The 106,834-nt window shown below is 52.1% G+C and overlaps 8 protein-coding genes across 19 annotated transcripts in view; 4 read left to right on the forward strand and 4 right to left on the reverse strand.

The window, feature by feature from the left end:
- Positions 1–14,317: 14,317 nt before the first annotated feature.
- Positions 14,318–14,809, reverse strand: LOC101586376 (40S ribosomal protein S13). The gene has a single exon (XM_004632697.2). It carries the CDS (start codon positions 14,787–14,789, stop codon positions 14,334–14,336), a length of 456 nt encoding a protein of 151 aa, XP_004632754.1. The 5' UTR covers positions 14,790–14,809; the 3' UTR covers positions 14,318–14,333.
- Positions 14,810–15,797: 988 nt separating this feature from the next.
- Positions 15,798–68,998, forward strand: Dot1l (DOT1 like histone lysine methyltransferase). Of its 10 annotated transcripts, XM_023716947.1 has the most exons (29): positions 15,985–16,135; positions 27,717–27,760; positions 30,008–30,082; positions 33,393–33,525; positions 35,236–35,464; positions 37,009–37,103; positions 37,812–37,874; positions 42,079–42,134; positions 42,744–42,823; positions 47,211–47,279; positions 48,027–48,133; positions 48,882–48,923; positions 49,693–49,803; positions 49,942–50,176; positions 50,756–50,869; positions 51,419–51,510; positions 51,592–51,693; positions 52,046–52,183; positions 52,513–52,638; positions 55,552–56,039; positions 56,147–56,282; positions 56,829–56,975; positions 57,257–57,386; positions 59,676–60,259; positions 60,540–60,745; positions 62,588–62,652; positions 63,134–64,090; positions 64,605–65,214; positions 66,600–68,998. In XM_023716947.1, exons 1-28 carry the CDS (start codon positions 16,055–16,057, stop codon positions 65,177–65,179), a joined length of 5,280 nt encoding a protein of 1,759 aa, XP_023572715.1. In that variant the 5' UTR covers positions 15,985–16,054; the 3' UTR covers positions 65,180–65,214; positions 66,600–68,998. The 10 variants fall into 10 exon arrangements, with proteins under 10 accessions (XP_004632755.1, XP_023572715.1, XP_023572722.1 ...); XM_004632698.3 differs by lacking the exon at positions 66,600–68,998 and having other exon boundaries at positions 15,798–16,135; positions 33,462–33,525; positions 64,605–66,591; XM_023716954.1 differs by lacking the exon at positions 64,605–65,214.
- Positions 68,999–69,268: 270 nt separating this feature from the next.
- Plekhj1 (pleckstrin homology domain containing J1) lies at positions 69,269–71,800 on the reverse strand. Its single transcript, XM_004632932.3, has 6 exons — positions 71,595–71,800; positions 71,438–71,505; positions 71,301–71,367; positions 70,013–70,103; positions 69,856–69,919; positions 69,269–69,777 (listed from the first exon to the last, which is right to left on the reverse strand). The coding sequence occupies exons 1-6, from the start codon at positions 71,686–71,688 to the stop codon at positions 69,667–69,669; spliced, it is 495 nt and encodes a 164-aa protein (XP_004632989.1). The 5' UTR covers positions 71,689–71,800; the 3' UTR covers positions 69,269–69,666.
- Positions 71,801–72,275: 475 nt separating this feature from the next.
- Positions 72,276–79,298, forward strand: Sf3a2 (splicing factor 3a subunit 2). 3 transcript variants are annotated; one of them, XM_004632699.2, is made up of 8 exons: positions 72,276–72,362; positions 75,398–75,564; positions 75,693–75,764; positions 76,494–76,540; positions 76,834–76,943; positions 77,282–77,331; positions 77,404–77,544; positions 78,388–79,298. In XM_004632699.2, exons 2-8 carry the CDS (start codon positions 75,439–75,441, stop codon positions 79,189–79,191), a joined length of 1,350 nt encoding a protein of 449 aa, XP_004632756.1. In that variant the 5' UTR covers positions 72,276–72,362; positions 75,398–75,438; the 3' UTR covers positions 79,192–79,298. The 3 variants fall into 3 exon arrangements, with proteins under 3 accessions (XP_004632756.1, XP_023572724.1, XP_023572725.1); XM_023716956.1 differs by lacking the exon at positions 72,276–72,362 and adding an exon at positions 72,371–72,599; XM_023716957.1 differs by lacking the exon at positions 72,276–72,362 and adding an exon at positions 72,371–72,566.
- A 102-nt stretch (positions 79,299–79,400) lies between these two features.
- Amh (anti-Mullerian hormone) lies at positions 79,401–82,438 on the forward strand. The gene is made up of 5 exons (XM_004632933.2): positions 79,401–80,386; positions 80,769–80,911; positions 81,066–81,171; positions 81,282–81,441; positions 81,544–82,438. Exons 1-5 carry the CDS (start codon positions 79,993–79,995, stop codon positions 82,403–82,405), a joined length of 1,665 nt encoding a protein of 554 aa, XP_004632990.1. The 5' UTR covers positions 79,401–79,992; the 3' UTR covers positions 82,406–82,438.
- A 182-nt stretch (positions 82,439–82,620) lies between these two features.
- Jsrp1 (junctional sarcoplasmic reticulum protein 1) lies at positions 82,621–87,442 on the reverse strand. The gene is made up of 7 exons (XM_004632934.2): positions 87,370–87,442; positions 85,788–85,941; positions 85,477–85,505; positions 85,057–85,174; positions 84,681–84,854; positions 83,321–83,400; positions 82,621–83,199 (listed from the first exon to the last, which is right to left on the reverse strand). The coding sequence occupies exons 2-7, from the start codon at positions 85,903–85,905 to the stop codon at positions 82,690–82,692; spliced, it is 1,029 nt and encodes a 342-aa protein (XP_004632991.1). The 5' UTR covers positions 85,906–85,941; positions 87,370–87,442; the 3' UTR covers positions 82,621–82,689.
- Positions 87,443–101,824: 14,382 nt separating this feature from the next.
- On the forward strand, positions 101,825–105,013 carry Oaz1 (ornithine decarboxylase antizyme 1). Its single transcript, NM_001289827.1, is given in 5 exon segments — positions 101,825–102,041; positions 103,667–103,812; positions 104,020–104,192; positions 104,334–104,419; positions 104,510–105,013. Coding segments are annotated over 5 exon segments (684 nt in total). The 5' UTR covers positions 101,825–101,895; the 3' UTR covers positions 104,644–105,013.
- Positions 105,014–106,627: 1,614 nt separating this feature from the next.
- Positions 106,628–106,834, reverse strand: part of Peak3 (PEAK family member 3) — a 3,177-nt gene continuing 2,970 nt past the window's right edge. Inside the window, exon 5 of the mRNA XM_023716896.1 lies at positions 106,628–106,834. This exon is cut by the window's right edge and continues 91 nt beyond it. Coding sequence (XP_023572664.1) covers positions 106,628–106,834 — 207 coding nt within the window.

The raw sequence follows: 106,834 nt of genomic DNA on the forward strand, positions 1-106,834 counted from the left end.
AGCTAAGCTAAGCAAAGCACAGGGACCGCGGTTCAATCCCCCAGCACCACATGCCAGCCAGCCCCGCCCCCTGGTGGGCTGAGCTGGCCACACACTAAAAAATAAATAAATAAATAAATAAATAAATAGCATAAATCTTCAAAAAAGAAGGAAGATAATATTTAAAAAATGTATTTAGTAAGGGATCTGCAAGGTTTCACTACACAGATTGGATGCATAGTGATCCTTCCTGGTTTTCAGCCTCCCAAGCTCTGGGATTACAGATGAATGCCACCACGCCCAGTCTCAATTGCTCTCTCAGTGTGCCCTGGGGGTGGGGCTGGCACGGCTGGCCAGGGATTGAACCCCCTGCTGCATCTCCCTAAACAGGTGCTTTAATCTGCTGAACTATCTGGCCAGCCCTACAAATCACATTTTTAATTGAAACATAAGACTAATTTTCTAGTTTTTTAAGACATTTTTTTGGTATCTGGGATTGAACTCAACCTTGTGCTTGCCACTAGGCAGGCATTTAAAACCCTGGCCTTTTAAGACTAATTTTGACATTAAGGCATAGAAACATGAATCTAGGGGGCAGGGAGATAGCTCAGTAGAATAAGTGCTTGCCTGGCAAGCACAAGGGCCTGAGTTCAATCCCCAGTTTAAAAAGAGAGAGAGAGAGAGAGAGAGAGAGAGAGAGAGAGAGAGAGAGAGAGAGAGAGAGAGAAAGAAAGAGACATGGATCTATCAGACATACATTTATTTTTTAGGATATTTGAATCAATGAGTTATTATCTTTAATTTTATGAGTTTTAGTATATTAAACAATGAGGACTTAAGAGGAAAAAGTATTGCAAAATAAAAGTATTGAACCAGGGATATAACTCAGTGGTACAGCGCCTGCCTGGCAAGGGCAAATTCTTTTTTTTTTTTTTTTAAGTTTATTTATTTATTTTTTTTGTGTGTGTGTGCGCGTGTGTGTGTGGCCAGCTCAGCCCACCAGGGAGCGGGGCTGGCTGGCATGTGGTGCTGGGAGATCGAACCGTGGTCCCTGTACTTTGCTAAGCTTGTTCTAAGTAGGTGCTTTAGACCACTGAGCCATCTCACCAAGCCCCAAGGGCAAATTCTTGAGTCTGAGTCCTGGTACTCCCCCAAAAAATCATTGTGTTTTTAATATTTATTGTTTATTTAAAAAAGCATCAAAAGCTCAAAGCCATGAGTTCAATCCCCAGTACAGGAAAAAAAAAAAAAAAAAAAAAAAAAGCATCAGGGCTGGCCAGATAGCTCAGCAGACTAAAGCACCTGCTTAGGCAGAGCACAGTGGCCAGGGTTTGATGCCCAGTGTGCCGAGCTGGTTCTTCCCTTGGGGTTTGCTGAGAGGTGATGAGACTGTATGTGATGGCACGCGTCTGTAATCCCAGCACTTGGGAGGCTGAAAACAGGAGAATCGCTACAAGTCCAGTCTACATAGTGAGACCCTGTAGACCCTGTAGATCCTGTCCTAAATATATTTTAAAAAGTCTTTTTTAGTGTATGTGTGCTTTTTAGGGAAGGGTCTACAGGGTGTTCACGGTCTCATTACTAGATCAAATTCATAGTGATCTGCCTGTTTACAGCCTCCCAAGAGCTGGGATTCTACGCGCGTGCCACCATGCCCAGTCTCAACTGCCATCTCAGCACACCCCGGGGGGCAGAGCCATCAGGCAGGCCCAAGAATTGAACCCCCCCAGCCACTTTAATCTGCTGAGTTATTTGGCCAGCCCTAAAAAAATTTATATTAAAAAACATATAAAATTTTTTTTTTAATGTTTCAGCTGCTTCCCTTTTCTCTTTATCTATTTATTTACTTATTTATTTTGTGTGTGTGTGTGGCCAGCTCAGCCCACCAGGGGGCGGGGCTGGCTGGCATGTGGTGCTGGGGGATTGAACCGTGGTCCCTGTGCTTTGCTAAGCTTGTTCTAAGTAAGCACTTTAGACCACTGAGCCATCTCACCAGCCCCTATAAAACATTTTTTAAAAGCATCAAATATTCAACAGTAGGCTGGACATGATGGTGCATGCTTATAATCCCAGTACTCAGGAGGCTAAGGCAGGAGGGTCATTGCAAGTTCAAGACCAGCCTGGGCTACAAAGTGAGCTCAAGGACAGCCTGAACTGCATAGCAAAACCCCATCTCAAAAAGACAAAAACATCACATCTAAGGCAGCCCATACACACAGCAACAGCACATTCCATACATACACACTGCTTACACTGATGGTGTGTGCGTTTTGCTTTCCTGGTCCTCTCGTAGGACATATTTGACATATGAGTGGTCTTACTGTTTTGTGAGGAGATTCTCATTATGCATTATCTCATATTAGCATGTAGGTAACAGATACATCAAATCTCAATAAAAGAAAATTCTTAATATGTATTGTACATTTAAAATAGACATCAACATTTTCACATCAGCTGTGTACTTTCTTACAAAATATAAGAGATAATATTGGAAATAATTTTCCACATGAACTATAGTGGCCAGGCATGGTAGTGCATGCCTATAGTCCCAGCACTCGGGAGACTGAGGTAGGAGGATTGATATGAGTTTGAGGCCAGCACAGGCTACATAGTGAGTTCAAGGTTACCTTCTATTACATAGTGAAACCCTGCCTCAAATAAGTGAACAAAATAAAGACAATGAAAATACAGATAGGAGCTTACCCTAAAAATAAGCTTTGCTTCAACTGTCACAAGCAAGGTGGTCTTCATACATGGCAACTGCATATTTCATACACAAGAGTCACTTACACTGACAGCACGTGTTTTGTATTCCAGTAGTTCTTGTAGGGCATGGTTGCATCTTTTTGTCTTCCTATGGTTGTAGGTCTGTGTGATGCTGTGCCTGTCTGTTCACCTGTCAACTCTTCAGTTTTGCCCCACAATTTTTTTTACATACTTTCCTGGGCAGAAACATCTTGTTTTTCCTCTGCTGTAAGTGACTTCTATGAGCTGAAATCCCAATCCTCCAAGAAAATTTCTCTGTGACATTTTGCACTTCATACTTTCTATGTAATCAAACTACTTATGCCTCATGTTTAGGATCAAGTAAAATGCAACCGCTAGGCCAATGTTTTCTGCATAACTCATCAATATCTACTCCTCCTTTGGTTTTGTTGTACAAGATTTCCATCCCAGGCTTCTGTCTTGTCAAGGTTTCCCTATTATTACTTCCATCATGGTGAAATATTGACATCAGCAGTACCAGTTTGCTTTTCTATACTGTATGGGAGGCCAATGTCATATCTTTCTGAAATCCAAAAATTATATACTGCAGTTCTGTTTTGAAATTTCAACATTTCATTTGGAATTTTTGCTTTGTTCCTGTGTGTAGCAGATGCAACATTAATTGGAAACTGGTAAAGCAATTTCAAATGTTGGGTTTTGATTAGTTTGGGAGATGGGAACAACAAGTCTTTTCTTTTTTTATTTTTAGCAGCACTGGGGATCGAACTCAGGAGCTTGCACTTGCCAGGCAGGTACTCATGCTGCTGAGCTGTATCCCCAGCCCCAAGTCTGTTGACAACATCATTTGGTTTATTACTATACAAATAAGGGTCTGATAGACGAGTTCCAGGATAGATTTCTAAACTGAAAGCATAAATATGTTTTCACATGTACAAGAGTATAAATTTTTAATGCCACATTTGACCCATTCTTTTTCTTTTTCTTTTATTTTTTGGCAGAACCGGGGATTGAACTCAGACCCTTGTGCTTGCCAGGGAAGTGCTTATTCTACTGAGCCATCTCCCCAGCCCCTTTTTCTTTTATTTTTTTGTGGAACCGAGGATTGAACTCAGGCCCTTGCACTTGCCAGGCAAGTATTTATTCTACTGAACCATTTCCCTGGCCTGACCCATTATTTTTCAATAAGTCTTTTTTTTTTTTTTTTTTTTTCCGGAACCGGGGATTGAACTCAGGCCCTTGCGCTTGCCAGGGAAGCGCTTATTCCACTGAGCCATCTCCCTGGCCCAATGAAACAGTGTTTTGTTTTGTTTTTTTTTTTTCCTTTTTCATTTTTTTTTTATTTTTTTTTTCAATAAGTCTTTTACATTCCTTTGATCACCATGAAAACTCTGTGTTAAGTACAGAAGATCTACAAATCATTCCACTTCAACTAGTGAGATGTCATAATAAATACATTTTTATATGATTCTTAAGGAGCTGACCAAATAGCTCAGCGGATTAAAGTGCCTGCAAGGAGGCACAGGGGCCAGAGGTTCAATCCCCCCAGCCTGCTGTGCTGGCCCCACCCCTGGAATGCACCGAGATGGCAGTTGAGACTGGGCATGGTGGCGCACACCTGTAATCCCAGCTCTTGGAGGGTGTAAACAGGTGGATCACTACGAGTCTGATCTAGTGGTAAGACCCTGAACACCCTGTAGACCCTTCCCTAAAATACAAAAGACAAGCGCTTATTCTACTGAACTATCTCCCTGGCCCTGTGTCCAATAACTTTCACCCTGCCAAGGTCACTATATTTTGGACCTACATTTTAATTTTTTGTTTTGAGACTGGGTCTTGATATCTATCTCAGGCTGGCCTTGGTCTCCTGTTGTAGTTCAAGCTGTTCTCAAACTCCATGCAACCCTCTTGGCTCAGCCTCCTGAGTACTGGGGTTCTAGGTGTGCACCACCATGCCTGGCTCGGACCTCATTCGAGTGTTGGATCACTCCGTTTGGTTGCGTGGGCATTTGAGAACACTTGAAATAGTCAAATGCATAGTCACATTGCTGTTGTCATCTGAACTAAGGAGGTCTGCGTGCTCTGTGTCATATCAGTCGATTCTTGCTCATTTCACTGTCACAGAAACTTTGGCTGACGTGGCCAACATCAAAGTCATTGTCATCACTACCACTACCATCATCACACGCCCACACCACTCTTCTGTTATGAAAGCAGGCCTTTTACCATAACAGATCATCCTCATTACCCATGCATGAGTAGTCTGATGATTCACTTTTGACCTCCTCCAAAAATTGCAGATTTTTTTTTTTTTTTAATGTGCCATTGTGCTGAATTGGGCTACTTTTACCAGAAAAAGAAAGAAGAAAACTTTGTTTGAACAAATCCTGTGGTGGTATTTGACATTTGACAAGTGGTTTACCAGTTTCCAATTGATGTTATATTTGCTAGTTTGTAATCCCAGCATTCAGGAGGCTGAGGCAGAAGGATTGACAAGAGTTCAAGGCCAGCCTGGGCTATATAGAGAGATCATGTCTCAAAAACAACAAACAAGATAGTAGCAACAACAATAAAAATAAAACCTTTTTCTGATGCACCCTGAAATGCTGTGGGTTTTTTGTTTGTTTGTTTTTGTTTTGTTTTTCTCACAGGGTCTCAATATGTAGCCCAGGCTGGCTTGCAACTCTTGGCAATATTCCTGCTTCTGCCTCCTAAGTACTGAGATTAAAGGTTTTTTAAATTAATTTATTTATTTGTGTGGGGGGGGGCAGCTCAGCCCACCAGGGGGCGGGGCTGGCTGGCATGTGGTGCTGGGGATTGAACCGCGGTCCCTGTGCTTTGCTAAGCTTGTTGTAAGTAGGTGCTTTACACCACTGAGCCATCTCACCAGCCCCAGTACTGAAATTACAAGTGTGTGTGTACTACCATGCCTGACAGTGCAGTGCTTTTCTGTGACAAATCAAGAGCCTACCCCATGGATACGTGGGTTGAGGTCTGCATCTTTTCTCTGAGGGGACCTCTTGGGACCTCATTCTGTAATCCTAACAACCGGTGAGCTATGACTTGGCAGAGATATAGCTGAAAGTGTGAGCTCATAGATCCCCAGCTATTACTCAGGTCCTCAGAAATAGAGCTGAGCTGTATATATTTAGAAAGACGTTTATTTTAAGGAACTGACTCATGGGATTGAGTGGGATGAGGAGTCCAAAATCCAAAGGACAGGCTGGAGATGCAGGGAAAAGATAACAGCTCAAATCCAACACTGCGTGGAGACATAATTCCCTTCCTTAGGGACCTCCTTTTGGTTCCTTAAGGTCATCAGGGGCTGGGGGCACAGCTCAGTGCCCAGCTGCAGCCCTTGCCTGTACACAGAAGACCCTGGCTTCAATGTCTGGTAATGCAAAAGAAAAACTGAAAAACAAAAACAAAAAGCAAGCCCTTCAACTGGCTGGATGAGGCCAAACAATAACGCATCAAGGAAAAGTGAGAATTTATATCCAAGGAGCAGAGAGAAGGAGGCAGTGGGTGGAAGATTACTAAGAGGAAAGCAAAAGTAAAGAGGATTCTGGGGAAAAAAAGACTCTTACTAAACAGACCTAATAGGATTTTTTTGGGGGGTGGTTACTGGGGATCAGACCTTGGACCACATCCCTACTGAGATAATCCTCAGCCCCTCCTCTTTTTCCCAGATACTAGGGTCTTCCTAAATTCCCAGATGGAATTTGAATTTCCCATCCTCCTGTCTCAGTCTCCCCAAGTCCTGGGATTACAGACACCCCCATTGCACCTTTTTTCTTGAAACACCCACATGTACTTCTCCTTTTTGTTGAAATAAGGTGTCACTTTGTAGCCCAGGCCAGACTCCAATTTGTGGCAATCCTCCTGCCTCATCCTGAGAGTTGGAATTGTGGGGACGCACAACCATGGCCATTATTATGCTGAGTGCAACTGGCTTGTTGGGGAATTAAATTTGGCTATTCTCTTTCTCTCTCTTGCTCACTTGCACTGAGGATTGAATTTAGGACCTTGTACCTTCCAGGCAGGTGCTTAAGCCACTGAGCTATATCACCTGCACTGTTATTTCTTCTGATTCCTGGGAAAGTCAGATAATAATAATATAATTTAGATTGGTGACCTGAGATTTTATTATTTATTTATTGACTCCACGCATGACAGAGCATGACGTCTCAAAAAGACACACACAAAAAAAAAAGACACAAAAAAAGAAAAGAAAAGAAAAAGAAAAAGAAGAAGGGCTAGGGAGATGGCTCAGTAGAATAAGCGATTTCCTGGCAAGTGCAAGGGCCTGAGTTCAATCCTGGTTCTGAAAAAAAAAAAAAAAGGACCTACCTGAGACTAGGGGTGTAATTCAGTGATGGTGGGCTTAGCTCCATGCTCCTTCTCTTTCTTTCTAAGATAGGTACTCACCATGGTGTTCTAATTATCTTTGAATTTAAGGTGATCCTCTTGCTTCAATCTCTGGAGTTCTGGGATTATAGGCTTGTGCCACCATACCCAGTTTTAGAGGGAGTGACTCCATTTTCATTTTTGTCTTTTTTTTGTCCTTTTGAGACAGCATCTCACTATGCAGTTCAGGCTGTCCTTGAGCTCACTTTGTAGCCCAGGCTGGTCTTGAACTCACAGTGATTCTCCTGCTTCAACCTCCTGCATGCTGGGACTACAGGCAAGTACCTCCACACCCAGCTTGATTTTTATCTTGATCTGGCCAGATTGAGAACAAGATCTCTTGTGGTTTTCATTTAGCAGGCTCATCTTCCTTACTCAAAGTCTACTGATTTAATCTCATCAAAAAGATCTAGTTGAGGGGCTGGTGAGATGGCTCAGTGGTCTAAAGTACCTACTTAGAACAAGCTTAGCAAAGCACAGGGGCCCCGGTTCAATCCCCCAGCACCACATGCCAGCCAGCCCCGCCCCCTGGTGGGCTGAGCTGGCCACACACACACACACACACACACACACACACAAATAAAATAAAATAAAAAAAGATCTAGTTGAGCTGGAGGTTGTGGCACACACCTGTAATTTCAGCACTTGGGAGGCTGGGGCAGGAGGATTGTTGTGAGTTTGAGACCAGCCTGGGCTAAAAAGTGAGTTCAAGGACAGCCTCAATTGCATAGTGAGACCCTGTCTCAAAAAGAGCTACTTGAGAGCTGGTGAGATGGCTTAGTGGTCTAAAGCACCTACTTAGAACAAGCTAAGCTAAGCAAAGCACAGGGACAGCGGTTCAATCCTCCAGCACCACATGCCAGTCAGCCCTGCCCCCTGGTGGGCTGAGCTGGCCACACAACACAATAAATAAATAAATAAACAAACAAATAAAATTTAAAAAATAGTGGATATATCTTTAAAAAAAAAAAAAGACCTAATTGAGACTGGAGGTGTAGTTCAACAGTGGTGGGTTTAGCTAGCAAGTGGGAAGCCCTGGGCTTCATCTTTAGCATACCTCACCCCCCCGAAATTCAGACCAAAACAAAATATCTTCAAGTTGATGATATAGGAGAAATACAACTCCCAACCTGCTAGATGTCAGATGTCCCAGTTTGTATCCCCTAAAATCAAAGAATGAAATTCAAAGTACAAAGGTGGTGAAGAGCAGGAAAGATTTACTGGGGAATAAGTAGAGCTCCTGAGAGACAGGAGTCTTGGAAGTGGATTGCTGCCAAAGTCTTTCATCAGAAGTAATTGATACAACAAAGCCACAAATTTGGGTACAACATGGGCCAAACTGATATAGGTGAAATGTAGCCCCCAACCTGCTAGATGTCCAGTATGAGTTTGTGTTCTCTAAAATCGAAGAATGAATTATAGGACCAATGGAGATAAAGAGCAGAATGTACTTATCAGAGAAAGAAAGATATATTTATTGGGAAAAGAAAGATTCTGTTTAAGAGACAGAATCTTAGAAGGAGAACCAAGTGGGTTTCAGAGGGCCCTGCTTTTCAAGGGAGTTTTATTTATTTATTTATTTATTTTTATTTATTTATTTATTTATTTATTTTGCAGTACCAGGGATTGAACTCAGGACCCTGCACTTGCCAAGCAAGTGCTTATTCTGCTGAGCTATCTCCCCAGCTCTCAAGGGAGTTTTCTAGAGCAAAACCAAGAGGTGAAGTGGGGCCAAGGTGGGAAAAATTGTAACTGACTAAAAAGACTACAGGTAGAGTTGCTTAGGTAACATTGATCCAATGGGAAATCACAAGATTGGTATGAGCTGGGATACGACAGTGGTCAACTAATGAGATCATGAGTTCACAGAAGATGTAATGTTTCAGCCCAATCTGGGTGACTCAGCAACTTAGTAAGAACCTGTGTTAAACTTTGGGGGAGGGGGTGGGAGATAGCTTAGTGGCATGAGTGCCTGCCTGGCAAGCACAAGGTCATGAGTTTGATCCCCAGTACCCCTGACACACAACCTGTTTTATTTTTTAAAAATTTTATTTATTTGTGTGTGTGTGTGTGTGCGTGTGTGGCCAGCTCAGCCCACCAGGGGGCGGGGCTGGCTGGCATGTGGTGCTGGGGGATTGAACTGTGGTCCCCGTGATTTGCTAAAGCTTGTTCTAAGTAGGTGCTGTAGACCACTGAGCCATCTCACCAGCCCCAACACACAACCTGTTTTAAAAAATGTATTTGGTTGTTGCAGGGTCTCACTATGCAGCTTGGACTCATGGTGATCCTCCTGCTTTCAGCCTCCCCAGTGCTGGGATTACAGGCGTGCATCACTATTCCTGGACTCTGGCCAGATCAGCCCACTCTGGGGGCTGGGCTAGTGTGGCATGTGGTGTCAGGGATCGAACTGTTGTCTCTGCTCTTGCCTAAGCTTGCCCAAGCAGGCACTTTAGTCTGCTGAGCTATCTCGCCAGCCCTAAACTTTTAATAACTGCTTAGACAGTATTAGTTAAATGCTGATCCAATAGGGAAGCTTTTCAAATTCTTCTTATAAGAGATCTCTGCTTAATGACCTACAAAAAGTCCTGACTAGTCTTTTATAATTACAAACTTAAAAATAATTATTGTAATTCAATCTGACCAGAAATATATTTGAGTGTCTTCTGATCTTGTATGTGTGTTCTGTGTTTTTGTTTATGTATTTGTATGTCATTCCGAGAATGGTTGTTCCTCATTTTGAGTTTTGAGATATAGACTTGAAATCATGCTTTCTCCTGAGTTATCAGCTGGTCTAAAAGTGTTAGAAGGGCTGAGGAGATAGCTCAGTAGAATAAGTGCTTGCCTGTAAGCACAAGGGCCTGAGTTCAATTCCCAGTTCCGAAAAATAAATAAATAAATGTTATAAAAACTGGTTGACTCACAGATCATTAAAAAATTTAAGTTAATTAGACAAAATTTGTTACAGTGGGGAGAGATTATTGGACAGGACTCCAACTGGTGGACAGAGGGGTGGCCAACCATTGTTCATTAACAAGGAGGCCCCAATATTTTCCATAGTCTGTTTAAAGACATCCCTAATTATTTGGTCATTTGTTAAAAGATAAAAGTTTTTCTAAAAAAATTAAAATAAGGTATTTTCAGGGGCTGGTGAGATGGCTCAGTGGTCTAAAGCACCTACTTGGAACAAGCTTAGCAAAGCACAGGGACTGCGGTTCAATCCCCCAGTACCACATGCCAGCCAGCCCTGCCCCCTGGTGGGCTGAGCTGCCCCCCCCAATAAATAAATAAATAAATAAATAAATAAATAAATAAATGTTTAAAAAAAATAAGGTATTTTCATAAAAATACTCTTGGTACAAAACTAAATTTAAAAACAAAATAATGAGAAGCTGTTGTTGCTAACATCATGGTGTATTGAATGTATCCATGGGCGGGGGTGACAGCTTGGTGGTCTAAGCTCCTGCCTGGCAAGTGCAAGGACCTGGGTTTTATCTCCAGTACCACATGCTGTGCCAGCCCCAAAACCAGGTGTGATGGTACATGTCTATAATCCCATTGCTGGGGAGGCTGAGTCAGGAGGATCACTCCAAGTTTGAAGTGCATAGCAAGACCCTGTATCAAATGAATACATAGATTAAATGTATTTATGCCTCCCAAATGTACAGCACTCTACAACATAAAACAGATTGTTTATAATATTTTCTTTTTTCTTTTTTTTTTTTTTCCTGGAACCGGGGATTGAACTCAGGGCCTTTCACTTGCCATGGAAGTGCTTATTCCACTGAGCCATCTCCCCAGCCCTAAGGATTTTCTTTCTTTCTTTCTTTCTCTTTCTTTCTTTCTTTCTTTCTTTCTTTCTTTCTTTCTTTCTTTCTTTCTTTCTTTTTTTTCCCCCTGGTACCAGGGATTGAACTCAGGACATTGCGCTTGCCAGGCAGGCACTTATGCCACTGAGCTATATTCCCAACGCCAATATTTTCTTTCAGATTTCAACATATGCCTTTCTTTTATACTCCCAATACTTGTAGTAAGAGGCTCATGTTGAACCACCATGAGGTCAACGGTCAAATGATAATTTTCTAATGAAAAGTTATGTGATGTGTATGCTGTGTATGTGCCACTGCATTTCGAGATACTTAGCTAAAATGAAGATTTCATCCTGTCTGTTATGCTACACTACCATGTATGACTATTGACATCAAACTTTCTCTGTGAAACTATGTAACTGTTGTCTTTTAACATTCTACAGGGATCTAACTACTAGAACATCCATTGTTGGTAAGAAATAACTATTCTCTGGTTACACTTTATATTTCAAGGTGCTTAATACTCAGATAAAGTCTCAATAATTAAGTGCATTTCTCCTACTACAGTGTAATGTCACTAACTTTCCTGTCTAGATGTTCGACAACTGAGGTTTAGAGACCAAAAATTCAAATTCAAAATAACACAAATAGGCTAAGAGGATAATATATAAAACTATGCCCCATGTTCCCTAACCACAGTTAACATGTCTCAGAGAGACTTCCCACAAAGCCACAAATTATCAAAAGCTCCACAGATTTACTCAGGGTCCTGGTAAATACCCTGCTGAGTTTCTTTCTCGCCTCATGGGTGCCTTAGCTAAATATACTGATGTTGACCATCAGTTGCCTGAGAGCATGACCCTTGTTAACTCCCACTTCAGTTCCCGATTTTCTCCTGACATCTGCGCCAAACTTCAAAAAGACAGATCTCAGCCTCAAACCCCATAGGGAGACTTATTTTATCTGGCTTTCTGTGTCTTCAATAATAGAGACCAAAAAATCAACTATATACAACTCACAATTTTTGGATGGGGTACTCAGGGCTCCCACTAAAAGCAAGACCTAGTCAAGGTGATGCTAAGCCTAAACAAAATGCTGCCACCTGATCTCCTCCTGGGCCATGATTCTAGTGAGTCAAAAGACATTAGACACGAGCCTGGCCCAACCTGTGGCTACCAATGGGACCTGGTCCCATCTGCAAACTCAAGGGTCACTGGAAATGCAACCACTTTGTCTGCCAGACAGCAGGTAAGTCATCCAGCTCCCTACCCTCTCAGGAGAACTCACTGCAGCCAGATCCATTGATAGTTGACCTGTTTGGTCTTGCTGAAGAGGATTGATAGGACTTGGGGTCCACAGCCCACATTGAGGTGTCTTTGTCAGAGCCCTGAGTCTCACTGGACATCTCAGATAACATGCTCTCTTTTCTTGTTGACATTGAGGCCACATACGGTGTTCTTCCTGAGTTTTTAGGTCACTGTATTAGACCTCCAGTCTCTGTAGTGGGAGTTGGTGGCTGACCTACCCAACTCCTACAAATAGGAGACCTATCCCCTGTAGGTTCCAAACTCTCTCTCTCTCTCTCTCTCTCTCTCTCTCTCTCTCTCTCTCTCTCTCTCTCTCTCGTATTTAATATAGGGCCTATAAGGTCTCATTACACAGATCAGATTTGTAGTGATCCTCCTGTTTTCAGCCTAAAGCACAGGAACCTCGGTTCAATCCCCCAGCACCACATGCCAGCCAGCCCCGCCCCCTGGTGGGCTGAGCAGGTGTCACACACACACACACACACACACACACACACACAAATAAATAAAAATAAATTAAAAAAAAATTTCCAGTTTGGCCTATCTGGTTCCTATGCTGAGCAACCCATGATACTAAGCAGGCACTTTCACTCCCTGAGCTATCTGGCCAGCCCACCTTTCATTCATAATTTTTTAGTAATACCAACATGTCCCACACCCCCTTTGGGTAGGGATCTCCTCCAAAAGCTTAACTTCACCTTTACCTTTTCCCTCCCCGCAGCTCTTGTCCTCCAAGCCATTTGGCAGCATGCCATCAACTCATCGCCTCCCTCTTCCCTTGGCCACCCCGTACTGAGATACTTCCGGTCCCATTTGTGCCACCCATGCTACCTCTGTACTAGTTTGCCTCAGGGATCCCTCAGCCTTTTCCTGCATTCCTCAACACCCAGTAGCCCCTAAACACCAATAGGGAGTCAAACCTATAATCCGACGCCTCCTTACCAATGGTTTTCTTAGAACTACTCTCTTACTATAGTACTCCCACTCTTTCTGTACTCAAACCTTATGGCTCCTATTGTTCTGTTCAAGATCTCAGGGTTAGGGCCGGGGAGATGGCTCAGTGGAATAAGCACTTCCCTGGCAAGCACAAGGGCCTGAGTTCAATCCCCAGTTCCGCAAAAAAAAAAAAAAAAAAGATCTCAGAGTTATCAATAATGTGGTTGCACCTATTTTGACACTTCGTTCATAGATGGTAGCTCAACAAACACAGACTCTCAAAAAGGGCAAGACATGCCATAGTCAGTGGATCTAGAGTAATAGAGGTAAATGGGCTTTTAAAGGCCCAGCTCACCAAACTTACCCTAGAGTTGTACTTGCCTTGGCCTCAGCTCCTTCCCTTGGCTCTAACTAGACTCAGGGCACTTTCCACGGTACCCACTTTCCTAAGTTCATTTGCATTCATGTTGGCTAGAGTGCAAACGCCAAGAGCTGAGCAATCAATACTCTCCTTCCTCACCATGGTCATGGTGGAATGATGCATTTGGACCATGGGCCCCTTCCTGCCTCCCCTTCTGGGTCTTTTAATGATGATAGTGACCTGTCTACTCATAGCACCCTACCTTTTTATAACTTCTTCAAGGTTTCTTAAATCTTGGATGTGAGCCTTCACTAATGATGAACTTCTCCTGCTGGCCACAGCACCTGGCACTAGCTTCTACATGGGTGTGAACTATTGTCCTGTCAATCCTCCCTGCCCCCAAAATGACCCCTCCTCCCTGCCTGTTCAGCAGGAAACAGTCTAAGAAAGTCATCACCTCTTTGTAACAACTGAAAGATGGGAATGATAAGTTCTGGCCAAGTATGAATTGCTCAGCTGTTATGGTGGTCTGACATGGCTGAAGCCCCAAAACAGCAGCTTATCTTTCCAGTGACCCCTTTTTCATCCACATCCCAGCCCTGAATACAACTTCCTTTTACCTTTTCTACCTGCTCAAGGGAGCCTCCCAAGCAGCTCCTGTGTGTCACTGAGCCTGGCCCTCAAACTCCATCCCTAGAAAATGTCCATAAAATCCCAGCTTCCCTTTGTCTCAGGTCAGAGGACCCCTGCCATCTTTCTTTTTTTTTTTTTTTTTTTAGTTAAATCATGACTTTATTGCTCAAGTACCTAAATTTATGCCACCAGGGCAGAGGCTGTGGATGACTCATATTTCCAGTTGGGGGGGAGGACCCGCTTGGTCTTATAGTATCTAGCCAATCGATGAATCCGGCTCTCAATAAGGATCAGGCGGAACTTGGCATCCTTATCCTTCCTGTTCCTCTCCAGATGCTTCCGAACTGCAACTGCTTTCTTAATTAAGTGGTAGAGGTCCTCAGGGAGATCTGGAGCAAGTCCTTTAGACTTAAGGATTCTCAAGATTTTATTACCCGTCACAAAACGGACTTGGGCAACACCGTGAGAGTCTCTCAGGATCACACCGATTTGCGAGGGAGTCAGGCCCTTCTTGGCCAGTTTGTAAATCTGCTCCTTCACGTCGTCAGACGTCAGCTTCAGCCATGTGGGGACACTGCGGCGATACGGCAGAGCAGACTGGGACAGGCCCTTCCCGGGAGCATGCATGCGACCCATGATGGCGGCGGTCTGGAAGCAAAAGGCCCTGCCATCTTTCTACCATCCTCTGTGTGTCCTCAATAAAGGCCTTTTGTTTTACTTCTGCTTCTCTGCTGCACCAAAAACCCTAAAAATTACTACTTCCTAGTAAAATGGAAGAAGGCTCTCTGTGCGAAGGACCTTTCCTTATATTCACCAGATCAATGGCCAATAGATAATGTATAGGAGGTGTTCAATAATAAACAGCATTATTAGTCAGATGTGGAGGCCTATACTTGTTATACCAGTACTCTGGGAGGCCAGGGCATAAAGATGAAATGTTTGAGCCCAATTTGGGCAATTCAGCGACTTAGTAAGACCTAAGGTTAATCTTTTTTTTTTAAATTTTATTTGTGTGTGTGTGTGTGTGTGTGTGTGTGTGGCCAGCTCAGTCCACCAGGGGGCGGGGCTGGCTGGCATGTGGTGCTGGGGGATTGACCCATGGTCCCTGTGCTTTGCTAAGCTTGTTCTGAGTAGGTGCTTTAGACCACTGAGCCATCTCACCAGCCCAAGGTTAATCTCTTAAAAAACAAGAAAAGGGCTGGAGATGTAGCTTAGTGTAAAGTCGTCGGGTTCAACTCTAAGTATTGAGAGGAGAAAGAAACCCAGAATCCATAATTATTGTGGAAAGAGTGCCGTGGTTTGAATTAGAGCAGGGTCCTGGACTCCATATCCTATACTAAAAGACAATTGCTAGTTTGGGGGAGGTGGGATTCGAACACTACATCCTTCGCAGCCCGCACGCAGGGATTCCCGGGGTCCCCATTTCCGGCCAGCGGGGGCGTTCGAGGGCAGCCGAGGACGTGCGTGCCAAACGTGCGTGCGTGCGTGCGTGGGGTACGCACTGGCGGGCGAGTCCACGGGGGCGGGTCGATAGAGGGGTGGCGCGCGAGGCGCAACGGGTGGGGCCGCTTCCGTGAACCGCCTCCTCACGCCGGGCCCCCCCGCACGAGTGCGGGAGTGGTTTCACCCAGCCCCCGGCTCATTGTGCTCACCTCACGCCGGGCCAAGATGGCGGCGGCGCTGGAGGCCTCGGGCCTGTGACCACAAAGAGGGAGCTGGGGGCCGGACGGGAGCGCGGCGGCGGCGGCGGCGGCCGGCCGAGGCCTAGGCCGGGCCCCCCTCTCCCCTCAACCTCCCGCCCTTCCCTGCGCCCGCCCCCTCCTCTGCCCGCCCTCTCGCCGGCGGCCCCGCCCCTCCCCCAACCGTCCGACTAGCATGGTTCGGCGGCCGCGCGCGCAGACATGGGGGAGAAGCTGGAGCTGAGGCTCAAGTCTCCCGTGGGGGCTGAGCCCGCCGTCTACCCTTGGCCGCTGCCGGTCTACGTGAGTGTCGCGCCGGGATCCTGATCTCCCACTCTCTCCGACGACAGGGCCCCGGAATCACCGTTGGAAAGCCGGCCGTTGTAGCCCCGCGCCCGCTGGGCTGCCGTTGGCGGACTGGCGCTGGGGCTTTAGCTAGGGACCGGGAGGGGGTGGTGGGGTGTTTTGTCTCCAGAGTGTCCCAGTCGCTGACATCCCGAGGCCCTTAGTGTTTCTACTTTTAGCAGTCCCCTGTTATGTCTTCCTCTTATTCAAGATTTATTTTAATTAAGGAATTGTTGCCCATGGAATGTTGGTGGGCAAGATAGGGGTGATGTGAGAAGTTGATGGGTTTCCCCTCGTCTTGCTGGACAGGACTGGGGTGATCGTGGGAAGTTAGGGAGGTTGTTCCCCTCATTTTGATGGATAGGATAGGACTGATCGTAGGAAGGTACTGATCTTTGTGCCCCTAATCCTAGTGACCCTTGGAAAGTGACAGCCTGAGTGAAAATGTAAAAAATAAAAAAAAAAAAAAAGGGTCCCCATCGGGTTCTAGAGGTCCAGTGCTTGCCCAACAAGGGGTCAGCGCCCTGGTCGAGAAGGGGGTCGGCCTGTGTGTGTTTGTATGGAAATCGGAACAGGCAGATTGGCAGGCGCCTTTGGGTATGCGTGTTGACTGGGACCCCTTGTGCCCGGGTCGTGTCAGTTTTTAGAGATGTGATGGCCGTTCCTGCTGGTGCAGGGATGCTGCTGCAACTTTTCCTGTTGGGCAGCATGGTGTAGATCCGGATTGGAAACTCCCACTATTTCCATACTCAAAACTCCAGATTTTCTAAGTCTTCTCTCAGAAATTTCATTTTTATTTCTTCCTCTTTCAGTCGATATGTAGTGTAATTCTTTCTCTTTTAGGCTGTAGTTCCGTGAGCTGATCCAAGTGCAGAATAGTGACCCTTCTGTGCCTGTCACCTTTCTTCCAGCCCCGTCCTGTTTGTGTGTATGTGTGTACACGTGCACACTACTGGTAGCCCTGAGCTGCATCCCCAGCTCTTTTTTATTTCTGACTTTAAGACAGTGTCTGTAAGTCCTGAGTTGAAACTTGCTGTTTTCCTGCGTCAGCTTCCTAGAGTGCTGGGATGCCCGTCTCAGGCCTGGCTTGGACTCTGCCTTATGTTGGTCTTGCCTTTCTCATAGACTCACGCAAGTGAATCAGCTGTGTAGCCTCTGCTGCATTCACTTAGTAAAAAGTATTTCAGAATGCTGCATTTTGAGAAGTTGTTTCCATTGTTTTTGCTGAGTTGCGTCCCTTGAACTGATGAGCCACAGGTTGTTTATCCAGTCATTTGCCTTTAGGTCACAGGACACTGGGCTCTTTTTAGTTTGTGTGTGTGAGAGAGAATAGAGCATATGGAAGGCTTGTCCCCATTTCTTTGGTGTGGCACCCCAGCTGTCAGGTCTGTGCTGAAAGCTGTGAGTCTACTTCTGCCCCTTTACGTGTTGGAGGAGCTAAGAAATTCCCTGGAACCCTGTGGCTGTCAGGCAGAGTGGAGTTGCCAGGTTGGCTCTGTTCTCTTCTCCTGGTCCTGGGATGAAAGTTCACCCAGTGACTGTGGCCTGTCCCCACCCACAGCCTTATTGGCGGGAGCTGGCATTCCAGTGGCGGGCGGGACTGAGGCTGGCTGCTGGACTCACTTGGCAGGAACCAGGCATCCTTTCCCACTGTAGCTGTACTGCCTGGTCAGAGCCAGCAGGTGTGTGTGGGATGCGCAGAAAATCTCACAGGGAGTGCTTGGGGGCAGCAGCTTTTCAGTTTACAGCCCACTTGCTGCAGGGCCTTGGCCATTTTGCTGAGAGTTCATGTTCTGTGGGATCCTGTGATTATCACATTAAGTAAATGCTGTTGCTGAGGTTTGGGTTCACTGTTGGAGTGAGTACTTCTGACCTTGAATTTGAAATGGTGAGGTGTGTCTGTTCAGAATCTATCCTTCAGGGGAGTGGGGGGTTAGTAAGAACGGTCCTGGTTTCAGGAGCTTCTGAGACCAAGGTAGGTTGTGAAAAGGTCAGAGGAATTCCAGTGCCACACACCAAGGGCCCAGTTCCCCGAGGGCAGGGCTGTTGGCTTGGTCCCCTTGGGGAAATGTGGGTGTCCTCTCAGAGAAGAGGACCTCAGAGGGAGAAATGAAGAGGGAACAGCCACAGCTATCCACACTCACAAATGTCCACCTTTGGAACAAAGTTTGTGCAATGACAGACGTGAGGTGGGAGGGAGAGGGCTCTCAGGTCTTCACTGACTTAGGGTTCTGGGGCATGTGGCCATTCCTAGTGCTGGGTGACCTGTCTCTGGAGGAAGGGTGAAAGTGGTATTTTTGGTGGCTTACCTGTCAGGCAACATGGGGGAAAAACCTGAGAAGGTGTTGGAATGACCTTCCCCTTGGTGACTCAGTTGGCCGTGGGTGGCAGAGGAGGCGAGACGGCTTTCCTAGCTGAGTGTCCCCTGTCTGGTGAATGCCTGGAAGCCTGGTGGTGGCTGAGTAAGTTGTGAGGGGCGGGTGAGCCACCTCCTGCATGGTGACTCAGAAGGTATTTTCTGCTGCTGACCTCAAAGATGCACTTAATCCCCATTTGTGGGCAGGCGGAGGCAGGGTGGCCTTTAGACTGCTCTGTGTGGGCCGAGGGCTGGCTGGCTTCAGAAGGGACTGAGTGACAAAGCCTGGCAGACCTGCCTTTGCATCATGAAGTGTTCGCTGTCCTGCTGTCTCTGGTTCCGTCATGCTGCCTACTTCCTCCTGATGGCATCTAGGGCCTGGGAGGTGCCAGAGGGGCTGTAGGGGATGCCTCCTATTAGCACAGCCTCTCAGTGGAGGCAATGTCTTTTTTTTTTTTTTTTTTTTTTTATTGTTTGAGTCAGGGTCTTGCTATGTAGGTTTGGCACCTTGAGCTCACCACAGTCTATGCTGGCTTTGAGTTTATGTCTTAGCCATCTGAGCTAGTTAAATTTTTTATTTGTTTGCAGTACTAAGGATTGAATTCAGGGTCTTCACACTGAGCTCAAACCCCCACCTTTTTTTTTTTTTACTATTTTATTTATTTGTGGGGGGGGCAGCTCAGCCCACCAGGGGGCGGGGCTGACTGGCATGTGGTGCTGGGGGATTGAACAACAGTCCCTGTGCTTTGCTAAGCTTGTTCTAAGTAGGTGCTTTAGACCACTGAGCCACCTTGCCAGCCCCCCACTTTTTGAAACAGGGTCTCACTATGTAGCGTGGCCTTGAACTCTATGTAGTCTAAACTGGCCTCAAATTAGTAATGATCCTCTTGCCTTAGCTTCCTGAGTGCTGGGATGCCAGTGTCCCACTGTGTATATATATATATATATATATATATATATATATTTTTTTTTTTTTTTTTTTTTTTTTGGTGGGGTAATTGTCAGTTCACATGCACAGATGTTCATAAGAAATAATTCAGATATCCTGTGTTCCCCTCATGTTCCTCTAGCTCAGTCCCGAGCAAGCCACCACAGAGCCCTTGACCACAAAGTCTTGGTGGGGCATGTGACGCTGTGCTGGGCATCCTGTGCTGGGCGAAGAGGCAGAAGCCATCAACCAATGGCCCTCTAGGGGTGCTTGGGGGTATGTAGTGACCTTTGCAGTTGTCATGACTGCATGGATAGCCTACTAGGCATGGGGTGGCCCCCACAGTGCATGACCAGACCTGAATGTCAGTAGTGCTGAGGCCCAGAAAGATGTCCCTTTTCTGTTTTTTGTGGTATTTGGGATGGATGGAGTCCATGGCCTCACCTATGCTACCACTGAGTTATAATCCATTTATTTATTTATTTTTGCTTGTACCAGGGTTAAACTCAGGACCTTGCGCTTGCCAGGCGAAAGTTATTTATTTATTTATTTGGTGGAACTGGGGATTGAACTTAGGCCCTTGCGTTTGTCAGGCAAGCGCTTATTCTACTGAGCCAGCTTATTCTACTGAGCCATCTTCCCGGCCAGCTATGTATATATAGCTGATGGCTTCTCAACAGCTGCCTTTGGTCTTAGACCTGCTCCAGAGCTGTACAAGAGTGCTCTCATCCTGTGACATCCAAGAGTCCTCAGTCCACACCCAACTACCTTCCTGGATAAAAACTGCCAGCCTGGAGGCAGGGCTGCTAGAGTTAGGTACCTAACTTGAGCCAGGGTTTTAAAATGTTCTCTTGACAAGGTGCAGTGGTGCATGCTTATAGTCCCAGCTACTGGGGAGGCTGAGGCTGATTGCTTGGGCCCAAAAGCTTGAGGCCAGCCTGGGAAAAAGACCCCTTGTAGAAAAACAAGAAGTTAGAATGAGTTTACCCCATATTGTGGTTGATTGTGCTGGTATGCATCAGGTCTGAAATGCTGTGTGGATTTTGCGCTCTTCACATGCAGTGTGGCCAGCCACATATCCAGTGGTTCTTCTCTGGCACTTGCTTTCTCCATACCTTTGAGTGCAGTGTGTGGGGCATGTGGGTGCTAGGAGCTAGGTGTGTTCAATCCTATAGGATGCCACTTGTTTTTGGTTTTTTGAGACAGAATTTCACTATGTGTCATGTACCACCATGGCTGGCTCACCTTTCCTTTGGCTCTTTCACAGCCTCAGCTGGAGTTAGGGTCTGGTGGAAACCCCATGGCCCTTCCTTTTCCTCCATGGTGACTTGGCTGAGCTGTGATCCTTGCTAAAGGCCTAGCCTAGATTTCTGGTCAGGGCCCTGTCCTCCAGCTGTGCGCTGTGGTGTGGGTTTCCAGGGATTTCAGTCTTGTCTGGGTCAGTTGCCCTCCTTCCTGGTGACTCGACACCTGGCCACACTCCCTTAGGGTTGTGAGGAGAAACTGTTCCCAAGAGTCAGATGAAAAAAAAAAAAAAAGAGTCAGATGAATCATGAGAGGTGGCATCTGACATCCTGATGCTGAGCCCCTACCTAGCCCAGTAGTTCTTGGTGTTGGGTCATTTGTCCTTTCCTTTGCTTTTCACAGAGTGCCACTATTTTAGAAGCCTTGTAAGCATAGTTCTCAAGGCAATTGTCATGCAAAAGGCTGGGCTGGGTGAACCTGACTGTAGCTCCTGGCAATCTCTGTCCTGGCCCTGGTGGCTTGTTTCTGACATTCAGCTCAGGAGCCCTGACCAGACATCCCATGCATCTGTAAAGCCATTGCTTTCCCCATTGGGCTCTGCAGAGGACAGGAAGATCCAGGTGACTGGTGACACCTGTCACTGTGGATGGTGTCTGGGAGTTTTTGCTGGCTTTTCTGAACCCTGAAGCCTGAAGGATGCCAGCTGGAACAGAGGTCTGGGGAACAGCCAGTGAGCAGGGGCCCTCACCAGCAGACATGTCCCAGAGTCTCCAGTGTGCAGACATGGGGGCAGTAGCACATGAGCTGAGTTACTATCGAGGGTCCCTATCTTGAAGCAGCTCAGATGGATTTGGAGCCCCTCTGGGTCATAAAAACCTCTTTGGAGAGTTGCTGAGCTTGGCTTAATGCTCTCTAAATCTTGACTCTCTAGCTGGGAGTGGTGAGGCAGGCCTGTAGCTCAGCATTCAGAAGGCTAGGGCTCAGGAATTCAAGGCCAACCTGGGCTACACAGCTAGTTTCAGGCTGCCTTGGACTACATGGCAAGACCCTGTCTCTAAGACTCTGTCTCAAAAACCAAAACTAAATGCTGGGCTTGGTGGTGCATGCCTGTAATCCCAGCATTTGGGAGCTGATGCAGGAGGATCGTCACAAGTTAAAGGACAGCCTGGCTACATAGTGAGTTCAAGACCAATCTGAACTGGAGAGCAAGAGCCTGTCTCAACAAATGCTCAAAATTCTGGACTCTTCTTTTTTTTATGGTGTTGAGCATTGACCATTGTAGGCAGTCTATGTACTTGTCATCCCAGTTACTCAGGAAGCTGAGGTAGGAAGATCACTTTAGCAGAGGAGTTCAAAATCAGTCATCTATTTCAAAAAGAAGTCAATTTATTGTAGTGATTGCTTATATAGTATTAGTGAGACCCAGGCTTCCATCTCCAGTGTTGTAAAAGAGAAAAGAGCTCGGGATGGTGTAGCATTTCTGTAATTCTAGTTCTCTGGGAAGCTGAATCAGGAGGATTGCAAGTTTGAGGCTAGTCTTCAATAAAGTCTTCTTTTATAAAAGGAAAAGGAAAAAAAAAAAAAAAAAAAAAACTTGAGCCCAGCCGGAGCAACTTAGCAACACTCTTTATCTCAAAGTATAAAAAATGAGTTGTGATGTAGCTCATGGGAAAGGCCTTGGGCTCCATCCCTATTACCACACCACACACAAAGAAAGAAAAAATGAGAAAGGGGGAAAGGAAAGGAAGAAAGGCAGTGAGGAGAGCTGAGTGCTAGGCAGATAAAGGGCTATAACACTTATACACTTATCACCTGCCTTCATCCCCTAATTTCCTTCCCGATCTCCTCTGGGCATAGAAATGTCTAGAAGATACATAGCCCCCAGCACAGACATAAAAGAGGCACTGTGGAGCACTGGGTGCATCCCATGTGAAAGAGAGAGGAGTCTTCTGCCTGAGCTTTTCCTAGGTGAGGAAGCCCCAATGGGTGGGTGACCAAGATCCTATGCCGTGGGTCCAGAGCCCACACTTGCACCTGCTTCCAGACCTGGTGTGCCCTTTCCTGGGTGTGGTTTTTATGAAGGTCTTGCCAATACCCACTGCCTTCCATGCATGTTGGTTTATGTGTGTGTCCCTGAGGAGCAGAGAACCATCTTCTCAGGAAGACCCACAGTCTTGTGTACCATGGCTGCGGTTACCTATGGTTCACCTCTGCCCCAAAATACTTACTGGAGAATGCCAGATAGTTCCTGAGTTTGAGTTGCAAGTTTCCCTGTGCTAGGATCTTGGGATGTTCCACACGATCTACCCAGATAGGAATCATCCCTTGTCTAATCTCCAGGTGGTATAGGCCACCACTGACAGTTTGTTCATCAGCCAGCTCAGTTATCAGAGAGGCTGTGGCTACACAGAACTCATTACTTAGTAGTAATGGCTTCAAAGTACAAACTTATTGCAGAGTTTTGCTAACTTTCTCATTTCTGGGGCAAATACCTGATACCAGTTAAAGTAGGACAGATTTATTTTACCTCCCAGTTTGTAAAGGTTTCAGGCCATAGTCAGCTGGTTCTGAGACAGGGCAGCATAGCAGAGAGGCATTGCCGAGAAGGAACAGTCCATGGCAGATCAGGCAGGAGGCAGGCAGTAGTGAGTTTTCCATTTAAATCCATTCAGGCTACAAGCCCATTAGTTTGTGCCATCCACACCCTAGGTGGGCCTTCCCATTATCTACCTGCAGAACTACACTAAGCCAATCAGTCAACTAATGCATTTATCATACTCCCATGATCCAGTGATCTCCCAAAAGTCCCACCTATAGGTGGACATCTGTATAAAAGCTATAACAAGGGCTGGGGAGATGACTCAGTGGAATAAGTGCTTCCCTGGCAAGCGCAAGGGCCTGAGTTCAATCCCCCGTTCTGCAAAAAAAAAAAAAAAAAAAAAGTTATAACATACAGCGTACTGGCATAATTGTTTTATTGTTGATCATCTCTACCTTGTATAATGTGTTAAGTTAAATTTATCATGGGCTAGCCATGGTTGCATATACTTATAATCCATGTGTTGTGATTTCAGTCATCCCCTGGGAGTCTTGAGATGTGACCATGTATAGTGTAAGGCAGGAGATTGTGTGTACTAAGGAAGTTCTTGCTCAGTTCCAGAGTAGAGGAACAGCTCAGCATCCTTCTGAGGCTGCTTTTTACAAGGAAAAACCTCTTCTCAGCTGCTTTGTTTTAACCCCTGAATAGACAAGGGTAAATAGTTCTCTTATCTGGCAGTGGAGTTTCTGATGAGGCCAGAGTCCTGTGCCTGAGGTGGAAGACAGATGGGGTGTCCCTGTGTCTTGGTTACTTTTGTTGTTGCTGAGACAAAATACCCAACACTAGAAGGAAGGGAGGAGGAAAGGTTTATTTCAGCCCAGTTTAGGGAGGTTTTAATTCGTAGCTGATTTCAAGGCAGGTGACATGCTGGAGGGGCATCATGGAGGACAACAAATGGTGGCATGGCAGGCATGAGGCAGCAAAAGTGGTGTGTAGCAGCAGCCGCAGACCTAGCTTCTCGTGTTTTGGTGTGTTTTTTTTTGTTTTGTTTTGTTTTTTTGTCTTTTTGAAACAGGGTCTCACTATGCAGTTCAGGCTGGCCTTAATTCACTTTGTAGCCCATGCTGGCCTTAAACTCAAAGCAGTCCTCCTGCTTCAGCCTCCCCAGTGCTGAGATTACGGGAGTTGCCACCACAGCTGGCCAAGCCTGGCTTCTTTCTGTTGTTTCATATTCTGTTCAGTCTACAAACCTCTTGATTGGTGACAGCCATACCCACAGTGAGGCACCCTTAATCCTAATGGCACACCCTTAATCCACATTCAGGGGCCGTGGAAATAGCTCAGTAGAATAAGTGCTTCCATGGCAAGCGCAGGAGTCTGAGTTCAATCTCCGGTTCTGCAAAAAAAAGAAAAAACAAAAACAAAAACATGTTCAATACATACCCTAATCCAGCCACCTTTAAAATTCTCAACCTCAGACCACATGAGGGTTTGGAGGAACATCTAGATACAAGCCATTACACCCTTTGTGAGGTGATGCTTGAAAACCCAGGGCTCCTGGGCTGCTCTCCTGTCACTTTCTTGGAGCCCTGAGAATCAGTGAGGAGAGGCCATGGGCAGGCAGAGGAGTCAGGGAGACACCAAGTATCTATAAATGTTGGCAGGTTGGCTCTCAGTAAGTTGGAGGATTTTATTTCTTCTGCTTCTGGGGAAGGTCCCCAGAGGCTCATTTGTGCCAGGCAAGCTCTGGGCCGCTGAGCTGTGCCTCCAGCTCTGGGGGGGTTTTGTTAAGAGCTCTAGAAGCTTGTGCTTGTTTTTGTTTTGTTTGTTTTTGCCTTGAAAGGTAAGGGTTAGTAGCTGACATCATGACACACGCCTGTAACCTGGCACTGGGGGAAGCTGAGGCTGGTGGATCATAAATTTGAACAGCCTGGGCAACATGGTGACTTCCTGAGACCTTGCCTCAAAATAAAAAATAAAAAGGGCTGGAAATACAGCTCAGTGTGAAAGCCTTAGATCAATCCCCAGTACTGTTAAAAAAAGGAAAGAGGGGGCTGAGAAGATGGCTCAGTAGAAGGGTCTGAATTCAATCCCCGGTTCTGCCAAAAAAAAAGGGAAAGAGACGGCTGCACAACTTTGTGCGTGCATTAAATTACTGAACTGCATACTTTATCTCTTTTTAAATTTTCTAATTCACTTATGTTTTTGCAGTATTAGGGAAGGAACCCAGGCCGCATGTGTGCTAGGCCAGTGCTCACTGCTGAGCTGACCCACCCCAGACTATGCGCTGTATGTGAGTACACTGCAGGTGTGTGAGTTACGCCTCAGTGGAGCAGTTATGAAAAGAAAGACCTTGGGTCAGTTTTGTGTTTTTTGTTTTGTTTTTTTTTTTTTTCCATTTTTAAATTTGGTACAGGGTCTCACTGTACAGCTCAGACTTATAGTGATTCTCCTGTTTTCAGCCTCCCCATAGCTGGGATTACAGGTGTGCATCACCCCCTTTGCTCCCCCACCCCTGTCCTGGCTCAGTGCACCTGGGGGCAGGGCCAGCACAGGTGTTTTTGTTTTTTTGGAAAGGTCTCACTAAATTGTGAAATTACCTCAGCCTCCCAAAATGCTGGATTGCAGGCATGTGTCACCATGTTCAGCCTCATGTTCTTTATAGTTATTCTGATTCTTTTGAATGGTGGGAGGCCCTTTCAGATGTACTTTTCTTGTGTCTGTTCCAGGAAGTGCTTTTCTCTTTGCTGAGGTGTGGGTTCTATGGCTTGGGATAAGAATGACGACTGTTGGGGCTAGGGAGATGGCTCAGTAGAATAAGTGCTTCCCTGGCAAGTACAAGGGCCTGAGTTCAATCCCTGGTTCTGAAAAAAAAAAAAAAGAATGACGACTCACAGAATAGCTTTGAACTTCCTGGTGTGAGCCCACTGGTGGCATCTTAAGTGGCCTGGGCAGCTTTGGTTGGTGTAGGTACCAGGCCCTCCTGGGAGGCTTTCCCAGGCCTTTCTGCACTCCAGGCCATGTGTGGTCGGGTGTTTCGAGTCTTCAGGATGCTTGTGGACCCCAGGTCCCTAGGAGTAACTGATTTCAGTAAGACCCAGGCTCCTGAGAAGTGTGAGGGGCAGGGAGACTCAGCATATGGCAGAGGAAGGGTCTCTGCTGGCTGTGCTAAGAATAGCAAGGGGAGGGAAATTAGTCTTGGTGAGCAGTGTGTTTCTTGCTTAGCATAGCTGCACCACAATCACATTGATGTCTAGAGCCTGATGGTGGTGGGGAACACTGGAGCCTTTCAAAAGCCCCATGTTGTATGGCCATACCTGTACACTGCATGACCAGGTTCTGTACCAGGGAAAGTCCATAGCTGCGTGGTTGGAGGTCTGAGCACCCTCAGCTATGTGGAGGCTGGGGAGGATACACAGCTTTGTCTTGCTATTCTGTCTTAGGCCAGGGCCAGGAAAAGTGCTTACCTGGAAAGAGATGTCGCTCATCACCAGCCCTGCTGTGGCTGGGGAGTTATTGTCTTGGATGCTGTTTGAAGGCCTTGGTGAGGATGAAGGGATCTCCAGACCAGGCTGGCACTCTCTGGGCCCACAGGGTTGGCTGTGAGGCAAAGGACACAAGGCGGCACCTCCTTCCTTCCTTCCTTTTCTGTCCTGTTGTGTTGTGGTGGGTTTTTTGTCTTTTTGAGACAGGGTCTAGCTGTGCCGCTCAGAATGGCCTTGAGCTCACTTTGTAGCCCAGGCTGGTCTCGAATTTGCAACCATCCTCCTGCCTCAGCCTCTGGACTGCTGGAATTATAGGCGTGCACCACCATACCCAGCTTGTTTTATTTTATTGAGACAGGGTCATCATATATAGTTTAGGCTAGCTTTGAATGCACTGTATAGCCCAGACGGGCCTCAAACCCCTGGTGCTGCTCATAGCTCAGCCTCTTGATCACTGGGATTACAGGCTTGCACCCCTATACTGTACTTGCTCTGTTTTTGTTGATGTGTCACATGGATGCATGATGTGTGCACAGCAGCTGTGTGCCTGGTCCTCCTGAGGACCCCGTCCTTGGAAGTGACAGAGGGAGCGGGTGAGTTGGAGGGCAGTAGCATTGGTGTGAGGTTTGGTAGCAGATGTGATGTGTTTTAGCCTCCATGTGGCTGTGCACTTGGCTGGCCAGTGATTGTAATAGGTGTTTTTCATTTAACATAGGGAAAACCGTGATCTGTAGGGGTTTAGTGACCTGCCAGTCACGTGTTGGGCCATTCAGAGGCAGAAAGCACAGCCAGGCCTCAGCTTGAGGAGGCATCAGTGCTGTGGCGGCTTCTGGGGTCCTGTGAGGATGGTTTGAGAGCCATGTCAGTCAGGAAATAAAAGTCCATAGCAATGGTCAACTGGAAAGAAGGGGCAGCGTCCCTTGCCATTGTCCTGTGGATGGGCAGAAAGAGGCCTGATGTCTGAGATGCTGCCCCTTACTTTTCAGGACAAACACCACGATGCTGCTCATGAAATCATCGAGACCATTCGGTGAGTGTTGGCCAGTGGGGAGACCTATGGGGGTGTGACGCCATAGAGCTGGGCCCTGGGCCCTGCCGCTTCCGGTGGATGGGTGTGGCCCAGGGGAGCTCCAAGCAGGGAGCAAGGGGACAGCCTACGCAGGGGACAGCTGGCTTGTTGCACATGTGCCCTTGCTCTTGTCACAGTCCCCTCAGTTTGTTCTCAGCATCCCCAGAGTTTCCCCAGTAAAATCTCTGGAGACAGCAGTGGACTCGGGAGTAGCTTTTGAATTGTGGTGGGAGAGGGTCTGTCCAGTCACCTGGCTTTTGATGTCAGTCACCTGGCTTTTCCTCTACCATGGACAGCAGATCTCAGGAAGGGTAAGGCCCTGGGCGTTCATCTTCAGACAGATCCAGCGCTTGGACAGTGCCTCCTGCTCCTGTGCTGGGGATAGGAGGCAGGGTCAAGTGGAACCTTGCATTGTTACACCTGGGTAGAGGATGCATTGGGTGCTGTATTCTTCTTTTATGTATTTGGTACAGGGTCTCACTGCACATCTCAGACTCTGAGTAGTCCTCCTGTTTTCAGCCTACCCAGCGCTGGGATTACAGGCGTGTGCCACCCTGCCTGTACTGGGTGCTGTGTTCTGATCTGAGCCCCACTCTTTAATCTCTGTCATTGTGTGCTATCCCTGAGCCACAACACCATGATGTCTTGAAAAACCAACTGCACTTGGTTGACCCAAGTGTGCAAGACTGGTTTTCTGGGTCCATCGTTTTCATGAGGTTCCCAGAGCATTGCCAGATAGCAGGAGCCAGAATGGCAGCGCCTAGGACTCTGAGTATGAGGGCAGGGGGTCCTGGAATCTACTCCCCCATCAGAATCCTGATGCTCTGTGTTCTTGACCTCACCAGCCTCAAAGCAAAACTCTCCCAAGCTTGGCTTCTCAATGCCTTTGTATTTCTCTAGGAAGGGTGGTCATACTGTCATTTTACAGTGGACTATGTCCTCATCACATTGCCTATGTCTCAGGCTTTCAGCAGGCTGTCATCTTATTTATTTAGCAGTGCTAGGGGGTAGGACCCAAGGCCTTGGGGATGCTAGGAAAGCACCCTGCCCCTGAGCTGTGGTCCCAATCTTCCTTCCCTCCCTCCCTCCCTCCCTCCCTCCTTTCCTTGATCTGTTTATTTTAAGATAGTGTCCCAAGGGCTGGGGAGATGGCTCAGTGAAATAAGCGGCTTCCCTGGCAAGTGCAAAGGCATGAGTTCAATCCCTGGTTCCACCAAAAAAAAAAAAAAAGATAGGGTCCCATTAAGTCACAAAGTTGCTGAGGCTGGACTTAAATTTGAGATTTTTTTTCCTATCTCAGCCTTTCAAGAGTGCTGGGATTATAGGTGTGTACCACCACATACACTTCCTTTTTATTTTTTGACCCAAACCCTTGAAAGTTGTGTGGGCTGGGCTAGAACTTGCAATGCTCCTGCCTCAACCTCCTGAGTGCAAGGTTACCAGCATGTGCCACTACTCCTGGCATAACATTTTATTTTTTTGTTTTGTTTGTTTTTGTAGTGCTGGCAAAAACACAAACACAAGGCCTTGCTAGACAATGTTCTATTGCTAAGCCACATTCCTAGCTCTATTGTTTTGAATTTTATAGTGATATGTGAGTTCATTTTGTTTCCAAGGGCTAACACTGTTTGACATTGAAGCCACATAAAATCTACATGATTTGCAACAACTCCATCATAAACTTTATAGTGTTTGTTAGAAAATGATGCTTCCAGGGAGATACGTCAGTGGCATAAATGCCTACCTGGCAAGTGCACAGTCCTGAGTTCAATCCCTTTTCGAAAGAAAGAAAGAGGGGTCGGGGAGATGGCTTAGTGGAATAAGCGTTTCCCTGGCAAGCACAAGGGCTTGAGTTCAATCCCCAGTTCTGAAAAAAAGAAAAGAATGCTTCCTTTTTTTCTTTCACATCTTAAATCATGGGTTCATTTTGGGGTACTATGGATTGGAACCAAGGTCTCTGAACTACCTCCCAACTATTTTATTTTGAGACAGAGTCTCACTAAGTTGCTGAGTTGCCAAGACTGTACTCAAACTCATGATCTTCCTGCCTCAGCCGCACACAGTGCTGGGGTGACAGGTGCACACTGCCACACACAGTGGAAGTTTTATTTTGCCTTTTTAGACTCAGGAGAATTGAGTTTGAAGCTTATAAAAACAAAACAAGGTCTACTTAATAGTATTCCTGTGGTTTCTGCTTTTCTGTTTCAGATGGGTCTGTGAAGAAATCCCAGATCTCAAACTGGCCATGGAGAATTACGTCTTAATTGACTACGATACCAAAAGGTAAGCAGACGCTGGCCCAGCCCCTCCTCCAGGATGAGTCTTCCTCGATGGCACAGCAGCTGCAGAGTCCCTTGCAGAGCTGACTGTGGCTCCATACAGTTACTTTGCTTGGAAATGTTTATTGAGCCTTGGCGAGGGCTGTCAAGAGTGAGGACAGAATTGGAAACTCCACAGGCTGAAATCTGGATTGGTATGTGTGTGGAATTACCCGGCGTAAACAGCAGCTCTTTTTATAGCTGGCAATGGCTGCCAGATGTCAGTATTTCCACCCAGGCCACCCCTGCCGTCCCGGGTGCTTGCAGTGCTTGCTGGCCTCCTATGGGCCTGGCCAGGGGCTGTGGCTCCTACCCTTGAGGCTCCTAGCACTTTCCTTCCAAAAAGTGGGTGCAGGGCCAAGCATCTCTGGAATGCCTGCCAGAGGGCTTTGTTTTTCTTTGGAAAGAAGGGTGGCCCAGACTTACTGTTCTAGCTCTGGTAACCTGCCCTGTGTCAGGAGCACATAGGCAGTAACTCCTCGTAGAGGACTGAGTCTAGAGTGGCCCTGTAGCCCCATAGGACCCTTACCCAGTGACTTCATTGTTAGACATGGAGAGTGCTTGCTGTGTTTGAGCAGTGTAGTTTCTGTGACAGCTCGTCCTGTCTCCTGGCTCAGCCCTGCCCCTTCAGGGCCAGACTCTGGTGTCCCTCCTGTCAGAACTGCACCCCGGGGCAGGGGTAACCTGGTGTTGCAGGCACTGAGATAAGAGACCTCCTCAGGAAAAGACCTGTTAGGGCACTGGTGTCTTAACAAGAGTGTGATAAGGACCCAGGTGGGTTAGATCTGCAAGGGTGTAGGTGTAGGAACTTCTGTGCTTGTGGCGGTGGGGTGTGATACCCCCATGTACTCCATGTGTACATAGCAACAACCTCCTGACATTGTTCCTGGGGGATTTTTACAATAGCTTCACCACACAGGCCCACCACATAGGAAAGGCTGGCTATGGCGGGTGCACCTATGATCCCAGGACTTAGGAGGCTGAGGGAGGAAGATTGCTGAGAGTTCAAGGCCAGCCTAGGCTACATAGGGAAACCCTGCCTCTAAAAATAGAAGGAAAGGCTGAGAGGACTTGGAGGCCAGGCTTAAAGCAGATTTAAGAGTTTGTGGTTGAGTGTGCACTGAGAGGCCCCTACTCTCACCCATGTCGCCGTGCAAGGTGCTTGTAGGGTGTGCCCAGAGGGCTGAGGCACAAGGTTCGCTCTGCCATGCTCCCCATCTGTACATCTTTCCAGAACAGTCCCCTGGGTCTCCAGAGGTTTGTGATGTCTGGTTGTCCAGATTAAAGGCAGGATATGAGGGTTGGAATATGAGAAAAACCCAGAAAGTGTCCTGAGGGTTTGGTGAGAATAGGGTGTCGAGGTGTTGGGTGGCCTGGTGGGCTGGTGCCTCAAGAAGGAGGTGGCTCCCAAGTGTACACAGGTTCACGGTGCCCATGGGTGGAAGCTTGTGTGGTCCTGGTTGGTCATAGTGCCGCCAGCCCCTGCCTGTCCCAGTGCACAGGTGAGGTTGTAGGTGAGGACCCCTGGACAGCGTTGGATTACCTCAGGCCTATGTGTGTCCCTGGTGGTTCCCACTGACTTATAGATGCCAGCATCAGCACAGCAGTGGTCTTTGACATTGTTGTAATCCTGTGTTCTACTGTCATTGTGCTTTGTAAAATGTCATCAGGCTTTGGGATATCTTCCTGCCTTTGCAATCTTGTGCTCTCTTCTCTGTGTTTGGTTTTGAGACAGTGTCTCACTGTGCTGCCATCCGGCCGGGTTGGAGCTGCAGGAGACAGCAGCAGACTGTAGTTCCCATGCTTTCAGCCACCCTGCTGTGGCAGGATGCTGTGCTCCTGTCTCCTGGAGTTTTGGGTTGGACTTAAATTTCTCTCTAGATGGAGAAAGTGTGTAAAGCTAACCAGACACAGGGCCTATGCCAGCATGCCAGGTTCACCCAGCTCTTAGATAGGGAGGACAGTGCACATGGAGGTGGGGGTCAGTTGTCCGCCTCCCGTCCCTGATTATTCAGCTGGCTCCCAGCACCCCACTCGGGAAGGAAACAGTCTACAAGCTCATGGAGAGGATGCAGAGCCACCCTCCCTTCCGCAGGCACTGGGCTCCCCCTGGGCACTGCAAGTCAAGAGCTGCGGCTGTGGCCCAGGAATCCTGCCTCCGCAGGCTGAAGAGTGCTTCCTGCTGTCGACAGTACAGTGCCTTCTGGGTCCTCTGGGGAGAGCACCTCATGGCTGACTTGGGGCTCTGGCAATCGACTATTAAGAACAGTACAAATCTGTGCACAAAAGGCTGTGCAGCTGCATGTGGTAGAGCACGCTTGTTATCTCAGCACTCTGGGAGGCTGAGGCAGAAGGCTCCTGTGTTTGAGCCCAGCCTGGGTAACTTCATGGCATCCTGTCTCAAAATTTTAAAAAAGTAAATAAAGGGCTGGAGATGTAGCTCCATGTGTAGGTGCCGAGTTCAATGCCCAGTACTGTTTTTTTAAAAAGTAAAAGCTTAAGTCTTACATACCTATAGCCTGGCTGCAGATTTCACACCAGGAATGCCATAACTGCAGTAGAGACTGGTATCAGATAGACTTGGCTTTCTGATTACGTTTGTGTTTCTGAGCACAATACGTACCTTGAAGGTTTCCTAGACAGAGGCAGTGCTCGTGTGGGGAGGAGGGGCTGCCCCTCCTGCAGAGTTGTGGTCTTTAGGGTCAGCCACTACCTCACATTTTGCTTGGTAGCCCCAGGGTTGAGCCCTTCAAGGGATACTGACTGACCCCAGCCAAGGAAAGGATGACTCTGAGTCTGCTCAAAGGGGCCCTGGTGGGTTGGGGAAATGGCTCAGTGGAATAAGCGCTTCCCTGGCAAGTGCAAGGGCCTGAGTTCAATCCCCGGTTCCACAAAAAGGGGGGGGGGGCTGGTGTGTTTTTGTTCATTCTAGCTGGTACAGTGAGGGCTTGGCCCTGCCCTGACCACTGTGCAGACTCCTTTTTCTAATTGTATCTGCTGTGTTCTTTGACCTTGGGTTGGACTCCTGGACCCAAAGCAGCCCAAGCTGCCCTTGCAGTCTCCTGTCCAGAATTTCCTGGTCAGTCCCGGCTGCCTGTGTGCAGGCATTGGCCTGGGGCTACTCATAGGTATCAGATCTGGTCCCATCCTGCCCATGTGCAAGGCCCCAGGAGTGGCCTTGGCCCTGGCTGGGGGCCTTCATGGAGTTCCTAGTGCTGGAAATGGGCCTTAGGAGGGCCCAGCGGCTTGTTCCTGAGGTTCTGGGTCCCGCCCAGTGGCAATGGCGTGGCCCCTCGGCCATGCAGTCCTGCTCTGGGACGGTACCTCTCTCTTGCCTGTTCCAGCTTCGAGAGCATGCAGAGGCTGTGTGACAAGTACAACCGGGCCATCGACAGCATCCACCAGCTGGTAGGTGGCCTCACTGCCCCCAAGCTTATCCTGTAACATCTGGTAGGTTTTCTAAGTCAGGCTCCCTGGACCTTGCAGATCAGTTATGCAGTAGGGGTCGGGTGAAGGACCAGTGTTTAGTAGTAGAGCCTGGTGGCAGCACAGTCAGGACCCAGCTGGCCTCAGTTTGTTTTCCAAAGTAGATGCTGAGGGTTATCATCTTTGCCCTTTTCCCCTTGGACAAGGCAGAGATATGGACAGAAGCAACTTCCCAGACTATGATGACCGCCCCTGTCTTCTAGCTAGCCTATGACTCTTATCCTCCGTTCTGGTCATACTGACAACTTGGGAGGGCTGTGACACGGCAGAGTATGGGCTGCTTCCTATTTGCAAGGACCGACCTCTTACGAGAAAGCACAGGTGTTCTGCCCTGGTGGGGATGAACAGCCAGAGTGGGTTCTGTTGGGGCAGCTGGAGGTGTTGCAATATGACCTTGAGGCTTCCTCCAAAGCTGACAGTGCTGAGAGTCCCATGTGGCTGTCTGCCCCTGATTGGGTGATTGTGTGTCGTGTGTGGCTCCATGGAGCTCTCAGATGCTGATGACCTGCATAGGTGTTGCCTGTGGCCTTTAGTACCAGTGCTGACCACAGGAAGAACAATTGTGTCTGCTGAGTATGTTAAGCACTCCTGCATAGGCAGTGACAGGCCAGGGACCTTCAAATGGCTCCTGGTGCTAGAACTGGGCCTTGGTAGTGCCCAGCAGCTCATTTCTGAGTTTCTGGGTCCCTTCCAGTAGCAGTGTCCTGCCTCCTCGGCTGTGTAGTCCTGCTCTGGGAAACCACACCAGCTGCCCCTCACTGTTCCAGTGTTGTAAATGTCAGAAGGTGTAGTGATGTTGCCTTGCAGCTTTGTGCCACAAAGGTCATAGCTTCATGCACCCTTATAAGAGGTTAGGGATGAGGTTTAGTGGCATATGCCTATAATCGTAGCACTAAGGAAGCTGAATCAGAAGGAGCATTATGAGTTTGAGACCAGTCTGGGCTACAAAGTGAGCTCAAGGCTAGCCTGAACTGCATAGAGAGACCCTGTCTCAAAAAGACCAAAAAAAAAAAAAAAAAAAAAAAGAGTATAGGTCCTCATAGTGATGCCCTATGGCCAGGGTTGGTACCCTTGGGTCATAGACAGCTGAACAAGGGCCTGCAGGATGTGGCTCTACAGCCTGAAGCCAGGGTGTGATGCAGCTGGCACATCTAGGCTCTCAGGTTGGTTTTTTTCGTCTTGGTTGCTTTTGAGTTGAAGAGGCCCTGAGTAGAAGTGGCCAGGCTGCTATCTTGTGAGAAGCCTGTCCTTAGGTCTGGGGTCTAGGCAGCCAGGGGGCTGGGAGCCTGGGGCAGTGGTGCCCCAGTGACCTTCAGCCTAGGAAAGTAACCTGTGTTCGGGTGTTGGGCAAGTTAAGCGAAAGCTGTGTTCCTCTTGTTGCACTGCAGGTCAGAGCTGAGAAGAGTTGGTTATGCAAACCCACCCAAGGGCCCATGTTTGCACATGCACACAGTAACACTTTCTTTGAGGCTGAGGTGCTGGGGATGTGGCTCAGGGCTTCACTAGTGCCAGGCAAACTTCACAAGCAGCGCCCCAAGCCCCACTGTGTCTAATTGGGAAAGTAACTGGGTAGGGTGGGCACAGCCAGATGCCCACTTATGCATGACATGCCCATTATTTCTCTTTCCCCAGTGGAAGGGGACCACCCAGCCCATGAAGCTGAACACACGGCCGTCCAACGGGCTCTTGCGGCACATCTTGCAGCAGGTCTACAACCACTCGGTGACTGACCCAGAGAAGCTCAACAACTATGAGCCCTTCTCCCCTGAGGTGTATGGGGAAACCTCCTTCGACCTGGTAGCCCAGATGATTGATGAGATCAAGATGACGGAGGATGATCTATTTGTGGACCTGGGCAGTGGTGGGTCTCCCGTGAGGGGCCTGCCAGCTGTCACTGGGTTCCTGGTTGTGTCCCTTGTCTCTGTGTATGCCAGTGTGTGCTTAGAGAAGGGCACAGTGGGACAGTGCCAGCAGCTCGAGGAGGCTCTAGCACTACCCCAGCTCCTCTCCACCCACATCCTCTGGAGGCCTGAGGCTCTAGCCTTATGCACTTAAGCCCCCACCAGCTTTGTTCGTGTCTGTGCTTGTGTGGGCAGCCCCAATAGGCACTTGGCTCCTCCTCTGCCAAGCGGCTCTCTCATCAGCACTGTGAGGACCTCACCTGTGAGGAAGAGAACTTGGGCTGGCCCTGTCCTCCTGTGTCATTGTGAGAAGCTGGGTCTGTGCCCCACCTGCTTTGGAGTGGCTTTGTTGCTGACCTCATAGGTCAGAGGTGACAGGGCAGAAAGGGACCTGACTCATTCCATCTATTTATAAAGTACATATCCTGTCCCTCGAGGCCCAGTAACCCCCGTACTGCCCCTCAGTACTGACCTGGGTATCTTGTTTCCACAGAAACACTGGGGAATACATGAGCTTGGGCCTTGGCATCTCCTAAAGGGTGCAAGCTTCATAGGAAGCTGCCCCCTTGCAGGCAGTGGCCACCTTTCCTTCCCTGGTGCTTAGTGTTATCCATACACACTTGTGTTCAGAGGTGGCTGGCACCAGTACTGAAGAGAGCTGACCCACTATAGAGAACTGGTCCCAAAGCTGCTGGGACTTGTGGTTCTCAGTCCTTGTTGTTGTTTTTTGTTTTTGCGGAACCGAGGATTGAACTCAGGTCCTTGCGCTTGCCAAGGAAGCACTTATTTTACTGAGCCATCTCCTCGGCCCCTGGTCCTCAGTCCTTGTGACCCCAGGTTATTGGCCAGTCCAGCTGTAAGGCCATCAAGTGTTCTGGGCCTGTGTAGGGGCCACGTGGGGACACTTAAGTCCTAGCTGTGTCTCCACACCCAGAGATACCATAGTTGGCAGTTGTGCTTCCTTCAGGTGGTTTTAATCTTATTCTACCTGCATGTCAGATATGTGTTTGCACTGCCACAGTGCTTTGGGGGGCCTGGGTGGAGGTGCCAGTCCGAGTACTGCTGAGTCTCACGTAGCTCAGCCAGGCCTGTGGGAACACTTTTTTACACACATACACAGAGAGAGAAAGGGAGAGAGAGAGAGAGAGAGCGCGAGCGAGCGCGAGTGCGCGAGAGCGAGCATGTGCACGTGCACATGAGCGCAAGCACTTGTTCTTTTGGGGCCAGACAGCTGATATAGTTGCGGGGGTAGTGGAGGTGTCTGTCCTGTGATGAGTACTCTGCGTGGGGCCAGGCTTCCTAAAGACGACCTCAGAGGGCCTCATGGGTCTTTGAGCTATCCCATGTCCTACAGCTGGTGATGTCATTGGACATCATCACGTGGCCTGTATACCCGACTCTGACATGTTCTCCCTAGGTGGTATCTGCTTGGTGCCTTCTTACAGTGCTGAGTCTCTGTCCTGAGTGTTTCATGGGCCTCTGATGCTTCTCTCTTTGATTGAAGGTGTAGGGCAGGTGGTCCTCCAGGTCGCCGCAGCTACCAACTGCAAACATCACTATGGAGTCGAGAAAGCAGACATCCCAGCCAAGTATGCGGAGGTGCGTGATCCTGGGACCTAGGCTGTGTATGTGGGGCAGGTGTCAAAGATGAGGCACCCTTAGCACCAGACCCTCAGCTTCCCATATGGGCAGCGTCCTTGCTAGGCTAAGGAGTTTTATCTGAATCAAAGGTGTGGGTGGGTGTAGGTGTGTGTGTGAGAGATAGCTGGCATCTTCCCAGCAGAGGGCCAGCCTTGCTTCCAGGAGCAGCAGGCTTGGTTGGGCCTCTGTGCCTTTGTTTCTCTGCCTGTGATTGGTGCTGAGCTCCTCCACTGACCTTGGCATGCAATCTGATTTGGATTCTCTCACCCTCTTCCCTTTTGGTTGTCTCTTTCTGATGGATTGGGTTCTGCCGGGGCCACCCTCTCACAGCTTCCACCTGGGGTAGGGAACAGTGGGCTATGGGGTGTAGACACGTGAGTGGAGTGTAAGCCCTATAAAACCATTTCTAGAGCATGTGCCCTGGTGGCTTCCAGATGCTGGTGGGTTGGGAGCACTGGGATATCCCCACTGCGCATGTCTCTGGTGGACACTGCCCCATCCCAGGAATGTCCCAGTAGGGCTGTGCTGTGGGTGGGAACTGGAGTCTTTACGTGTATGGCCTTGCGAGGCCCACTGGGAGCTACAGCTGTGTGCATATGTGGGCTTGTTGGGGCCCTCCTTGTTGCCCAGAGTTTTGATAAGCTATGTAACTTCTTTCCTTTCTAGACCATGGACCGAGAGTTCAGGAAGTGGATGAAATGGTATGGAAAAAAGCATGCAGAATACACAGTGAGTGCCATCGCTCCATGCCCCGTGGCTATAACCCCAGCCCAGCCCTCAGCCCCTCCTCTTTCCTGGCCTCCATTCCTATCTTGCCATATGGGCAACATGGCACACCACTCCTGATACCCACTAGTTTGTGGCCCCAGTGGTACACAGAGCAGTTGCTGGAGCCTTGTCCTCCCCAGCCTCTGTGGCTTGGGCCTTTCTGTCCTCCAGGGCATGTGTGGGGACCCTGAGGCTGGCGGGGTGGTAGGGGGGGCGTGAGGAGATAAGCCAACATCGTGCCTCTGCAGAGTCCCGGGGTGCTTGTGAGCAGTGGCTGTTGCCCACTGGGCTATATAGGGCTTACTCCAGGTATGGTGCCCTCCATGACAGTGTGCTTGGGTGTCAACTCATGTCCCACATGTGGGGGGCTGAGTTTTATTGTGTTAAACTGTTGACTTCTCTGTTACATTGTTTCTGGGCCACATGTGTGCTAAGTGATCGAGCAGTCTGCTGCTGAGCCACACCCAGCCGCGTGTTTGAACATGTGGGTTAGGGCATGCAGCAGCCTTGGATTCTCCAGCAGGTGTGCATCGAGGCACCTTTGCCTGAGGAGTGAGCCACGTTGGTTGGCTTTTTGGCTTTTGGTATTGGGTAGCTCCAGCCTTGATGAAATCCTTTCTGTTTCTGCCGTGTGTCCTAGGTTGGTACATGGATCCTTGGTGGTAGCCCTGGCCCACCTGGCCTTCTTTCCTGTCTTTCACTTTTTTTCTTACTCTTTTGGCACAAGTCTGACTCAATCACTTAAGTTGTCCAGGCTGTACTCAAACATGATCCTTCTGCCTCAGCCACCCAGAGTGCTGACATGACAAGTGTACGCTGCTACATCCAACCTGCCTGCCTTTGTATTGTGACAGTCTGTTCCACATCCTCTCTTCTCCATGAGAGCGGAGGGCTGGGGCTGATGGACTCTTCTGTCTCTCGTGTGAGGTCTCTGCTGTGTGTTGCTGAGGCTGGGGAGGTATGAAGCACACTTACCTTCTGTTTCTACGCCCTTTCTTCCTACCTGGCCCTGTGTCCTAGTGGACTCTGCTGACAGGTCCCAAGGCAGCCAGGTTCCGCGCTGCATGCCTACTTGGAATGTGCCCTATTAAACTTGAAGACTTCATGCTTATGGGAGGTCTAGGTGGTTCCAAGCACATACTATACACATGCTTCTTGTTAACACTATTCCCAAAAAACAAAAACAAGAACAAAAAAACCCACTATTCCCAGAGTCTGATCAATCCTGAGTGGTTTTGTTCCCTCAGGGGCTTGAGCCTGGGGCTAACTTGTTCCCAGGGAGGAAGTTGCAGGGTTGAGGATGGAAGGTCCTGGTCTCGTCTCCTTCCCCTGTCCTTGTTATTCCTAGTGGATAGCACTGGGCCTGGAGGGGTGTGGGTCAGCCTTGTGGCTGGAGTTGTGGTACAGGCTTGGTGCTTTGTCACTCTGGGCCTTGAAGTTTGGGGTGCTTGTTTGTATTGGTGGCTTCTGCCTCGTGGCTGTGAGCAGAATTTGGAGAAAAGGATGCTGTTCATCATGGACTTGGGGGCGACCAGAGCTGACCCCACTGTGGGTTGGCAAGTGTCTGAGCCACCCTCCCCTACAGCATCCACTCTTATTTCCAGCACTGTCCTGTTTGCCTGATGACTGTTCCCTGGCAGGATATGAGCAAGCGTTAGCATGGTTCCATCACCCTGCAGTATTGGGAATGGAACTCAGGGTGCTGTGTCACTGAGAGATGGTCCTAGATTTTTTTTTTTTTTTTTTTTTTTGCGGAACCAAGGATTGAACTCAGGCCCTTGTGCTTGCCAAGGAAGCACTTATTCTGCTGAGCTAACTCCCCGGCCTTTTGAGCTAACTCCCTGGCCCTCCCAGATCTTTTTTTATTTTGCGGCAGTGTCTCCCTAAGTTTTGGAGTTGACCAGATAGGGTTGAAACTTGTGATCCTCCTGTCTCAGCCTCCTGAATAGCTGAGATTGTAGGAATGTGCCACTGCACTGGGCTTGTTTGGCTGTTTTTTTTGGGGGGGCGATGGTATTTGAGACAATATGTAGTGCAGGATGGCCTTGTGCTCACTATGTAGCCCATGCTGGCCTCAAATTCACCAGTCATTCTGTCTTAGCTTTGTTAGAATGCTGGGATTACAGGCATGCACCACTGAGTCCAATTTTTGCCTGGCTGTTTTAACTCCTTGTTTTGGCGGTTACTTGTGTCCTGATATTTGAACAAGCTTCAGAGCAGCTCTTGTGGCTTTGACACAGCGCCCTGGTTGGCAGACTCCAAGTCCTGTCTTCCGTTACTCAAGGGGAAAAGGAAAAAAGCCAGGAGACTAAAAATAGCCGAGTGTACTTTTCCAGGCCCACAACTGTGTCTGGGTCCAGGAATCCCCGCCTCATTGTAGAGGCTTGGCAGGCAGCAGCATCCAACCGGGCCTGCTGACCTGCTCCCTCCTGTGGCTGTAGCTGTGCCTGGCTCTCGGGAGCTGCTCTTTCCCAGCCTGGGCCCCCTTTCATCCCAGCTCTTGTCCCTTCCTGTTCCCTCAGCTTTTGTCCATGAGTCCCCACCTGACCTGTCACCACCTCCCCATCAGAAAAGGTGTGCTGGGGCTGTCTGTAGGTACAGGCACTTCTCAGACTTCTGGCTCAGTGGGACACATGTCACCTCAGCTCTTGAAGACTGAGGCAGGAAGGTCACAAGTTTGAGACCAGGCTGGTCAACTTGGTAGGACCCTACTCTAAATAAATAAACAAACAGTAGAGAAAGTGAGGTAGGACCTTTGGATTTTACTGTGTCCTGCCAGTGTGTTGGCTGCTCTGGGTGCTTGCAGGATGGCCGTGCCACAGAGACAACATGTGGCCATCACTTGTTGTTGTGGCTATGTTGTCAGCGTTGCAGGGTGGAGTGGAGCCTCCACAGTCTCCCTACTGAAGAGGGTTGAATAGGCCTGGCCTTCCTGTTGCCCAAATCCTCGCCTGCCCTGCAGACTGCTAGCTGAGCCCGGGGAGAACTGTGCAAAGCAGAGCTGTTCAGAGTCTCACTGGCTGTGCCTGATGGGCATCCTGTGGCCTGGCTTTCCCCTCTTGCCTTTGCATCTAGTCCTAGAGACTCCCCTGTCGTGAGTGTGATGCTTGGTCCCAGTGACACAGAACTAGGGAGTCAGGAACCTTGTTGGGGTGTGCAGGATATGGAAGGCGCTTCCTGGGTGGTGCTAGGGGAGGTCTGCCTTGGATAGGGAGCTGCAGGGGAGCAAACTGGTAGCAGACGGTTCAGTGCATGGCCATCTTGTAGATTGTGTTCGCTTTGTTTTTTTTATTGTTTTGTGTTGCTGAAGTTGCTATCCAACACTTCATACATGCTAGGCAGGTGTTCTGCCACTGAGTCACATCTCAGCCCTTTCAGACAGGGTCTCACTAAGTGGCCCAGGCTGGTCTTGAACTCTCAGTCCTTTTTCCTCAATTTCCTAGTGTGTTGTTATCATAGGCATTTGCCATTGACCTAGTTGAAATGGTTTTCATAGCAACAGGACCCAGGGCAGAACCAGCCATGGAAAATGGCCCACGGGGCAGATGAGACCACGTAGGGCTTGTAGAACTGTCTCTCGGCATCACTCATGCTGAGATCCAGCACCAAGGACTTGGTCTGGTGGCCCTCTACACACAGGCCTTGGTCTTGAGTTTCCTCCTGGGTCTGGCCTGCAGGCCTTGGAGAGCCTGAGGAGAGGAGAGTCTTGGACCCCAGCAGGGCTTGCTAGAGGCACTGCTTCTAGGCAATGGGCTGTGTGGACTCCTGCTGCAGGATGTGATGGGTGGGAACCCACTCCCCACTGGTACTGTTAACAGCCTTACTGAATCTGCCCTTGTGTTCATGGTGAGCAGTGCCCAAGGATGTGGATGCATACGCCTGATTGGGGATTTTGCATATCTCATCCCATGCTGCTCCCGGGGCACAGGCTGCCCTCTGTGGGGAGCTCTGTAAGGGGCCACATGGGAACCACATCCTGGACTCCAGACTGTTCTTTGGTTGGCCAGCCCTGCCCTTCTTGACCTGCAGTGACCCTGGCTGTCTCCTGGTCAGCCTGGTTTTTCACAGCCTTTCCACCCTCACAACTCTGTTCATCTCATGTTTTTTTCACAATGGCATGGAGACAGGGTCACAGTAGTAAATGTCTCCGTGTTTTCTTTCTCAGCTGGAACGGGGTGACTTTCTGTCGGAAGAGTGGAGAGAGCGGATTGCCAACACGAGGTATGGCTGTGGTGCTGTGCTCCTCATGGGCTGGAACCCCGGCTGGCGCTGGCCATCCAGGTCTCTGCCACATACACTCTTCTCTAAGTGCCAGCCCTGTTCGCAGCTTCTGTGGGGCTGCCAGCCTGCCCACCTGTAAGGCCCACGTAGGGCAGTGGGTGGCCAGCGCCACAAGTGCTGGTCCTGTGCGGTATCTTCAGCTGTCCTATCACAGGCCTTGACAGAGGGCCCTGGTGTACTTCTTCTGGGTCTTAAAGCATTGCTACATCCCTGCTTTTCCCTTGAGCTCCTGTCTGGTCTCTGGACAGCTGCCATTTGTGGTATCACTATCTTTGCTATGCTTGTCTGGTCCTTGGTGACCACTCTGCCTTTCATGGACTGCCAGGGGATGTATCTATATGCTGTGGGTTTCACACATGGGTTCAAATCCTGGCCCCTCTAAAAGGGTCTAGCCAGCCTCTCCCTGTGGCCCTGGGCCCCACAGATGAGTTCCTGGGATGGTGTGGGCAGTGCCTAGCAGTGGCAGCGGAAGCCTGTTGTCCATGCTGGGACTCTGCACTTGCATTATGTGGAGCTTTGGTTTTACTCAACTGGAACATTGTTTTGCAGTGTTATATTTGTGAATAACTTTGCCTTTGGTCCTGAGGTGGATCACCAGCTGAAGGAGCGATTTGCAAACATGAAGGAAGGTAATGCAGCCACATCTACCCAGGACCTATGTCGGTAGGATGCAGAGCAGAGAACTTCATTCCTCTGTGCTCTGAGACCCTGACCTGGGTTCCACTGCTCATGGACTCAAATCCCCAGTGCTCTGGCCATGGCCTGCAAGCTGCAGCTTTCCCAGGTGGTGAGGTGGCTTGTCTGCTTGAGCCCCTGCCTCAGAGCCCCTCTTCCTCTGGAGGTCAGGTAGGCCCATGGCCAATATGACCTTCACAGCTGCCCAGCCATTTGCAGGACTTGGGCTGTGGGGGCTGCTAGTGTGAGCATGGGGTAGTACTCCTGCAGCCTGCAGTTCCATGGCTCTCCCAGCCTAGGCCGAGATGGGGGTGGGGGGCGCAGGTCCTCTTCACAAAGGATGGGTGTGACCTCTGGCCAGGCTGCTTCCCTCTCCTCAAGCCAGGAAACAAATGTAAAAAATGCCAGTCAGGCAGCATAAAAGAAATCCCCAGCTATTCAAGCAGTACTGTCAGCATGGTGCATATGTCTGCATGTACCTTGGATCGTGTGTGTGTGTGTGTGTGTGTGTGTGTGTGTGAGAGAGAGAGAGAGAGAGAGAGAGAGAGAGAGAGAGAGAGAGAGAGAGAGAAACTGTGGCGGAGGTTGCTCCTAAATTACTTGAGAATCACAAGCTGCAGGCACCACTGTCCATCTGAATAACCCTCCTGAGGACCAGGACACCTCCACTGGGCACTGTTATCTCTTTAGAAAGTTTGCTTTCTGTCTTCAGCCATCTCAAGGACTGCTCTTAGGATCCTGTTCCCCAGCTTTCCTGATAGTGTTCATGTGTGAATGCTGTTGTGACTTGTTCTCTCACGTGCCTTCTGTTTTTTGTTTTTGTTTTTGTGTTCCTCTCTCTACTTAGGATGGACCCAAGGGCCTTGCACATGTATGACAAGTTTTCACTACACACCGTGCCCCAACCCTGACAACCTTGTTTTTGCTTTTGTTTTTTAAATGTATTTGGCACAGGGTCTCACTATGCAGCTTGAACTTGTAGTGATCCTCCTGTTTTCAGCCTCCTCAGTGCTGGGATTACAGGCATGTGCCAGCACTTCCCGTCTCTGTGGCTAGCTCATCATGCCCAGGGGCAGGGCTGGCACAGCATGTGGTGCCAGGGATTAAACCCCAGTCCCTATACTTGCCTAGCCGGCGCTTAGTCCGCTGAGGCATCTTACCAGCCCCTGATAACCTTGTGTTCATGATGCCAGTTTGTTCCTCGGGCTGTCATGAGGCCATCAACATCCTGGACTCCCTTTTTCTTGTGCTTCAACCTGTCACACACTGGCCTGGGCCCTGGGATGCCTGGTTGTCAGGAGAGTTGTGCTTGTGTGCCATGGTGGGGCAGGATGGCTATACTCCATGGTAGCAGATGTCTGGTCTTACTGGCCCTGCCCTCAGAACATCTCCCTCACCTCTACTGATGCTGATGGGACCCGGGGTCACACAGGACACTGCAGAAAGAAAATCACTGGGGACCATTGCTACCATGTGCACTAGGGTGGTCTGTGCATGGCTTTCTGTCACACCCCTCTGCTGGATGAGGTGTCATTGTGCTCATTTGGTAACTGGCCATGACACTGTCTCTGCTGTCTGTGGAGCTCATATGAGGCCAAATAGGCCTTGCTCACTGTGAAGCTCATTCCTTCCCTGCCACAGCAGGGCCCTGGGCCTGAGTCTGTGCTGCTGCAGCCCAGCCCTCTTGCACTGAGGGAGCAAGAGCCATGGGGTGTGGGTGTGTATGGATCTAAATAGTTGCATGTATTTGGACTTCCTTTGACTTTTTTTCATTGACTTTTTCTTTCTTTTTCCCTCTACCCCCCGTAGTACTGGAGATAGAACCTATGGCTTTTACACTGAGCTACATCCCTAGCTCTTTGTTGTTAAATTTTGAGAGTCTTTTTTTTTTTTTTCTCCAAATGCCTTCAGGGAAGGTTTGGCTGGCTTGAGTTGTGGGGATCGAACCACAGCAACCTGAGCCTTACTGCTTTGTTGAAGCAGCCACTTCAAGAACTGAGCTAAGGGGCAGGCCCCCCCTTTTTTTTTCCTTTTAATGTATTTAGTATAGGCTGTCACTACACAGATCAGATGTATAGTGATCCTCCTGTTTTCAACTTCCCAAGTGCTGGGATTACAGGCATGGGCCACCATGCCTGGTCTCAATCAATGTCTCAGCATGCCCCTAGGGCAGAGTCATCCCAGCACTCTGGGATTGAATCCCAGTCCCTGTGTCTGCCTAAGCAGGCACTTTAATCAACTGAGCTATCTGGCTGGCCCTGCAATAGTCTTTTCTTTTTTTTTTTTTTCCTGCAACAGTCCTGTTGCTCACTAAGTTGCAGAGGCTGGGCTTGAATTTGCAACCCATTCTCATTCTCTCTCTCTCTCTCTCTCTCTCTCTCTCTCTCTCTCTCTCTTTTTGTATTTAGTACAGGGTCTACCGGGTCTCACTATGTAGATCTGACTTGTAGTGATCCACCTGTGTTCAGCCTCCCAAGCGCTGGGATTACAGCTGTGCACCACCATGTTCAGTCTTAGTCGCATCTCAGCTTGCTCCGGGGGCAGAGCCGGCATGGCAGGTTGGGGATCACCCTGGCCCCAGCATCTGCCTAAGGTGCTTTAATCCACTGAGCTATGTGGCTGGCCCTTCCATTCTCTTTTTTTGAGACAAGGCCTCACTTTATCGTGCAGGCTGGCCTTGAACTCACTATATAGCCCAGCCTGGCGTTCATCCTGCCTCTGCCTCAGCCTCCCAATTGCTGGCATTACAGGCTTTCACCACGGAGTATGGCTCTTTTTGACTTTTAATTTGATTTTCTTTATTCTTACAATAAAAAGCAGCAGTGGGGGTATGGCCCAGTGGTGTACTTTCCTTACATGCACAAGGACCTGGGTTCCATCCCCAGCACAACAAAAATAAAAAGCTTGCTTCCTGAACACATTTATATGTATATACTTAATAAATATTTAGTATATTTGTTCTGAGTATGTATCTAGTATGTGTGATTTTCTTTTTGCATAAAATAGTCTCATAGTTTCAGGAAATGTTTCAATAATACCAATATTTAGTGGTCAACTTGGTGAAATGAAAGGTTTCTTGTTGTTTTGCTCTTAGAATTTGTTAAACTAACAGTGCAGTCAGACTACTGTAAGAGTTATTTGGAAGAATTATTTTTCAGTTGTCTTTTTTCTGGTTATGTGCAGGTTCCTGTGTAGCTCTAAAGTCTGGTTTTGAATGGCAACATTCACATGCAGCCTTGTTTTTGCTGGCTGCGTGGAGGGCCCTTTCTCAGGACCTCCTGTCCTGCTCTTCTAGTGTTGTTTGGCTTTTGTATTTTGGGACAAGGTCTTGGCTATATATTCCAAGCCGACTTTGAACTCTTACCTTTCCCAGTCTGGTGATCCTCCTGCCTTAGCATCTCAAGTGCTAGGACTACAGGCATCTACCCGTGCCCGGCTGTGTGTACGTGCGCTTGTGAGTGTGGGTGCGTGAGTGTGTGCATGTTGTTGGTAGTGGTGGTGGCCTCACTCCCTTGTGGCTGTCTTCCTTCACCATGTGGTGGTCCTGACTTACTCTGTGACCCTTTTCCTAAGCATTGATATAGCCACGCATTGTACAGCAAGGTCAGTGCTGTCTGTGAAGGTGACCCCAAAGCCTTGTTCTCCTTCCTTCAGTATTATGGGGCCAGGGTCAACACCAGTGAGATTTGATGAGAACTTACATTTTTATGTATTTTGCTGTACTGGGGATGGAATCTAGGCCCTTTGCACTAAGATATATTCCCAGCCCCATTCTTATTTTTTATTTTGAGACAGGGTCTCCTTAAATCAAGTTGTTGTCTTGCCTGTGCTTCAGCTTTCTTCTCCTTAGTCTCCCAGAGTGCTGGGATTACAGGTAGCCATCACCACACCCGGCTTGAGAATATTTGCTTTGTTCTTTTTCTTTTTTGGTGGTACTAGGAATCGAACTTGGGACCTTGTGCTTGCCAGGCAGGCTCTGTGCCCTGAGCTATCTCCCCAGTAAGAGCATTTTCAAGGAGAGTTAGGTACAGGATAGGTTCACACTTGGCAGTTAAAGGGTAGTTTTTTTCACTTGTAAGAAAATAGATAATCAGACCCTGTTGTTTATGTTTAGAGCACTCATTTATCCTTTTACAACTTTTAATCCTTTTTTTTTTTTTTTTTGGGCAGAATGGGGGATTGAACTCAGGCCCTTGTGCTTGCCAGGGAAGCGCTTATTCTACTGAGCCATCTCCCCAGCCCCTCCTTTTGCAACTTTTGGTCACATTCTAAGTTCCATTTCTCTCAGATGTATATGTCCATTTACCCCATGAATATCAATAATCAGTTTTTGTGTTTCAGGTGGGAGAATTGTGTCCTCAAAGCCCTTCGCACCTCTGAACTTCAGAATAAACAGCAGAAACTTGAGTGGTAATAAGCTCTTACATTGCTAGGTTTCTATGATCTTGGTTTCTCTAAACTACTGACACATTAAGAGGGTGTCTCCTTTGGCAGGGTTCCCATGGGTCTGATTATTCTCTGGAGCGGGCATCCTAGGTACTGCGGGTGTTAGCTGGCATTTCTGATTTCTGCCTGCTGTGTACCAGCCCCCCCAATCATGATGTCCACAAATGTCCCCAAACATCACCCATTGTCCTTTGGGAAGGAAGAATCACCCAGGTGATACTGTACTTCTCAGAGGAAGTGATGGAGAAGGAAATGCCTTGAATTACTAGAACCTGTGGGGCAGGGCTCTCCCCTTCAACACACTGCTGGCTCCAGCATGGGTGCGTGGGTACTACAGGCATCGGTTACCTGAGCTGTACTTCTTGAAAGCTGCCTGTGTACTCACCAGTGTCCTTGTGGCCGTAATCAGAATGTCTCTTGGTCAGCTGGTGGGCCTTTCTGCCCAGTGGAGCACATTGCCTCTCCTGACAAGCCCTGCCCTCCTGGTAGGAGCTGCCTGTCATGTGCTTTCCCTGCCTCTGGCCCAGTGACTGGTCAAGCCTTGGGGCACCGTGTTCCACTTGGTGTGGTGGCCATAGCTTAGGGTCTATTTCCCTGGCTAGCAGGGCTTTTGGGATAGCATGCACACTCCTCTAGGAGTCAGCTTGTGGCAGCTGAGAGCATAAGGAAGAACCTGACCTACCTGTCTATGTCGCCCCTCCCCCCCCCAAGACATCGGTACCATCATGCGTGTGGTGGAGCTGTCACCCTTGAAGGGATCTGTGTCATGGACGGGGAAGCCAGTCTCCTACTACCTGCACACTATTGACCGAACCATAGTGAGTGTCCCACATGTTGCCCTGACCCTGAGGTATTTCCACCTCTGCCTTGTCCCCAGGCTACTGTTCCTCCCTGTAGAATGACAGCAAGAACTAGGTCAAGACTAACTCTGGACACTGGTGGGTGGGAGTGATGTGGGATAATGATGGGTTTGCCCTTGTCACTCCAAGGCCTACAGTGTGCAGGGCAGCCTGTCTCCTCTGCCACCTGTTCCCAGCTCTCTGTGTGAGCTAGAGCCCCAGGGCTGGGCTGTCTTCCAGCACCCCCTGACATGGCCTGGCTGGCCTGTGACCTGCTTGCCCCCTGCTTCATGGATTCCCACTGCCTGCTCTGTGCAAGGTGTGGGGCACTGCTACCCATGTGGCCCAGCCCGTGTCTGCCACCTACCCCAGCCTGGGTTTGTGTCCATTCTGGGGTGGAGACTGGCAGCCATGGGGCAGCTGGGCAGGGCTGCAAGCTGAGCCACCACTGCTCTGCCACTGTGGCCACATGGTGTGAGCAGGTGACCTGGGGTGGGCTGGTGCTTTTGTAAGAAGGGGCCTGTGTTCCTTGAGCATGTCCCCAGATGTCATTATTTGGTAGACAAGGATGGGACTTGCCCACCCCAGGTAACCAGGGCTGGTGACTGCTTTTATACTTCGTCCCCATGTGTGGGTGCAGCTTATAGACACTTTCATCTGGGGTATCACCTTCATTTTGGCAGTCTGCAACTCACTTCTAATAAGTATATTTTTCTTTTCTTTCTAGCTTGAAAATTATTTTTCTAGTCTGAAAAACCCAAAACTCAGGGTAAGTTTATGTTTTCTTTCCCATGGTTCAGTCAGTAACATGCAAAGTCCAAAGATGCTAAGCTGCTAGAATGGCATGGTGGTCGGAGAGCCCAGCCTTTCTCTAGTACTCTGCTGTGTGCACCCCAAGGGCCCTGTCTCTGATATTCCCAGGAGATGTCCATAGTGCCCGCCCCCAGAGGAGAGAGTGTTGTTCCAAATGCTGATCTGCAGTACCTGAGGCAGGGAAGGCACGGTCTGTCTCATGCATCTTTTCTGGCCTTGGCTGTCAGTGAATGTCACCAGTGCCAATCTCTTGCCGGTCCCAGGGACCTTTCTGTGGAGTTGGAAATTGGCACAGGGCTGTCTCTAGCCCTTTTCTTGCTTGGTGCACAAATGGGGTTGGGCTGTGGGAATTCAGTGGCCTAGCTCCCTCCCAGTCCTCAGGTCATGTGTCCAGGGGATACCCAGAGTTCCCAGTGACTCTTAGGGGACCACTCTGAGGCCCACCCTACTCATGGAGGCCCTGGGTCTCCCTGTTGCAGGACAGCACTGCTGGACCTCTCCTCTGCCTCTGGCATTTTCTCCATCTGGTTAGTCCTGAAGGCCATTCCATTTTTCCCTGGTCACAGTCAGAAACCCTGGCTTATGTCTCTCTGTTGAGCTGTGAATGTTCCTAAGAGGGCTGCCACTCAGGCTCCATGCCTTAGTTTCCTCATCAGTGTCTGGGTGGAGGAGTTGATGCAGGCAGCGCTGGGATCATGAGGATACTTGTCTGCCTCTCCTCCCAGGAAGAACAGGAGGCCGCCCGGCGCCGGCAGCAGCGAGAGAACAAGAGCAATGCAACCACCCCGACTAAAGTCCCTGAGAGCAAGGCAGCGGGCCCTGCCGAGGCCCCCATGGTGAGGCCCACCACACTGCACTGGGCTGCAGGGTTGGGACTGGAGTCCTGAAGGGCTGCGCTGCCCTGCTCTGCTGCTCTGGGGTGCGTTAGAGCCACCCACCCCTGCCTGTGGTTGCCCTAACTCTCCATTCACCAGGATTCTGGTGCTGAGGAAGAAAAGACAGGGGTGACTACAGTCAAAAAGCCGTCACCCTCCAAGGCCCGGAAAAAGAAGCTGAACAAGAAAGGGCGGAAGATGGCTGGTCGGAAGCGTGGGCGCCCCAAGAAAATGAACACTGCAAACCCTGAGCGTAAGCCCAAGAAGAACCAAACTGCACTGGATCTCCTCCATGCCCAGACCGTGTCCCAGACAGCATCCTCCTCACCCCAGGGTAAGCAGCCTCACTCGTTCACCCAAACACAGTGTCTGGGTCTGTAGTCGTGCACAATAGGGGATTGCATCTTGAGTTTGACCTTGTCTAGGGCACAGAAGGAGCAGAGGCTGTCAGGATGGCAGTACTGTGTCCTGTGCCTAGGCCTCCTGGGTCTCACACCATGGGGCTTGGTCCTCACCTCCTTGCCAGGGAGGGTCTTATGTAGAGCAGTAAGGCAGGGCTGGACACATATATGCATGCCGTCATCCCAGGACTTTGGGAGGCTGAGGCAGGAGGATCACATTGTTTAAGCCCAATCTGGACCTGTCTCAAAGGTTGGGAATTTTGGGGGTGTAGCGCATTGTGATGGCTCTGGTTTTAATCACCAGTACTAAAGAAGAAACAAAGTGAAGCAAGCAGAAGTTTCTGAGATTATGGATTTAGTGGTGGCAGGGGGCAGGACCATAGGATATGGTGTTCAGTGGGTTCTCTGGACTCTGCAAGCCTCACATTTACAAAGCCACACCATTGCCTACCACAGTTTGTGGGCTGAGGGGATTGGACGGGCTGATACACAGGTGCTGCTCTTGCCCACAGATGCATACCGGTCCCCTCACAGCCCATTCTACCAGCTACCTCCGAGTGTGCCACGGCATGGCCCCAACCCGCTGCTGGTGGCGCCCACACCACCTGCACTGCAGAAGCTGCTAGGTGAGCCTCGCCCAGAGGGTGCCAGCTGGGATCTTGGTCCTGGGCCTTTAGGGATATAGAGCGGGTGCTGGGTCTGTGGGCCCTGGCTGCCATCTCACCAATTAGGCTGGGGGCTCCTGGTGACCCTGTGCTGAGCCTCCTGAGGAACATTAGCTGGGGTCAGGCCCACTGGGCAGGTTGACAGAGGCTCAGATTGGGCCCCTGTGAGCATCCGAGACTGGTGTCACCTCAGGGACTCCTGGGTGCTGTCTAACACGTGTTGTTATCATGTCTAGAGTGTTCCTGGCGGGTGGCAGGTAGATGTTAGGGATGTTGCTCAGCACTCCACTGTCTAGAGTCCCTACTCCAGAGGACACTGCCAAAGTGTCCCAGGGAGCCAACTTGCACTCTGTGGGCACCACATACAGCCTAAGGCCATTCTGAGGCCCTGAGGTTGTCCAGGCTCCCATGTCTGTGTCTGACACATGTCCCACCCTCTCCCTCTGATGAGCTAGCCAGAAGGCTGTGTCCTGTGTGTCCTGCTCCCATAGCCATGTCATTTATCTCTAGAGTCCTTCAAGATCCAGTACCTACAATTCCTGGCATACACGAAGACACCACAGTACAAGGCCAACCTACAGCAGCTGCTGGACCAGGAGAAGGTGTGTGTGGCCACAGCCTCAGTGATTCAGGGTCTTTTGCCCTGTGCTGGTCCCTGTGTCACCTGCTTCTTCCACCTGCAGGAGCGGAATGCACAGTTGGTGAGCACAGCACAGCAGCTCTTTGGACACTGCCAGGCCCAGAAGGAGGAGATCCGCAGGCTCTTCCAGCAGAAATTGGATGAGGTAGTGGCCTAAAAGCTGTGCTGACCACCCTGAAATCCTTTCCCAACCAAGCTCTGAGCTGGGCCCAGGGAGTGGGCGAGGTCTAGTGGATTGTCCTGATGGGCTGCTCTGCCTTTCCCAGAGCACTGTCATGGAATTCCTTGGGACAGAGGGTACAGGGCTAGGGTGGCTCTGGCTGCATCCTTGGGGCTCCCTCTGCTCCCCTCTGTGGTCCCACTTATCCCCTCTCTGTCAGCTAGGGGAGCTCTTTGCCCTTCTCTGGAAAGACATGTTTGGGCCCTTCAGGTTGCCATGGGGTTTGTCGCTATGATCAAGAGCCTCACTCATGCTATTGTGTTCCTTGCATTCCCAGCTGGGTGTGAAGGCACTGACCTACAATGACCTGATCCAAGCCCAGAAGGAGATCTCGGCCCACAACCAGCAGCTGCGGGAGCAGTCAGAGCAGCTGGAGAAGGACAACAGAGAGCTGCGCAGCCAGAGCCTGCAGCTGGTACATGTACCCGCTACGGGTGGGGCTTTACAGAACCTTGTAGAGCACTCTTGCACTGTGCTGGTCCTAACACTGGGTGGAAGCCTGTCGCCCCAGTTTTCTGGTCAGCCTTGCAATTCGCTGGCACAGGTGGCCAGAAGGTCTCTGCCCTTTGAGGCGTATGTGGTATGTGGTCCAGGTTTCCAGGTATAAGCCTTGCCTGGGACCAGAGGAAGGCAAGCTGCCTTCAGCTGGTCTGTGGCACCTGCCTGGGGAGCTCTGTTATCCCAGTCTGCTGTTCTCCCCTGGTGTGTATCTGTCCCACTGATACACTGTCCCTGTGCCCATAGCTCCGGGCGCGCTGCGAGGAACTTAAGCTGGACTGGTCCACACTGTCCCTGGAGAACTTGCGCAAGGAGAAGCAGGCACTGCGGAGTCAGATCTCCGAGAAACAGCGGCACTGCCTGGAGCTGCAGGTAGGCCCTGGGGTCCGGAGGGTGACTGGAGCTATGACTCCGGGTCAGGTCACTGTCACCCTGTGAGCAGCTCTAGGGTCTCAGGGCTTCATTCTGTACCTCAGGTCTGAGCACCTCTGAGTAAATAGTTTGTGGAAAGGTCACTGGCAGGATTTGCGCATTCAAAATCAGTTGATACCCTGGCAAGCATAAGGGCCTGAGTTCAATCCCCGGTTCTGCCAAAAAAAAATCAGTTAATGCTTTCTGATGATGCGAGAAGTGTGTTCAGTAAGGCAGGAAAAGCGGAGAAAGGACAGATTACAAGTTAGGGGGGTGTGTTTCCTTTCTATGCCTTCCTGCAGCACCTTGCATGATTGGTACTGTAGGGGCAAGATGGGCAGCTTTGCACTTTGTAACCTAAGGCCTCCATTCAATGGCTGTGTCCAGTGCCTGGTGTCCAGGGTGGCTTACAGCATCCCTGTCAGTGGGTGTTTCAGGTTCTTTTTAAGATGATGTATTACAAAACAACTCTGGAATGCAGTTCTTTTTTTTTTTTTTTTACAGTACCAGAGACTGCTTGAACCCAAGGACTGTGTCCACTGAGCAGCATCTTTAGCCCTTTCTGTGTGTGTGTGTGTGTGTGTGTGTGTGTGTGTGTGTGTGTGTATTTTTTTTTATTTTTTATTTATTTAAAAAAATTTTTTGTATGTGTATTTAGTACAGGGTCTCACTACACAGATTGAAATCATAATGATCCTTCTGTTTACAGCCTCCCAAGTATTGGGATTACAGGCTTCTGCCACCATGCCCAGTCTCAGTCGCTATTTTAGTGTGCTTCAGGGGCAGGGCCAGCATGGCGGTACTCCGGGGATCGAACCTCTGTCCCTGTGCCTGCCTAAGCAGGTACTTTAATCTGCTAAGCTATCTGGCTGTCCCTAGCCCTTTCTTATTTTTGAGGTAAGGTCTCACTAGGCCACTACATTGCCCAGGCTGGGCTTGAACTTGCCATCTTCCTGCCTTATCCTGCCAACACTGCTAGGATCATAGGTATCACACCTGGCCCAGAGACTTTTTTAAGGCTGTTTCCCTAATGACATGTTGCTCTGCTGCATCCTGGTGTGGTGTGTCCCACCAGAACACCTCAGTGTCCAATGCAACCCAACAGAATGTGCCTTATTAATAAGTAGCTGCAGGGCCGGGGAGATAGCTCAGTAGAATAAGTGCTTGCTAGGCAAGGACCTGTGTTCAATCCCCGGTTCCGCAAAAAAAAAAAAAAAAAAGCCGAGCCAGGTGTAGTGGCACATCCTGTAATCCCCATGCTCTGGGAGGCTGAGGAAGGAGAATCATAGGAGCCCCCTTCCCCCCTTATACAGTGCTCGGATGGAGTACAGGGGCTCCACACTTAGTTGCTTCCCTCGCTTTTTGTACTTTTAAATTTGAGAGCCTTATTCATTTGTCAAATTGGGCTGGGAACTTGTGATCCTTCTGCTTCTGCCTCCCAGAATTCTGGGATGTAAAGTGTATGCCACCTCACACAGCTAAGCTCAGGGGTCTGAGTTGCACTTGCAAACATAATGAGCTTCCATCTTTAAAAAAAAAAAATCTGTTTTAATGAACAAATGAGGGATTTTTTCTTTATTTTTACCTGGAAGAGTTTTCACATCTCTCACCTCTTTTGTGGTGCTAGGGATTAAATTCAGGGCCTTACACAAAATAGACGAACACTGTACTGCTGAGGTGCAGCCCCAGCTATTGTTCAGACTTGATTGTTTATGGCTATAATCCCAGCACTTCAGAAGTTGAAGCAAGAGGATTGCTATAAGTTGTAACCTAGCATGGGCTATATAGTGAGACCTTCCCTCAAATAAACAGAACAATAACAAAATCAGTGTTCATACACCAGGAAGTTGAGGCAGGAGAATCTTTGCAAGTTTGAGACTAACCTGGGCTACAAAGTGAGCTCAAGGCCACCCTGAACTGCATAGCAAGACCCTGTCTCAAAAAAAAAAAAAAAAAAAAAAAAAAAAAAGTGTTAAGATAGGGTCTTGATGAGTTATACGAGGCTGACTTTGAATCTGCACTTGGAGTTCTCCTTCCTTAGCCTGCCAAGTATGTGGATTGCACTATATCTGGCAGAACATTCCAACCTTAGACATGGGCAGCTTGGGCTTTTTCTTTTTTTTTTTTTTTTTTTGTCTTAGATTTATTATTGTTAGTACAGCCATTGTAAAAAGATGTTAACTAGGCCAGAGATAGCTCAGCAGACTAAAGCACCTGCTTAGGCAGAACACAGCGTCTGGGGTTCGATCCCCGGTGTACTGTGCTGGCCCCGCCTCCGGGGCATGTTGAGACTGATTAAGAATGAGCATAGTGGCACATGCCTATAATCCCATTACTTGGGAGGCTGAAAAACAGGAGGATCGTTACGAGTCCAAGCCATGTAGTGAGACCCTGAATACCCTGTAGACCCTGTACCAAATTAAAAAAATTTTAAAAAGCTATTAAGGGGCTGGTGGGATGGCTCAGTGGTCTAAAGCACCTACTTAGAACAAGCTTAGCAAAAAAGCACAGGGATGGGGCTGGTGAGATGGCTCAGTGGTCTAAAGCACCTAATTAGAACAAGCTTAGCAAAGCACAGGGACCGCGGTTCGATCCCCCAGCACCACATGCCAGCCAACCCCGCCCCCTGGTGGGCTGAGCTGGCCACACACACACAAATAAATAAAAAATTAAAAAAAAAAAAAAGAATAAAAAGCTATTAAGGTAGCTTGGGCTTTTTCACCCTGCATAAGTGACAGGTGTGGTCGCCTTAGCTTCCTTCCTTAGGAGGGTCCCTTCTGTCATGGGATGGAGGGTTGGGTCCTGTGGGGCACCTGGGCATTGTGTCCATCTTTCCACCTGGCAGCCAGACTGACTGCTCTTATCCTTATGCAGATCAGCATTGTGGAGCTGGAGAAGAGCCAGCGGCAGCAGGAGCTGCTACAACTCAAGTCCTGTGTGCCTCCTGATGATGCCCTGTCCCTGCACCTGCGTGGGAAAGGCACCCTGGGCCGAGAGCTGGAGGCCGAGGCTGCCGGCAGGCTACACCTCGAACTGGATTGCACCAAGTTCTCCCTGCCTCCCTTTAGCAGCATGAGCCCTGAGCTCTCCATGAATGGCCATACTGCCAGCTATGAGCTCTGCAGTGCACTGAGCCGGCCCTCATCCAAGCAAAATACCCCACAATACCTGGCCTCCCCCCTGGACCAGGAGGTCGTGCCCTGCACCCCCAGCCACAGTGGCCGGCCTCGGCTTGAGAAGCTCTCAGGTCTGGCCTTGCCTGACTACACTAGGCTATCCCCGGCCAAGATTGTGCTGCGCCGGCACCTGAGTCAGGACCATGGCGCATCTGCCAAGGTGGCGGTGAATGAGCCACATCCAAGGTGAGTGCAGCCCCAGGACCTCTTGGGAACTCTGCAGCCCCACACTGTCTGGAAGAGCTCTGCAGGTTTGCAAAGGCTCCCAAGAGTGATTTGGTTTCCTGTTGCAGAGCTGAGCATGCCAAGGAGAGCAGTCTTCCCTATCAGAGCCCTGGGCTGTCCAACAGCATGAAGCTGAGCCCTCAGGACCCGAGGCCTGCTTCACCTGGTGCTGCCCCCACAGCAGGGGAGAAGAGCAGTGAGAAGGTGAGGAGGCCCTGGCCTGTGTGTGCCCCAAGCTGAGTGCTGGGCAGGATAGGCACTCCAGGCTTGGGAGGTGCTAGAAGGAAGTTCATCCAGGATAACTTTTAGGGCTCCATGAGGGCACAGCCTTGCCTGGAGGATGCATGGAGGTATTTGAGAACCCTGACCAGATAATGACAGGGCAGGGCACCCAGACAGGTTGTGTGGTATAGGTTCTAGAAGCAGATATTTCCAGGCTGACCCTCAACCTGACAACCATGCCAGAGCCAGTTTAGGAGGCTGCAGCCCAGGGTGTCTGGCAAGGGGCCTAGGTGGGGGGAGGAGGTGGTAAAGGGTGCAGCAGGTACTCTGGGACATCAGGACATCACAGGGCCTGGCCAGTGGCCAGCCAGGCAGGAAGAGGGGCAGAGTGGGAGCAGCGTGGAGCCGTTGGGCATGGAGATATCCAAACTGCTTCCCAGAAGCATGTTGGGGAAGCAGGTCGTACATGCAGGACAAGGGCTGCCGGCCCCTGGAGGATGGTCTGTATCTCCATCTGCACCTGCACAGGGTGGGAAGGAACGAACGTACGGCAGCCATGGGGAGACCATCACTAGCCTGCCCATCAGCATCCCACTCAGCACCGTGCAGCCCAACAAGCTCCCTGTCAGCATTCCCCTGGCCAGTGTGGTGCTGCCCAGCCGTGCCGAAAGGGTGGTGAGCCATGGGCTGGGCCGTGGGGGTAGGTAGGGGTGGCGTGGATGTTTCGTGTTTGGTGTGACCCAGTTCCTTTTTTGTTATGTTGCACGCCATTCAATTTCAAGAGCGCTGCTGCTCCCTGGCCAGTAGGGCAGGAGGAGTCCAGGTTTAACAGCAGTGTGTTGTCTGTTCTCACCCCCAGTCTGTTTCTGGTGAAAGGTGGCGTGAGCGGGTGGAATAGAGTCCCCCGCCTGAAATCCTGCCCCAGCCCGCTGACCCGCTATGGGTTTCTCTCGCAGAGGAGCACCCCAAGTCCTGGGCCGCAGCCCCGAGACTCTTCGTCCACACTTGAAAAACAGATCGGTGCTAATGCCCACAGTGCCGGGAGCAGTGTCTCAGGAAACCGGAGCCTGGCCCTGGCATCTGCAGGTAACTGCTGTCTTGCCCCAAAGGCATGCTCACAGCCTGCTCTACTGCCCCCACCTGAGTACAACCTGCCCAGGCCTTTGGCTGCAAACCACTACATTTTAAAGAAGTTAGGTGGTGCCAGGCAGGGTAGCTCACACTTGTAATCCCGGCACTTTAGAGATTGAGGCAGGAGGATCACAGGTTAAGTTTAACTTAGTCAATTTAGCAAGACCCTTTATGAAAAAGGGGGAGAAAATGCCAGGGTTAATATAACTCAGTAGTAAAAGGGGCTGGGGAGATAACTTGGCAACACAGTACCTGCCTGGCAAATGTGAGGTCATGAGTTCAATTCCTAGTACCAAAAAATAAGCCACAGTGGATGGGGTGCTCAAGAGTGAGGCCTAAAGGGCCAGGGAGATGGCTCAGTGGAATAAGTGCTTCCTTGGCAAGCGCAAGGGCCTGAGTTCAATCCCTGGTTCCGGGAAAAAAAAAAATGCCTACAGATGCTGGGGCTACTGGTTGAGGTCATATCTGTTCTTAGCTTCTGCCCTGGTATTGTAGCCTGAGCTGCGGTTGGCAGTATGCTGAGCCTTAGGAGGCTCTGAGACTTTTAGCTCTTGCAAATGAGCAGCCTCTGCCTAGATTTTTTTTTTTTTTTTCCTGAAAACAGCCCCTATACATATCAGCTATTGTCCTTGTCACCTGCCCTGCCAGAAAATGGATTTTTTTTTTTTTTTTTTTTTTTTTTGCGGAACTGGGGATTGAACTCAGGCCCTTGCACTTGCCAGGCAAGCACTTACTCTACTGAGTCATCTCCCCAGCCCCTAGATTTTTTTTTTTTTTTTTTTTTTTAATGTTTGTTTCATTTTATGGTTTTTTGAGACAGGATCTTACTATGTAGTTCAGACTAGCCTTGAACTCACATCAACCTTCCTGCTTCAGTCTCCCAAGTGCTATGAGCGACAGCACCCAACTGGGTGCTTTATTTATTTATTTATTTATTTATTTATTTAATTTTTTTACAGAACTGGGGATTAGACTCAGGCCTTTGCGCTTGCCAGGCAAGCACTTATTCTAGTAAGCCATCTCCCTAGCCCCCAGCTGGGTGTTTTTTAAAATGAAAATTTATTGAGGGAGATAGCTCCTAAGAGACAAGAGGAGACCTGAAAGTGGGTTGCCAAGAAGGTAGGGGTTTTCTAGGGTTTGGGAAGTGGCTCAATAAACCCCTGTGGGGGTCAGGGCTGCCCAGTGTCCAGATGGGCTCTGTTCTAGACAGTCCTGTTGGAGGATGACATGGGCCTCAGACACCATCCTGTGATGATTGGGAAGCAGCCTCACTTGGGCTTTGCTGTAACCTAAAGCATTCAGAGCCCACATATGAGCAGTGGGGTGCAGCCTCTTACAATACAGCTGTCTTTACCGCAGCAGTGCTGGGCCATGCCTTGGGCAGTTGTTGCCAGCTCTCGTAGCCACTTTCCCAGGAGTGGCAGGTAATGTGCAGAAGGCCACCATCATGTGCAGATCCCTGCTGTGGTCTCCACATAGCACCTCCCATTCTCCCACCCAACACTTAGAGAAGGGTCTGGGTAACTAAAGTCATGGTGTTGCTGGAGACCCTCTGGGAGCCAGGGTGCTCCATCCTGCAGCAGCACCTGCCATCGGGGGCTGTTCTCTGGATGCAAAGGTCAGGCTCTGAGTGAGTCAGGCAGTCAGGATATTTTATCCTGGGTTGTTATCCGTACCACCACTGAGGTTAAGACAGCTTCTCAGTTGGGAGAGCCTAAAGGGGCCAGCATTTGGGTATGTCACTGCTGAAGACAGGCCCTCCTGGCCTCTAGCTTCTCCCTTCTGTTGCATGATGCATTGTGGCCGCATGTGGACAGCTAGGGCTTCCCGCTCCTCTGGCTGCAGTCCCAACCCCTATATACGGGTATCTGTCCTCAGTGGCCCAGGTGAGGCCCAAATCAGAGCCTGCCTAGGACCAGCACTAGAAAGGAGCTATTTCTGGTAGATGTTTCACTGAGACCGAGGTGCAAGGCACTGCGATGGGCAGTGGGCAGGAATATGACTATGGAAGGTGGGGCTCTGCCACTTGCCAGTGACATAGGGCAGGTCCCTGTTACTTTGTCCAAGGAATCCCAGGTAGCCCAGCACCTTCCTTCTGTGCTGAAGATGGCCCCAGCACCTACCAGGGCCACCCTGGAGGCCATTTCCCAGGTCCATCCCCCCCTTTCCACATTCTCCTGGAGCTGGGATTTAGCCTCTCTTCTTCCTCTGCCACCCCCTGAGAGCCCTTTATCCTATCTACAGGATTCTCCTATGCTGGCTCTGTGGCCATCAGTGGGGCCCTGGCTGGCAGCCCAGCACCACTCGCCCCTGGAGCTGAGCCGGCCACCTTTGATGAGCCCTCTGGCTCGGGAAGCCTCTTTGCCACCGTGGGGTCCCGCAGCACTACGCCACAGCATCCCCCTCTGCTGGCACAGCCTCGCAATTCGGGACCTGCCTCTCCTGCCCACCAGCTCTCTGCCAGTCCCCGGCTCATGGGAGCTGCCCAGGGCCTGCTGCCTGACATAGGCAAAGGCGATCTGCCTACTGAGCCTGGCTTTTCAGATCCTGAGAGTGATGCCAAGAGGAGAATCGTGTTCACCATCTCAGCTGGTGCAAGTGGTGCCAAGCAGTCACCCTCCACCAAGCACAGTCCCCTGGCCCCAGGTGCCCGTGGAGACTGTGGACCCAGCCATGGGCAGGACAGCCGCAAGCGGGGCCGGAGGAAGCGCACATCAGCTGGAACCCCCAGTCTAAATGCAGGCGTGTCCCCCAAGCGGCGAGCCCTGTCCACTGTTGCCGGTCTCTTCACTCAGTCCTCAGGATCCCCTCTCAACCTCAGCTCCATGGTAAGGATGGGGTGGTGCCCTGGGAGTTGGGAGTTCCAGCCTGGCTGGCTAGGTGTAGGACCAGGTCTGTGTCACTGAGGCCAAAACAGGTGTGGATGTGGTGCCTGGACAGTGACAGTGGCCATAGCCATGCCCACAATAGCACCCTGCCAGCTGCCAGGCTCCAGGGGCTTGGGAGGTGCCAGAGATCAGAAAGCATGCGAAACTGTGTGATGTCTTGCTTTGGGCTTATGTGTCCTGGGTTGGTCTTTGAGTGCATCTGCTTCCTCTACCCTTTCAGGTCAGTAACATCAACCAGCCCCTGGAGATCACGGCCATCTCATCCCCAGAGAACTCCCTGAAGAGCTCTCCTGTCCCCTACCAGGACCATGACCAGCCTCCCGTGCTCAAAAAGGAGCGGCCCCTGGGCCAGACCAATGGGGCACACTATTCCCCGCTGACCTCAGATGAGGAGCCAGGCTCTGAAGATGAGCCCAGCAGTGCCCGGTGAGTAAGTAGGTGGGCAGGGAGGCCTCCGTCCCACAGTGGCCTGTCTGGATTCATGTGGCAGGAAGGAATGGGTGCCCTGACCTGCTGACCGGCACCAGTCGGAGAGGGTTCTTAAACAGGTGGGCTCAAAGCTTCCATCCAGTGCCTGGGGCTAGGTGCTGCCTGGCCCTCCTGTGCGCATGGCATGGGGCCTGAGTCTGGTGGCCTGATAGCTAGGCCAGCATTGTTTCCCGAGGTACAGTAGGATATGAGTACAAGCTGGCAGGGCAGAGGCCTGGGCCACAGAGAAAATGAAGAAACTGGGTTTCAGAACCCAGGTATGGTGCAAGCTTGTCACCTAGCCACTCATATAGCTGAGGCAATGGGGTCACTGAGCCTAGGAACTTAAGGCCACCCCATCTCATAAGAAGAGGAGTGATAGCCCCACCCCCAGGCGCGCTGAACTGGCTACCGAGATTGGGTGCGGTGGTACATGCCTGTCATTCCAGCGCTGGGGAGGCTGAGAACAGAAGGATCACTAGGAGTCCAAGCTACGTATCGAGACTCTGTATCAAATACATTTTTAAAAAAAAAAGGTTTCCAGAGTGGTATCAGCATATCTCTCCTGCTTTGTGAAGAATTATTTTTTAGCGTGTTCCCTGGCACCCATGAGGTTACTTCCCGTTTCTGGGTTCATCTATCCTGAGCATTTCCTGTCCATGGTGCTCTCGCTATAGCCTCTCTCCAGCATCTGTCACCAACCATGGCATCCTCACAGTCTGTCCTTGCTGTTGGCAAGTGTCATAGCCTTGCTTCTTTTCCTGGCACAGTAGTATCCCAGCGTGGGGTGGACCTCGCTGTGTGTGTCATCATCTGTCCTTCCCTGAGCATGAACTAGGTGTGAACTGGGCCACTGTGAGCGTCCGTGTGCATGTCTCCATTTGTACATCACATCTCTGCCTGCTTATTATTGTCCGTGGCAGAATTGTGGTTCCCATGGGATCCTGCGGGATCCTCCTTGCTGCGACTCCTGTTGTCATGCAGTGATTCACTCCCACAGCGAACTGTGAGGCTCTGCTCTTCAGCTCGATCGCTTTTCCCCTTCCCTAGTCCTGCAACCGCCTATCTGGTGCCTCTCTCTCTCACACACACACACACACACGCACAGTGGCTCCTTGTGTGGCTGCTATGAACGTCTGTCCCTATGTGTACAGCCACAGTGTTCATCTGCTCTGCCTGCTTTGTAACCTGTCATTGGTGAGCATTCCTCACACCCCAGGATGGCAGTTCCTGTAAGACGTGTGACCTGCGAGTCTGTTCTGCCCTCTGCATGTGTTTGCTGCATGTGAGGGGCCCTTTGAGAGCACTGAAGCCCTTTGGATCTGTTTCTTTCTGTTTATGCCTTTGGCCTCGTGAGTTACTTGCTGTAGCTCTTCTGCCACAGACAGAGATTTTGTCCAGTGTGCCCTGGGGCATTGTGAGCTTGTGAGGAGAACACTTGCCGAGGGCTGCCAGGCCTATGGAATTCTTTACTCCCATGTGGGTGGTGGTCTTTGGGGGGGCATCAGAAATAATGAGGCTCTGTGGTCAGAATGTTGAAATGGGCTGCTATGCTCTGGACCCTCATGTTTGTCCATGGGCTGAGAAGCCACACCCATATGGACCTGCCTGCCATGGCCCAGTTCCCGGCAGAGGGTCTGGAGTCCATGCCAGGGCAGCCCGTCCTGAGAGTTCCGAGGGTCAGCTGTAAGTCTGTTCTCTCCCCAGGCTGTTGAGTGTCCCCCATCCTGATGATCTGTAGGCCTTTAGAATGTAATTGGATTTGAAACATTAAGGATAGTTTTTTCTCACCCTTAACAGAATTGAGAGAAAAATTGCAACCATTTCATTGGAAAGCAGATCTCCCCCCAAAACCTTGGAAAACGGTGAGTGACAAGTGCTGCCTGCTGCTGCCCTTATGTGAACCCAGGCCTGGTGACATGGGCCAGGCCTACCAAGTGGCTCTGTGGTGGCTATGTGGAGAGCTGTTCCCAGGCTGTGAGAGCAGGCTGTTTAGTGACCTTATGGGTACCACCTTATTCCTGGCTAGGTTAGACTGGCTCTTTTCTCTGTCTCCCTGCATCCCTAGAAATGCATAGCCTGGGCTTGAATCCCTCTGCTCTCTTGTGGCCCGAGGCTATGGTGTCCTTGGGATTGGGCCAGCCTGTCTTCCACAAACAGGCAGGATTAGGCCTCGGAGTCTCTGTGCTAAGACAGCTCCTCCCTCCTCTCACAGATCCTGTACCCTGCCTTCCTGCATCCTGTCTGAGCAGCTGGCACATTCATGTTGGGTGTGCCTGGTCCAAGAGCCCTGTATCTAGCAGCAGGCACAGTGGCTTCATGGCCTCTGCTTTACATCCCTATCAGGTGGCAGCTTGGTGGGAAGAAAGCCGACACCCGCAAGTGAGCCAGTCAACAGCAGCAAGTGGAAGTCCACCTTTTCACCCATCTCTGACATCAGCCTGGCCAAATCTGCAGACAGCCCTCTGCAGGCTGGTTCCACCCTGGGCCAGAACTCCTTGTTCTCGTTCCGGCCAGCCCTGGAGGAGCCCACAGCAGCTGATACCAAGCTCTCCACCCACCCAAGGAAAAGCTTTTCTGGGTCGCTGTCAGGCACTGATGGGCTCAGCCCTGGTGCCAACCCTCCCAACGGCCTGGCCTTCAGTGGAGGCCTGGCTGCAGACCTCAGTTTACATGGCTTCAACGATGGTGCTTCCCTCTCTCACAAAGGCCCAGAGGCAGCCGGCCTGAGTGCCCCACTGAGCTTCCCCTCACAGCGGGTCAAGGAGGCTCCCCAGGAGGCCAACCCCTTCTTGAACAAGCGGCAGCTCGAGGGCCTAGGTGGACTGAAGGGTGAAGGTGGCCCAGGCAAGGAGCCGGGCGAGCCAAACTTACCCCTTTGTGGGCCCACGGACAAGACTGTCCTGCCACATGGCAGCAGGGCCAGCAAGGCCCGGGACCGTGAGCTTGACTTCAAGAACGGCCACAACCTCTTCATCTCCGCTGCTGCTGTGCCCCCTGGGGGCCTCCTAGGTGGCCCCAGCCTCACTCCAGCAGTGTCTTCTGCAGGCAACACAGCCCCAACAGCCCAGGCGCACCGCCCCTTCCTGGGCACCTTCACCCCTGGGTCGCAGTTCTCCCTTGGCCCCGTGTCCCTGCAGGCCAACCTGGGTGCAGTGGCTGGTTCTTCTGTGCTGCAGTCCCTTTTCAGCTCTGTGCCAGCTGCCGCTGGCCTGGTGCATGTGTCGTCTGCCGCAACCCGCCTGACCAACTCGCATGCCATGGGTAGCTTCCCCTCTGGGGTGGCTGGCGGAACCGTTGGAGGTAGGCAACGTGGGTCCTCCTGAGCCTGGCTTCCCCAGGGCAGGGCTCTGGTTCCCAGGAGGCTATGCCTGCTCCCAGGAGCGCTGGCTTCGTCATGGGTTGCCTTGTGGGTCCTTTCTGCAGGCAGGGCCCTGTGCTGCAAACCAGGGCTCGTGTGTCTGGAGGCAGCCTCCCCGCGGTGGGTTCCCACTGTAACACATCCTTCTTGTTTTCAGAGGACCTCAGTGCACATAGCTAGGGCAGTCCTTACTCAGGGCAGCCGCCCCAGCTCAGCAGACAGCAGGGGCGAGCAGTCTTGGCTGGGCGCGGGCGGGCAGGTGGGCCCGGAGGGGCGGGGCCCGGCCTGGCCACAGGTAAGTGTCCACTGCCATGTCTGCTACTTGCCGCTTGTGCCACCTGCGACCTGGAACTGCGGCTTGCTGCTTCTGCCTTGCTCACAGCTGTGCCTGTGCTTCTCTTAGCTGTGTGCAGACTGTGCCCGCCTGTTGAAGCTGAGTTTTCTCTCCCATTGCAGGTGTCTCTAACCATGCGGTGCCTTCCGCCTCTGCTCGCCCGTTCGGAGCCAGTGTCGGCAGCGGGGCTGTGTGCAGCAGCGCCACACTGGGCCTGGGCCCACTGCAGGCGGCGGCCAGCACCTCGGCCTCTTCCTTTCAGGCCCCGGCCTCAGCCGAGACGCGGCCGCCCCCTCCGCCTCCCCTGCTTCCTCCTCAGCACCTGGGCATTCTCCATGCACCCCCCCCACCTAACGTCACCTTGCCTCCTCCCCCTGCGCTGCTGGCTTCTAACCCTGAGCCCGTGCTTCTGCAGAACCTAGCGTCCATCCCAGCTAACAAAGCTTTTTTACCTCTTTCCTCTGCCGCCTCTCTACAACCTGCTAACGCCTCTCTGTCTGTCAAGCTAGCCTCCCTCCCGCACAAGGCCTCCCGCCCTTCCTTCACGGTGCACCATCAGCCCCTATCCCGCCTGGCCCTGGCGCAGGCTGCGCCCACCGTCCCACAAGCCAGCTCTACGGGGCCATCTGCTGTGTGGGTTTCCCTTGGCATGCCGCCTCCTTATGCCGCGCACCTTTCGGGGGTTAAGCCCCGATAAAGAGCTTGCTTAGCTAGCAGTTCGTATTTTGTAAGGTAAGGCTAGAGCCAGACAAGGTGGTTTGCTCCAAAACCAAACCATTCCACTGCACAGAGAAGGGTCTACCGAGGGCCTGGGTCAAAGCTGCTGCTCTGTGGTGCCTTGAAAGGTGTGGCTGGTTGACCCAAGTTTTGGAGGGGAGGGTAAAGGGCCAGCATCATGTGAACAGGACCTGCCAGGAGATCAGTAGGTGTGTCGGGACCCTGGCTGCCCAGTCCTGGTGGCCACCGGCTTGTGAAGCCCCTGCCCACAGAGCAGAAGAGCCCCTGAGAGTAGGGTAGCAGTAAGAGGTGCTGTGGTCAGAGCCCTACTGTAGATGGTCAGGCAGTGCACTTGTGGCCCTTCCTACCAGCCTGGGAAAGGCAGCACCTGGGAGGTGGCAGGCACAGCCTTGGAGAGGCTGCTATGGGCTGACAGTGCAAAGGGGCTGAGGTGCCCCATGGGGTATTTGGAGAGTCTAAGGCTCATGAGACCCTGGAATGCAGCAGGCTCCAAAGATGGGGTGGCCTTTGGCCACCTGGTGAGGCCCTTAGGCCGCCTGGGCAAGCTTTGTGCCCTGGGCCAGCCGAGCCCAGGCTGTGTGTATGGGGAGGTGTGTGCTGGCCCCTCACTTGGAGCCTGCCATACAGAAAAAGTACAGAAAAGGGTTCACAGCCTGCAGGAGGTCCCTGTCTTGTCCTCCCCAGAGGGCTGTGCCTTGGGGCTTTAAACCCAAAACCATAGCCAGGTGTGGTTGACACAAGCCTTTCATCCTATTATTTTCAGAGGCTGAGGCAGGATTGTAGGTTGGAACTTAGCCTGGGCAGCTTAGCAAAGACCATCTCAAAATAAAAAATGGCTAGGGATGTGGCTCAGTTTGAAGGCCCTGGCTTGCATCCCAGGTACTGTAAAATGAAATAACCCCCAATGCAGCCAGCCCCACCTGTCACCCAAGGAGGCTGGTGTTCAGTGTGGCAAGGATGTACCACTGGGTGAGCAGTTGAGAAGCATCCTCTAGAGCTGACAGTCTGCCCTGCTCTTGGTGCACATGGACACAGAGGCCGACCACAGAGTGGTGATGCGCTCCTGATGAGAATGTATGGCTGCAGCTAGGGTGCAGGCTAAACTGTCCTGAGAAGTGCTAGAGGTAGGGTGGGTGTAGCCTGATCCTGTGTCCCCTTGGCACATGAGGGAGCTGGAGGAACGCCAGGATCTGCTGCTGCACGGGCTGGCTGCCTAGCACTGCTGCCCACAGGAGCACCTGCCTCTGGCCTTCCTTCCAGGCCGGCAGGGGGTGGTGACTCTGCACTGGGTGTGCTCACACTCTGTCCCAGCCCCCTGAGCTGTGCTGGGCTGTGCCGTGCATGCTGCTGACTGGCCACTCTCACCACTGTCCCCGCAGGTAACTAGGATTTCTACCTCACCTGCGCGACCTATGCAAGGGCAGTGTGGACCAAGCACCTGCTGCTCGGTGCTTGCGCTGCCAGGCTCCCACCCCAGATGGAAGGACAGACAGACGGCAGAGAAGGGCAGGATGAGGAGCTCCACTGTGAATCGGCGGCACACCACTGGAGGTGCTGGGACTGGTCCAGTCTGTACTGTCAATAGTTTTAGATAAAGTATTTATCGTTTTTTAAAAAGTATAAACAATTCTGACTTATTTTATTCCACCTGAGTTGTCAGAGGCAACCTATTGAGAAGTATAAATGTCTATGTAAGAGAGAACTTTATATATAAAAGACTCCGGCTGCAGGGCGGGCCCCACCGAGCCGCCTGCCACCGCAAACCCGGTGCTATGGCCTCCAGGCCTGCGCCTGCCTCCGCCTCTTGGTGCTGCCCCGGACGCTGACCAACGCCAAAGCCAGTCCTCGATGCCTGCCCATGCCCAGCCAGAGGCGCCAGCCCTTTGAAGGGCTATCAGAAAGTCGCTCTGAAAAGGCCCTGTTCCTAGTGGCCAGTGTCCCACTGCTCTGGAGCCATTGCTCCTGCCTGGATCCATCGGCCACTGCCCAGTCACTGTGACGGACCCAACTGTGAATCACTGGCTGAGGGTCCTGCCTGTGATATCCGGGCATGGTGGGAGGAGCTGGTCGCAGGGCCCTTCTGATGGATTGCACAGTGGGTCAGCGTTGATGGGAAGGGGCCTGTGCGGCCCAAAGCTGTTCTGAGTGGTGCTCAAGGAGGCTTGTGCTTGGCCCCGGAGCGGTGGCATGTGTAACAAGTGCAGTTACTTTTGTATTCCATTGCTTTTCAGCTGGGGCAGGCCTGCTGGGTAACATGGGGCAGGCCTGTATCCGCCCTGGTGTTTCTGTATAGGAGAGTGTCACGCTGATGTGTGACGGTATTTTATAGAGATGTGATGAAAATTTATAAATTTCATAGACTTGACTGCATTTATTTTTAGACTGTATAATGCACAGTGAGCTTAAAAAGAAAGAAAAGCAAGGGGAATAGAAACTTTATTTATTCAAATGCACAAAAATGGCACTGGCCCCAGGGCTGGCCCTCACCCCACACCCTACAGGAACACGCATCCCACATTTGCGGCCAGGGTCCTGCCTGTCACTTTGTCCTTGCAGGTTCTCTGTGCTGCTGTGGGTGTTCTTGGTGTCTCCCCACCCCAGCTGCCTTGGAGTGCTGACACACGTCCTGGCTGTGGCCTTGGCCAGGGCTTGCCAAGCCTGCCCTGGTTCCATGTGGGAGGCCTGAGCACTGGGTTTCCCATTGGCCCGGCCTCATCAGTCTGGTCTGGACCCCTGCTTCTCCCCACCTAGCAGTGAGTTCTAAAGATGGTGCTGGGGACCCCTCTCCCAAGTTGGTGCTTTTAGCCTGGCCTCTAGGTGCTGTGCCTCATTCCCATGGACCCCGCCCCTGCCCTCAGCACAGGGCAGTGCCCTGCGTGGCATGTAGGGGCTGAGGGTTACCTCTGGCCACACAGAGCCCTAGGTGACAGTAGCAAAGTCAGCAAGCAGCAAGTCCCTGGTCTCGGATCACGTTCTCTTAAAAAAACACTGTATGCATCTGCCTGTCAGCCTGTAGGCTGGTGCCAGCTTGGGGCAGCACAGGCCACATTCAAATAGCCCTGCCCTGTGACCATATCTACACACATACTTGAGTGTTGGGAGACTAAATAGTACACGTAGGGGCACGCACCCACAGTGTAGCCACTGCTGGCTTTTGGCACATCTAGCATGGGTGCAAGTCCCCTCTTGAGCCCATGGGACAGATGCATGCCCCTACAGTAAGCTAACCATGTGCAGCGCCTCCCCTTCACATCCTGGGCCTGGGCTACACTGGTTCTCACCCAGACCTGCTGAGCCGCATCGAGGTGGGCAGGGCAGTGTTGCAAGGCCATCCTGATTTGGTGCTGGCAGTAGTTCCACTGTCCTGGGCTACCCCAGCTTGGGGAACCGGTGCTGCCCTAGCCCTGGGACAACTCCTGGGAGGCTGCTATGCAGCTCTTGCTCAGGAATTGGTCAGGAAACATTAAGGACCGGACAACCCACCCTCTTGGGATCTTGCTGACCCAATGGTCTCCAGGAACTAGGCTTCCCATCCTTTGTGAGCCCCATGAATGGCAACTTATTTAAGACTTACCCGTATTTATCCACCCGCGGAACACATGGCCCTGCTCCCTGCCTCTTGGTGAAATGGTCCATCCACAACTTGCCTCACATCCTCCCTCCCCACCCCTCATAGGCTTTGCTTTGTGTCTGTAATGATCTCTGTACCCCCACCCCAGAGCGCCCACTGCACTGTTTCCACCCCTAGGCGCTGTAATAAAAGCAGTTTTCACTTGGACCTGGTCTCAGCAGCCTTTTTTTCCTAGCAACACAACACAGTGAGGTGTGTACTCAAGAGTGGGGAGTCTCGTCCCCAGCCAGAGGGAACCCCCAGCAGCTGCTTTGTGGCAAGGCAAATAACACTCCTACCCCAGCTTCTCAAAGCCAGCTGATCTAGGGCCCTGGGTCACCAAGATTCCCCTCCATTCTGCCCTGCTGGGGACCACTGTCCTGAGGGAGAGGCTCTAGCTGCCAGGGCCCCCATCTTTTCCATCCACTTTGCCACCAGTTTGGAAAAGAGGTACCTTTATTGAAAACAGTGAGTGCAGTGACCCAGAGCCAGGACCACTCCATCTCCCATCAGCAGAAGTGGAGTTCACAGCTGGCAGGGGGAGACCCTTACCATTCACAGCTTCCCTTTAGCTTCATACATTCAGCTGGTGCAGGACTGGAAGGCCTTGCCAACCGGGTACACACCCAGCCCTCTGGGCACGGGCACTCGGCATAGCAGCAGACCATGACACCCAGATGCCAGAACCCTTTGGTGGGTCTCAAGGCACAGGGATGGGGTACTTACTGGGTTTCTACACAAATGCAGCCCCTGCCCAGCCTCAGGCTTTGAGCCCAAATACCCCCATGGCAGGCGCAGGTGTGGCCAGGGAACCCAGGGCAGGGTCTGGCAGGGAGTTAATCTAGTTCATCCAGCCAGGGACCGACGAAAGCTGCCCGCCCGTCCCTTGGCAAGTTGCTCAGCTGGAACCTGGCCTCCTCAGATATGCCGTACTGCTCCAGGGGATCCTACGCAGGGGGACAGGGTGGGGTGGCCGTGAGCCATGGGCCAGGAGCACAACCCTGTCACCTCCAACCTGTGCACACCTTGCCTGTCATCTTCTGGATCTCATTCCTGTAGAAGATGAGGCTTCTCCGCATGTACTCGTAGCTGAGAAAGCAGAACACCTGCCTGGTCAGATTTCAAATGCCAACCCATCATGGCTGCAATGCCCAGTGCATCCCATCTGTCCCCAAGCCCCACCTAGCCCGACGCAGAGCCTCCATCCACTCCTGACACTGCTCCTGGGTGCAGCACTCAAAGTAATACTTCCTTTCTGGGTCCTCGATGAAGCCTGCAAAGGGAACAAGGGATGGAGCTGCCTCCGGTTGGTCTCCACTTGCTCCACACCTTGCCCTGCAGGGGCCTGAGCAGCTTCTTACCAGAGCCCCACACTGCCCCCTTCTGGCTGCACCAAGGTTTCACCGAATTTTGTCCTGAGCTGAACTGTATCTCCGCCCCTCCCCAGACACAGGTTCAAGACCTTGCTTCCCCCTGCAACCTGTGAATTTCACCCTGTTTGGAACATGGTCTTTAGGAAAGTTCTGACTACAGTCCCCAGTATTGGGGCCTGAGGGACCTAAATCCATAACTGCTGTCTTAATAAAGACAAAATGCACAGTAGAATAAGCATTTGCCTGGCAAGCGCAGGGTCTGAGTTCAATCTCCGGTACCAAAATAGATAGATAGATAGATAGATAGATAGATAGATAGATAGATAAATAAATAAATCTAAGACCGGCAAGACAGCTCAGCGGTCTAAAGTGCCTGCTTTAGGCAAGTACAGGGACAGGGGTTCGATCCCCAGCATGGCGCAGGCCCTGTCCCTGAACACACTGGGCAGTGATGGGCGTGGTGGCCCATGTCTGTAATCCCAGCGCTGGGGAGGCTGAAAACAGGAGGGTCACTGCAAGTCCAAGCTGCGTAGTGAGACCCTGTACCAAATACATTTTTTTAAAAAAAGACAAAACGCTGTGAGATAAACCTCCAAGAGCCCCAAAACGTCTGGGGCAAGCCTGGGACCAGTGTACACAGCCTAAGAAGGAACCAACCCCTTCTGGGTCTCAGACCGCTGTCCACAGGTCTGTACAGACTGCTCTTGGTATATAAGTCATCATCTGTGGCACTGTAATGACAGCCCCAAGAGACAGAGAGGGTCCACCTGCCCACGCAGACCTGAATCTCCTAAAAGTGGCCGGCAGGTCCATCCCTCCCGGGTATCCAGCATTTGGCCAACAAACAGGGAAGGAAGAAACAACCAAAAAGAGAAGGTCCTGGTGCCATTTGGGGGCGGCAGCTGGGAGGGGCTGGTCGTGGGCCCGCGCAGCATGGAGGAGGGAGGCGTGGGCAGGAGCTCAGCCGGGGCGGGCTTGGCAGGTGCGCGGGGCAGGCGGCCAGGACCCGACCTTGGGCCTCCCGAGGGCCATCAAAGGGGTTCTTTGTCCCGGGCGGGAGCAGCCTGGCCAGGGAGGGGACGGTGGGAGCCACTCACTGATGGAGAAGCCGCCGGGCTCTTCCTGCGCGACTCTGCAGCGCTCCAGAAGCAGGGCTCCGAGGGGCTGCGCGAGACACGGCCGTGAGTGCTGGCCGCCTGCCCGCGCGGGTCCCCCGCGGCCCCCACGCCCCTACCTCTGCCTCGTCGGTGCGGAAGTAGAACAGGAAGTTGACCACCAGCTTCACCAGCCGCCGCTTGGCCACTGCGGGCACAGGGCGGGGCTCAGAGCAGCCGGGGACACCCCCCAAACACACACCGTCCTGACCCAATCCCCGGTCCGCAACCGCTCACCGCTGCCTTTCTTGGGTCCTCGCATGCTCAACTCGGCCGCCATCTCGGCCGGCTGCTGGGACAGGGCCCGCAGTTCCTTCTCGTTGTACCGCATAGTAGCGGCTGCGGGGATGCGGGAAAGAAAACGCGGAATGAGCCGCCGCGCCCTCCAGCCCGGCCACCGTCCCCTTCCCCCGCGGCCCCCGCCACAAAGGTATCTGGGCACCAATCCGGAAGCACCGCCGGCGCTATTGCGCTTGCGCATTGCGGGTCGGCCGGTCCCAAATGTTACCGCTGGGTGGCGCGAGCGTACAGCGGCAGCGTAGGTCAGTGCGGTAATCGGTCTTTATATAACCATGAAAAACTCTGAATTTGTTGGAGTGGGGACAGATTCACAGCATGGACCTCCTCTCTTTGGTTGTTTCTGCCCGGCCTCAAGTTTCCTGGCCCTTTCCCCGTATAAACAAGCGCAGCTGAGGGAGCAACAACTTTTATTTAGAGTCTCTCAGCCTACCCTCTTGCCACAGCCAGTCCCGCGCGAACTGCAATTCACCGAGATTTCGCGGAGAGTATCGTGCGCACGCGCACCTCAGAGGCAGGCGGGCACTTCCAACCCTATTCCCTTCCCTTTCGCCTCCCAATTGTCCATTCGGTTTAGAGGGCGGGCTGGGCATGCGCACACGGGAGACTCCTCTAAATTGCTCCCGGAAGTAGTTCTTTAGCTCTTAGTGCGCGTGCGCACAACGAAGTTTTGGCGGTTGTCTTTAGGCTGCGCGGCCTCCGGCCTAGGTGAGAAATGGCGCGGGCTGAACGGGTGCTGCGACCCGGGGCTTACTGGAGCAGGGCGGGCGTGAGATCGAGGCGCATGTGGCGGGTCTCGCGGGCGGGCGGCGCGCCCCGGAACGCCAAGACGGCGCGTGAGGGTCCCGGCTGCTTTGTTCTCCAGGCCTCCTTTGAAGACTGTGCTACTGGTCTCGCTTTGGGTCTTGGCGGGTCAGTTAACCTCAGTGAGCGTCTCCTTTAGCTGTGACTGGGAAGCGCCAGCATCCGCCCCGCCCCGAAGGCGACCGATTTTGTAAGCGTGTGCCGGGCATCGCAGAATGGAACAGCCAGGGGGGCCTCTGGTGGCTTTCTCAGAGTCTGAAGCAGGACGACTGCGAGTTCGAGCCCAGCTTCAGCAAATTAGTGAGACCCTGCCTCAAAAATAAAAAAAAAGTTAAAGGACACGGGGCGTGGTGATGCACGCCTGTAATCCCAGCGCTTGAGTAGTTGAGGCAGGAAGATTGTTTCGAGTTCGAGACTAGCCTGGGCTATCAAGGGAGCTCTAGGTCAGCCTGACCAGCATAGCGAGACCCGGTCTCAAAAGGAAAAAAGAACTGGAGATGTTGGTCCCCCCTTTGCCAAAAAAACTGTTCATCCGAGACACAGGTCCTGACCCCAGAGGGCATCTCCTCAATTCTTAAAGTGTTCTACTGGTCTTCACTTTGCAAACTCTGGTTATACATAACCTTTTTTGTGGTGGTACTGGGAATTGAACCCAGGACCTTTACACTGAGCTACAGCTTCAACACTTTCTGTTTTGAGACAAGGTCTCACGAAGTTGCCCAGGCTGGTCTCAGATTTGCCTAGGATGCCAAGTGTACACCACCATGCCAGGCTTACAATTTCTATTTCTAGGTGCATTCGTTTTCAGATGTCATCAGCTGACTTCCTATTATGGTGGATGAAGCCTCCTGTCTCCCACCTGCTCACCCTCCCTCCAAGTCCACCACATTCTCCATTATGTTTTCTAAGGTTCAAAGTATTTGGTCAGTGGTGACACAAATAATGTATTTAATTAGACTGCTTCTCTTTTATCCTTTCACTTCTCTCTCTAGAGACAGTCTCTGTGTAGTTCAAGGTGGCCTCAAGCTCCTTGGGTAGCTTGGACTGGCCTTGATCTCAGGAAATCCTCCTGAGTGCTGGCACTACAGGTGTGTGCCACTGTACCAGCCGTCATGTTTGTGATCAGTTGTATTTGTGTCTTTGGTATTTTTTTTTTCCTCTTTCTCTAAATCTGTTTAACATCTCCTGTACTTGTCTGTTGTATTTTCCCCAGATTTAAACATTGATTTCCCACCCTCCAGCCCTGCTTGGAGTGACTGCTTTCCAGCATTGAAGGGCAGTCACTGGAATGCTGGAGCTGCTGCCCTCCCTCGTGGCTGGGTGTAGGCGGCCTGTGCACCCCTATGGGTAGCATTTTGGCTGCATGTAAATGGGCCGATTCTTCCTAGAGGCTCCATAGCAGTGTCTGTCCTGCTCTGTTTGGCATCTCCTAAAGGCACAGTCTCCTCAGCTTTTGGCACCTTTGTCCGTCCTTGGAACCAGCCATACAGCATCTTCCGGTCAGTGTGTCTGTGACTCAGATTCTGAGTCTGTGATGACACAGAGCCTGGGCTGATCCAGGGTGATCCACCCTGTTAAGCTCTGTGATCCCATTTGCAAAGTCCTGTGGGCATGGTGGCACCCACCTGTAATTCTAGCACTCAGGTGTCTGAGGCAGGAAAATCCCTGAGTTTGAGGCCAGCCTGGGCTATGTAGCAAGAACTTTTGCCAGAAAAACAACATGGGGCTGAGGATTCAGCTCGGTGGCACAGCACATGCCTGGCAAGCACAAGGTCCTGAATCCAATTCCTGAGACCCCCCCCCCCAAAAAAAATGAAAAAACAGCCCCCACCCAGCCATTTGCAAAGCCCTTTCTGCTGTATAAATTGATACTGTAGGTTTGGGAAGGGCAACGGAGATTTGATTTGTTTTACTTTTTTATTGGCACATTAGCTATACATAGTGATTGACATTCATCTTAGGGAGTTTATACCTGTACATGATTGATTTTTTTTTCCCCCCCATTCCCCTTCCCTGCCTTCAAAAAAAACTTTCTAAGGGGCCAGAGAGATGGCTCGGTGGAATATGCACTTCCCTGGCAAGTGCAAGGGCCTGAGTTCAATCCCCGGTTCTGAACAAAAAAAAAAAACTTTCTAATTTTTGGTCCCTTTCCTTTTCCCGTCTGCTCTTCACTTGTTCTTCCCTCCCTGAGATGTTTTCTTCACAACTGTGCAAGGACAGGGAGTGTAGCTCCCTCATTTCCTGGGCTGTCTCTGAGCTCTCCTGGGTTTAAAGCAAGGGGCCTGATCAGAGGGCGAGGAGTTCAGGGATAGTGTTGGGCGATCAGAGAAGCCGCCTGGAGGGTAGGTTTAACTGCGCCTGATAGTCCCAGGGTGGTCTGCAGCGGTGTGGTGGAGGCTCCCAGAACTCTGCCTTGGGGGCCGGGGAGATGGCTCAGCAGGGGCCTGAGTTCTATCCCCAATTCTGCAAAAAAAAAAAAAAAAAAAAAAAAAACCCTCTGCCTTGGCTACAGCTGCTGAGATCTTCCTGTGTGTAGGCGTCAGGGTCCAGAGCTAGACAGCTTCTAGGCCTCTGGCTAGCTTGAGCAAGCCCCAGAAATGGATTTAGTTTGTGAATAGTGGATGTAGCCAGAAAGGAAACTCAGGAAGGACTGAATAGGGGCTCAGTCAGCCTGGGAAGACTTCCTGGAGGTGGTGAGGCTTAAGCCTGGCCTGGTCCTCCCTGGAGGGGCCTCTGCCATGCACCCTGCTGCCATTTCCGCCCCCAGCCTCTGCTCCATGGGTTGGAGGCCCTTCCTCCACCATGGTCACCAGGCACCACAGTCACCAGGAGGAGTCCCTAAAGCCAGCTCAGCATCCTTGTTGCTGCCTGGCCAAGTGTGTCCAGTGGTGGGCAGAGTCCATGACCCCCAGCACTGCCCCTTCCCTTCGCCTCTACAGTGTCTTCCTTGGCTGCCCTGTGACACCTGCAGGCCTACATCATGGACTTCCAGCACCGCCCAGGAGGCAAGACAGGCAGCGGGGGCGTGGCCTCCTCCTCCGAGAGCAACCGTGACCGCAGGGAGCGCCTCCGGCAGCTGGCACTGGAGACCATTGACATCAATAAGGTGGGTGCTGTGAGGCTGTGGCAGTCACCAGACTGTACCCCCACCTTGGGTGGCCCTCGAATGGCTTTCCCTGAGCCCTGACATAGGGCAGTGGTTTTACTCTGATGACATTCAATTTTCTCCTCCAGGATCCGTATTTCATGAAAAACCATCTGGGGTCCTATGAGTGCAAGCTCTGTCTAACGCTTCACAACAACGAGGTGTGTTGGGGCTCTGCTCTGGCGCTGACACTGCTGTACCCAGCTCTGCCCCCGGCCTCTCGCCCTTTCATTATTGCTCAGATGACAGAGCGGGTCTGCCCCGACCCTCTTCAGAACTGGCAGCGTGTTTGCTTCCTGGTGTCTTTCCATGAAAGACATTGAGGGATGCAGCTGCAGGCTGAGTTCCCTTGGTGCCCACCTGTGTCCCCAAACCTCAGCATCCAGAGTTCTCCCCAGCAGACATTCTTCTATGACTGTCGTTGGCGCTGTCACCTCATGTATTGGCCTAGTTGGCCCCGGCAAGTGTCCCCTTTGCTTACACTGCCTGCACTGAGCCATTGTCCTGTGTGCTGGCCCTTGGGCACTGCGCACACTAGGTACAGTTTGTGCTCTGTGGAGTGGCCTGGGCGCTGCAGGACGCTTAAGCATCATGCCAGGCGTGCCTCAGAGGGTGTGTTTGTCAGCAGTGTTACCAGAGGTGGCCATACAGCTGTCCCCAGCAGGTCCCCCATATTCCACGCCTCCTGGTCTGCAGCTTTTCATAGGTGCACCCTGTCCCTCACATGCAGAACCCTACAGCTTGCTGCATCATCCTAGGCCAGGTGCTGCCCTGGCCCAGCCCCTCCAGTCCGAGTGTGGACAAACAGGCCATGATTGTCCCATCCTGCACTATGGGGAGGGGCCTCAGGGTGCCCTCTGGGCCCTGGTGACACTTCTTTCCCTCCGCAGGGGAGTTACCTGGCACACACCCAGGGGAAGAAACACCAGACCAACCTGTAAGTGTTTTGCCTCCCATGAGGTGCCCACAGCCACCCACCTATCCTGCTGACATTCAGGGTGGGCACCCCCCCCCACACCAGTTCAGCAGCAGCGGGGAGCCAGCCTGGGCTGTGACTGAAGGGTGCTTAAGGGGGGCCTTGAGTCTACTGTCCTTGTTCCACTTCCTTCCAACCCTGCCCTCATCCCTCACCTCCCAGATTAGCTCCAAGGTTAGGCTGGGCTCTGGCACCTGGGCCTGTGGCCTTGGTGTCCCATGGGAGAGGCCACAGTGCCACATCTATCCCCACAGAGCCCGGCGAGCAGCCAAGGAGGCCAAGGAGGCCCCTGCCCAGCCAGCACCTGAGAAGGTCAAGGTGGAAGTGAAGAAGTTTGTGAAGATCGGCCGCCCTGGCTACAAAGGTGCATGTGTACATCTGCTCGCAGCTGCCGTTCTCACACAGATGCCCCTGCTGGGCCACACACAGCCACTGTTCTCTGGCCTTGGAGTTAAAAGTCTCCTTCACCTTCATCCCCTATCAGTGTCACTGGGGTGGTCGCATTCCCTTTCCTGGAAGCCCCTTTCCTGTACAGTGAGACCCACCCCCTTTTGCCCACCTGCCACCCCCACTTCAGCATCCATTGGGCCACCGGTGCCCTCCTCTCTGGCCTAGAGACCTCCCCACATCCATTCTCCTGTCCTGTGGGTGACATTTAGAATATGCAGGGTCCCTGCACCTGACCCTCAGTATGTGTTGTAGTGACCAAGCAGAGGGACACCGAGATGGGCCAGCAGAGCCTCCTATTCCAGGTGAGATGGGGGCCCGGGTCTTGGGTATACAGGGAAGTCCAAGGCACCCCTTGAGTGCCTCTGTCCCCCCAGATTGACTACCCTGAGATCGCCGAGGGCATTATGCCCCGCCACCGCTTCATGTCTGCCTACGAGCAGAGGATCGAGCCCCCGGACCGGCGCTGGCAGTACCTGCTGATGGCTGCGGAGCCCTACGAGACCATCGCCTTCAAGGTGACGTGGCCACTGCGCCTGCTGACTGAGGGGGAGTGAGGAGGGTCTGCGTGCGCCGGGTGGCGGCGGCTGCTGCCTCCGGGTCCTGCTGAGGGCTAGGGCTAGACCCGGTCAGTTGTGCCCTCAGTGCACAACCCACAGGATGGGCCTTGTGAGGAGGCCAAGTGACAGCCCCTCAGCAGGAGCACCAAGAGTTCAGGGCCAGCCAGACGCCACCTTGCCTGAAAAAAACCAGAGTTAATAAAATCTTAAGAAAAGGGCAGGGGGCTGGTGAAATGGCTCAGTGGTCTAAAGCACCCACTTAGAACAAGCTAAACTAAGCAAAGCACAGGGACCGCGGTTCAATCCCCCAGCACCACATGCCAGCCAGCCCCGCCCCCTGGTGGGCTGAGCTGGCCACACACTAAATAAATAAATAAATAAATAAATAATAAAAAAAAGAAAAAAGGGCAGGCAGGGGCTGGTGAGATGGCTCAGTGGTCTAAAGCACCTACTTAGAACAAGCTTAGCAAAGCACAGGGACCGCGGTTCAACCCCCCAGCACCACATGCCAGCCAGCTCTGCCCCCTGGTGGGCTGAGCTAGCCACACACACGTAAATAATTTTTTTTAAAAAAGGGCAGGCGGTATGGTGCAGTAGTGAGTGCAAGAGGCCCTGGATTCTACCCCAGCTCCATAAATATGGGGTTCCCGAGCTCCTCTGGAAGGGCCCAGTGTGGGGAGCAGATGCTCCACCTCCCTGAGCTCCCAGCTGAACTCTAGCCCTCCAGTGTTGGCCCCTGTGGACCTGAAGGCGGTGGGGACCAGGAGCCTAGTCACACAGCCCCACCCACCCACCCAATAGGTACCTAGCAGAGAGATTGATAAGGCCGAAGGCAAGTTCTGGACCCACTGGAACCGGGAGACCAAGCAGTTCTTCCTCCAGTTCCACTTCAAGATGGAGAAGCCCCCTGCTCCACCTAGCCTCCCAGCAGGCCCCCCTGGGGTGAAGCGACCCCCACCCCCGCTGATGAATGGGCTGCCCCCTAGGCCACCGCTGCCTGAGTCTCTGCCCCCGCCTCCACCAGGAGGCCTGCCACTGCCCCCTATGCCCCCCACTGGGCCTGCACCCTCTGGCCCCCCTGGGCCTCCCCAGCTGCCTCCTCCAGCTCCTGGGGTCCACCCCCCAGCACCAGTGGTCCATCCTCCCACATCTGGGGAACACCCCCCAGCTCCAGGGGTCCACCCTCCAGCACCAGTGGTCCATCCCCCCACATCAGGGGTCCATCCCCCAGCCCCAGGAGTTCACCCTCCAGCTCCTGGAGTCCATCCTCAGGCCCCTGGGGTTCACCCACCAGCTCCAGGGGTACATCCTCCCCCAACAGCTGGGGTCCATCCACAGGCCCCAGGAGTGCACCCACCTGCTCCTGCAGTACACTCCCAGGCCCCTGGGGTGCAGTCCCCTGCCCCTGGGATTCACCCGCAGGCTCCAGGGGTCCACCCCCAACCTCCTGGGGTTCATCCTGCAGCTCCTGGAGTGCACCCCCAGCCTCCTGGAGTTCACCCTTCCAACCCCGGGGTGCACCCCACTCCCATGCCTCCAATGCTGAGGCCTCCGCTCCCCTCCGAGGGCCCAGGCAACATTCCTCCCCCTCCCCCAACCAACTGAGGAGCTGCCCCTCCCTGTTCTGTGTCTGGCTGTGTTCTGTATTTTCCCAGAGAGAAGACCTCAGCTTTTGTACTGGCCCCAGAGCCTATTAAACAGCCTCCCCCGTGTCTCGTGGGTTGCTCTGCTGGCTGGAGGGTGGGGGCTTGCCCAGTGGCAGAACCTGAGGGCTGCGCTTGGTGGCTGCAGGCACCCTGCCTACTGGGCAGGAGGGGGCGGGGGAAAGAGTGAGGTCCCTGCTCCTGGGCTGGCCAGCTGTGGTACCTTACTGGGGGCCCCCAAACTGGGTAAGGACATGAGATGTGGTACAGGCCTTTAACCCCACTCGGGAGGCTGAGGCAGAATGATCATCAGGACTTTGTGTCACACACAGCTGTGTAGTCCAAGGTCTACCTGAACTACAGGGCAAGACCCTGTCTCTAAAAAAGTGGGTGAGGGTTCTGGGGGATTCCAGCAATTTGAGGCCTGCTACTGTTCCCCAAGGCTACTGATCCTTTGTAGGCCTAGGGGCCTGTGCTTCTGCCCTCCAGGGCTGTTTACCATCCCAGGGGACAGCCCCTCAAGGACAGTTTTGTGACCAGTACAGTCAGGCTGGGCTCTATCTAGTGAGAGCAAAGATATGTGGCCCTGCTGAAACAGAAAGCCTTTTGAGAAGGCCACCTCCCACCTGCCCAGGCCCCTCGTGGGGCACTGGGCCTTGTCCCCAAGGACACCTCCAGAGTAGATAGGGGCCTCCTTCCCCCAAACATTCCAACCTGGACATAAAAGCCAGAGTCAGGACCCCAAGCCCCCTGCACATCCATCATGCAGGGGCCACTTCTGATGCTGCTGGTGCTGGGGACTGTGTTGGGCGCCAAGACAACTGGAGAAGAGCCAGCTGCTGGCACTGGGGGCCTCATCTTTCCAGAAGACTGGGTCTGGCCACCTGGCAGCCTGAGAAGACCCTTGTGCCTGGTGACATTGAGCAGTTCCAGCAACAGGAGTAGGGGTCCCCTGCAGGTGGTGGGGGGCCTGAGTAGCTACGAGCAGGCCTTCCTGGAGGCTGTACAGGACACCCTTTGGGGACCCCACGACCTGGCCACCTTTGGCATCTGCAGCCCTGGCCCCACACAGGCAGCTCTGGCGGCTCTGCAGCGCCTGGGCGCTTGGCTGCAGGAGCCTGAGAGGCACCAACTGCTGGTCCTGCGCCTGGTGGAAGGTACATGGGGGGTCCTGGGGAGCACAGTACCTCTGGAGTTCAAGGGTGGCAGACCCGTTCTAAGATTGGGTGCTATCTTTCCATCTCTGTCCTGCCTGCAAGTTGGGGATCAGGTGAGGGTTCCCAGAAGGACCCCTCCTGACCCAGGAGGAAGCAGCAGGGAAGGGGCCTCCCCAAGTCAAGGCTAGAAGACCCACAAACTCAAGGATCCTTTGGGCGTGTTTGCTACCCACCCCACTGAAGGCAGCAGGGAGAACAACCTCTGGGAGCAGAGTCCCCTTGGAGCTCTCTGGCCTGATTAGGTTCTCTGTCCAGCTGGGAAGGGGCTCTCTGGGGGCAGCCCAGCCTCAGTGGTCAGCAGACCCCCCTTTCCTGGCTGCAGTGATGTGGAGTTCGACACCCTCGCTGAGGTTCCAAGAACCCCCACCCGGAGCAGCCAGCCCCCCAGAGCAGGCAGTGATGGTGCTGTACCCTGGGCCTGGCCCTGAAGTCACTGTCACTGGGGCTGGGCTAACAGCTGCCCAGGTACCTGGAAAGAGCTGCGCGGTGCCCTGGGGCTGAATGGGAAGGGGCTCTGAGGGTCACATGGAGAGCTGTGCCTGGGAGGAAAGGTTGTGTGCAAAGCCAGGCTGGGCGGGCAGTGTTCCCACCAGGCTGGGCTGGACTTCCATCTCTGCAGAGCCTCTGCCGCACCCCAGACACCCGCTATCTGGTACTGGTTGTGGACCACCCGGAGAGGGCCTGGCTCAGTGCAGGGCTTGCCCTGACCTTACAGCCTCGAGACGGTAGGCCAGGGACTCTGGGGATGGGGGAGGAGAAACCATGAAGCAGGCAGCTACCCTGGGCCCCTGAGACCCTGAGCCCGGAGCCAGCAGGCACTCCTTTCTTGGTGCAGGTGTCACCCTGAGCACCAGCCAGCTGCAGACCCTGCTGTTTGGGCCCAATTCCCACTTCTTCACGCAGATGACCCCTGCCCTCCTCCTCCTGCCACCATCCAAACCTGCACCCCTGCCCGTGCGTGGCCAGCTGGACACCGTGCCCTTCCCACTGCCCAGGTGTGCACAGGCCCAGAACAGTGGGCAAGGGGGATGGGGTGGAGGCAGGAGGCAGGACAACCGTAAGCCCTCATGACACCTGGTTTCCACTACGGGTTCCAGGCCTTCCCTGGAGCCCGAGGCACTGCCGCCCAGCCGGGATCCCTTCCTGGAGACACTCACGCGCCTGGTGCTCGCATTGCGGGGGCCACCTGCCCCGGATTCTCCAACGCGCCTGGCCCTGGATCCGGGCGCGCTGGCCAGTTTCCCGCAGGGCCTGGTCAACCTGTCTGACCCTGCGGCGCTGGAACGTTTACTAGACGTTGACGAGCCTTTCCTGCTACTGACGCCACCCGCCGCAGCCAGTGCAGGGCACGGGATGCCGCTGCAGGACCCCACCTCTGCGCCCTGGACCACAGGCTTGGCGCACCGCGTGGCTGTCGAGCTGCAGGCCGCAGCCGCTGAATTACGTGGCCTCCCGGGGCTACCTCCTGCGGTGCCCCAGCTGCTTGCACGTCTGCTAGCGCTGTGCCCCAGTAACCCAAGAGACCCTAGCAGCCCGCCAGGGGACCCACTTCGCTCCCTGTTGCTTCTCAAGGCGCTGCAGAGCCTGCGCAGGGAGTGGCGTGGGCGGGACGGGCGCGGGACCGCTCGGGCACAGCGCAGTGCCTCGGCTGAGGGGCCGTGCGCACTGCGCGAGCTCAGCGTGGACCTGCGCGCTGAGCACTCCGTGCTTATCCCCGAGACCTACCAGGCCAACAACTGCCAGGGCGCGTGCGGCTGGCCACAATCCGACCGCAACCCGCACTATGGCAACCACGTGGTGCTGCTATTGAAGATGCAGGCCCGCGGGGCAGTCCTGGCGCGCGCGCCCTGCTGTGTGCCCACCGCCTACGCGGCCAAGCTCCTCATCAGCCTGTCTGGGGAACGCATCAGTGCGCACCACGTGCCCAACATGGTGGCCACCGAGTGTGGCTGCCGGTGACCTTCCCCAGCCCAAGGAGCCCTCCTAGTATTTATTCAGACCCAGGCATTGTCCCAATAAAGGCCAGGAGCACCTAGCAGGGTGACGTGCGTGGATGCCTTCTGTTCGTGAGGGCAAGGCCCGGCTCAGTCCCGTGGGTGCTCCCTGCCCCCTGCCCCCTGCCCCGCCGGCACCTCCCCACCCCATCCTCCCAGCTCTGGGGTCGAGGCACAAGGGAGCCAGAGACAGCACTCACTTTATTTTGCTGGAGCTGGGGTCCGGGATTCGCGAACAGCGCCGGTCGCTCAGTCCCGCCCTCTGCCTTGACGGTGCTTCTGTCCCCCTCGGGGCCTGTCCTCTTCAGGGCGCCGCGGTGAGGCCCAGGCCTGCCCTTTCCGGTGCACCGGGTCCCTGGAGTTCCGTGCCCACAGCCGGTGGCCTCTGCGCGTCTCCCAGCGTCGGGGCAGAGCTTCGCGGAGCTCCCTGGCAGCCTGAGGCTTCTCCCTCCGTGGCCTGTCCTTCCGCGGCCTTTCCTCTTTGCGCGGTTTCTCTTTCCATGGCTTCTCTGCTTTCCGCGGCCTCTCCCTCCACGGCTTCTCCTTCCTGGGCTTCTCTTTGGGTCTTTGCTCGGCGAGGCTTGCGCGCTCTTCCCCAGGAGCCTCTCCGGTGGCCTCTTCAGGCTCTCTCTGCACCTTCTCTGCTGCCTCCGGGCTCCTGGGAACCTCGGGCTTGTCTCCTGCCGCCACCGGAGGTGCAGGTGGCTCCACCTGGGACACGGGTGGTTTCGATGGGGGCGTCCAGGCCGCAGGTTTAGGCTGCAACACGCACAGTGTGATCTCCTGGCCCCAAGCCTGTCTCTCTCACCGACCCTCCCACTCCCCAGGAGGGGCATCGCCACCTGCCCCCACACCCCAATCACTAGAAGGAAGCACTTACCATGGGCGACACCCGGTCTTTCTGGGGTGAGATCGGTGGGACCCAAGGGGCAGGGGCAGCTTCCTCCCCAGTCACAGCGTCTGGAATGGCATGAAGGTGCATCAGCCTGGGGTGCCGTACCAACCCTCCATCCCTCCTCCCAGCACCTGTATCTGGGCCTCGAGAGTCCCCTGGGCACCAAGAGGCTGCCCTGGCTGCTTCTGAGCCGCCAAGACTCCGGAGTATGGGTGCCCGCCTTGCCCAACCTCCCCTTTTATTTATTGTTTCCTTATTTGTATCTATGTGCTTGTTTTGATCCCAATGCCTTCAGGGCAGGTTTGGCTGGCTGGAGTTGTGGAGATCGAACCACAGCAACCTTAAGGCAGGCCCCTTATGTGCTTGTTTTGAGACAGGGTTTCAATGTGTAGTTTAAGCTGGTCTTAAACTATGTAGCTCAGGCTACACTGGAACTCAAAAAGGTCCTGTCTCAGCCTCTCCAGTGCTGAAATTAAGGCCTGTGCCTATAATCCCAGCACTTGGGAGGCTGAGACAGGAGGATCACTACGAGTCTGTACCAAAGCAAAAAAGAAGGAAAGAAAGGGATTATTTTTAATGGAGTGATTTTTTTTTTTTCAGTGATCATTTTTTTCCAAGGTCTGCAGGCCGCCTCCTGACAGCGGCAGGCAGGGTAGGAGTGTCTCAGACCTGGGAAGGTGACATTAGAACCCACCCCTAAAGCACGCACAAGGTACTGGGAAGCTGTCCCTAGGATATGCGGGGCAGCGGGGCGCAGAAGGTCCAGCCGGAAGAGGAAGGGACCCGTGCGCGACCGTCTCGGGGAGACAGCAAAGCGCGTCCGCTAGGGGGAGCTCAGGAGTGACCACGAGGCGCACTCCACTGTTTCAGGAAGGGGATGTGATGACCCCTGGCGAGGTTCACAGAGGTGAGGGAGACACGCCAGTCTCAAGCGAGGGACAGGGTCGCAAGCCTGGCCTAGGAGCTACAGTCCAAAACTCATTCTTTAAGCCGGGCGCGGTGGTGCACGCCTGTCATCTTAGAGCTTTGGGAGGCTGAGGCAGGAGGACTGCAAATTCGAGCCCAGTCCAGGCAATTTGGCATCTTAGCAAGACCCTGTCTCAAAATTTATTTTTTTTATTTTTTCAAAATTAAAAACAAATTACATTAAATGCCTGGGCATAGAGCTCAGTATAAAGGGCCAAGATTCCATCCCCAGTACCGCGAAGAAACAAAAAGAAAAAGAGACCCACCCCAAACAGAGGAGGCGCGGAGACTCTGCCCTCTTTGCACCGCCCCTTCCTGGGAGCGGGCGCTCTAGCGACCCCAGCCCAGCCCCGCCCCACGCTGGGAGACCAGGGCTCACCGCGACACAGCTGGAAGGCAGAGCCCAGCAGTGCCACCAGCGAGGCCAGGACGAGGCACTTGTTGAGCGTCACGTCCCCCCAGGGCAGATCCTCGCTCAGGGCTGGGGGCGGTGGGGGCGGCTGAGTGGGGGGCGCGGCCTGCGCCTTCTTGCGGGCCGGGGCGCTCCGGGGAGCTGCGGAGGACAGGTGAGAGGTCAGGTGCCAAGGGGCCCTGTAGCAGCTGGTGAGCCAGAGCCACGCAGCTTAGTGGGGGCCCTCGTCCCTGCTGTCCCCTAGCGTCCGCCACGGAGGATTCAGTCCGGCCTGCGGCCTCCCCCACCCCCACCCCACCCCGCCATGCCACGCCCACTTCACCCAAACCTTCTGCAAACCCACTCGCTCCAGATTTCAACTTCTCCTTTCCCGGGCTTAGGGTCGGCCTGGTCACAGGCTCCTTCTCCATCTTTTTGGGCCTGGCGTCCACACCACCAGCTGCCAGGGGCTCCTGAGAGCCCTGTGGGTGAGAGCAGATTTTTTTTTTTTTTTTTTTTTTTTTTTGAATACTGGGGATGGAACCCAGGGCCTTTGCCCTGAGCTACAACCCCGACCCCGTTTTAGTTTTTTATTTTGAGCCGGGGTCTTGTTGAGTCACATAGACTTGAACTTGAGATCTTCCTGCCTCAGCCTTCCAGAGTGATAGGATGACAGGCATGGGGCAGCACACCAGCTCAGGATGCTGTTTCTTTTTGTCTTCTAAGAGACAAAGCCCCCTCCTTGGCCAGCATGTCTCCAACTCTGAGGTCATCAGTTACTCACCTGGGGCCAGCTACTCAGCCTGGGTGTCACTGTTGGTGGGAACAGAGAGACAGTCAAGGCTGTGGGGATGCCCCCAAGTTTATCCCACAACACCCCCTTGATATGCTGGGCCAGGACAGAGAAGGGCCACAATACAGGTGGCAAAGCAGGCTGGCCCAGAGAGGACTTTGGCCAGAGTCACACGGCACACGCTAGCAGGCTGCTGGACTCAAACTTCATCTGTGTGGGCACCAGTGTTCAGGGGCAAAGCCTGAGGCAGAAAGGAGGGGGCACAGTGGAAGTCAGAGCAGGCTGGAGGGGCAGCAGAGTACCTTGGGCCTTGTCCTCCTGTAGCTGCCCTGGGCAGGGCTGTGCCAGTGCAGAGAGGTCCTCGCTGGCCAGGCAGCTGCCCAGGCCCCCATCCAGCTCCTCCAAGGCCCTGGTTGTCATGGAGACGGGAGCAGTGGCCCTCCCTCTGCAGTGGGGCTGGAAGAGGACAGGAGACAATGTTGTCCATCCTGAGCCTGCTTGAGCCACATGGGGGGGGGACGACACTGTGGGCAGGAAGTCACCCGTCCCTGGCCTCCTCCCAGCCCTGTGTTCATTGACATTCCCCACACTGGAGCTGGAACCCAGGACTTTGACACCGCACTATGTCCCCGCTGCAATGTGAGGCTTCTATGAGGTATAATGTTGCTGACACTCCCACACCTGCTCTGGTACAGTCCCCAGGGCAGGGGCTCACCTCTCTGGGGCCCCATCCCTGCACCCTGCACTCCTGAGTGTGGCAGCCAGGGCTCTAGAAGGTCAGAGAGGGACTGGATCCCACCCAAAGCCACACAGCAATGAGTCAAAGGCACAGCCCAAACCAGAACCCAGGCCCAGTTCAGCTCACATTCTCTGAGACCAGGGACTATTTTTATCTGGTGTCCAAGGCCAGAAGGCCTTGGCAGACTCCCTCCCAGTCTGTCCCTTCCCTGAGGTCTCTTCCACCCAGCCCATCTTGACCCAGTGTTCCTGGAAGTACCCTGCCCCAAAGCCCCCCACCCCTGTTACCCCAGCACTTTGGGGGGCCAAGCCAGGAAGATGGAACGTTGGAGGGCAGCTTGTTTTGTTTTGTTTTGTTTTTTGGCAGAACTGGGGATTGAACTCAGGCCCTTGCGCTTGCCAGGCAAGCACTTATTCTACTGAGCCATCTCCTGGGCCCCACATTTGAGGTCAGACTGGGCATTTTTAACATTTGGCAAGTCCTGTCTTGAGTAGGGAATAGAGCTCAGTGGCACAAGCGCCTGCCTGGCAAGCGCAGGGTCCTGAGTTGGATTTGATGCTGTATACAGAAAAAAAAGACCTGTCTCCAAATAAAAAAGGGCTGGGAGTGGGGTGGCTTGATGTGAAAGCCCTGGGTTCAACCCCCAGGTCTGGGTGGGGGTGGTGGGGACCAAAACAATACAATGCAGCAGCTGCACCCCAGGAGCCTAGCAGGTCAGAGCTCCAGCAGGGAGAAACAGCTTGGTCTGGGTGACAGCTGGGGACAGAAGAGGAGGTCCAAGGCACCCGCTGCTCCTTGCGCTGGGTCCCTGCCTCTCTTGCTGCTCTGCTTGTATGTGGAAACTGAGGCTGGAGCTGGACCCTTGCAGCCATGGGCTGAGCTTGAAGCCAGACCCACAGCCTTGGCTTTCGGGGTCCCCAGGGCCTCTGGCTGCCAGTCAGTGTTGGCAGCAAGGCTACCCGTTCCCTGGGACTCTGACAGGGCACTGGGGGAGGGGCTAGGCCCACATGGGAGGTGGAAGCGTGGCCCCAGGTGTGTGGGGAGGTGGACACGCCTAGAGTTGGGGACCCCCATGGGCTTCTGAGATGCCCTCCCTAGGTGCTGGGGTCCCACACTCCACCCAGGCCTCCCCCGGCCCCTCTTACCCCACAGCCTCTGCGTAGCCCTGCAGACAGGATGGGGTGTGGGAGGGCGGATGGAACAGACAGGGACAGGTGGCTGAAGACAGCTGAGGGCCAATCAGGGTGGCCAGCCAGGCGGGGGAGGGGAAGGCCAGAGGGCACCGCCGGTGTTCCCACCCCACCCCCACCCGGGGTGACCCTGCCCCTGCTTCAGTACTGAGCCAAGGCCTGCAGCCAAGGAGGCAGCCTTTCCTGTCTCTCCTGTACCATCCCCTCTCCCTGTCTGGTATTCTGTCAGCAAAACTTCTTTAGGGGCAGTAACTGGTGATGGAACCTAGGGTCTGTGACACTGAGCTCTGTCCCCAGTCCTTTTTGTTTTTCATTTTGAGACGGAGTCTTGCTAAGTTACTGAGGTGCTGAGTTACCTGGATGGGATGGAATTTTCTTTTCTTTCTTTCTTTTTTTTTTTTTTTTTTTGCAGTACCGGGGATCGAACCTTGGACCTTGCACTCGCAGGCAGGCACTTATTCTACTGTGCTATCTTCCTGGCCTCTGGTGTTTTTTTTTTTTAATTTTTTTAAAAAATCATTTATTTATTTATGTATTTGTTTATTTATTTGGTACAGGGTCTCTGCTACTCAGTTCGGACTCCTAGTGATCCTCCTGACTCAGCCTCCCCAGTACTGGAATTACAGGTGTGTGCCACCATGGTTTTTTTTTTTTTTTTTTTTTTTTTTTTTTTGTAGAACTGGGGATTGAACTCAGACCCTTGTGCTTGCCAGGGAAGCGCTTATTCTACTGCACCATCCCCCCAGCCCTCAAGTTTTTGGTTTTTTTTTTGCTCCCACTGCGTTCAGGGCAGGTTTGGCTGGCTTGAGTTGTGGGGATCGAAGCACCATGATGGGTTTTGATGGCCAGCTTGGCATGGGGACAGCACGGCATGAGGTCCTGGGGATTGAACTTGAGTCCTTGCACTTGCCAAATAGCTGCTTAGACTGCTGAGCTCTCTTTCCAGCCCCTTGTCTATTTATTTATTTAGGTTTTTTTGTTGTTGTTGTTTTGTTTTGTTTAAGGCATGGTCTCGTTATGTGGCCCATACCAACCTCTAACTTGAACCTTCCTGCCTCTGTTTCCTAAGTGCTGGGATGACAGCCTCACACCCCTCCACCTAGGCTGCAGGTCACCCTTTGAAGCCTTTCCTGAGATTAAGCCCTATGACCATGAGACTCCACTTGGGTCTTGTTTTTGTTTGTTTCTTCTTGGTTTAGCTTTTGTTGGTACCGGGAATTGAACTCAAAGTCTCAGGCTTGCCAAGCCAGCACTGTGCCGCTGAGCCACATTGCCACATCGCCACATCTCTAGCCCCTGGGCCTTGTTTTTTCAAGTGTCCTAAATCAGGCACTTGTCCAAGCCTGTGGTTCCAGCACTTGGGAGACTGAGGCAGGAAGATTCCCAGGATATTCTGGCCAGCATGGGCTAGATAGTTAACTCAAGGCCAGCCTAGATTACATAGTGAGATCCTATCGGAAAAAGGGAAAAGAAGAAAGAAAGAAAGAAAGAAAGAAAGAAAGAAAGAAAGAAAGAAAGAAAGAAAGAAAGAAAAGGTGAATGCCTGGACTAGAGGGCTTGGGCAGGTCCCAGGCCTCCTTTAGCCGAGCCCCTGGGCCCCTGGTCAAGCGTGGTGTTGACACTAAGCTAATTAGAGAAAAACTAAAATGCTCAAGTTCCTTAATCCGTGGACAGAAACCAACAAAACAGGGAATGCACCTTCCCTTGGCCCGAGTCCTTCCCCCACCCCCATGCCCCTCGTAGGGACGGCACTTGGGCACTGAGGGGCTGCAGTGCAGGCGCAGGGTCTGCCCATCCCTGCCTTGGCCCTGCAGCCCGCAGGCGAGGCTGAGTGCAGCCCGATGCTGACTCCTCTCAGGTGCTCCTGGGAGGGGTGGTCCAGAGCTTTTGTAAAACACTGGAAATGGAAACCAGGGCCTTGTGTGCTTGTCCCTGAGCTGCACCCCACTGAGCTGCACCCAGCCCTTTTTAATTTTTACTTTATTTATTTATTTATTTATTTATTTTTGAGACAGGGTCTCTGTACCACATGGGCTGGCTTTGTGCTCACTTTGGGTTTTTGTTTGTTTGTTTGTTTGTTTGTTTTTTGCGGAACTGGGGGATTGAACTCAGGTTTTTGCGCTTATCAGGGAAGCGCTTATTCTACTGAGACATCTCCCTGGCCCTTTGTGCTCGCTTTGTAGCCCCCTCCAACTCTCAGTGATCCTCCTGCGTCAGCCTCCCGAGTACTGGATTACAGGCATGTGCCACCACACTGGGTTCCTTTTTAGTTTTTATTAGGAGAGAGAGTCTCGGGAAGTCACTAAGTTGTCTAGACTGCTTGGACTTGGGATCCTCTTGCTCCTCAGCCTCTCAGAACATTGGAATTGGGTGTGTGTCCACATGCCCAGCTTGATCGATTCTTTATATTTGTTTGTTTTTGAAACAGGGTCTCACTATGCAGCACAGGCTGACTTTGAGCTCACTTTGTAGCCCAGGCTGGCCTCAACTTGCTGCAGTCCTCCTGCCTCAGCCTCTCAGGTGCTGGGATTGCAGGTGTGCATCCCCACTCCTGGCTGTTTTTTTTTTTTTTTTTTTTTTTTTTAATGTATTTAGTACAGGGTCTACAGGGGCTCACTACACAGATCGGACTCGTAGTGATTCTCCTGTTTCCAGCCTCCCAGGTGCTGGGATTACAGGCACACCACCACACCCACTCTCAATTGCCTCTCAGTGTGACCCGGGGGTGGGGCTGGCACAGCACACCAGGGGACGCCCCCCCCACACTCTGCCTAAGCAGGTGCTTTAGTCCGCTGAGTTCATTTTTTATGTTCTTGTTGCAGGCCATTCTGTTGGATGCAAGCAGGTTGCAGTTTCAGTTTGCAGTGGCCACTCCACTCCTTTTGCTGGCTGTGAGCCAGAGGCATGCTTGGCACATCGCCGCTGGCCTGAGGGACGCACGCTGGAGTTCCTTCCGCCTTTCGGCTGTGGTGGATCGCACTGCATGCACATGGGTGTCCCTGGCTTTGGCTCTTCTTGCCTGTGAGGGGGCTGCTGGGTAATTCTGCATTCAAGCTGTTGAGGAATCGGCTCCTGACAGCAGCTTCTCTATGTTACACTCCTCCCACGGCGAGAAAGAGCGTGCTAATGTCGCCACATCTTCACTGACAGTTCATTTCTTTGTCCCTTAAAAAAAGAAGGCTGGGGCTGGGGAGATGGCTCAGTAGAATAAGCGCTTCCCTGGCAAGCGCAAGGGCCTGAGTTCAATCCCCAGTTCCAAAAAAAAAAAAAAAAAAAAAAAGAATGCTGGGTACAGTGACACACACCTAAGATCCCAGCATTTAAGAGGCTGAGACAGGAGGATTGCCATTGTTTAAGTCCAGCCTGAGCCACACAGTGAGACCTAAGGAATGGATCACTTGCCTAACAGGCATAACCTCCAGCACTGCAAAAAAAGAAAAAAAGTAAAAGAGCCAGGCAGACGGGTGCATGCCTACCATCCCAGTATTATATTGAGGGAGGCTGAGGCAGGAGGGTTGCAAGTTGGGCTCAGCCTGGGCAACTTAGTGAAAACCTGTCTCAAAAAATTAAAAGCAGGGCTGGCCAGATAGCTCAGCAGACTAAACAGCCTGCTTCGGCAGAGCACAGCAGCTGGGGTTCGATCCCTGGCATGCTGTGCCAGTCCCACCCCCAGGGAGCACTGAGATGGGGATTAGACTGTTTAGACTGGGCATGGTGGTGCACACCTGTAATCCCAGCACTTGGGAGGTTCTGAAAACAGGAGAATCACCACGAGTCTCATCTACGTAGTGAGACCCTGTACACCCTATAGACCCTGTCCTAAAAGTCATTTAAAAAATAAAAACCAGGCATGGTGGTGAACACCTGTCACCACCTGTAATTCCAGCACTGGGGAGGCTGAGGCAGGAGGATCATTGTGAGTCTGGGTTCCAAAGTGATCTCAAGTCCAGCCTGAACTGAATAGTGAGATCTGGACTCAAAAAAAGACAAATAAGGGCCGGGGAGATAGCTCAGTAGAATAAACACTTGCCTGGCAAGTGCAAGGGCCTGAGTTCAATCCCCAGTACCACACACACACACACACACAAAAAAAAAAAGACAAATAAAATGATAATAATAAAAAAGGGCTAGGGGTGAAGTTCAATGTGTGTCTAGGATTCCATCCCCAGTCAGAGGGAAAACAGAAGAAACTTGGGGACACTGTGGTTCAAGTTTGGTAGGGCAGCAAGCACAACAGGAATATGGGACATTCAACCCAAAGATTTTTTTTTTTTCCTGACTCACTATGTAGGCTGGCCTTGGACTCCCAGCAATCCTCCCACCTCAGCTTCCCAAGTGTTGGGATTAGAGGTGTGTGCCAGCATGTCCAGCACAAAGACCCTTTTCTCTGTCCTCTGCAATGAAATCTTCATACCAACCTTAGAAAGACTGAAAAAAAAAAAAACCACAACATATTGAGGGGGCTAGGGATTTGGCTCAGCAGTAGGACATTTGCCTAGCAAGCTAGAAGCCCTGGGTTTGGTCCTTGGCACCAAAACCAAAAAATAAACCTCTCCTAAAAAGACAATTCAACCAAAACAATAAAAAAACCCAAAAACAGAGGCTGGTGAGATGGCTGGGGGGGGGGGGGCTGGTGAGATGGCTCAGTGGTCTAAAGCACCTACTTAGAACAAGCTTAGCAAAGCACAGGGACTGCGGTTCAATCCCCCAGCACCACATGCCAGCCAGCCCCGCCCCCTGGTGGGCTGAGCTGCCCCCCCACACACACATAAATAAATAAATAAAATTTTTTTTAAAAAGACCAAAAACAAAAAAGGCAACTGCATAAACTGTATTAATAAAGAGGAACAGAAAATAAAATATAAATGAGGAACTGGTGGGATAGCTCAGCAGACTACAGTATAGGCAAGCAAAGGGAAGGACTGTCCATTGTCATCAGCCCCGCCTCCAGGATGGGCTGAGTCAGCAAAGATAAAATAAAATAAAACAAAATAAATGAAGTAGGGGCTATGGTGTGCCTCAGTGGTGAAGGCTTGCCATGGGGTCCAAACCTAGCACCACACACAACAAGAACAAAAAGCAAAAATCTCTCTTCTGAGAAGAGCACATCAGTCTGGGGATGGTTTTCTGGTCTGCCTCCATTTGAGGAGTTTTCACAGCCCAGCCGCAGGCTGGGGGGCTCTGGCCTGGGCTTTATCACTGGGCAGCAGAGTGGGGTGGGGCTTCAAGGTCGCACTGCTCCTCTCCCACGCCCTGCCGCAGCTCCCCAGTATGCTGTCTGCATGTATTTATTTATTTAGAGACACGGTCTCACTATAATGCCCAGGCTGGCCTGGAGCTTGCCGGGATCCTCTCGCTTCAGCCTCTGGAGTTCTGGGAGGATGGTCGTGTGCCACCACACCCGGCTGGGTGCACTTCAAAGATGGTTACTTCTCATTTCCTTCCTGCTTGTGCTGTTTACAAAAAAACGCATCCACAGACATTCTTCATTTTTCATCTAGAGAGGAAGCCAGGCTTAAAAAAAAATTACGCTATCATCCCAGCATCAGGGGAAGCTGCTTCAGGAGGATCAGATGAAAAATTCAAGCCTAGTTTGGCCAATTTAATGAGATTGTCTAAAATTAAAAGATAATAAAGGCTGGAAGCTGATTGTAGTGGCAAAACTTGTAATCCCCCTTGAAATCCTCACACTCAGGAGGCTGAGGCAGGAGGATAAAGGTGGACTGGAAGCCAGCCTCCGCTACCCAATGAGTTCAAAGCCTGAACCTGCCTTGAAGCCCTACCCCACTCTGCTGCCCAGTGATAAAGCCCAGGCCAAAGCCCCCCAGCCTGCGGCTGGGCTGTGAAAACTCCCTGAATGGAGGCAGACCAGAAAACCATCCCCAGACTGACGTGCTCGTCTCAGAAGGGAGATTTTTGCTTTTTGTTCTTGTTTAACACAGGATACAGCCTGGACTATGTAGTGAGATTCTGTCTCAAAAAATAAATGACAGCAACAACAAAAAGATACCAAGGACTAGCGAAACCCATTTTTTTTTGTGTGTGTGGTACCGGGGATTGAACTCAGGACCTTGTGCTTGCCAGGCAAGCACTTATTCTACTGAGCTATCTCCCCAGCCCCGAAATCCATTTTTTATTTCAATATTTTTTTCCTTTTAGTATTTTAAATTTTTATTTATACCTCTTAGCAGTTCATGATGAAAACTTGCAGACTCTGCGTATGGAGAAGAGGCGAGAGAAGTGCAGGGCAGGGCTTCCCCCCTGCTGTCCTCGGAAGGCGTCATTTTGCTCTTCTTCTCTGCGTGGTGTTGGTGAGGAAACCCAGGGCTTCCTGTGTGCTGGGAGAATGCTCACCATGGAGACAAACCCCAGTTTATCTTTTTAATTTTCCTTTCAGTACTTGGGCTGGCCTCAGGTTACACGCTCACCGAGCTCCATCCCCGGCCCATTTTATTTTTTATTATGAGACAAATTCTTGCTACATTGCTAAACTGCCCAGGTTGGGCTAGTATTTGCAGTCCTTCTGCTGAGTCCAGGCTGGGCAGCCATGCTGCCCTCCCACGGCTCCAGGGGGAACCTGGTCCCCGTCCCAGCTCCTAGTGGTGACTAAAGCCCTCAGCTTGTGGCCTCTTCCTTCATCTGCAAAGCTGGCAGCGCTGTGTTCAGCCTCTGTTGGCTTCTCACCCTCTGTGCCCTCGGGAACCCTGAGCCCCAGTTGGGCACCCCTCTCGGGGGCTCTTCACCTAGCCTATCTGCAGAGTACCTTTTGTCACCAGAAGTGACACATTCTCAAATCCTGAGGATCAGGATGTGTTGTAATCAGGGTTTACAAGGGGAACAATTTAATACAGGCTACATAATTACAGGATCATTTTATAATAGTCACCCAAAGAGTCAAATGCAAAAGAGTGCAGGAAATTTGTCCTCACGTGAAGTACCCAAAGAATCCAGCTGAGGGCCTGGTCCCACGGCAGTGTCCTGCAGGAGTCCAGCCGAAGCCCTGGAGCCCATGACGACGACGCACGCAGGCCTGCTTCACCGATCTGTGCTGGGAAGGCCCAGAGGTCAGCGGTAGGAGCTGGAAAGTCTGTTTCAGCGGGATGAAGGGCCTGTGCCAGCCGCGAGGGAGCTGCGCTGGGGCCAGGAAGCGACGCTCAAGGCAAGCACCAGAGCTCCCCCAAAGGTACCACAGCTGTCCTCAGTGACAACGCGGTCCTGATGATAACAGCTGAGTTTCTGTCTCAGTTACTTTTCTCTCCTTGCTGGAAGAAAATACTTACCACCCAAAATCAGGGAAGGAGAGGTTTCTTTAGCTCACAGTTTGTGGAGGTTTCAGTCCACACTCAGCTGGCTCCAAGGCAAAGTGCCACATGACAGAGGGCAGCAGTTCATGGTGTCGAACAACAGCAAAACAGCCAGAGCAGCACAGAGGCAGGGACAGGGCCCGCCCCCAGGCACGCGGAGCCTGCCAATGAGACCCGCCTGGTGCCGGTAATCACAGTGCTGGGGAGGCTGTAAACAGGAGGATCGCTGGGAGTCCGAGCTGTGTAGTGAAATCCTGTACCAGGCCCGGGGAAATGGCTCAATAGAAGCAGCACTTGCCTGGCAGGGTCCTGAGTTCAACCCCCAGTACTGGGGAAAAAAAAAAAAAAAAGAAATCCTGCAAATGCCAGGATCTGAGTTCAATCTCCGGTTCCGCCAAAAAAAAAAAAAAAAAAAAAAAAATCCTGTACCAAATACTTAAAAAAAACAAAACAGAGCAAAAAGGGAGGAGCAGTAGTAGCTAGCAAGCCCCCCACTCTCTTACTGCCTTCAGGCTGACCCTGGGGCGGGTGTAACACTCACACCGTAATCCCAGCATTGGGTCATGAATTAATCACAAATTTAGAGGCCTGCCCCAGTACTGCAGGAGGCTTTGGCGGGACAGCTAGACACAGTCCCTAACAGTTCCTTCCTACCAGGAATCCCAGCGTGACGGGCTCCTCTGGGAGAACCGGCAGTGCATCCCTTCCAGGACGCCGGCTCAGTTCAGCTGGCCATCACCAGCTGGCCACTAGTTGTGAGTCCACCCCAGATTCAGACCTCGTGGGGCTGTTATTCACCTGCGCACACACACAGTCCGCTGTCCCTCTCCTCTCCTTCTCCCTCCACCTGGGCACTGGGGACTGAACCCCAGCCTTTGCACACTGTGCTATATCCCAGACTTTAAAAAACAATTTTAAAAAATACAATAAGGACAAAAAAAAAAAAAAAAAAAAGACCAAAGAGTAGACAGGCCATACGAGTGACAGTTCCTGCTCTTGCAGACCATGAAATGGTACATTTGTTACCCAGGTTTACGGCTCACAATGAAAGTCCGCATACAGACCTGGAGGAGCTGTGGTCCATCTTCGCTCCAGGGTGGCGGTGATGGCCCGAGTGCTTCACTGACAAGACCAGAAAACAGGGAGCAGTCTGGAGCCTGTGCTCAGCCCCCCAAACACCCCTCATGCAGCAAGGACAGCTTCAGGGACTGGGAAGCCCACTTCTCAAAGCCAGCCATGCTACTGTCCCTGGCTGTGTCACCTAGAACACATCAGGCTGCTTTTAGGGCCTCTGTCTACTCATTTCTAAGATATACTTGACTGGATCTTTTTTTTTTTTTTAATTATTTTATTTATTTGTGTGTGTGTGTGTGTGTGTGTGTGTGTGTGTGTGTGTGGCCAGCTCAGTCCATGAGGGGGTGGGGCTGGCTGGCATGTGGTGCTGGGGGATTGAACCGCGGTCCCTGTGCTTTGCTAAGCTTGTTCTAAGTAGGTGCTTTAGACCACTGAGCCATCTCACCAGCCCAACTTGATTGGATCTTGAAGACTGAATTTGGGTTCAAAGAGAAAGTGAAGGGGATGATAACGGTGCTTGCTCGGTTCAAGTACTGTTTTACCCTTCTTCAGTGAAGGATAACAGAACACTGACTTGTAGCTGGGAACACGACCACTCTCAATAAAAACTACATGTGCCACTTTCTAAAACAACAACAACAACAAAAACAAAAACAAAAAATAAAAACCGATAGGGATAGGTGTGGTGGCCCATGCCTATAATCCCAGCAGCCTGTAACCCCAGCACTCGGGAGGCTGAGGCAGGAGGATCATTGTATGTTCGAGACCAGTCTGGGTTACAAAGCAAGCTCAAGGCTAGCCTGAGCTGCACAGGGAGACCCTGTCTCAAAAAAAAAAAAAAAAAAAAAAAAAAAAAAAAAAAAAAAGAAAGAAAGAAAGAAAGAAAGAAAGAAAGAAAGAAAGAAAGAAAAGAAAATATGATAAGGCTGTTACCCAGGCTAGCCTCAAACTTGAGATCCTCTTGCCTCTGCCTCCTGGGTAGCTGGAATGACAAGTATTTATCATCTGATTTTGGAAGGTGATCCTGGCATGGGCCCTCTGTTGTGGACCTTCCTGCCCCATGTCTTCTGCAGTCCCTTCCCAGCACTCAGCCCTCCCACCTTCCCTCCCTGGATATCCTCTGTTGCCTGTGGCTCCCTTGCCTCCTACAGTCCAGCGCTCCCAGCACTTTAAGAAATAAGAAGTGTTTTGAATTGCACATCTGTGGGTCGTGGGGATGGCAGCAGGCACAGAGGAGGAACACCACATTTTTCATAGGGGCGCCTTGGGGCTTCCAGCCTGACATCAGGGAATGGGTCCTCTGCAGGGGAAGCTGTCCCTTGAAGCACAGCCACCTCTGTGTGGGTGACAAGGGCCAAGATCTCTTAGTCTTCCAAGCTACATCCACCCTAACACTTGCCACAGTGCCCATTCTTCCTGAAGGCTTCTCTGTCATTATTTTATTTATTTTTTAGTGGGGGTAGAGGGACAGAGTCTCACTGTGTGCTTCAGGTGGGCCTTGAACTATGGAGCCCAGACTGGCTTTGAACTAGCAGTGATCCTCCTGCATCAGTCTCCTGAGTGATGGAATGACAGGTAAGTCCCTCCACACCTAGGCTGGAATCCAGTACCTCCTGGGTTCCATGAGAGTGCCGGCCACTAAGCCACACCCCTAGGCTTGGCTTGTTCATGGGGTCCCTTGTGACCAACATGAGCCCGGGCAGGTTCCCAAATGCCATTCCTCAGCCTGGCCAAGTGCTGCAAAGCCAGGAAGTCATGCTCCCTCCTTGTGGGGTCACTAGTGGGACCACAGTCGCTTTCGGGCCTGAGTCCTGGGAATTGAACTGTAGTATGCCCCAGTGCCTGGGGCCCACCATTGGCAGGGCTGAATTCTACACACTGGCCCAGAATGTTTCAATTGCATGCCCTGGGGAGCTAACCAGAGGTAGGAAAATGATTTCCAAACCTGGGGCTGTGGCTCAGTGGGGAGCACCTGCCTCGCTTGGTCCAGGCCCCAGATTCCATCCCGGCACCACAGAAGAGAAGCAAACCGCTCAGGCGCTGCCACCCTGAACACCAAATCTAAATAACCACAAAGGGGCCGGGGAGATGGCTCAGTGGAATAAGCGCTTGCCTGGCAAGTGCAAGGGCCTGAGTTCAATCACCGGTTCTGCAAAAAAAAAAAAAAAAGAACGAAAAGAAAAGAAGAAAGAAAAGAAAAGAAAAAAAGAAAGAGATAGCTAAGCAGACTAAAGTGCCTGCTTTGGCAAGCGCAAGGACCAGGGTTCCATCCCCAGTCCTGCATGTGGTGCTAGCCCCGCCCCCGGGGCTCACTGAGCCACCCACTGAGTTCAGGCATGGTGGCATCTGGGCATGGTGGCACACACCTGTAATCCCAGCACTGCCCAGGCTGAAAGCAGGAGGATCACTAGGTGTCTGAGCTGCATAGTGAGACCTTGTACCAAATACATTTTTTTAAAAAAGCCACCTTCAGAGACCAGGGCAGGAGGGTCACAAGTGCTACTCCAGCCTGATACAGCATTTGGACATTGTGATGCTGGTTCCAGCTCCAGTACAAGAACATCAAAGAGGGCCAGGGAGGTAGCTCATCGGACTAAGCATCTGCTTAGCCAAGCAAGGGACAGGCTTTGATCTGAGGCTCCGCGTGCAGCAACAGCCCCACCCCTGGGCGCACTGAGCCGGCCGGCCGCAGAGTCCAGGCGTGGTGGCACATGCACGTAATCTCAGCGCTGGGGAGGCTGAAAGCAGGAGAACCACCACGAGTCCAAGCTGGGTAATGAAATCCTGTGCCAAATATATTTAATAAATAAATAAATAAATAAATAAAAAGAACATCAAAGCAAACAAAAAAAAGTAAAGCTATTTTTTGTTTGTTTTGCCAGGGAGACAGCTCAGTAGAATAAGTGCCTACAAGGTCCTGAGTTCAATCCCCAGTACTGAAAGGAAAAAAAAAAATCCCTGGCAAGGGCAAGGTCCTGAGTTTAATCCCCAGTTTGGGGGGGGAAGAAGAATGAATCACTGTTTTGATGTTCTTGTACTGGAGTTGATAGCTGGGTGGCCTAAGGGCCTGGCAAGGTCAAGGACTGGGGTTCCATCCCCAGTTCCGTAAGCCATGCTGGCCCCCAGAACCAGGCATGGTGGCACACACCTGTAATCCCAGTGCTGGGGAGGCTGAGATAGGAGGCTTACTATGAGTCTAAGCTGCGCAGCAAGTCCCTGTACCAAATAATTTTTTTTGGTACCAAATAAATTAATGATTTTTTTATTATTATTTATTTATTTGTGAAACTGGGGATTGAACTGAGGCTCTTGTGCTTGCCAGAGAAGCATTTATTCCACTGAGCCATCTCCCCCCCCCCACTTTTTAAATAGTAAAGCTTAGAAGTGGGCTGGGGTGTAGCTCAGCAGTAGTTTGCACAAAACACAGTGGGACTTGCAGTTATAGTCTTTCCTTGGGAAGAGCAGACTTACTTTATTTTTATTTTTTTTTAAGTTTTTTTTTAAGTATATATTCATTTATTTTTATTTATTTATTTTTTTGTGTGTGTGGCCAGCTCAGCCCACCAGGGGGCGGGGCTGGCTGGCATGTGGTGCTGGGGATTTGAACTGCAGTCCCTGTGCTTTGCTAAGCTAGACCACTGAGCCATCTCACCAGCCCCAGACTTACTTTAGTTCATACATAAACTGCAGTTCCTATACATGAAACGTATGCTTCTCAATCTACCAGTAAGTATTTTATTTATGTCTTTTTGAAACTGGGTCTCTCTCTCTCTCTCTCCCCCCTCCTCCCCTCTTTTGCAGAACCAGGGATTGAACTCAGGCCCTTAGGAAAGCACTTATTTAACTGAGCTATTTCTCTGGCCTCAAAACAGAGTCTCTCTATGCAGTTCAGGCTGGCCTGGAGCTCACTACGTAGCCCAGGCTGGCCTGGAACTCCCAAGGATCTTCCTGCCTCAGCCTCAGCCTCTTTTTCTCAGAACTGAACTCAGGCCCTTGCACTTGCCAGGCAAGCGCTTATTCTACTGAGCCATCTTCCTGGCAAAGAGAATGAATGCTCTTAGTTTTTTTTTTTTTTTGTGTGTGTGTGTTTTGTTTTTTTAACAAGGGATTGAATTTAAGACCTTGCGCTTGCCAGGCAGGCACTTACTCCACTGAGCTATATCCCTGGTTCCAGCCTCAGCCTCTTGAGTGCTGGAATTACAGGTCTATGCCATTGTGCCAGGCTAAGAGTTTTTTGTTTTGTTTTGTTTTGAAACAGGTATTGAATCCAGGGCTTTTGCACTGAGCTACATCTCCAGCCCTTTTTCTTGGTACCAGGGATTGAACTCGGGATCTTGCGCTTGCCAGGCAGGTGCTTACACTGCTGAGCTATATCCTGCCCACCCCAGGCCTTTTTATTTAGATATGAGCTGAGCTTCAATTTGAGACCCTCCTGCCTCAGCCTCCCAGGTGCTAGCATTGCAGGGAGTGCCATCACACCTGGCAAAAAATGTTTGTGAATTTTAATTTTCCTTGGAGCAAACTGTAGTCCTTACAACACCCCCCCCAATTTATCTGTATTTATTTGCAAGAATTTTCACTACAGCCGAGAGTGGTGGCGCACGCCCGGAATCCCCTCAGGAGGCTGAGGCAGGAGAGGAATGTTGAGAGTTGAAACCAGCCTGAGCTGCATAGTGAGACCCTGTTTCAAAAATCGAAAAAAAAGGGGCTGGTGAGATGGCTCAGTGGTCTAAAGCACCTACTTAGAACAAACTAAAAGCACAGGGACCACGGTTCAATCCCCCAGCACCACATGCCAGCCAGCCCCGCCCCCTGGTGGGCTGAGTTGGCCACACACACACACACACAAAAATAAAAAAAAAAAAATCGAAAAAAAATTAGGTCCAAATTTTACAAGAAACATCTTACTATATGTGAATATATTTAACACCGAAAGTTTCTTAAAATTGCAAGTTGTTTTCACACTGAAAGGCAGAATCAAGAACACAATAATTACTGATTATTACAAAGTCATTACTGAAAACAATTTTTCCCCACGGGGGATGGGCGCCCTGGGGCCCTACTGTCCCAACACTTATGTCGCCCAGAGGTTCTTCGGGAAGAGGAGTCCCATTGGCTAAAGGGACCTTATCGAGGAGGACAAATGTTATGGGTCACGCAGAATAGGAACCAGATCAGCCAGGTTGGAACTTGGAAAGCCATTTATTACTGAGCTCAGGGCCCCCCAGTCTGCTCTCACGCAGGAGAGGACCGAAAGGCGAAAGGCGGCCGCCCAGGAAGCAGGAAGGGGTTTTAAACCTTGGAATCACATTGCGTTTGATAAGCAAATTTACTGTCTGACACAAAATAAAGCTTTTAGAGTGATTCGGACCAGGACTTAAACTACATTTCCTGGGGCTTTTGTTTCAGTTTCTGGTTAATTTGCACCTGAGTACCTGCAGGCAGCCTTGCATAGCCTGAAGGTTACAAGGAGTTAGAAGTCTTTGTTTCCTTTTAAAGTTATGTCTGTAATCTAACTTTGTTTAAAGGGATTGGTGAGTTTTATCTAGCAAACTACAGGTAACAGCCACTATTTACTAAACAATCTAAAACAATGGGTGGGTATGCATTTACAACAGAAAGCACAAGATTCACACCCGTATAGCCTAAAATGTGAGTTAACCCATTACACAGCTACCAAAGAGGAAAAGAAGGAAATTTGGCAAACAGCGAGCCCCCTCATCCTAAGCCTCGGCTGGGGGCGGGGCGCACGCGGCGCGTTTCCGGCACCACAGAGGCAGGGTCAACAGAAGTCCCTCAGGGTGACGTCAGCAAGAGGAGGCGGGATGAGGAGCGCATAGACCAATCGTCGACATAAATTTTCCTTAACCCCTAGAGTATCACCAATAAGACACCAGAAGGGGCGGGCACACCCAGTTTTCCCGGCAGCCTCTGCGGCTCCGCCCCCTCATGCGGCCGCGTTAGCGGCGTTATGGGGGCGTGGCCTACGCGCGGCTTCTATAAAAGTGGGCGGCGGCGGTGGCGCCATTTTGCGAACGGCGAGCAGCGGCGGCGGCGCGGAGACGCAGCGGAGGTTTTCCTGGTTTCGGACCCCAGCGGCCGGATGGTGAAATCCTCCCTGCAGCGGATTCTCAACAGCCACTGCTTCGCCAGAGAGAAGGAAGGGGATAAACCTAGTGCCACCATTCACGCCAGCCACACCATGCCGCTTCTTAGTCTGCATAGCCGCGGCGGCCGCAGCAGCGAGAGGTGAGCGCCCCGCCCCCGCCAGAAGCTTCCAGGAGCTCGGGCCTCCCGAGTCGCGGGGGGCTGGCTCTGTCGCCAGATTAGGGCTGGGAGCGCGAGCCCACTCCCTTTGTCGAGGCCACAATCGCGCCTGGTGGGGCGTGTTTTGCCCGGGTGGGGGCGGGGCGGGTCCCGGCGCCTCGGCGAGCGGGGAGATGGACGAGGGGGAGGGGCGGGAGTCAGATTTGGGGTTCGCAGAATGAGAACACTGATTAGAGTTAGGATGCGGGCGTGGAGAGCGGGGGATTCGTAGGATGGGGAGTCCGGCCTAAGGCTCATCGTTGAATACCGAAGTTGGGGGCTTAGGATGGGATGGGGGAGGAGGGTAGTGGGGATACGGGTTCGGTGGTGTCAACTTGGGGTCTTAACTTGGGAAGGGGTAGAGTTGGATCTGAGGATGTGAAGCATGGGCGAGGGAGGCAGGTGGTTAGGGGTCTGCTTTGGGAGGTGCGGGATGCAGAGGTTGATTTGGAGGTGGGGTGCCGGGCAGAGTTGCGTTTTGCCTGGAAGAAAGGCGAGTCGGGCTTGGGGGCGGGGTCGGATGCCGGGGGGCAGGCAGGCCCGAGGGTGTTGGGCTGAGCCCCGTGAATTTGCACTTTTTATCGAGCCTGAGTGCTAGTCGCGAACTGTTTTCGCCTTGTGGTGGTCGCCTCCGTAGTAGTTGTGGGTCCTGTTTTGAGTACATGGCGCCCCGAATCGCTGACCGCTGGGATGGTGGGGGCTCGGAGGAGACAGCGGGGACGGGTGCGGTGGCCGCTGCTCTGTGGCGCGCGGTGCCTGCTTTGCTGCTGTTGGAACTACCGGAGTCTTGATCGAGCCTCCTCCAGGGTTGCTCCCCCAGGTGGGTATCGACCAACGTAGCATTTCGTGGGTGCGACTTGGTGCTGGCGGGCCGAAGTTTGGGGGCCTCACACTGGAGCTGTGCAAAATGGAGGCGACTTTGGGGCTGTTTACACTGCGCAGCAAATGGCTGCTGGCGCTGTCATCTGGCGATTGTGAAAATCTCCCCCGGGGCCAAGGCGTCTGCGAGATGACGCAACCGAGGGGCCAGGAAGGGTACGGGAGGGGCTGGACAGTGTGTCATCGGTTGGGATCCAAACAGCCCAGCTGCGCGTGTTGGACAGTGAGAGGTCTGCGGCTGACGTTTCCTCAGCCGTAGCAGCTTCTGCGGAAAACGCTGGACTTTCGGTTTCTGATTGCAGCTGGAGGCCAGAGCCTGGGGTGTTGTGGTTAGAAAAGGGAAGCAAGATGTGATGGGGGCTGGGATTCCGCGGAGACAGTGTCTGCCCCAGGTAATTGCAGGAGAAGAGACAGTTTGGGCCTCACAGCCTGCAGGAGGGTGTGTCCACATGGAAGCCACTCACAGGAATCAGGTGACAGGGCAGTTAGCTGAGGTGTGGGCCTAGCATTTTGGGCACGACAGGTGACTGACATGCTTCCCCACAACTAGCTTGTTTTGTTTTTGCAAAATGGTCTCACTAGACCAGCCTGCCCTCCAACTTCATGGTCATTTTACTGCCTCAGTCTCCTTGAGTGCTGGGATCACATGCACTGTCCACTCCCTGACCATAACCAGTTCTTTGCTCCAGTTCCAGGGTCTCCGTCAGTTGCTGTAGTAACCTGGGTCCAGGGCCTCGGTGGTGCTCCTGATGTCCCTCACCCACCCCTGAAGATCCCAGGTGGGCGAGGGAATAGTCAGCGGGATCACAATCTTTCAGCTAACTCATTTTACTCTGTGAGTACCAGGGCCCCCTGGGGTGCTTAGGGCTAGGGGGCGGCCTGAGCCAGTTCATAGACTGCTGTGCCCTGAGAGACCTGGTGGGTGGGTGGCCTGGGAGCTTTCTGGGTCTCCCAGGTTGGCAGGAGTCCTATTTTCATCTCGTGGGCAATGCCATCTCAGAGGCAAGGGTTCTGAGACAGGGACTTGTTTCACCTGCCACAGGATAATCGGCTGAATGTAACAGAGGAACTAACGTCTAATAACAAGACGAGGATTCTAAATATCCAGTCCAGGCTCACGGATGCCAAACACATTACCTGGAGAGCCGTGTGGAGCGGTGGCAGCCTCTACATTGAGATCCCGGGCGGCCCTCTGCCCGAGGGGAGCAAAGACAGGTGGGCTTCCCAGGGTTGACCCTCATTGTCTTCGTCTGTCGGAGGCAGGGCGCGGTGGAGAGATTCCCCACAGAGGTGACCTCCCTCTTGTCCTGGGGGCGGGTATCCGGCTGTGGGTGCTGATGGCCTGGCCTGCTTCAGCTTTGCAGTTCTCCTTGAGTTCGCAGAGGAACAGCTCCACGCCGACCACGTCTTCATTTGCTTCCATAAGAACCGGGAGGACAGAGGTAGGTGGCTGCCTTGTTGGGCCTCCCTTCCCTGGGAAGCCCCTCTGGTCCCCTCTTGCAGGCCCTCAACTGATGCTGTTTTCCTTGCAGCTGCCTTGCTCCGGACCTTCAGCTTTTTGGGCTTTGAGATTGTGAGACCAGGGCATCCCCTTGTCCCCAAGAGACCCGATGCTTGCTTCATGGCCTACACGTTCGAGAGAGAGTCTGCTGGCGAGGAAGAGTAGTGGCCCAGCTGCTGAGGGAGCTCCCGCAGTGGCAGTCCCCTCAGTGTCTTGCACTGGGAAAACAGACTCGGTCCTCTCTTCTGGGTTTGTCCGCATGTTGTGATTGTGCAAATAAACGCTCACTTCAAATTAGCGGTATATTTCTTGAAGTTTAATGTTGTGTTTGTGATACTGAAGTATTTGCTTTAATTCTAAATAAAAGTTTATATTTTACTTTTTTATTGCTGGTTGAAGATGACTCAGACGCCCTTGTACTGGAGGAGTTGCTTAGTGGAAGTCTTTGGACACAGGCTTAGGTCTCTTACTTTGGAAAGATAGGCATAAATCTACTCTTTTTCTGCTCGAAAATCCGAATAAACGTGATGACACCTCCGTGAACTGCGTGGGCTTCTGTTACTGGGACTGAGACCTGGGAAGGGGGTGTTGTGGGCTGGGGACCCCAGACAGCTGTGACCTGGTAGTGGTGAGTCCCCTGGCCCACCTGTGTCCCAAGTACCCAGGTTGGGACCTGTGCTTCTGGGCTTGAGGCTGCAGGCTCCCCCCATCAAGTGGGCTTTGTTCCCCCTCCCCTGCCAGGCCACAGACAATGGGGGCACTTTGTGACTTCCCCTGTGTGTGTCCCTGTCTGGATCATCAGGGCTGAGTGCCTTGAGAGCCTGCTGTGCATTGAGACATAATCCTGTAGCTCCCCACTGCCCCCAGAGCACCTTACCATCCTGTTACGCCATGGACAGAGGTGCTAGCCAGAACTGTGGAAGGGATACCAGCCTGGATTTTAACGTGCATGAGGCTGCAGTGCCACCTGCTGGCTGCATATGTGAAACCCTGGGCCAGTACATCCTTGGATGGAAGGGACACCTTTGTGGGGCAGTGAGGCGTATGCCTGGCCAAGGGAAGGCAGCAGCATGTGTTCTTCGCCAACTTGGCAAAGCAAGTGTGGAGGGAAGGGGAGTTGGAGCTGGCTTACTGAAGGATATGTGGGCCAAAGCAGCAATAACCTGGAGTTTCCAGGGGAGGAAAAGTGCTAAAGCTTAAGAGGCCAAAAGGTGCTCCCGGATTCAGTGTGGCCTGAGGGGCTTAGAGAGAATCCACGGCCTTTGGGAGAGACCTGTTTTTCTAAGGGTAATGGGGAGCCAGAGGAGGTGTTGAGCAGGAGAGGGGTCTGGTCTTGTGTGGGGGTTAGAATCGTGTGTGCTATGTAGGGATGGAACAGAGGGTACCACCAACATCCTGGGGGTCCAGAGCCCCACGAGTATCATCTTAGTTATTAAGCGTCTACTGTATGCCACCTTGGCTCTTTGTGGTTAGGGTAGGTACAGCTTGGTGGAGAATTTGGACAGGTGTATACTCCCAAGGAGGGCCAAGTGCGGGAGCGGGCAGAGAGCTGGAGAGTAGCCAGGAGGACAGGCTTGACTTTATTGCATGGAGGAGACATGGGGAAAGGGAAGGACTCCTTCGGAGCCTAGAACTCTGCCAGAGGAGGTGTGTGGGGGAGGCAGATGGATGAGGCCATTAGTTTGGGCCCTGTGAGACCCCATGTCCTTTTCTTTTTTTCTTTAGTGCTGGGGATTGTACCCAAGACCTTTGCACTGAGCGACATCCCTAGCCCTTTTAATTGTTTGGAGAACAGTTGCCCAGGTTGGACTTGAAATTCTCCTGTGTCAGCCTCCCAGAGTGCTAGGATGACAGTCGTGTACTCCCATGTCCCATTCACCAGGCCATAGTTGCTAAGAGACCAGTGGTTATCCTTCGCACCCACTTCCCCCCTTCATGCCAGGGTCCACTTCATGGAGACAGTGACTGGTTCCAGCACCTGAAGGGGCAGCAGCGCTCTTGGTGAGGCCCTGGGCGCAGGTCACATAGGGCCATGTCACACCCCAGTACTACCTGCTGGAGCCTGGGCTTTAAAGGAAGTGGGTGTCCACTGAGTCACGGAGACGCCAATCCCTACCCTGGCAAAGCGGCCCGGACCAGGGTGTCGCTGTCACATGGGGCTGGTCCACAGCAGCTCCAGGGCATCGGCCAGCGAGGCCTCTGTGGCCTCTGCCAGGTACTCGCAGCACAGCCACTCCTCCAGGCCCGGCGCCGCCCCGCCCGCGGCGCGCTCCGCCAGGTGCACGAGCAGCAGCGCGCGGCGGACGCGCAGCCAGGGACCCAGCGCCACCCTGCGGCCGTGCAGCTCCGGCCCTGG

This window comes from Octodon degus, unplaced genomic scaffold, assembly GCF_000260255.1.
Source record: "Octodon degus isolate 3935 unplaced genomic scaffold, OctDeg1.0 scaffold00050, whole genome shotgun sequence".
Taxonomy (NCBI): Eukaryota; Metazoa; Chordata; class Mammalia; order Rodentia; family Octodontidae; genus Octodon; species Octodon degus.

Bases quoted from the DNA above. Each gene is read 5' to 3' on its own strand.
- Plekhj1 (XM_004632932.3), bottom strand. From the start codon at position 71,688: ATGCGGTACAACGAGAAGGAACTGCGGGCCCTGTCCCAGCAGCCGGCC. The intron at 71,368-71,437 runs GTAGGGGCGTGG...TGTCTCGCGCAG, and splicing joins TCCGCACCGACGAGGCAGAG to CCCCTCGGAGCCCTGCTTCT. The intron at 69,920-70,012 runs GTGGGGCTTGGG...CTGCTTTCTCAG, and splicing joins GAGGCTCTGCGTCGGGCTAG to CTACGAGTACATGCGGAGAA.
- Amh (XM_004632933.2), top strand. From the start codon at position 79,993: ATGCAGGGGCCACTTCTGATGCTGCTGGTGCTGGGGACTGTGTTGGGC. The intron at 80,912-81,065 runs GTACCTGGAAAG...CCATCTCTGCAG, and splicing joins CTGGGCTAACAGCTGCCCAG to AGCCTCTGCCGCACCCCAGA. The intron at 81,442-81,543 runs GTGTGCACAGGC...TACGGGTTCCAG, and splicing joins GTGCCCTTCCCACTGCCCAG to GCCTTCCCTGGAGCCCGAGG.
- Jsrp1 (XM_004632934.2), bottom strand. From the start codon at position 85,905: ATGACAACCAGGGCCTTGGAGGAGCTGGATGGGGGCCTGGGCAGCTGC. The intron at 85,506-85,787 runs GTACTCTGCTGC...TCCCACCAACAG, and splicing joins ACAGGAGGACAAGGCCCAAG to TGACACCCAGGCTGAGTAGC. The intron at 85,175-85,476 runs GTGAGTAACTGA...TCTCACCCACAG, and splicing joins GGCTGAGTAGCTGGCCCCAG to GGCTCTCAGGAGCCCCTGGC.
- Sf3a2 (XM_004632699.2), top strand. From the start codon at position 75,439: ATGGACTTCCAGCACCGCCCAGGAGGCAAGACAGGCAGCGGGGGCGTG. The intron at 75,565-75,692 runs GTGGGTGCTGTG...TTTCTCCTCCAG, and splicing joins AGACCATTGACATCAATAAG to GATCCGTATTTCATGAAAAA. The intron at 76,944-77,281 runs GTGCATGTGTAC...TATGTGTTGTAG, and splicing joins CGGCCGCCCTGGCTACAAAG to TGACCAAGCAGAGGGACACC.
- LOC101586376 (XM_004632697.2), bottom strand. From the start codon at position 14,789: ATGGGTCGCATGCATGCTCCCGGGAAGGGCCTGTCCCAGTCTGCTCTG.
- Dot1l (XM_023716947.1), top strand. From the start codon at position 16,055: ATGGGGGAGAAGCTGGAGCTGAGGCTCAAGTCTCCCGTGGGGGCTGAG. The intron at 48,134-48,881 runs GTGAGTGTCCCA...TTTTCTTTCTAG, and splicing joins ACACTATTGACCGAACCATA to CTTGAAAATTATTTTTCTAG. The intron at 48,924-49,692 runs GTAAGTTTATGT...CTCTCCTCCCAG, and splicing joins TGAAAAACCCAAAACTCAGG to GAAGAACAGGAGGCCGCCCG.